The sequence below is a fragment of the Lontra canadensis genome, unplaced genomic scaffold (genome assembly GCF_010015895.1).
Source record: "Lontra canadensis isolate GAN:19392208 unplaced genomic scaffold, GSC_riverotter_1.0 scaffold28, whole genome shotgun sequence".
Lineage (NCBI taxonomy): Eukaryota > Metazoa > Chordata > Mammalia > Carnivora > Mustelidae > Lontra > Lontra canadensis.
The window spans coordinates 20,384,148-20,526,830 of record NW_022631022.1 but is presented as its reverse complement, the minus strand read 5'-3'; the positions used below and the strand labels follow the sequence as shown (position 1 = coordinate 20,526,830).

The 142,683-nt window shown below is 47.0% G+C and overlaps 3 protein-coding genes, 1 long non-coding RNA gene and 1 pseudogene across 6 annotated transcripts in view; 4 read left to right on the top strand and 1 right to left on the bottom strand.

The window, feature by feature from the left end:
- RCN2 (reticulocalbin 2) overlaps positions 1-3,055 on the top strand; it is a 14,957-nt gene extending 11,902 nt beyond the window's left edge. Inside the window, exons 5-7 of one of the 2 annotated variants that reach the window (XM_032865125.1) lie at positions 812-908; positions 1,711-1,850; positions 2,220-3,055. In XM_032865125.1, the coding sequence (XP_032721016.1) occupies positions 812-908; positions 1,711-1,850; positions 2,220-2,372 (390 nt within the window). In that variant the 3' untranslated portion in view covers positions 2,373-3,055. Of the gene's footprint in view, positions 1-811; positions 909-1,707; positions 1,851-2,219 lie in introns of both variants that reach the window. The other variant, XM_032865124.1, reaches the window with a different exon arrangement.
- A 19,616-nt stretch (positions 3,056-22,671) lies between these two features.
- On the top strand, positions 22,672-85,353 carry PSTPIP1 (proline-serine-threonine phosphatase interacting protein 1). The gene is given in 20 exon segments (XM_032865167.1): positions 22,672-22,893; positions 23,251-23,359; positions 24,836-24,893; positions 26,793-26,854; positions 37,727-38,187; positions 58,230-58,330; positions 58,695-58,769; positions 67,173-67,207; positions 67,450-67,556; positions 69,844-69,906; positions 70,562-70,660; positions 71,434-71,479; positions 79,020-79,099; positions 79,691-79,789; positions 80,838-80,934; positions 81,357-81,447; positions 83,689-83,744; positions 83,948-84,018; positions 84,020-84,073; positions 85,050-85,353. Coding segments are annotated over 20 exon segments (2,118 nt in total). The 3' UTR covers positions 85,182-85,353.
- A 9,540-nt stretch (positions 85,354-94,893) lies between these two features.
- On the bottom strand, positions 94,894-120,092 carry TSPAN3 (tetraspanin 3). Of its 2 annotated transcripts, none has more exons than XM_032865121.1 (7): positions 119,849-120,092; positions 107,015-107,206; positions 106,717-106,791; positions 102,346-102,447; positions 101,250-101,402; positions 100,903-100,986; positions 94,894-95,793 (listed from the first exon to the last, which is right to left on the bottom strand). In XM_032865121.1, exons 1-7 carry the CDS (start codon positions 119,909-119,911, stop codon positions 95,701-95,703), a joined length of 762 nt encoding a protein of 253 aa, XP_032721012.1. In that variant the 5' UTR covers positions 119,912-120,092; the 3' UTR covers positions 94,894-95,700. The 2 variants fall into 2 exon arrangements, with proteins under 2 accessions (XP_032721012.1, XP_032721013.1); XM_032865122.1 differs by lacking the exon at positions 119,849-120,092 and having other exon boundaries at positions 107,015-107,085; positions 107,127-107,184.
- Positions 120,093-129,540: 9,448 nt separating this feature from the next.
- On the top strand, positions 129,541-135,068 carry LOC116872073. Its single transcript, XR_004383587.1, has 3 exons — positions 129,541-129,576; positions 134,707-134,760; positions 134,971-135,068. It is a non-coding gene; the product is annotated as an uncharacterized LOC116872073 (long non-coding RNA).
- Positions 135,069-142,157: 7,089 nt separating this feature from the next.
- LOC116872071 overlaps positions 142,158-142,683 on the top strand; it is a 1,297-nt pseudogene continuing 771 nt past the window's right edge.

Genomic DNA, 142,683 nt, shown 5'->3' with positions numbered 1-142,683 from the left:
AGACAGACTTCCAAACTGCAGTGAGAGCCCGATGAAATGGGAAAAAATTAATTTTAAGGGTTAGGTGTATATTTCTCTTTTTCTTTTAGACTTTATGATTCTGGAATAAAGGAGAATGTAATATGGGTCTGCTGTGCAGGGTAGAGACTGGCAAAGTAAGAAAAGGTAGAAGATATAGGAAGGTAATAAGGAAAGAACTGAAATAGCTGGCCATTAAACAGGTCATCTTGGGTCCAGTGTAACTAGAAATCGTAAATCTTTGGGTTAGAGATGATTGGTTGATAAGCCATGATAGAACGAGGAACAGATTTGGGGCAGTTTGGGGTGGATGGGGTAGATTTGGTTGAAGAGGAAGCAAGGAGGTGTAGGTTTATGGGGGACTGGCACCTTTGATTTAGATCTGGAGGCAGAACAATAGTTCTGTGCAAAGGGATCTGAGATAAGGGTTCTTTTAGGGCTGTTAATGGAGTGGAGGGAAAGTGAAGTTAAGGAAGACCAGGGTAGTAAGAGGTGTCCTTCTGCCGAAGGGAGGGGAACATGCAAAAATTTAGAGTTTGAGATTAGTGCCCAGGTTGTTTAGGAGGGCAAAGTGGAGTTCGTGATAGCAGAAGCTTAAAGATGTTGAATTCAAAGCTACTTAGTATTTCCAGTTTTATTCCTGCCTCTAAATTCCACTGTTTAGAAAGGTTGTCTTGCAAGAATGGACAACAAAAATGAATATTCCTAAGGAAGTTCTATACTGGAATAGATGGTGGTGGGAAAATTTTGTGACTTAATTGTTTTATTTTGTTTTTTTATGAACATGCAATAGGAATTTGTCATTCAAGAGGCTTTGGAAGAACATGACAAAAATGGTGATGGGTTTGTTAGTTTGGAAGAATTTCTTGGTGACTACAGGCGGGATCCAAGTAAGTACTCTGGGTGTGTGGAAGGAGCGGGGGGAAAGCCTGGAATTAAAGAAGAAATGATTTGAGAGACAGTGTTGCTCACTGAGAGCTGTGTTTGACAGGAAAATGGAACAAGAAAGGGTATACATGATTTCTGCTTGTTCTGCCAAGTTAAATGTAATACAAGTGAAACAGAAGGACTCCCAGCTTACGTGAGAATGCTGTTTCACTCACTCTTAGTTCCATGTCAGAATTCAAAGATTTTTCTTCCTTTTTGAACAAGTATAATGTAATTCTCAATTCAAATGGGTGAGGAAGTAAAGGTTGATATTTTTAAACAAAATCCTATACCTTTGCATGTAGATCTTGAAAGAAACAAAATACTGCAAATACTGGTATAGAAGGTGTCTCACTGAGTGTTTAAAATTTGAGGATTTTGCATATGCAGCTTTTTCTGTTCACAGCTGTCTTTTCAGAATTGTTGCTTAAAAACATCACTTACTGTGATTTTCACTTTAAAATTAAACATGGTATTACTTTATAAGCCCACATAGGAAACAAGTAGCAGCAGTTAACAGACTTACTGGTTTGTGATAATACACATGGATTTAGAAACTCTGAGCTATTTAGACTTAAGTGTCACTTTTGAAAATTATATAGTGTGTACTTATGTCAGGCTTTTTAGATAAGTAAATCTGTTTTGTCAGGCTTCCTTTATAGTGAGGTTTGAGTTCATTTCCTTTATTCTAGGGATGTACTTCTCATTGGCTACATGTTACATTCTTGTGTATGTATAGTGTGTTTTATTTTTGCCATTAAGCAGCAAATGAAGATCCAGAGTGGATACTGGTTGAGAAAGATAGATTCCTGAATGATTATGACAAAGATACTGACGGCAGGCTTGATCCCCAAGAGCTGTTGTCTTGGGTAGTACCCAATAACCAGGGCATTGCTCAAGAGGAGGTGAGTGTTACAAAAGGGCTGTATATCCCCTTCTCTCTCCCCCAAGTTAGGTGCTGCTGGTAGGAAAGAAAGTGCAAAGACAGAAGCCGAAGAAGGAAGGAACAGAGTTGTTTATTTGTTAATTTGGCTTCACCTTGAGATATCCTAAATAGGATTTGAGTGGGGAGGAGGCAGAGCCTAGCAGAAATTAAGAAAGAGGATAATGAGAAAAGCTATAGACAGCCCTGGTTATAAAATGTAATATTTTGAGATACTCAGACAGTAATGAGTACTTGGCATACCTAAATGACTGTTGACAAATCAGATCACATTGAAACGTGAACATCTTGCTGAAAATACTTATTATACTTGATTTGTTTTGTTTTAAAGGCTCTTCACCTAATTGATGAAATGGATTTGAATAGTGACAGAAAGCTCTCGGAAGCGGAGATTCTGGAGAACCAGGACTTGTTTCTTACCAGTGAAGCTACAGATTATGGCAGACAGCTTCATGATGAATATTTCTATCATGATGAGCTTTAATCCCTGGGTAGATCTGAATAGAATACTATCTTCTTTTATAATTTGTTACCAGCTTTACTTTTGTGATAAAATATTGATATTCTATTTTACACTCAATCTTACCACAGTCAAAATTATCTTAAATGTAGATTGTAATTTTGGCCTTTTAGAAGAAAAATGAAACAAATCCTGGTATTTATTTCAAAATGTATTGAAGAAATAAAACAATATTGTGCCATATGACAACAAAGTCTTTCCTAAATATTCCATCTGTTTAGTACTGTATTGTGGGATATTTGAGTTCTGTATCCATACTTGAAAAAATGGAGGATTTTAGAGATGCCTGAACAATATTATTTAAATAGTATGTGACTGAGCTATCAGTTTTTCTTTTCTTTTAAGTAGATTTAACTTGGGAACTGACAAAAAGGACATTGTTTTTAGATTTAGCATTTTGTTTTAAAACCTTTAAAGGAACCTTAGAAGGACTTATACCTCACATTTTAATGTTGAGAAGTTCTGCTTACTTTTAAAATGGTTTCTATAAAGGGTTTTATTGTATGAAATAGAACTTTATATTTTTGCATATGTATAGATAGTAATTATATTTAATGTGTAATGATAGCATTATGGTGTGTGGAATTTGACATTGTCCAGAACTCTTCATTTTTGACTGATTAAAAATGAAATGTCCTATCTTTCTATATGTTTGTTTGTTTTTCTTTCATCTCCCAGATAAACCTAGAATTTAGAATAGGTTTTGTTGAATTATACATTATCTTACCTTATCCATTCCTATATTTGTGTAGTGAGTGCTCTCCAACCTTGAATTATTCTTGATGCATATTGTTATTTTGTTTTTTTTCCTTTTCGATAAGAGAATCATGTTACAATTGCTTGTATACCTGACATATTTCAGTTGCTGTGTAACAAATGTGGTCTTGCTGTTTGATGCTAGAAATAATCATAAGAATTACACAGGTCAGCGCACCTGGGTGGCTTAGTCAGTTGAGCGTCTGCCTTTGGCTCAGGTCATGATCGCAGGGTCTTTAACGTCAGGCTCACCACTCCACAGGAGTCTGCTTCTCCATCTCCTTCTCTCCCTCCCCACCCCTACTCCTCCTCTCTCTCCTCTCTCAAATAAATAAATAAGATCTTAAAAAAAAAAAAAAAAGAATTACAGAGGTTGAAATCAGTAGAGCTGGTTAGTTATCACCAGTAGAGCTCAGTATCTGGTATACTAAAAGTAAAATCATACTTGGTAAGTATTTGTCTATACCTAAATGGTCAGTTTTAACCTTATTGTGGAGATCAATTTATTTATCTTTGAAAGGAATAAGAAAAGTGAGAAGGTGAGGAATTTGTGTTTTCTAGCCCTTACCCGCAGATAGTTTTTCTTTCTTTTTTTTAAATTTTTAAAATACTTTAAAGATACTTTATTATTTGACAGAGAGAGAGAGAGAGATAGCTAGAGAGGGAATACAAGCAGGGGGAGTGGGAGAGGGAGAAGCAGGTTTTCTGCTGAGTAGGGAGCCTGAAGCGGGGCTTGATCCCAGGACCCTGTGATCGTGACCCGAGCCAGAGGCAGACGCTTAATGACTGAACCGCCCAGGTGCTCCAGTTTTTCTTTCTTTTTTAAAAAATTACTTTTATTTTGGGGGGAAGATGTCAGTTATGTATTCTGTTAATCTTTCCCCAGGCTAAAGTTGTAACCTTTATGGCACACATAGCATTCTGGAGGCTTAATGAGACCTTAATGAATATTTGGGAAAACCTGAAGCTCTTTTCTGATAGAACTGACAGCATCTGCCTACCTCTGTCCCATCCCCATCTTTGCTGATGTGAAGTATGAATGCAAGTTGTAAACTTTCATACCATACTGATAGCTCGCTCCCCTTGGTTTCTAAAGGACAAGGCAAGGTTTTCATTTTAACCTACAACACCTGTCTGGTCGCAACAGTTTAAAAATTAAACATAGACCATTATCACTCACTTGTTACTTGTCAGCCTTACTGAAATTGGGATATTTGGAATAACTAATTTGATTAGCATGATAATTATTTGTTTTCATTACTAGATTCTTCAAAATCTAGTTTTAGATCATGTTAGATCATTAGATACAGATTTTAATTTCATCTTAATGAGTTAAGAATTAGCATTCTAGGGGCACCTGGGTGGCTTAGTGAGTTAACCTCTGCCTTTGGCTCAGGTCATGATCCCAGGGTCCTGGAATCGAGCCCCGCATCAGGCTCTCTGCTCAGCGGGGAGCCTGCTTCTGCCTCTCTGCCTACTTGTGATCTCTGCTTGTCAAACAAATAAACTCTTAAAAAAAAAAAAAAGAATTAGCATTCTATATTCAGCCTTGATATTACCAGATAAAAGAATTTTGGTGACATTGTTAGTGTTCACTAATATCTGTTCTTTTATTCCCATCAAGAGAAAATTATACTTCCTAGCCCCCTTACAGTTAGACAGTAGCTACTTCTGGTCAGTTAAAAGTGAGTGACAGTATATGTGTCACTCCAAGACTGGGCCAGGGACAAACCCACTTCCTTTAAATGGCATTGTAGAGAAGGCCTCAGTTGACATGGGTCCACAAGATCCAAGAGGCCTTGATTTCTGAGTGACCACATGGAGACCAGCTGGACCCTCAGTGGACTTCACATGATCAGGAAATAAACTTTATGTTAAGCCACTGAGATTTTGTGTATGTGTTAAGCCCCTGAGATTTGGGGGAAGGGAGGGTGTATATGTTTAACCACAGCAGAGTCTAGCTTATCCTGAGTGAAGATTTAGTATTAAACAATTGGCTCTTATAAGCATACAGAAAAAAAGAATTGCTTAAAAAGAGTTTCTGTATCTTCTGCTAAGTCAAACTAGAAAAAATTATTTTTAAGGGTTTTTTTGGATTTTAATAAACTCTAAAAATAAAGCTTTTTATTTTGATAGAATTAGGAGAATTTGAATTTATCCTTACAGCATAAGAGTAAAAAGAGAATGTGGCTTTCTGAATTGTTGGCTGATCCTGGCTACAGGGTGTAATCACTTCAATTGTTTGACTGCAGGTACTATTTCACAATGGAAAAGTGGACAGGATTTGTACAAATCAATGCATATGTGGTTCTGATTGGAGAAATTTACAGGATAGAAAATGAGTGTCTAGTTTGTGACACAAATTTAAAGGAAACCAGGACACTCGGGGCAAAAGCCACGATGCCATATTTGCCTTACTTCTTTCCATTGCAGGTTTTTGTTTTTTGTTTTTTTTTTTAAGATAGGCTTTATTTTTCAGAGCATGTACAGGTCCATAGCAAAATTGAGCAAAAGGTATAGTGAATTTCCATATACTTTCTGCTCCCCACATTTGCAACCTTCCCGCTTCCCAGAAACCTACACCAGAGGTGGTATTTGTTACAATCAATGAACATACATTGACACAATATTATTACCCCAAGACCAAAGACCATAGTTTACATTAGGGTTTACTCTTGGTGTTGCACATTCTGTGGGTTTGGACAAATATATAATGACATGTATTCACAGTTATAGTATCATACAGAGTAGTTTTGTTGCCCTAAAAATCATCTGTGCTCTGCCTATTAACCTTCCCCATTCCAAACCCTAGCAACCACCAAATTTACTGTCTCTAGTTTTGCCTTTTCCAGAATGTCACATAGTTGGAATCATACAGTATGTAGCCTTTTCAGCTTCCTTTACTGGTTTAAATGTAAGAATAAATTTGTGCTGTTGTTTCCTTAAGGTTTTTGTGTAACAATATTCCTAAGTGAGAAATTTCTACTTAAGGTATGAAATCTTCTTTCTTCAGAAAATGATTTAGGAAAGCCAACTAGAGTCAAATTTTTGTTTTGAGAGAGAAAGAGAGTGGAGGTGAGGGAGAGAGAGACTCCCAAGTAGGCTCTACGCCCGGAGCAGAGCCCAACTTGGGGCTCCATCTCACAATCCTGAAATCATGACCTGAGCTGAAATCAAGAGTTGGATGTTCGACCGAGCCACCCAGGAGCTCCTGGAATCCAATTCTTGATAGAAGTATAATAATAATTTGCTTCATTTCAACATTGAGTTTTGTGGAATAAATATTTGGCTAGATTTCCTGGCTGCTATAAATTTTTTTATGACTGGTATTGGTTGAGAGTATCTCAGCTACCTAAGGGCCTCCAGAGAAGCTACCAAAATATAAAATATCTCAATTTTATTTGGAAAAAAAGACTCAATCCAAGCACAAAGAAAAACAATTACCTAAAGTTCACCATAAATTAACCAAAGACAGTTCATGAGGTATAGAAAAGAAACCATTTGAGTTTATAAAACTATTTAAAAATGGTTGAAGGGATTTTTAGAAATGACATAGCCTTTAATCTTGGTTTTACATATCTTAAAAAATAAAGCCCTACCTAGTTCTCTGTTCTACAAAGGTATTTTTCCTCTCTTCTGAGACCAGGTTCCAGTGAACAGAGGACATCACTGTTCTGCTCTGTTGTACCATTAGTAGTATTTGGTAATGCAGGTAAAGAGGCCATCCCATTACAAAGACACACTGAAATCATGAACAAAGGTCTTTTTTTGTGCCCTCTGAGGGACTGTCAGAATTGATGTTTTGTTCCACCTGGGACAGTGACATCATACAAGTGATTGATTTTCTAAGAGTATGCTAATGCAAAACTTGGTTACATTTAATTGTGGACTACCTTCATGGCGGTCGGGAAAGGGAAGCTGGGCTAAGCTGAGACGGAGCTGTGATGAAGCTATTATTACACAACAATGTAGTCTTCAGTCTTCCACATTATAGACCGCAACACCTCAGCAAAATACCCCTAACCCCCAAACAACCCAGCAAAGCAAACAACGATTAATACATGTTTACAGAAGGAAAGAGATGAGGACGGTTTGTATTAATGCTACTATCCTGCTAGATTTAAAGACCTGCTATAAAATTTATGTGTGACAAAAAGAAAAAGCATAACAGTTTATTTAGAAATCAATGTGTTATCTTACATTTTTTAAAAGTGGAATGTAGGCTTCTTGAGGGCTGTAGCTATATCTTTACCAACGTGTGGTCCAGTATGTGATCAGCACACAGTAGATACCTACTGAATGAATTCACTAACGGTACACAGTGGGAGAGCAGACATAGTATCAGTCAGTTTCAATGGCTGTGTGTATGGTTTTTTCTTTATGTCTCTTAGTCTGTTCTTGCCTTGGGGTCTCTATGTTCTTTATCTCTTTGGATATTAAAGTATATCTATGTTCAAGTATCTTTGAAATGATTCTGTTTTTTCTAGTTATATTCCTATTTGTTAGTCCACTGACTCTCCCTCATAACAGTTTGGAAATCTGGATTGAATTCACATTTAATGAGAGTTGTTTTCATGGGAATCTCATATGTCCAACATTGTGGAAGTGTCCTTTGTTAAACTCTGTGGTTTTATCTGTTCTAGGCTGGTTTCTGTGTTAAATGTCTCAGCCTAAAGTGTCTATACTTCACAATTGAGTGAATTTGTACCTCCGATATATCCACACAGGTATAGTTTTGGATCCCAATTTCTTTCTTTCTTTTTTTTTTTTTTAAAGATTTTATTTATTTACTTGACGGAGATCACCAGCAGGCAATGAGGCAGGCAGAGACAGAGAGAGGGGGAGGAGGCTCCCCGCTGAGCAGAGAGCCTGATGTGGGGCTGGATCCCAGGACCCTGGGATCATGACCTGAGCCGAAGGCAGAGGCTTTAACCCACTGAGCCACCCAGGCGCCCCAGGATCCCAATTTCTTATGTACTACACTTCCTCGCTCCATTTTAGATCAGTGAGTGGTGTTTTTCTAGTTCCATTTTAAAGAGGTCTTCCTTTCTTCATGGTCAGATTCCTCCTTTGTTTTTATTCCTTCTTTGTTTCTAGCACCTGGAAATTTCTCTTTCTTGCTTTTGTACTCTGGTCTATATTCTTAAATGTCTTAGATTATATTTTATCCAGGATTTCCATGTGTTTGGAGCAGGATTTCAGTCAGCCATGATTACCAGAAGCCTCAGTGTTAATTTACATTGAAAAAGAGCTGGAGATGTTATGGGGCTACAAGCTAGTAGCATCTAATAACGCAAAAATAATCAAAGTATATAATGCAGTCTTATATGCTTTTAAAATAAAGTTGCCATGTGCAGATTGTGAGAAAATTCCCATTTCTAGTTAGATCTCATTTGCATTTTGTTCTTGAGACTTAACCATGAGGTCAGAGCAAACTAGAGGCCAGTTCGGACAACTAAATGACTAAACTAGAATTCTTGAAATTTCCCAAAAGAAGAATAATGGGGACATGTCGAAAGGACACTGGTGTCAGCTTGTCGGGTTTCCCCCTGGCCAAATATAGATAGTTCACACATCAAAATGAATCATGGTCATAGATTATAACCTTTTGAATAAAGTAAGAATCTATGAATCTGTGGGCATATAATGTGTTAAAAAAATAAGTGAGAGGAAGAGGGAACCTGCCTCCATATAGCAGAATGCCCACTGATAATTGTAGAACAAATGAAGGAGTTAGGAAATCATCAATGGGGGCACCTGGGTGGCTCAGTCAATTAAGTGGTTGACTCTTGGTTTCAGGTTAGGTCATGATCTCACGGTCCTAAGATTGAGCACAGAGTCTGGCTCCCCAAGGAGTCTGCTTAAGACCATCTCTCCCTCTCCCTTTGCCCCTCCCCCTGCTCACATGCATATTCTCTCTCTCACTCACTCTAAAATACATAGGTCTTTAAAAAAAAAAATCAATGGATGCTATAACTAGTGGGTGAAAGTTTGATAAAGAACATTATATTTACAGTTTCAAATATGTCACCACAAATTACTTTTTCATTACAAAGAGAAAAGTGGTAGCTTTATAGCTGAGAAACCTGGTGGACACCCCCTTAACCAAGTAATTAAAATTAACATCACAAAAACTGGGACAAACTAGCACTGTTTGTCTTTTGATATAGTCATTGAGAAGGACACACCATCATTTCTATGGTATTCCTGGCAAAAAGAGTCTGAATCTAACTGCATTGGACAGACAAAAAGAGAGGGATGTTCTACAAAATATTTGCTCTATGGTCTTCAAACATGACATGTCAAGAAAGATAAAAAGGGTCAAGGAGCCCTTCTAGTTTCAAAGAGATTAAAGTATGACAGCGAGATATAACATGTATCCTGGACTGGATCCTGAAGAAGGAAAAATAAGTATAAAGGACAATAATGGAACAATACTGGCATTTGGAAATGTACCGTAATTAGTTAATACTACTGTATGATGAGTCTTACTTTTGAAAATTGAACCGCGGTTTTAATGAAAATGTCCTTGTTTTAAGGAAATACACACTAAAGCATTTAGAAGAGAAAGAAACATGATGTCTGCAACTTACTTTCAAATAGTTCAGAAGAAAAACTGTGTGTTAACGCATGGAGAGGGAGGTAGATCCCTCTACCTCTAGAGGTCCATCTAGATCCTCTAGATGGAGAGGAAGAGAAAGAGATAATGATGCAAATGGGGCGCAATGTAAACAGTTGATGAATCCGAGTCAAAGTTATACTCTTGAGACTCTTCTAAGGTGTGAAATTATATCAAAATGTAAGAATTGCTCCTCAGGGTACTTCCTGATGATAGAATTGACCTTAGACCATGGATCAAGGTCCATTCTGCAGATGGATATAATCAGGAGGTTAAAGGCAGGAAACCAGGTGGGTCATTTCAGAGTTTATTGGAAAACACCATTAACTGTATGGATTTGTCAGATTGACTTGGAGAAGATCATTTTGGTTGTAGGAATTAATGATCTGGAACAGGCATGTGTAACTAAAATGTGGAGCCACGTGAGTTGGTCTCCACCTTTCTAAGCCCCAGTCCCCAGTCCCATCCTCTTCTAGAAACTCAGTACTTCTGATGACCTCTGAAGCCCTCAACTCTTTCCTTTCCACTGACTTTCCTTATAATTCCCATACCCTCTGCATTACCCCGTTTTTTACTTCTGTTGCTGCCCTCTTGAGATTTTTGAGAGCAGAAAAATATTTCCTCTCTCATTTCTATTTGTATCATATTAAGTTTTTATTATAACTGCAAAGGTCAGCAAAAGAGAAAGGGACTCTAAATACTTTAGTGTATGTTGACCTTATTCAAAACCCCATGAGAGAAGAGAGCTCACTAATGACACTAACAGGATAATATCCCAGACAAACAGGCTCACAGAGGAGGACAAAATGAGTTTTGATGGCAGAAGCCTATCAGGGAAGCTGGGTCCTTTCCCTTCCTTGCTTACCTGGCTTGGCATACCATGGACATGCAATAAAACAGAAGCTCTAGGGCCCCCAGGTGGCTCAGTTGGTTAACCATCTGCTTTTGGCTCAGGTCATGATCCTAGGGTTCTGAGATCAAGCCCTGCATGGGACCCTCTGCTAGGCAGGAAGTCTGCTTCTCCCTCTCCCTCTGTCTGCTGCTCTGCCTGCTTGTGCTCACTCTCTCTCTAACAAATAAATAAAATCTGAAAAAAAAAGAAAGAAAGAAAAAGAAAGAAAGAAACAGAAGCTCAGGGACCATCAGCAGGGCAGCTGTCCCAGTAGTCCGGGATGTTCCTGGCCCCCACAGTGGGAGCCCCGCCTCACTGGCTTTATCTTCGTTTCGAAGGCCGCCATCTTGTTCAGGGTTTCTCTTCCTTAGCACAACTGGCGACTGGGGCTGATTCTTGGCTGGGAGGCTGTCCTGTGTGTAGTAGAGTGTTGAGCAGCATCCTCGGCCTCTATTGGTAAGATGCCAGTAGCATTCCCTCCCCACCAAGTTGTGACAGATAATGTCTCCAGATGTTGCCAAATGTCCCCCAGGGGGTAAAATCACCGCATTTGGAACCACTGGTCTAGTTGCTCCGGGTAGTGCTTTCAGAGCTTGGTTTTGAAAGCCTCTAATTTTGTTTTCTGTGCCTGCTCTGGCAGGAAGCAGCAGCACTGAGTCTGGGAAAGGCACTAGCTGGTGTCAGAGCAGACCGGGACCTCGGCCACTCCAGGGAGCCTGGCACCTCGCGTTGCAATCCTGGCTGCACTCTCTCCTTACCTGGGTCTGGGTCCTCATCAGAGGGCTAGGGAAGAGATAGCACACAAAGTGGATCTTTACATTTCCTTCCAGCTCTCTTTGTCTTTGCCTGCTTTGCCTAGCAACCAGTTGGAAATGGAGTGCTTTTTAATACTTGATACTTTAATACTTGATATATTTATTGAAGAGAATTTTATATTTCACTTAATTAAGAAAAAGTTCATTAAATTGCTTTATGGTTATGACTTTATTGATTCCCCACTCCATCTCAATAAGTTTCCTGCACCAACCTCCCAGGGGACAAACTAAAAGTAAGGCATGACATTGTTTTCATTCCTAAGTTACATAACCAATTTCAGTGTGGAATATGATTTAAACAGACAGGAAGAAACACTGCCTTTTTATGAGAGGAATTTAAAAGGGGAGAGGATGGATTTAACAATTTAAGTCTCAAAGACAAAAAAAATCCGTAGGAATTTTAAAATGTAGATGTTATCTTTTTAACATAGTTTTTTTTTTTTTTAATACAATGCTAATATTAAGGGAACTTCAATGAATTATTTCCAGTTTGGGGTGTGTGATTTCAAACAAATCTGCTAATTCATAGACACTCGGTTCCTTCTTTCCCCTCTCCTTTTTTTTTTTTTTCTCTGACAATCATTGAGTGAGCCCCCCTAATGAAACATGGCAGGGCAGCCACAGCACCCATAGATCACAATGTGAATGGAGAGCCCAGCAGTGGGGCAAACGGGCGGCCCCTCTGGGCCCTGGGGATGCAAAACCCAGCTAAGACTGATGCCTGCCCTTTAAGAGCCAACAGTGGAATCTGAGGAAACTGTAAAGGAGGCAGTAGGGGGGTGGGGAGGTGGTGAAAGACAAAGCACTTAGGCTTCTAAGTGAGGCTTGGGAAGACTTGGAGTCCTTGACTCCTCTCTCTCTTTCTCTCATTCCATTTCCAGCCTAGCCGCTTCTCACCCCTGGCTGCTCCTGCTGGGCATATCTCTTCTGTTCATGTTGTTGCTTTTCATTTCTTGCCTCCATCTTGACTCCCTTTCCCCACCCTCCACCTCCTTCTCCATAATCTCTTCTCTAGAGGGCACCAGAGAATAGATTTGCTCCCTGCCACTTTACCTTTCACTCCATGAAAACTGGAAGTCCTTATGAGAGCTACAGGGTCCTACAGAATCTGGCTTCGCCCCCCTCCTCTTGTCTCTCGGACCTCATCTCCTGCTCTTTCCCCTTCTCCACTCCACTCCCTCCACACAGGATACCATTCTAGTTCCTCAAACACAACAGGCACTCGGCATATTCCTGCCTCAGGATTTCTGCACTAGCTGCTCCTTCTTCCAAGCATGCTCTTCCCCCAGACAGCCAGAGGGTAACTCCTTAACTTCCCTCAGGTCTTGGTAAAAGATCTCCTGCTTAATTCAGCTATCTTAGCCACCTGCAGCATATGACTGCAGCCTGTCAAATACTGTCTCCCCTTTCCCTAGCCCTTCTTTTAATTCCATAGTACTCACCACCTTCAAACACACTGTATACTTTACTAATAACGTCTGTTCTCTTTTGTCCATTTCTTGCCACAAGAATGTAAGTTCCATGAAAGCAAAGTTCTTTGTTTTCTTCTCTCCTGTTTTCCAAGCACCTAGAAAAATGCCTGGAAAGTGATAGATGCACCAAAACCACTAACATGACTGACTGACTGACTGACTGACTGAATGAATGAATGAATGAAGCCTCCTCTGTCTCCCACTATACTTTCACACCTCTACTGAAGCACTTAATCATTAGATATCAGTCTCTTCCACAACTGTGAAGCCTGACCTTGGGCAAGCCACTTTGCATCTCTCTGCATCTGTTTCATACTGTTAACTGGGAATGATGAGTAACTATATATATTTACCTAATATTATGGGGATCAAATGAGTTCTTGAAGGGGGACAGTGCCTGGCCCCTTGGATAGTCCTCAGCAAGTGTTAGCTGTTGTTATTGTTATTAAAACTGTGGCCCAGGGCGAAAGTAATGGCACAGTGGGTGTCCAGTGAATGAATGAGCTCCAGGCTGCCCAACACACTTGTAAGGCCTATGGGGGCAGGAGCTGGGAACTAGGAGACTGAGCAAGGGGAAGCTGGAAAGCCAGGTTGGTGGTGGGCTCTGTGGTGCCCTCCTGAGGAGGATCCACGGCCCTAGGAGAGATCTGTGTTTGAGGAAGTATGTAGAAAATGGATTATTAACAAAATGAGAAGGAAAAGACAGGTGGGGTGGGGAGATGGGAGGTGGGGGTGAGGACGATGTTGACTCATCAAGAAAGGAATAATGAGCCGTTAGGGTAAGACACCTGCCCTCACAACAGACAGTGGAGACATTTTGGAGAGAATCAACTCCTTCAAAGCAAGCTCAGGAAGGCAATGTGCTTTTTATGCTCTATCAGGTAGCAAAAATAAGATTAACATGAATTATTTTCACTCTTACCTACCATTAATTTCTAAATAGACTTTACTTTTTATTAACAGCCTCTTTGGCCTATTATTCAGAAGCAGACTGTTTTTCTCATGGGGAATGTTTAGACTAGAAAAAAAAAAAAGGAAATTCTTTCCTTGCTAGGTAATAATAAAAAGATGAAGCAAGCACGGCCAAAATACAATGTGAAGGAAAGCTCTGGAACCTGCTGTCATAAAACAGTTCTTGTCAAACCTCAGTGGGTACCGTAGCAGTTCCTCTTGAAGGTTAAAACTGAAAATACACACATTCTGATTAAAGCTCATCTAAGTTCTGATAGCCGCTGACAATGGCTTGAAAACTCTGGCATTTCAAGATCTCAATAAAGTGACTTTCTAAGCAACAAAAGGGCAAAGCTTTGATAAGGAGGCAAGGGAAGATGAATCCCACAGCCGGGAGTTAAGATGCCAGAGACGAAACCCCCTTTTCCAAGGACCTTGGCTACCAATTGACAGCTCCTGTCCCTTAAACTTAATTGCCCTTTCTCTTGGACCAGGAAGTTTCACAGTCTGTTGTCAGTCTTTGATGCTCAGATGGTGGTAAAAATTTAAAAACCTGACAAGCTCCCTCACGCCTCCCCAAATTCTCACACCTCTTTGCCGGCTGACAGCCCAGCCTCCTGCTCTGGTTTCCTGCTCAGCTTCTCTTCCTGAGCAGCATCGTCTGGGATTGCAAAATCAGGTCGCTGCTATTGTTCAAGTATTTCTCTTCTCTTAGGAACCACATTTCTCGGGAACCGTATTTCTCAGGATTTTGAAATGTGCCCTGTTGAGGTCTCCCGGACACGTCTGCAGGAGCCTTTGACGTACAAATGCTGGTTGAGGGCACAACGGGGCTCAGCAGGCTGTCGCCACCGCCAAGATGAAATGGCTGTTTTCTTACCAATTCCTTTTTAATGGCCAAAATTGGGTCCAAAGGATCAGTTCCCTTTGGTCTCGGAGATGAAACGGTCGGCAAAGCAAGGCTTGTGTGTCAGACGCACTGCTTCCAGGCCTGTGAGGGTCCGTTTGGGGGCTGACGCTGCAGGCATTTGGGGGTGGGGGTCGCACTCAGGCTCAAGCTACCTGCAGAATGTGTAGAACCGGCCACAAGCTTCCCTCCTGGGCACTTAGGAACACGTCCGTTCTTTGGAGCCTTGGTTCCTTTGTGAATGCTTCTCATGGTCATTTCACCCAGTGGCTCTCAACGTGTAGTTGCACGACCACGAGCAGAGGCATCAGGCATCGTCCGGGACCAGTTAGAAATGCAAGTTCTCGGGCCGCACCCCTTGCCTCCTGATAATGGGAAACTTGGCGCTGGGCCCAGGAATGTGTTTAAACAAGCCCTCCAGATGATTCTAGTGCAGGCAGTCAGGTGGGAAACCACCAGCTTGAAAGACTGTTTCTGTTGGTGTGGGTCATCAGACCTCTTCACCTGTAGTTCAGAAAGCCTTTCCTGTGTAATTCTGCACCCCCCACCTGGCGATAAGGCTGCTGGTCCCCCGACAGCCACAAACTCCGTGAGGGGAAGGGACGAAGGACAGCGCTGGGAAACGCCTGGGGAGGCAACCTCAGACCTACTGGGACCTGCCTTCCATCTTCACACCTTTAAACAGGGAGAGAACTCACAACTAGGAGGAAAAAAAAAAAAGGAAAAAAAAAAAAACATTAAAGAGGGAAACAACTGCTGTTTTGAATCAGTAGCACAACAGATTGAAGTGATAGCCTTAAAGCATTTTCACTTCTGACAAGAGAATCCCTTTAGGGCAGGTAATGGTCTGTTAAATATCAAAGGAGCTGTCCAAGGACCTGAGGATGTTTAATAAGAAGTAGAGGTGAGGCGGGGAGGAGAGGGGGAGGAGGTGAGCTCTGCCTTTAGCTGGCTGCAGTCCAGTCAAAGAGATGAAGACAGGAATAGGACCAATGCAGAGAAGCCTGGAGGCTTTGGGGGCTCCTTATCATGAGAGCTGCCCAGCAGTGGAATGGCATCTTAGGGGCAATAAGGAACCTTCTGGCTCTGGGAGCATGTAAGTCTGGATGGTGATGTGACAGAGATGCCATAGGAAAGGGAATTCTTGTATCAGGCACGAAACAGCCTTAGGGTGAGTGTTTTGCAGACTTACTACTTTTTTTTTTTTTAACATCAGAACTCTGTCTTCAAGCTAGATAGTACACGGTGGTACCTAAATTTATACACCAGATTGAAGAGGCGCCTCTTTGGTGATCCCTGGGGCACCCCTTAGGTCTCTTCCAACTTGAGTTGCTCTGATTCTGTGGTGTTTTGACAACTTTTCAAACCAGAACTTCTCCTTCCAGGCTTCTCCTGAGCTGCCCACGAGCTTCCTTGGATGTGGTATCAACAAGATAACGTTGTTTGGGGGTGAGGGGGGGTAACAAATCCAGGAGTGTGCTGGCTGCAGCCACAGGGCTCCCCTGCTCTCCCCAGAGAAGCACCCCAGTGTGTGTGCATGCAAGCCGAGGCTGAGGATCCCAGTGGCCAGGAGGGGGCTCAGGCTGTCTTTGGAGCTCACCCAAGTGTGACCTGCCAGTCTTTAGCCGCCTTCGGTGCAGACATGACGAGGCAGGCAGACCCCAAAGCCTGACCCAACAGGTAGGCATGAATGGAATGGTTGCCATGCTGTGGGAAACCCATCTTGAAGGAAGCCCAGCAGGCTGTCTGGGCCTGCCTTGGTGGGAGTCCCAAGGGTAAACAGGGGGTACGTCTTCAACTCTGAAGGGGCCAAACATGAGATGGCCCAAGGACCTGCTGTGGAGGGCTGGCCTCGGGGGTCCTCCCTTCTCTGCCCAACACTTGCTGGCTCTGAGTCTGTTTTTTCAGACAGAACCAGAGCTGTCATAAAATTATAGGACTCCTTGAGTTTCTAAATTATGATATCTTTTTTTTTTCCCCATAGTGATGATAACTTGAATCACTCTTATAAACATCTGACAGGCAGGAAAATCTTTCCCTTCAGAAGGATAACAAAAAGAATAACACCGAGGAGATTTCATTATGGTGCAGCTACCTTTCTGGTTGGCAAGAGCATGGCTGTGACCTGGAGCTGATTTTGTTGATTTAAAAGGAAAGGCAATGTTCATCCAATGAACATTTACTGAGCATGTAGAGCTGCTGGGCTTCTGCTGGGCCTGGAAGCTATGAAGTCAGTCCCCTTTGTAGGAGCCAGGAGGTGAGGGGGTGGGCGTAGGAAAATCACGGTCCATGCACCCATGCATTGTCAGCGTTTGGTTTACACAGGCTTCTCCTTGGCTAGCCAGGTGAAGAAAAGGAGGAAAATCTTACAAAAATAATAAAATAATGAAGACAATTAAAACTTTGAACACTGGCTCGATATTTGATGACACTAAAATTATTGTTAATTGTTTTTAAGTGTGATGTAGTTATGTTTTTTTTTCAAGAGTCCTTATGTTTTAGAAATACATGAAAAAATCTACATATGAAATGCTAGAATGTCTGGGATTTGCTTTAAAAAAATGGAGGAAGAGGAGAATGTGAATGGGGGTAGAGATGAAATGAGTTTGGCTCTAAATTCATAATTGCTAAAAGTGGAAGTTGGGACCTGGGAGTTCATTCTTCTGTTCCACCTTCTATTCTACTTTTGGATATGTTTGAGATTTTCTACAATAAAATGTTTAAAAATAGAAATATAGGGAAGCCTGGGTGGCTCAGTGGGTTAAGTGTCTGCCTTTGGCTCAGGTCATGGTCCCAGGATCCTGGGATCTAGTTCTGCATAGGGCTCCCTGCTCAGAAGGGAGTCTGTTTCTCCCTCTGCCCCTCATGCCACTCTTGCTTACTGTCTCTCTCTCTGAAATAAATAAATAAAATCTTTACTAAAATAAAATACTTAGACTGCACTGAAACATGGACTCTTAAAAAGGGCTCCCTCGGGACGCCTGGGTGGCTCAGTTGGTTAAGCGGCTGCCTTCGGCTCAGGTCATGATCCCAGGGTCCTGGGATTGAGTCCCACATAGGGCTCCTTGCTTGGCGGGAAGCCTGCTTCTCCCTCTGCCTCTGCTGCCACTCTGCCTGCCTGTGCTCGCTCGCGCTCTCTCTCTCTCTCTGGCAAATAAATAAATGAAATCTTTAAAAAAAAAAGGGGGGGCTCCCTCTTCCTCCCTGCCCCCCCGCCCTTGCTTTGTCCTACACTGCAATGAAATGTGTGCACATGCACGTAGAAATCCGAGCTCACATGTCCAACCTCTATCCACACTGCCTGCCAAAGCTCCCCTTGGCCAACCTCTGGGTCTATGTCGCACATGCCAACAGTTTAGTTTACCCTCAGGAGGACACAGTTGTGAAGAAGAGGCCCTTGCAGGCTTGGAAGCAGTTTGGGAAGGCTATTCCAGAGGTTCAGGAGCCTGAAATTTGTTCCAGAAAGGGGGCACAGCTTTGCATGGGTGTATCTCTTTGATCCTGTTGACTCCTTATGACTCTCCTTATGGAGAGGAATGTGGTTCGAGGAGGGCTGTGATGGGGCCCAGAGTCCATGGGTCCCCGAGTCCATGGGTCCCCAGGGTAATACCAGTGATGGCTGGTGGGAGGACAGGAATTTTATCTCAGATGAAGCAAAATGGTGAGGCCGTTGGAGCTTTCAAAATCCACAATTAAATACATGACTTTCATCTAAAGAATGCTGGAAAAAGGATCATTTTCTTAGTCCTCAACCCTATTGCCACAGCAAGATGACAAGCCATAGCAAAATCAAGGCACACAGATGGAGAGGGTATCCTGGAAGCCATCTTAAATCAGAAGACTGATTTATTCTTTGAGGGTTTAAAATAATTATATAAATAATATAGTGTGAAAACAATTATATTATTATCTATTTTATAATACATAATATAATATATATTAATAACATAATATATTATATAAGTATATATCAAATAGTTATATTATTTATAATGTTACTCCAAATAGTCAAATAATTATATTATTTATATTACTCTAAATCGATTTTATTTTATTTTTTTAAGATTTTATTTATTTATTTGACAGAAATCACAAGTAGGCAGAGAGGCAGGCAGAGAGAGAGGAGAAAGCAGGCTCCCTGCTGAGCAGAGAGCCCGATGCGGGGGTCGATCCCAGGACCTTAGGATCATGACCCGAGCCGAAGGCAGAGGCTTTAACCCACTGAGCCACCCAGGCACCCCTCTAAATAGATTTTAAACCCTGGAAGGATGAATCCATCTTCTGATTATATTATGAAAATAATTATGTTATTTATAATGGGAGAAATAAGTATCAATTCAATTAGACACAATGTACCTTCTAAAAAGTCATAGCACTCACTAAAATTGAATTCATCTTGTGCTTCCAAGATGAAACTGGCATGCTTCCAAGACCAAACAGCAGGGAATAATGCCTCCAAGAGTTATTGGGATAGTTGGCCAGGTGGCAATCTCTTGGCTTAATTTGGAAACTGCTTCTCAGCTGCTTGAAGTCCCACCATCAGCGCTTCATTTGTTAGCATCAGCAGCAATACACATACATCGGGCTCTTAGAGCAACTTGCAACTTTTCCGAGGAGGGGAAACCTTTCAGACCCTCACACCTTAGTGAGAACAAGTTGATCAGCTTTTCTCACAGGCAGGGCTGGGGGAGTAGAGGCTCAGGCATCCTGGCCCCTGAATGGAGGGCTGGAGAATGAACAGAGGACTTCAGATAGGGTAGAGACATCCACCCAAGTTTGCCTTCTTCAAGGGCTCCTGTGCTGCAGGAGGTGGGGATACAGAATGTATCACAGACATAAAACGCCTGGCCTTTTTCCGAGCTCTCTAAGCCAGGCTTAGAATCTGTGAATCTGAGACTTGTATCTCTTTGGAATTTCTTTTCAGAGCTGGATGTAGAGGACCAAAGGCATAGCAGGCTTCAGGTTGGCCAGTACTCTGCCAGCAACCTGCCCATCCAGTTCCTGTCCTCGCAGCCATGGTGGCCTCATTCTCTTGGAAGTTTCTGTTCAACTCAAATAGACCAGAAACAGAATTCTGTGACCACAGGCCATCTTTCTGGTCTCTCTGGGTGCGTCTCTCTGTCTTGAAGGTCATGGGGTGAAACTTGAGCCTTGACCATCCTCGCTACAAGCTTCTAGAAATTTTCTGTAATGTAGGATGTCTGGGTGGGTGAAAAGCCACAGGCTTTTGATTCAAACTCTTGGATGACGTTGGGCCCCACAGCTGGAGAGGATGGTCTTGGCTTTGGCCTAGAGACAGGGGCTTTGCAAGTTTCTTTTGTTTTTTTGCCCTTAGGTGTCAGGAGGAGGGTTGAGTTACTCAGTGTTCTTGGCCCATTATCACTCTTCAGTGAGATTCCCTCGATTTTGAATTGGTGAATTCCCTTTTATGTCCTAGTTTCCTTCTTTCCCCTTCTCCACTATAGATAAACATTCTGTTGTGCTTAATACCTATGCTTTTATTTGCATGAAATCTTGTATGTGTTTGTGTGAGTATATATTTTTAATATATTTTTAACCTGGAAAATTATGTATTTTTCTTAAATATAAGTGGAAAATTATAAGCATTAATACATTATAAGAACTTTATCCAAATGTAGAATAAGTATGTTGTTCCAAACCCAGGGCCAGGCAATGTGAAGATGAAAAATAATTTGAGGAGCAAAAATACCTTGTGATTAACTCGTATACTTACATTTTCACTGATGTACCTTATTCCTATAAATTTATAAAATTTTCAAATTTTATATTAAAATAGTGCTAAATTACTGAATGGTACTGAATTACCGTAGTTACTGAAATAGCTTTCAACTATGCAAAAGATGCAAAAGTGGCAAATTAAAAAAAAAATTTCACACAGGTGAGATGTTGTATAATCATGCTGGTCTATGAAGTTAGTGTTTAAATTTTGGATGAGAAAACATTCCCCCAGTGTCTCCAAAATAAGCGAAGTCCTGAAATATTTTACACCGGTACAAAATGGTGTTCATTTTATGAACAGCAAAGGCAATAGTACAATGCTAAAATCAGCATGCACCCATGCCTGTATTATTAATGTACAGAAATGGTATCACGTTATAGAATCTCATCTGATTTCCCATTTATTTATTATTCTATTTTAGGACGCATTCATGCTGCTGAGTGTGCCTGCAGGGCATCGCCCACGTTTTACTAATCCACTACCCTGCAGCTGGACTCAACCTGCTCCCTCCTCCAACACGGGCCGTGGAAAGAACTTCTGGGTCATTGGACTGAGATGGAGGCTTCAGCCTGGAAACCTGCCTAGTGCAGCAGATGCCAAAATGCTTTCCCTGTGCCTGGAAGAGATGCTCTGGAGTCTGAAGAGCCACACTGCCTTTCCCTAGTGCTAGGCTTTAACACTCCCAACTATTGATTTGGGGTACGAAAGTCGGAGTCGAAGAACAGCCAGTCTCTGCTCTGAGAAAAGTCATCCTGGGATCCAGTTGAGGGGCCCCACATCTCTAAAGTATTTGCTCTGATGTTGCTTACAAAGTCCTAAATACTGAGCATAGCTCAGGGTAGGGAAAGAGCCACCTCTCACCCAGGACTAAGGAGACTCAGGCATGGCAGGCAGAAGACTTGAGCATATACCTGGGATATATGGTATATATGGATATACCATACCTGGGATCCGATGGGATCAGATGGTGCCTTTGCACCTGTCCCTGCACCTGGGGAAGGCCGGTGGGGAGCATCTTCACTAACCGTTGGACTGAAGCCACCTTAGGAAGCTCAAGCTTCTTGACCTAAATACAACTCAGAAATGCCCAGGCTGATTCTTGGCATGAGGCTCTTCAAGCCCAAAGGGGGACCTCAAGGTCTCCTTTTGGCTGATTTCCACTGTCTCACCCTTCTGGCCTTTAGGGGGTGCTGTTCCTCCACATCTGAGGGTCTGAGCCAGAACCAAGGGCAGCTCCCAAGGGAAAGCCTGGTGGGCCTCCTGGGGATGGTAAAGACCACTCAGATAATGGCTTGTGGAGAATGAAGGGAAATTGGCCCAGGCAGAACCCAAACCTGGACCAGTCCTTTGGGGTATAGCTCGGTTCTCTTCCACCTTGCTCCAATAGCACCACCTTTCACCATTGTTCCAGGAGCTCCTCCCATTTATCCAGACCCTTCCAAAAGTGACCGAGACGGGCTGAGCCCTCCTCCCACCACTGGCTAGTCCTGCAGTCCTGACCCCTCTCCTCCCTAGCAGGACAGCAGTGGCCTTCCTTGCTAGGCCCCCGGGGTGGCTTATCTCAGGAAGACACAAGCCCAACTTCTGTTTATAACAGACACCACCACACAGTAAACAGCGGGGGGGGGGGGGGGGGGGGGGGTGGCTAGGATCCTTGTCTTTGCCCTCTAGACCCTTGTCTTATGGGCATGAGTGCAGGTTAAGGACACCCACGCTGGCGCAAGACCAGTGAGATTGGGGGAAGTCAGAGTGAAGAGGTGAGTAGGAGACATGGGGTGCCAGTGCGCTCTGGGGCGGCCCGGGGTGTGTTGGGTGGCGGACCTTCTAAGTACGGCTGCTGCCTAGAGAAAGGGCACTCACTGGGAGGGTAGCATTTCTTCCTTGCCTCCACAACCGTTCTGTAAGCCTCTCTTATGTGTCAGGCACTGTGTTAGTTGCAGGATACAACTGTGAACAAGAGTCCTTCCTGCTGCCGTGGGGCTGACACTGGAGGGCAGAAGAGACAAGCAGCCAGAAAATACATAGTTACAAAATGCAAGAAGAACAATGAAGGAAACCGGGAGGCTACTGAGATCGAGAATAATGGAGGAGGGGGTAAGGAGCCACTTCCGATGGGGCAATCAGGAAAGGAGACATCGAGCTTTCCTGTGGCTGAAGCTGTGAACTATGCGATGTTTCGCCTGCCCAGCACCCCTTTCCTTCCTCTCACACAGCAGCTTTCTCAGTTCCCTCTGCTACTCTGGATCCACGTGGGCGCCTGGAGTGGACATGTGACACAGATCTGGCCAATCAGGAAACTCCACCCCATTCTGGCCGCGGTGATTGGTTCAGAGGTGGGCACCCGACCCCAAAAGCGGCAAAGGAGAGCTAGGCCGGGGAAACCCTGACTGGAACCTTGGAGGAGAAGGGTGCCCCTTTTCATCTGAGGATGCTAAAGGAGGATGTCAGCCTTGAACAGCCAGGTGCAGCCACGTGGAAAGAGCCTGACGGAGGGTAGAGCCCACCCCAAGGAGAGCAGAGCTGAGAAAAGCAGGGGGCAGGGAGAGACCTTTTGATCAAGCTCTAACACCATGTTTGATTCTCTGAATCTGCAGGAGGGGAAAGGAGGAGGTACATCAGAATTCCCCCAAACTCTCTCTGGGCTCATCCTCCTGCACCGGTCTCCCCTCTGTCCCTAACTCTACCTAAAGCTGGAGGCGGATGCCGCGCAACAGTGCAGGACCTATCTGGAACCCCTGTTGGCAGACCCTGCCCGCACCGGGAGTCTCCTAATGTCTTCGCTCATCTTCACCTCTCAGTGTCAGCCAAAATACTGAGATGACAGGAAAGACCCATTTAACATCCTGTCCCAGGAGTATCGCTGGTCCTTTTCTACAAATGACGCCCAGAGAAGTTAAGCAACTTGCCAAGGACAGGAAGTTAAGCAACTTGCCAAGGACAGGCATCTGGGCAGGGACAGAGCTGAATTCACAGCCAGGTTTATCTGATATCCAGTCACCTTCCCTGTTTCTACTGCCACAGCCTCGGGATAGTGTGGTCCAGTAGGGAGGGCTGACAATGGTCAGACAGACACATATATGGAGCCAAGAGGCTCCTAGCATCAGGGACACAAGCAGCTTGGCCTGGGGTTCCTGGCCCTAACTCTAGCTCTGTCATCTGGGGCAGGACAGTCCTCCATCCAGAGGAAGTGGCATTTACGGGGTCTGGAAGGCTCAGCTCAGGGTCTAGGGTTAGCTCCGGGGACTGAGTGCCCGCTGTGGGTCAGGCACCAAGCCAGGCACCTCACTGTGTTGCTATGTTTCATCCAGATGGGAAACTGAGTAGCAGCCAGAGCTGATGAGACCTGCTGCTGGATGGCTTCTTAGTCTTCTTGCTTGGGTCAGGCCTGCCCTTTGGGATGGGGTGGGGCTGAGGCTGACCAGCAGGGTGCCCCCACTGTCAGAACAGTATCAGAAGCCAAGCCCATGCACTTGTCACCCACGTCCCTCCTTTCCTATCCCTCTGTGCCAGCCTGACCCTGTCCCAACCTCCTCAGGCTTTTCTAGAAACCTCCCCTGCCTCTCTGCCTCTGGCCCTACTCCTCACACCTATCTACCAGAGCTGCCATTGTTTTCCTGATTATTCACTATTTTGCTGCCAAATTCATGGTCTGAGAACATGTATTATAATGGCGACCTTTATCTACAAAGGATCTCTGAAGCTTCCTGGCCTGGCATTTAAAGGAGTTAAAAAAAAAAATGTGATCCTACTGAACTTTCAGCTTTATTTCTCCTTCCTTTCAGAGGTTTCTCCTGTCCACGTGTCACACAGCGTGTGCTCATTCCTGCAGCCACAACACAGCCTGCCTGTCCATCCTGCTCTCCTCTCTCTATCTGGTTAATATAACAACTCACTCCTTCAGCTTACCTTTCATTTGGCAGGTATTACAGGCGTCTCACTGTATGCCCACCACTCTGACACCTCACCCCTTGTATTGTGATCTCTGCAACTCATCTATTAACCTCCCTCATGAGACCCCACCCTTCCTCCTCTGCTCTGCTCAGCTACAAACCCTTCTGTAGCAGAAGCTGTGTCTTGCCCATTTCACAGACCTACAGTGTCCTGCCTGTGGCAGGGGTTAATGAACAATAAATGTGTGTCACATAAATAGGACAAATGCAGGCTCTGATTGGCGAGTACTAAACACTGGCTTGAGAGTCTAGAGCTTAGTCCCAGCTCTGCCACTGACTAGCTGTGTGGCCTGTGAAGAGCTAGTGGCTTTCTCTGGGCCTTTAGCTCTCCACCTGCAAAACGCGACTACACATCCTTGTCCTGGCTACCTTACTGGATTAAGGTGAGTAGGAGATTTGGTGCAGATGGGGGCTGTGATTACAATGGTTTGCCTGCAATCAGGATGTATGGGGACTGGAGGCAGATGACTGTTCCTTGGAGCTCCTTGGCTATAAGAGCTGAGCTGAGCTGAGCAAAGTCAGCATAAGGCCCCTCCCATGCCCCTCAGAGGCCAGCCCAGGGAGAGTAAGGCAGGGGGAAATGGCCAGCAATGTGCCACTCACGTCTGGATCTGTGGTGTGAGTGAGGTGCTCCTATGCTCCTGGGCTTTCTGCCAGTGTCCAGGAAGGGGCAGGAGCTCTTCCCCAGACCAAGGCTGCTTGCAAGGGGTCAGTGGATATGACCTCACTTGGATGGTTGCCATCCTGTAGTCTCCAAGTCTCCAGGCAGCTCCCAGGGAATCAGGGTGGGGTTGGGGTTGGATCAGAGTATTTTCTCATCATGGGTTATCTGTGATGATGGGGAGGGACCGTTGAACCCTCTGAGTCAACACCTTGCTGTCCAGAGTGGAACCTTGCTGTCCAGAGGGGAAGCCAGTGCTCGTACAGAAGGGACCAGGCCAAGGTCACCTTTACAGTCCTGGTATGGGTTTTGCAGATAGAGAAGTTTGAATTTCTGCTCTGCAACTTACTAGCCCAGGTTGCAAGTTGTAACCTGAGTCTTAGTTTCTATAAATATTAACAGGGGCTTGCAATTCTAACGTTTTAGAGCTGTGAGCACTGGCAGGAATGATTGTATTAAGGTGCCCATTCCCGAGTGGCAGCTTAGGCATCTGGCTCCATTGCCCGCCCCTGCCCCAGGGTGATGGGGATGCTTCCTCTTCCCCAACCTGGACTGCTCAGGGGAAACACTGTCCCGTTTCTCAGGTTACAAAGCTGCCAAAGTCTTTCGGAGAGACTTGGGTTGGCTGTGGGCTCAGAGCAGGAGGTGGCAAATCTAAGATCCTGCCACTCAGAAGACTGATTCCAAAGAGCTGAGTGGCCTGAGAGTGGGGCCAACCTTCCATCCCCTTCTGTTCCTTCATTTGCTCACTCATTCCACAATGGGGGCGCATCCACTCGGAAACAGATTCTATCTTGGCTGCTGCTCAGTCAGACAGGACTGAGACCCAGGTGCCCGCTGTCTGAGAGGCTCGGGGCCCAGTAGGGAGACAGACAAAGCAGGAGTGCACCCTGCTGTTGGAGCTATGTCCCCACCAGGCAGGGGACACCGGAGAAGTGGGGTTGCTCAAGACTCGCACTTCCTTCTTTTTTTGTTTTAGTTGCAGAGTATGTTGTCATGGTTGAGATCAAGCTGTATGCATAATTTAAAACTGATTTTTATTTGGCATTATGTCATAAACACATTCCCCCTCTTATTATTAAACTCTCTAAATATTTTCAGTGGCTACAGTGTATTTCCAGTAGAGCAATGCCATAATTTAATTAGGCTTGGACATTTAGGTTGTTTTCAGGGTTTTATTTTCCCCCTATCATAAAGAATGCTGTTACGAACATCTTTGTGTATAAATTGTTTCCTTGGTTTCTTGTTATTTCCTCAGAGTAGATTTCTTGTCACGGAATTCCCGACAGTATGTCAACATGTTAAAAACCCCTCCACAGTCCCTTGATATTTACTGCCAAAGGACTTTCTGAAATGGTTTTCCTAGCGCGCCCTATGCTAGTTGTGCACTGTCAGTGTTTAGGTCTGTCTGGAGGTAAAAGGTTATAGTAGAAAGACAGGGTTGGGGTGGGTGTTGAATCAAACAGACCTGGGGGTCTCATGGCCTTGGCCACATTCATTCTCCCTCCTGAGGGCAGTAAGACAGAGTGATGATCCTTGAGCAGCTTTGTGAGGTGTAGACATGGTGAATATAAAGCATTTAACTCCATGCCAGGCACACACTAATTGTTTACTGCCCCAGTGTGACACTTCGTGATGGGGACTGGTGTGAATTCATGCTCTTCTGTAAGCTGGTGCTGCCGGGTGAGACCTTAGCTCTAAAGTGTCTCCACTACCCCTGGCATGCATGTCATTACACTGACCAAGCCAGGGCTCCCCAGAGCCCTGCAGAGAGCAGGGTGGAAGGCGAAGACCAAGGCCAGGGAAAGTGAACAAAGTGTTCTGAGGGCAGAACTGAGGTAAGAAGTGATCTCCTGGCTGACTCAGAAGGGGATCTGGGAAGGAGAAGGGAGAGAGCTGTAGGGGCCCACAGGAAAATAAAGACCAGGGAGCTGAGATCCAAAGGGAAGGGTTTTTTGTTTTTTGTTTTTTGTTTTAATTTTAAAGATTTTATTCATTTATTTGACTGAGAGAGACAGCCAGAGAGGGAACACAAGCAGGGGGAGTGGGAGAGGGAAAAGTAGGCTCCCCGTTGAGCAGGGAGCCTGATGCAGGGCTCAATCCCAGGACCCTGGGATCATAAGCTGAGCTGAAGGCAGAGGCTTAATGACTGAGTCATCCAAGTGCCCCAGGAAGGGCTGGTTTAATACCAGGACATAAAGTGAATCCAGGTACCAGGTGATCAGAAATGGATAGGAATGGGCACCAAGGGGCTCTGACAGGCTGCCCAGCACCCCTCTGACCAGTTTGCTATGGGACCTGACCCAAGAATTCGCCCCTGCCAGGTGCTGGTTCACTCTGCAGCCAAGACAGGCTCAGAGGGGACTGACACCGGAGACTGTCTGCCGATTACTCTCCCCACAGCTGGGCAGCAGTTCCTTCCATGAAGGGGAATATGGGTAGGGCATCTTCACGTTTGTCCCACCTTGGGCAATGAACAACCTGCTCAACTATACAAGGCAGTCTCATGGAAGAGAAATTTTAGAGGACACAAACCTGTGCCTTGTCCGGATGCTTAAAAAAATGTGGATAAGGAAAAGAAAAGAAAATAAAATCAAAATCAAATAAGAAATCATTGCATTTGTACCAAGGGAGTCCCCGTTAGGAGAGTCAGATCCTCTGAGCACACTGATTCCTGATTTTCCATCCTGGCAGTTTTGAAAAGTCCGACTTGTTACGTCTTGCCACTTCCCTCCCCACTCCCTGTGCTAGTTCCTAGGGCTGGTAATAAACTTTCTGCTGGGAGAGGGCATCAGATTATTCTTCAGTTAAACATTATCTCTCTCCTTTTCCCATTTCTGTGTGATCTGCCCTGAGTCCTCGATGTCAGGGAGAGAGGCATCCTAGAGGAGGCATGACCTGAGCCTTGAATCTTCAAGAGAAGGGAAATGGGACCTGCCGCCATCAAGGCCTTCAAGAGCCGTTTAGTGTCCTTAGCGCAAAGTCCCAGCCCTTAGCCTGGCATTTAATAGCTTTATGATCTGGTCCTGTCTCTTCCCAGGCTGGCACAGACTGGGGACTCAGTGAGCGTCACTGAATGGATGGAAATGTTTATTGTTATTAATAGCAATAATAATAATAGAAGAACTCATGCTTTTCTAGGCTCCATCAAAGAATAGGCACTCTTACAGTTTCAGTGTAAGCAATGACCTAAAACCTCTTGGCTTACCTGCTCATACAAACCCTGGACCCTTTCCTCAAAGTCTACTCCATCCATTTCTGGGACACAAGAGAAAAAGAGCAATTAGTTAAGAGCAAAAGCTTTGGGCTCACCATTGAAAGGAACCAAAGATCCTTGGAGAAAGGTTGATTGCAGAGCTGGGGGGAGGTAACCTACAAGATAAGCCTTTTCATCTTATGCAAGAAATTGAGGAAGTGCTCAAAAAGCAGTAGGGCTGTATCAGAAGGAAACAGAAAACACCCTGGAAGGGCTCGTGCTCACCAAATCTGGGACAGTTTGAGCATCAAAATAAACAATAGTAACAGATTATAACCCTGAGTCCGCATTAATATAAGCAAATGGATAAACACACAAATGAGGGAAAGGGGACTCTCTCCTTTTCAGTAGGATGCCAACTACAAACACATCTGGAACGATGGAGTTAGAAAATTATCTATGGAGGCCAAAACTAGTGGGTGAAGTTGCAATGAGGAACAGGATACAGATATTTACATAGTCTCAAAAATTTTTCCTATGAGATCCTTATGAATCACAAAGGGGAAAACAGTACTTTGTGGTGAAGAAAACTGGTGGACGCCATCTCAGTCAAGCACACCCCCACCATGGGATCAGCTTACATCACGTGCCTCCCAATACGATGCACTGAGAGGGACACAGAACCACTTCTGGGGTCTGTGCAAGATCGGAACCACTTCTGGGGTCTGTGCATGATCGGAATCTCATCATGAGGAAAGGATTAGACCCAAACCTGAATAGAGAGACATTCTACAAAGTGTCTGGCCTACAGATTTCTAAAGCGTCAATGTCATGAAAGTTAAGGCAAGACAGAAGAACCATCACAGACTGAAGGAGAGCAGGAGAGAAGAAAATAGACTGAAGGTACATTACAATTGCTGGAATCTGATTTGAATGAGGAGTGCAGCCTTGACAATAGCGTTGTATCAGTGTAAATCTTCATTGTAAAAATTGTACTGTGGCTATGTGAGAGAACGTTTTTATTTTTAGGAAACATACATTTAAGAAATTAGGGGTAAAGGGATACCATGTCAACATAATATAAGAAATTAATATGCATGTATAAAAATAGAGAAACAATAATAAAGCACTTGGGATAAAAGTTAAACAATCTGGTAAATCTGGGTAAAGGAGACAAGAGTTCTTGGTACACTTTTCTCTAAATTTAAAATCATATCCAAATAAAAATGTACATTTTTTAAAAAATGAGAAAACATGCTTTTTTTCCAATACTATTTTTTAATTTAAATTCAATTAATTAACATATAATGTATTATTTTTTTCATGAGTACAGGTCTATGATTCATTGGTCTTATATAAATACCAGGTGCTCATTACAATACACACCCTCCCTAATGTCCACCACCCAGTGGCCCCAACCCTCCAACTCCCTTCCCCCAAGCAGCCCTCAGTTTGTGTCCTAAGATTAAGAGTCGGTTATGGTTTGTCTCCCTCTCTAATTTCTTCTTGTTTCATTTTTTCCTCTTTTCCCCTGTGATCCTCTGCCTTGTTTCTTAAATTCCACATATTAGTGAGATCATATGATAATTGTCTTTCTCTGATTGACTTATTTTGCTCAGCATAATACCCTGTAGTTCCATCCACATAGCAGCAAATGGTATGATTTCATTTTCTGATGGCCGTGCAATAGTCCATCGCGTATATATTCCATCTTAATCCATTCCTCTCTCCATGGACATCTGGGCTCTTTGCCCAGTTTGGCTGGCCCTAGTTTGGCTGTTGTGAACATTGTTGCTATAAACATTGGGCTGCAGGTGCCCCTTGGATCAGTACATTTGTATCTTTGGGGTAAATACCCAGTAGGGCAGTTGCTCAGTCATAAGGTAGCTCTGTTTTCAACTTTTTGAGGAACCTTCATATTGGAAAACATGGTTTTTACAGATAACCCCGAGGAGGGTGCTGCTGAGGGCCAGGCTTGGAAGGGAACTAGGGAGCTGGACAACAGCATCCCGAGAACAGGGGGTCTCATGGTCTAAGGAGAGTCGGCCTTCAAGCTCTCCACGCTGCTCAGGCCACCGGTCCCTCCTCAGCCTGGCTCTGCTATGAGAAGCCCAGCGAGTGAGGCTTTGAGGCTTTCCCCGCAGAGCCTGAGAGCAGACTTGGGCGGCAACAGTGCCGGCTCTCAGGGCACGTCACCACCGTGGGGTGGAAGCCTGCTGTGTGTGCTGACTGGGCGCCTTTTCACGTTCTCAACCTCTGGGCTAGGCACATTTGAAGCCCCTTATTTAAGCTCAAATTTAGAGCAACCCTTTAAATACACAGGCTCATTATCCCCGTTTTTTCAGTTAAGGAAACCGAGTCTTGGCGAGGTGAGGCTGGGACAGGTTTCAAACTCCGCTATTCCTACTCCAAGTCTAGGGCTGGAGCCGCCCCTCTGGACCGGGCCGCAACTTTCCTACCTCCAGAGATTGCCGCGCGCCCTTCTCTTTGCCTACATTGGGGATCCCCTCCTCCTGTCTCAACGTCGCGAATTTCCCGCCCTCCGCCAAGTGAAGTCAAGGTCTCCTACCCTTGAGTCCCAAGTTCTCAGTGAAAAGTAAACATCGATTAGGCCATAATCAAGCGTGGCCTTACTGTGAACAAGTAATTTTCTGACGAAGTTAAAACCAACCCAACTGGGGAGAGGATGCGGAGAAACTTCTGAAGCTCTCAGGAGAGACAGCTGCGCAAAAGGAAACGCAAACAGGCTGGGCGGGGTGGGGGCGGGGCCGGGCTGTGGAGGGCGGGGCCACGGGCGGGGCGGGCGGGGCCATGGTCTGGGGTGGGTGGGACGTGGTTACATCCTGCCTTTCCCGCGGGAGTCACGTGAGTTCTCTCCAGCTAGGCCTCAGTTTCTCCATCCCCAAATGAAGCAGTAGGATGATAGCAGGAGTTCTGACCCAAGGGTGTATGTCTGCCTCACTTGTGAACCCTACACACTATGCAGATTCCCTGGCCGCCTCCCAGTCAGGAGGGGGCCAGGGAGTTGGAAGTTGGAAGCTCACCTTATACTTTTTTACAAAATATCTCAGGGCTTCTGGGAGACTTCTCTCCTGTCGTTTGAGAACCTCCAGATGGCCTTTGTGGGCCGTTCCACCATGGCAGGCCTCTGTCCTCTGACCAGTGAACTGGTGGTAGTGATTCTTGGCCCTTACTGAAGGAGCCCCTGCCCCATAGCTGCTGGTTCTCTGTTCAGTTACTCTGTCAGCTACCCGCTGGCCACTTTGCACCTCTTTGATGTCTCTCAACGATCCTGAGCAGCACTCCATCTTCTGAAGACTCACAGTACTTGGAAACTCAGAGTCACACTCTTGTGGCCGCAAATTAGTAAATCTGAAAGCTTGTTGTCAACTCGGAAGAGCTGTCTGAGTGGAAAGAAGCCTTACTGTTTGCAACTGTTTTCTCCGTGCAAACTGAAAAACAGTCTCTATTGGGGCTGAGACTCACACCCTCAGGAAGCATCAGGGGTCTGGGAGAAGAAGGCTATCTCCTAGTGTCAGACGAATGACCTGGGAGCCCCAACCACTGCCATCTGGGCCCCTGGTGTCTGTACTTCCTCCTCAGCTGGGGACTTCCCTTCTTTCCCCTCCCATCATTCTTTTGCCCCAGACCCTGGCCCAGCCTCTCACCTCCAGCCCCACACTCTAGGAAGGAAAGATTCCACTTAGGATGGGACTCTGACAATTAAACGAATTCTCTGAGCCTCAGTTTGTTTATCTGCTGGATTAAGTGAGACCCACGGTACATGAAGAGCTTAGCACAGGGCCGGGTACAGTGAGACCTCAACAGGCTATGGCAGTTTTTTTGGAATTCCCTTCCTGTCTGGTCTCACTAGTGAGTTCCTTCTCATTTACCAGGCCCTAGATCCCCTCCTGTGGAAGGACTTCCCAGCAGACCCTGCCTCTTTCTGCATACACTGCTGTCCTGCCACTCAGCACATCTGCCCACCTGGGCTGCCTCTCCCACCAGACTAGCAGGAGCCAAGCCTTGTTTCATGTCTCCAGAAGGAAGGCTTAGCAGAAGCTCATGGTGCACTGTAGTGGGATTTTTCCCATTCCAAGGCAGAGTAGGTGGGGTTGAGAGAGTGAGCCCCAATCCAGGGGACATGTGCCTCTGGAGGGACCCTGCAGGCATCCCCCAGGATCAACAGACCACAGTGGTCAGGTACAGGAACATTCCAGTGCAGCTACTGGGCACCTGACAGTCACAGCCAATGTCATGGGAGTGCACTCTGTTCCTGCAGGAGGGAAGGAGATGCATGGGTTGCCTGGCCTGCCTGGATAATGACGGATGTTATTATGACAGCATGTTAGCAATGAAAGGAACAAAACAAATGCCCCTTGCAGCACAAGCAATGCCATTTCCAAGTGAAATTCATGGTAAAGGCCTTCTGGCTTCCTGATGTTACCAAGCAGCTTTGAGAGACTCCTTCTTTAGAACCTGTTCCCCTTTCTAGGATACTCCAAGGTCTTGCTTCAGATTCTTCCTGTATAAGAAGAGGTTGAAAGGTAGGCTGGGGCCAGATCACACAGGGTCTGTAAACTGTGTAAGAACAACAACCATCAGGGGCACCTGGGTGGGTCCATCTGTCGAGTGGCCGACTCTTCATTTCAGCTCCAGTCATGATCTCAGGGTTCTGGGATCAAGCCCTGCATGGGGCTCTGTGCTCAGCAGGGCGTCTGCTTGAGGCTCTCCCTCTCTCTCTCTCTTCTCTCTCTGTCCCCCCTCTACTCAGGTCCCTCCACCAAAATAAATAAATAAATCTTTAAAAAAAAGAACAATGACCATTGTCCTAAGAATGATGGGAAGTCATAGCAAGATGACAATGGGAAGGTACAAGATTAAATTTGGGTCTGAAAATGTGACACTGTTGTGTGGGGAACAGACAGTAGTGAAGAGATTGGGCTTCAAGGATGAGCAGCTCCGCACAGGGTCCTGTTGCTCAGAAGAACCCTGCACTTGGGTCTTAATGCTCTCCAGTCGCCGTCTTGAAAGTCTTTCTTTTTTTAAAAGGTTTATTTATTTGAGAGAGAGAGAGAGCAAGCGTGAGTGGGTGGGAAGGGCAAAGGGAGAGGGAGAGACAGAGTCTCAGGCAGACTTGGCATTGAGTGTGGAGCCGGATGTGGGGCTCAATCTCAGGACCCTTGAAATCATGACCTGAGCGGACACCAAGAGTCGGATGCTCAACCGACTGCACCACCGGGGAGCCCCTTGAAATTCTTAATAATATAATCTTCGAATTTGTGTTTTGTAAGTGCAGTGTCATGAGACAGTGAAGGGCTTGGAGCCTTGGCTCCTATGTGGTCCCGGCTCCTACTACCTGCCCTGCGTTCGTTCTCAGCTTCCTAGCTTGCCTAGCAACCAACCACGGCCACTCTCTGCCCCCTGCAGGGACCTGGGCGCAGGTATGGGGAGGCTCAGGGTTGCCCGGTAGCACCTCAGGATGGGGCATGTCAGTGGCTTTCGCTGCCCTAGGCTGACAGCACCATAGTACATTCAGCAGGTGACTTGGTGGGGGTGGGAGGTTGGGTGAGTCTTTCTCCCATTCCTGATACAGGTGAAAAGTGCATCTTTGGGGCACCTGGGTGGTTCCGTCGGTTAAGCATTTCGGCTCAGGTCATGATCCCAGAGTCCTGGGGTTGAGCCCCACATCGGGCTCTCTGCTCAGTGGGGAGCCTGCTTCTCAGTCTCCCTCTGCCTGCTGCTCCACTTGCTTGTTCTCTCTCTCTGCCAAGTAAATAAATAAAATCAGAAAGAAAGAAAGAGAAGAAAGAGCAAGTGAGCACATCTTGGCTTGAATGTGCAAAACCCCAGGGGTTTCCTATTCACTGGGGAAGGGGAGACGACTGGCTAACTTCCTGTCCCTAGCCAGGGAACTCAATCCAGCAGTGGGCCAGAGAGGAAACCCAACAGCTGATGGGGTTTGGGCAGAAGCACATTCAATAGGAAGTAAAGCACCATAACAGAGTGAGAGAACGTGGGAAAAGGAATAACTTTACATTTTAGTGCCTTTAACGGTAATTTTTATCCTTTCCGTTTTAGTAAGAGGTCTTCGTTTTCTGTTTGCCTTAACCCCACAAATGAAATAGCTTGTCCTGGTAGAAAGCAGTGAGCTAAAGCACGCAAACTGTATGCAGGTCCCGCAGATACTGAGATGCCCTCGATGGTGGCTAGTAGTATTGATTTTGTTGTTTATTTGGCTTAGAAGGTTAAATGAAGTGGCTTTTGGAGCGGAGCCCTGCCCAGGGTCTGGAGGGGTTGATCGATGTGACAATTGATTTTGCATTGTATTTTCAATCCTTGGACCTACTATATCTTGAATCCTTCAGGCAGATGTGTTCAAATACCAGGCAAAACAGGTTAGGGGCTCTGCCTGTGTGAGGGGGACGCTCCCTTAAAAGAGGGGCCAGAGCCTAACCTGAGGCCTAGCCACCCACACCTCAAGGCAAACTGAGTTTCGAAGCAACTGGAACTGTCATTAAAAAGCTGTGATTTTCTGGACTGGATTCACCTCTTTGGGGGGCTGGCGACTAAGGGAGGCCTGAAAAGAGTTCTGTTTTCCGAGGGGCACTCAGATGTCTGTCCCACTTCTCTACCTCCTCCATGACTCACATCCATCTCCCCATCCTGGGTGCCCCACCTAGGCCTCATCTCACTTACTCTTTCTGTCTCAGGAATATAATAACACCCTCTTCTGACTTCACCCCTTAACATCTACCCTAAGGTACTTCTCATAGGGAGCAATCTTTCTAGAACCTATCCATGGGTCCCTCCAGGTAGAGACCAGGGCTACCTATACTCTGGGCCCCAATTCTAGCAAGGTCTGGCAGGAGTCAGTTCCCAGCCATGTTTGTGGACTTGGCTGAGACACAGCTGTGGTAGTCACGGTGGTTGGCCCCCAACATCCATGACACCCCAAGGGATCTCCTTCTCAGTGGTGAGGTATGAACATGTGGCTCACTTTGGTCACAGACCCTGGGGGAGGTCTCCTGGGAGGATGAGTGTGGAGGACTTCAAAGAAAATGAGATGTGAGGAGAGGTAGCCTTTTTCTTCTTGTATTTGTGGCTTTGTCTGGAGTCATAGAGCAGAGCTGCTGCCGTCCGAGGGGGAGATAGAAATAGAGGAGAACCACAGAGACGCTGCGCTGAAGCCCTGAGGTACCCCATCTGGGGACCACGCTGCCTCTGGCCCCGTGTGTGGAGACAACACACTTCCTCCACACCAGACACTTTGGTTTTGTTTCTTGTAGCCGAGGCATCAAGTGGATGCAAGTAACACAGTGAACGTGGACGACTGTGTGCCAGCGCTAGACTGTCCCCTAGTAGTACCACCAGCCCCAACAACCTCCCGAGGCTCAGTTTCTCCAGCTCTGGATTGGGGTGAAATGTTCGGGAGGCAGAAGTGGAGAAAGGAAGGCTGAAACCCATTATTAAGAGAGGGCTGTTGGTAAAAGACACCCATGGAGGTCAAGAGCATGGGCTTTGGCATCAGACAGACCAGGGTCTGAAGCCCAGCACTCTGTTCATGGGCTGTGAGGCCTTGGGTGAGTCCCATAAACTCTAATCCCTAGATTGCTCTCCTGGGAAGTGGAGGCAATGGTAGGGTGCCCTCCACAGGCTGGGGTGAGGGCTAAGAGGGGTGGGCCATGTGAAAAGCTTCCTGGTCCCCTTGGCCCTCTGCAAGGGCTCCAAAGCCAAGCTGTCCGTCCACCCTTGGGAGTTGCAGAAGGTGGGGTGGTGTGAGGGGAGGAGGAAGACCTCTGCACCCGAGAACTCGAGATCTTCTTTGGATGCCTGCTAGTACTTCTGCAATCGCTCTGACCTGTGACCAGCACGGTAATCTTTCTGGGGCGTCCTGCCTAGACCAGGGCAATTGGGAAAGGAAGGCCTCCTGTGTGGGATCCTTGACGTAGGCTCTGGGGGGACTTGGCCAGGTAAGGAAGGTCAAGGAATGCATGCCAGGAGGGAGGCTGCAGAGCAGGTGGGGAAAAGTGTGGCAGTGAGAAAGGTACCTTTGGGGAAAGGGAAAAGGTCTGTTTGGAGCAGAAATTTGTTGGGGGTGATGGGAGGAACCCCTGGAGAGGCAGGGGATGGAGCCTGGCTGTGAAGTTGTCTGCCTATGAGAGGGTAGAAGCCTTCTATAACAAGAGGGTTTCCAGTCTGCCCCCAGCACTAGAGGCATCACCTCATTTGATAGATGAAAAAACTGAGGCCCGGGAGGCTGAGTCAGTGCTGTTGGAGGTGGTGCTATCGGAGGCCGGTAGGATAAGGTGCAGCCTCAGCATTTGGCCTTCAGAGTTCAAGGTGATGTGTTCACCATCAGCTATAAAATCAGCTGCAAGCAACAGAATGCTCGGGTGCCTTCAGTGCTGAAGACGTTTATTGGCTCAAACCTAAGGGCTCTGGAGGTTGGGGTCTAGCAGGGGCAACCCCACTGCTCTGCAGTTCTCCCTAAAGTATTCTGTCTTGGGCGGCTATTTCAGAAGGATGGGTGTGCCCCATCTCTAACCCGGGGCACACATAACCGGCACCTGGGGGCCTAGCTCTCTTCCGCACCAGCTTTCATCTCTCTTACCATCCCTATTCAGTGGTAAAGCAGGCATCGGTAAGGGTGGTGATTTGTGGACAAGGCTGACTCATCCCTTCTTCCCTACCTAGCCTGGGCGCAGGCCCCCCTGAAGGCATATTCTGCTGAGTAGTCAGGCCCTGGCTCCTTGGGGCTGTGTTTGGGGCGGCAACCCAAGGCTCTTTCCAAGGTGTTACCAGACCTGTACCTGGCACCTGCAACCAAACCGGAAATCCCAGTAACATTCTCAGCATCATCTCCTTTATAAAGATGGGGGGTGGGGTGGCCAATAGGGAAACTAAAACTAAGAGACTTGGAGGCTACATTTAGGTCCCTCAACCCCTCAAGGGCTGGACCAGACAAAACAAAAACAGAGACCTCAACCTGGGTTTTCAGGCTCACTCCCACATTGCCTTTACAATCCTATCTCTCAGTTCAACCACAGTCTTTCAGCCTGAAGACGCCGGGGGAGGGACAGGGGTCTTCCTGCCCCAGAGAGTGTGTGATCTGGAGACTTAAGGCTCACTGCCTATGGGATACCTCAGGCTCTTCTCCCTTGTCTAGGCTTCAGGCTCCCAAAGCTTCTGGCCTCTGAGTGTGGCCCCGCTGGGGCTCTGGAAGGGGGCAAAAGGGGACGGGCACAGGGTGGCAGGTGACAGGCGGGGCTGAACCAGGGAGCCCTGCGGCTCCACTTCCTGTGGGCGAGGGCCCCCGTGCCTGCCCCGGGGGAGCTTGCACAAACCTTCCTGTGCAGGCCCCAGGCTGCCTTCCCTCCTGGCCAGTGCACCAGCCTGCCTCCCCCACTGGCTACTGCCTCCTACCAGGGGCTGGCATCCGTGCTCTCAGTCCTGCAGCCTGGACTGTGTCTCCATCACCAAAGGGCTGGCGGGGGGCCGGCCGGACACCAGGACCCGCCCTCCCATCGCTGGACGGCCACTGCTCCTTCCTCATTTTGCTGCCGATTCTAGCCTCAAACAAAACAGGTTGAGCCCTTTTCCTCCCTCCCGCAGCTCCTCTCTGGCTTGCGGCTGCCTTCTGAGGCGCTGCAGACGGCGCCGGCCAGGGAGGGGGGGGCCTGGGCCAGCCCTGTCGGGACTGGGACGGTGTGCCTGGCTCCTGGCCCTCCTTCAGCCCTGTCTGTGGCAGGAGAGCGAGCTTTGCCGCGGCAGTCCCCTGACGATGATGCCCCAGCTCCAGTTCAGAGATGCCTTTTGGGTGAGTGAAGGCTGGCTGGGACACTGAGCAAGTGGAATGGGCCCCTGGGAGGCCAGCTGGGCTGGGATTGCCCCGTGGCTGTTAACGGGGATGGGCTCCAAGTGGGAGGTTTTCTCATGAAAATAGCAGTTGATTTGGGGTCTTAATTATGATGGGGCATAACCTGGGCTTCTGTCCCTTCTGAGTTGGAAGGGGAAGGGGGTCCTTGGTCTGGGGAACTGATTGCTCTGGGAACCTCACCACAGTGGGTGAGGGATGTCATCTGTACTCCCAGGCCTGAACTTCTCGGAGAGACCTTGCCCCCAACGGCAGGATCTTAGTAAGAGGATCTAATATATGCGTGGGAACTTGAGAAGGCCATGTGAGGTGAAGGAGGGAGGGGGTCAAGTGTTTGGGGACCGGAGAGACTTGAATTTGGGTCTTGGCTCTGCTCCTTAGCGACTGGGCGAGCTGTTTGACCTCTCCGAGCCTCTCTTTCCCCAGCTACACAGTCCAGATCAATATTAATAAGCATCTCAACGGAAAATGGGAGAATTTAGAGGGGCGAGCTCATGTAATCAAGTTCCCAGCACCTTGCTGGCACGCCAAATGATCACTCTTTGCCCCTCACACAATCTCTCTTCCTCACAGACTCTCGGGGTTCTCTGAGGAGGCTGCAGGCCCTGGGCAATTCCTTGCTTACTTTCTTCAGTTCAGTGCAGGTGTCCTTCAAGTCCTTTTTCCCCGTGAAATGACAGCCCCCAACAGGCTTGGGAGGTGAAATGGCTTGGTGTGGGCCACACACAGCCTGCAAGTCCACTCTGGACCCCAGATCCCCCCAGCTTTTTTTGCAGCTGTGCCTCTACCTTTCCTTCTGCTTCTCAAGCTCTGGCTGTTCCTAGTGACTTGTGGGAAACAGCTGAGACCCCTCCGGTTAGAGCCAGGGAATGAGGCCGTACTGAGGGCCCCCCCTCCACCCCGCAGAGGACTCCCTGGCCCTTCACTCAGCCGGCTCAGACTCAGCCAACAGCCTGGCCCTCCCTGGGCCCTTTCCTGGGGCCTGCGGCCAGGAGGATGAGAGCTAACGAGCCAAGCCTTCCTTCCCTTCCGGGCTGTGCTCTGCTTGGGGCCTGTGGCCAGCGTGCGAATGGCCTGCTTCCCGCCTGCCCTGACCACACAGTGGGCTGAGGGCCATCTGGGGAGGTACCCCGTTCCTCTCTGGGCCTCCGTTTCCCCAACTCTATAAACAAGATGTGGGCTCAGGTCAGAGATGCCAATGGAGACAGACCTGGCTCAGCCCAAGCCAAGCACCAGGCTGGCAGCTGGGCCCACACAAAGGGGCGGTGGTGGCAGTAGGGGGTGGGGCAGTGAGTCATCACCTCTGCTCTGCCTAAGAGTGCAAATGGGGGAAAGAGGTAGGGCCTAGATATCCAGGGTGCTCTGTAGCCCAGAGCAGACCAGGAGACCCTGACCATTCGACCTCTAGGACATTTGTCCCAGCCCAGGGCTCCTGGCCCCACCTTCCCAAGGCAGAGCTCTGGCAAGAAGCAGTCCCCATGGCAGGATCTGGGCAGTGGGGGATGGTGTGTGTGGGGTGGGGGGCAGGGTGCGGCAGGGACAGCAGCAGCAGGAAGAAAGGAGCCCACCTGTCGCTGAGGGACAGGCAGCCATGCTCTGGGCTTGCCCCACCTCTGAGCCACCCCAGGCTTCCTGAGCTCCAAGTTCCTCCTCCTCTCCCCTGCTGCCTCCCTGGGCTCCAGTGAGGATCTAGCCCAGGGAAGGCCAGAGGCAGATGGGTAGAGAAGTGGCCCATGGGATCTTCTCACCCTGAGCCTGGGGAAATGCCCCAGAAGGTCGCTGTCAGCATCACTGCCCCCAGGTCTCTGAATTTAAACCCATCTCTCTGGGGCTTGGCCCAGCCCAGCCTACAAGGACTGCTAACACTGAGTACTAAAGATGAGTCAGGTGCTGTTCAAAGGACTGTTTGTCTATTCATTCATTTAAACTGGTGAGGTAGATGATCTCATCCCTATTATTCACAAGAGGTAGTTGAGGCACAGAGAACTTAAGTAGCTTGCCCAAGGTCACACAGCAGGGATTAAACCCTGACAGGCTAGGTCCGGTGTCTGGGCCCTCACCCAGGTTGCTTTAACACCCTCTCTCAACCCAGCGGATCACTGGATCTTTGGACCACATCAACAAAACAGAGGGGAAATTTCTGTCCTTCTGCCACCCAGAGAAGTAAGAAGATCAGATGAGGCTGATGGAAGTAACTGGAAGCTCAATTTACAGACAGATCTATAACACGAAAGACACAGTGATCTAACCGCTGTGGGGGTACTAGAGACAGAACCCAACCTGCCCCCACCCCAAGCCCAAGGCATTAAACCTCACAGCCTCACAGTTCGAAAATGAGTAGTCTTGCATAGTGGAAGGAAGCCCTTGAACTAGAAGGATCATGTCTAATACCACAGCACTGCAGTTAACATCCCGAACCCTCAACCCTCAACCATCCCGGACACAGGTGAGAGCTAGCCCTGTTCCTGGCACTCGTTTGTCGTAAGAGCAGGAAACAAAAGTGCTTTCCGAGGAGCTAAGAGCTTATATTAAAGCTCATATACTTTACTCACATGAGATGCCCCATCATTTTTTAATTAGGGCCTATGAACTCTAATCTTACCCATGATTTTAACAAGCTTAGTCATGTGCTCTTTATAGATACAGCAGTTAGGAGAGGTCTATGTGGAACTTGACATTGAGTTGGTGACAGATAAATATTGCTGGGCCTGAATGGTTAGAGACAGTTTCACAGGGAGTGGGTGGCCTGAGAGCAAGGGAGGAGACCAAAATATTCTAAAAAGCAGATAGAATGGCTCAGAGGTGGTGGGAACATCCAGCGTGGGAGCAGGCCAGTTCTGTCCCTCAGTACGCCTGTATTTGTCATTTTATCAATGTGGCCACCGGTATTTATTTATTTATAGCCTACTTTCTCCTGTGACAAAACACCAGGATGCAGGCCACTTGTGGAGTGAGGCGGGGGTGAACTAGACACAGGGCAAGGGGATAATTTGATTTCTGTTATACAGATGATAAGGGGCATCGCAGCTTTGCAGGAAATTGGTGGCTGAGCCTCAGAGCAGGGCCTGTCAGTGACACAAAGCTGAGGGTGAGAATAGCAGGTACTTGAGCTGAGACGGCTTTTGATCTTGTAAACCCTGCCTCAGCCATAAATCTGAGGGGCACAGAAGCCCAGAGAAGGCGGGGTCCTGTCCCCCACTTCCCAGTCTGTCCTTGCCAGTGGCTCTTCTCTAGGCAGGCAGCCAAACTCTGCTGCAGAAAACATCTGTCTGCATCTTCAACAGCCTTACCAAGCAAGGTAGTGTTCAGTTTTTGTACAATAAATCTAAGAACAATGAATGTCTCCATGGTCCCACCGCCTTCCTGAACCCATTTTCTCCTTCGTTTCACTTTAGTTCTATTCTACAAATGGCTGTCAAGTGGGATCCTCTGGGAGGTGGTCTAAGCTGGATTCCTAGCCTTATCCCCACATCCAGTCAGGTGAATGAGACTGTCTGGCCCTCAAGGAAGTCACTGTCCAGCACTGGAGACAAAGGTTCCCTAATGACTGGGCGAGGCACAGGGAGGGGCTGGGCTCTGAGCTGTGCCTTCTCACCCCACCCTCCTGCTCCCTCCCAGACCTGTGCAAAGGAGCCACCGGATATTGTTTTAAGAGGGAAAATCTAGTTCTGGATCAGGTTTTAATCGAGATCCACATCCTACCCCCTTTTGAGGTTGTTAAAGGCAAAGTAAGGGCTTGAGGAGGCTGGGCCACATACTACAGTGACATCTCCCCTCGCTTTGGGCAAGAACTACCAAGGGAGTGGAGGGAGTAAGCCCGAACTTTGCCCTCTGACTTATAGCCACATCGCTTCCCTTTGAGGTGAGGCTCCAGCCTCCTCTAGAAACCAGCCAAACTAGGAGAGGCTGAGCTCCCCAACACGCAGAGGACTGAGACAGACACCACTTTCCGGGGTGGGGGGATGACTCTCACTAGGGACACACAGGGGGCTACAGATGGGCCCATCTCTCCCACAGATGCCAGCTCAAGAGGCTCTTGCCTCTTCCTCTTCCCAGCTCTGAGACTCTGAGTTTCCCCATTTAGGAGAGAGGCCCCACTTTGGCCTGTCCACCCTGCCCCCCCGGAACTACCAATCCTCCCTGGGGCCTCACAGAGAATCAGGAGAGGCTCATGTTCTCTGGGCACCTATTCTGTTCTGAGCATTTGAAGCTATGTATTTACCTCCTAAAGCAACAAAATCAATCAGTATAAGATCCTAAAAGAAAAAGAAGAAAATAGAGAAAACCAGGTAAAAAAGCACCCTTAGTCTCACCACATGAAGACAACCAGTAGTATTTTGCTGCGCTTCCCTAAGAGTATCTCAGTGTAAGTGTATTGTGTACACAGTGTTGTATTCTCCCTGGCTTGGTTTTTCTTGCATTTTAAAATTGGTCTATAATTGTGGTAAAGTATACCTAACATGAATTTCACCATCTTAACGTTTAAGTGTACAGTTCAGTAGGGTTAAGTATACTCACGTTGTTGTGGACACCCCTCCCCTCTGCTTTTCAACATAATTCCATTTTGAACATGTGTGGGTGTGGGTGTGATTTCCTCGTTTCAAAACACCATTGTTAATGGCTACCCAGTCCAGCTTGTGGGTTTGGTAGACATAGGCATGATTCATTTATCCTATCCCCTATTGCTGGACTGCCAGGTTGCTGCTGCCAGTTATTCCTTATTCTGGATAGAGATGCAATGGGTAGATCCTTGTGTATCAAAAATTTTCACTTGTGGATTATTTCCTTGAGTGGATTCCTGGAAGAGGAGATATTCCTGGGTGAGAGAATGGGACCACGTTTCTAGACAGGCAGGAGCCTTTTGATCCAGGAAGAAGGGGCCAGAGTGGCCCAGTTGGGGCTGGGGGGGCGGAGCCTGGATGGACTCTGCTGGGAACCAAAGCTGCTCAGACTTTGGGGGAGCACTTGCCGCAGGGCTTTGGCCTCGAAGGTCAAGGAGGCCAGCGGTTGAAGAATGGGCCCTCCTGAGCAGCCGGATGTCATAGACCACGAGGAGATGGGAGAGGGGCGGCCTAGCTGTCCTGCCCTTGCTGCTACCCACTGCCTTCTCGGTGCCTCCCTGGCTGCGTCTGTCTGAAGGAATTGGGGACAGACTCTTTCCATCAGTGTCCTCCTATCTCCTGAATGGAGACATGGGCAGGCTTCCTTCAGGGTCACCTGTCCGGGACAGAGCGGGGACTCCCACCCAGGCCTGTGGGCCGCCATCTTACTCTGCCCCTGAGATAGGTGAGTTTATTCTTGTTTGAGTTCTAAATCGTGTAGGACAAATGGGGGTGGGGGTCCCCTGCATGTTAGTGTTGATTTCTGTGGCTTTGGAAATAGGGTTATTTTTTTTCTATCTACCCCTTAATTTTCCATAAGTGAACACAGATTATGTATGTTATTTCTTTTTAATTTTTTGAGAGAGAGAAAGCGCTGGCAAGTGCATGCGTAGGTGTGGGAGGGGGTGGGGGAGGGGCAGATAAAGAGAGTGGGAGAGAGAGAGAGATAGAAGAGACTCTCAGGCAGGCTGCCCACTCAGTGTGAAGCCTATATGGGGCTCACAAACAGGGTCTCAAGGTCCCAACCCTGAGATCATGATCTGAGCCGAAATCCAGAGTCAGACACTTAACCAAAGGAGCCACCCAGGGGGCCCCCCATTTATGTCATTGAAAAGGAAAATATTTAAAAACAAAACTAAGCAGTTCTTGTTTTCAAGCCTAAGATGGTGTTTTTAGGTGAAATTTGGGGCCTGATCGTCTTAGCTCTTCCACACGCTCTGTGCACACTGGTAGTACATGGTGGCTCAGGGGCTGGAGAGCTGGTTGACCTGTGCCCTTCCACAGGATGCAGGCTGCTGGGTGGTGCTGAGAGAAGATCGCAGGGGTCGGTGGTTCTGCCCACTCTGCCTTTGCGATGCCCACAGCTGGGGGTCTGGGAGGTTTACGGGATGGAGCAGTCTCAGGCAAGAGAGTCACCCACACCTTTGCTTTCATTCTAAGTGGGAAAGGAGATCTGCTTCTCAATGGCCTTCTTGTACTCCAATTCCCAGGGACTTGTGTACCCTTCCTGGCTGTTCCCCAGGAACCCCAGGAATGGAGACAGGGGGCCCTGCTTGGGCTTTGCAGGGTGGGCAGGGGTTTGGGGGGTGGCAGGAGGGCAGGTGGCACTCCCACGGAAGGAATGGCAAAGGTGGGCCAGTGGGAAGTGGGCACAATGGTTTTGGAGGCAGTGTTCTGCCCCAAAGCAGGGTGCAGGGAGCTCGGTAGGGAGGGAAGGCCCCAGCCGGATTGTGAAAGGTCCTGACCGGCCTGAGGTCGTGGCAGAAACACTTTCTTCTGCTCCGCTGCAGGCTTTCCAGTGGTGGGTGTTCCTCTCATGCAAAGGAGGCTGGAGGCTGCAGGCCGTGGGCGGGATGCCCTTCTTCCTCACCCAAAGTCTAGCTGATGCCACAAACCACACAATGAAGGGAAACGTGGTGTGGAAACTGAAACTGCCTGGGCTTCCAGCAAGAGAGAGCAGCCCCCTGTTCCCCGGGGCTGCCCACACCCAGGCCCCGCCCTTGACCAACTCCAGCGGGGTCTCCCTCCAGACTCACGAGTCAAACGCTTCTTTGAAGCCTCACCCAGGCCTCCACCTTCCCTTGCTGGGCTCTGGAAAAGGATTGCCCCTCTCTGAACTTCGGTGTCCTCACCTGCAAGACATCATAGTGATGGTCACCTCAGACAAAGGCTTTGAAGAGGGGGAGGCGAAGGGCAGCTCTAAGGGCCAGAGGAGTGAGCAGAACAGAAACAGGGTCTCAAGTTCCCAGAATTACGAAGGTGCGATGGTGTGCGCACCTCCAGGCTGAGCCGCATTTGTGCGTCCCCTGATTCCCAAAACGCCTCCCCAGCTCTGTTCACCATTGCATATTAAATCCTGCCCTCTGAGAGTCACTCCCATGGCTTCAAGTGACAGGACACATTTGATTCCAACAATAGCCTTGCAAACGTGGTATTCTTATTTCCGTTTTGCAGAGAAAACTCATAGAGGAGGTGTGGGCCTGGGGATGCCACCGAGGTGGATTTTGGGGTTACTGGGCTAGGCCTGGCTCAGAGTGCCCTTCGGGGTTAGTGGGAGGCGTGTGGTTTGCGAAGATCTGGAGCCCTGAACATTGGGTGAGAGGGTGGGCGAATGGCAGCCCTTCCCGGGGGTGTTTGCAGCATCCACTCTTGGGCAATAGGAAGCACCAGCTGGCACTCCAGAAATTACAGCCAGCACAGCGATGCAGTGGCAAGACGGGGCTCAGGGCTTCCCGGCCACAGAAAAGGGGAAAACGGAAGCTGAGCCCTCCGGGGGAGGGACGATGGGGTGAGGGCTACCCGATGTGTTCAAGGGACAAGGAGGCCTGTGTGGCTGGGACCAAGGGACTGTGATGGGGAGTACTTGGAGTTAAGATCGGAAATGTAACAGGGAGCCAAATCTCGTAGGACCGTAGTTCTCCAAGGTCCCAGTGCCCTGGTCACACCGGAGGCCAGTTAGATCTGAATCTCAGGGTGGGAGGCTGGGCATCAGTATTTTCTGGAGTTCTTGAGTGTTTCCCCCATGCGGCCAGGGTTGAGAAGCATTGGCGCCCACCATCGTGGTGAAGCCTTGTGCAGTGTCACCGCGGACACGGAGCACACATCTGGCGCGTACCACTGATGCGACCTCGTCTGACTCACTTGTGAATGAGTCGAGGCTAGAGCTTGGTTTTTGTTTTTTTAGCCTTATAATCTTCTACCATTACTTTTTAAAAATTGTGGTAAATAAATGTAATATAAAACTTACCACTTTAACCATTTTTAAACTTGCGATTCAGTGACATTCATTACATCCACACTGTTGCACAACCATCACTACTATTACTAGAATTTTTCATCATCCGAAGTAGAAACTGTACCTATGAAACAGTAACTCCTCACCTTCCTTCCCCCGTCTCCCACTTCTGTTCTGCTTGCCAGGAATCTGCCTATGGCAGGAACCTCGTGGAAGTGGCATCATAGAGTCTTCGTCCTTTTGTGTCTGGCTTCTTTCACTCAGCATGTCTTTAAGGTTCATCCATGTTGCGGGGTGCTTTGGTGGTTTAGTCTGTTAACCCGGTACCTGGCTGCCTTCAGCTCAGGTCATGATCCCAGAGCCCTGGAATCGAGTCCCACACTGGGGTCCCTGCTCAGTGGGAAGTCTGCTTCTCCCTTACCCTCTGCCCCTCCCCCCACTTGTTCTCTCTCTCTCAAATAAATAAATAACATCTTTAAAAAGAACAGGTTCATCCATGTTTCAACAGACATCAGAATTTCATTCTTTTTGTGGCTAGACAAGATTCCATTCTCGTTATAGATCCCATTTTGTTTACCCATTCATCTGTGGATGGGTTCTCGGGCTGTTTCCTCCTTTCGAATATTGTGAATAATGCTGCTGTGAACATGAGTGTACAATATCCATTTGAATCCCTACTTTTAGGTCTTTGGGGCATTAGCCTCAAGTGGAATTGCTGTCATACAGTAATCCTATGTTTAACCAGTTCAGTAATTCCAACCTGTGTTCCCCAGCTGTGTTCTATTTCCATTCCCATCAACAAGGCCTGAGAGTTCTGATTTCTCCACATCTTCACCAATACCTGTACATGTGTGTGTGTGTGTGTGTGTGTGTGTGTGTGTGTTTGTGTGCACATGCCCCTGTGTGGGTTTTTTTTTAAGAGTTTATTTATTTGTTTGACAGAGATCACAAGTAGACAGAGAAGCAGAAGACAGAGAGAGGCAGAAGCAGGCTCCCCGCTGAGCAGAAAGCCCGATGGGGGGCTCCATCCCAGGACCCTGAGATCATGACCTGAGCCGAAGGCGGGGGCTTAACCTTTTGAGCCACCCAGGCGCCCCAACCCCCGTGTGTTTTAATTACAGCAGACTCTGGGCATAAAGTGATGTTTCACTGTGGTTTTGATTCGTATTGCCCTAATGACTAATGATGTTGGGCATCTTTTCGTGTACTTATTAACCATCTATTTTCTTTAGAGAAACATCTATTCAGGTCCTTTGTCTACTTTTGAATTATTTGTGTTTGTTGTGTTTCTTTAAATATTCTGGATATGAATCCTTTATCATATATATGGTTTGAAAATGTTTTCTCTCAATCTGTGGGTTGTCTTGTTATTCTCTTGATAGTATCTTTTGATACATAACAGTTTTTCATTTTGACAAAATCTAATTTATCTATTCTTTCTTCTGCTAACTATGCTTTTGTTAACTATGCTTTTTGGTGTCAAATCCAAGAAATCATTACTAAAGTCAATGTCTTGAGGCTTTCCCCCTATGTTCTCTTTTCAGAATTTTAAGCTTAAAAGAGCTAAAGCTCTTACATTTAGATCATTAATCCACTTTGAGTTAATTTTTGTGTTTAGTGTAAGGAATGGGTCCACCTTTATACCTTTACATGTGGATATCCAGTTTCCCAGCACTGTTTGTCAAAAAGACTGTCCTTTCCCCATTGAATGATCTTGACATCTTTGTTGAAAGTCATATACGTGTTTATTTCTGGGCTCTCTATTCTCTTCCATTGGTTTCTCTTTATGACACTAACATACTATTTAAAGTACTGTAACTTTGTAGTAAGTTTTGAAATCAGGAAGTGTGTCTTCCAACTTTGTTCTTTTTCAACATCACTGGCTATTCGAGGTCTTGAATGGAAGTGTTTTTTTTTTTAATGTTTTATTTATTCATTTGATAGAGAGAGAGGTCACAAATAGGCAAAGAGACAGGCAGAGAGAGAGGGAAAACAGGCTCCCTGCTGAACAGAGAGCCCCCTGAGGGGCTCCATCCCAGGACCCTGAGATCATGACCTGAGCTGAAGGCAGAGGCTTAAGCCACTGAGCCACCCAGGCGCCCTTGTGGAAGTGTTTTTATTGTTCCCATTTTATATGTGAGGAAGCTGAGGTTTGAGCCTTCCTGCGGCTGCCCAGCCTGGACTGGCCACCAGTCTCTGACAAACCTTCCGTAACTCTCCCAGCCTGGGCACACTGGAGAAACCCCCTCCTTAGAGAGTCTGGTTTTCATGGTTCTGGCATCGGCCACTTGTTCCTTTGATTCCAGGGTCAATTTCCACCCTCTTCCATGTCGGAGTGATAGTCCTTACGGACACCAGCACCAGATGGCGGGATCCTCTCTGCAGTTGCCATACCTCTGGCTTCCTGGGCTTCCTTGAGGCCCCACCGGCTCTCACTCTTAAGGAACACCGGCTGGGTCGCCAGGTTCCTCGGTGGATCGTGGGAAGGTCCTGCAGGGAACTGATGTCTGCCCTTGCCTTGGTCTTGGCCTGCCTGGACCTGAGGGGCCTTTGAAAATTGAGACTTCTGGCCCCGGACTTCCTAGTGGCCTAGAGGGAAAGTTAAACCATGCATGGTCTCAGCTTGCCTAGGGGTCCTTCAGGTAGGCCAGCACTTCAGGGTCTGGGGGTGCATCTTGCTCTACTTAGAGATAAATTTTCCTGTAGCATGGCTCTATGCCAGAGGCACACATGGCTGTGTTGGGCACCGTAAAGCCATTTGCCAGTCTCCAACACAGAACCCTTCCTTGGAGGGCGCTGTCTTTGTCTCTCACGCTGCCTTTAGAATCCAATGCCCTGCTTTGAGTCTACTGCATTCACAGAGTGGCCCTGATGAGTCCCTCTTCTCTTTGAACCTCTGGCCTCTTGTCTGTATTAAACTGAGGTTTGTGGTTAGATGATAGAGACATGGCAACATGTCTATTAAAGGCCTCATAGGGGCAAGGAGCCTCATGTGCACACCCCGTTCAGGAGCAGAGGCCCAGCTTGTACACAGGTTTAGAGAGCTTTGCAGCCAGAGCCCAGGGTCATCGCTGAGACCTAGAACCTGCCAAGGCCGGCAGAGGCCAAAGGGCTTTCTGCAGAGGCTGCAGGGGTGTGTCCCTGCCTTCAGGAAAGGGTGTGGTCGTGGCCACGGAGCATCTCTGCCACTCCAGGCCTCCATCTCTGTCTCCTGAGCAAGTCTCACGCCCGAGGGAGGAGCATTCACAGCCACAAAGACACCCCTTGTCACTCCTGCAAGGGCCCATGGGCCAATTGTTCTTCCCATTTTACAAATTAAAAAAAAAATTGAGTCCGAGAAATTAGAAGCCACCAGTCCAAACAAGTGTTCCAGCCCAGATTCAAACCTAGCTCCCCTTTATTTCCTTTCTTTGACCTAATATGTCCTCAACACTGTGGGCACCATTTTCCAGGAACGCATTCAGTGTTAGGGGCCCGCTGTTGGGCTCTTCCATGTACTCCAGCCCAGAGGTGGGCCGTAGGTTCACATTCATTTTACGGAGGAGGGACTCTGTGCTCAGGAGGTTAAGTAAGTTGCCCAAGCTCACACTGACTGTGTGTATGAAACTGGCCAGGACTAGAACCCAATGCCTGAACTCTTGCCACGTCTCGCTGCCTGGACTTCCTCCTGGGGTGGGGTTCCATGGGGCCTCCCCTGGGAGTGGTAGGCAGTGTGGGAGGGGTGACACTTGGAGAACAGGTTGTGCAGGGGCAGTAGGTGGGCCTTTAGGGCCAGCCTCCGGTTTCTGGTTGCTCACCACAAACTGAAGCCTGTGTGGCAAGGAGCCCTGTGTGGCCGGCCACAGGCGGGGGCTGGACAGTGCCTGTCCTTGCTGAAGGGGTCCGTCCCCTCCGGGGCTCAGGGTCTGGTATGGCTCCTTTCCTCCATCAACCATCCTCTGCGTCCCACTGCTTCCCTGACCCACCCTTGCCCACTCAGATCTGCTTCCTACTCCACCTAGTGCTAGATCAAGGGAGCCCCGCTGCCAAATCAGTGTGGTGGGGGCCATAGAGGAACCATGTGACCTGACCACGTCATTCACCTTGCTGAGCCTCACATGCTCCTCCATAAGGTGGGGTGATCATTATGACACTGTCCTGACATTCCAGGGGTTTCTGAGGATTCAATGTGACAAAATATTTAGAGCACTGGCCTCTAAGTCCTGCATCCCACCCCGCTCCCTTCCTCTGAACTTGGAGCCTGAAAGGGAACCCCGGATCCCCTTCCCTCCTGGGAAGGCCCCACACCTGCTCCTGAGTCTCTCCTCCAGCTGGCTTCAGGCTCCCTCTTCAGACAGCTGCTCAAGTCTCACTAGGACCAGTCAGAGCTCTGTGAGTCTGACCTCCCATCTCCTGAACCCCAGGGGCTCATTCCCATCTGTGGAACTCTGCCTGGACTGGTGTTCACTCCCTGTCCCTCCCCTGTTCTACTTTTACTACATGTTTTGGTTTCATAAAACAGGAAGAAAAAGTTGGGGGGGTGGTGAGCTGGGCCTTTAAGACTTGAGAGAGGGAAGGGGAAGTGGGCAGGGCCTCACCGACTTGCGGTGGGGGGGGGGGGGGGGGGGGTTAAGGGGGGGGGTGGGGTCGGGGCAGGGGGCGGGGGGGGGGGGGGGGGGGGGGGGGGGGGGGGGGGAGTGCTATAGCAGGAGATCTTCACTTCCTGCTAATCCGAGGAGGTTTATTTAAAAGCACAAAACTTTCAAACCAGGCTGATGCTGGTTGAAAGTTAGGCCTGCCCACACAAATGCTGATTGGGCCTGGACAAGTTGCATAACCCCTCTCATCCTTGTTTTCCTCCAGTACCCATCGTCAGTATCACTGAGATAAGTGCCCCTACCCCTTACTGCCCCATGCACAGTAGGCCCACTTCTGGTGTTCGTGTTGCCCCCCCCACACCTGGTGAGGTGGGATTCCTGGGAGGATCTGAAAGTTCACAGGGCCTTAACAGGCCCCTGGAAGGCACCGGGTGACCCCTGGCCATGCGCAGAGGGGCCCCAGCCAGCAGGGCTGCTCTGTTGTTTGGGTGCTTGGGTCAGGGGCCCTGAAGGCCCCAGGGAGGCTGGGGCTCAGTGGACAGCTGGAATCCTCTGGAAACTCATTTTTAATCTCCAGCTCCTGTCAGCCCAGCTGAACCCAGTGTCACTCATCAAACTGCATTCAGTGTGCTTTTTTTCTTTAAAAATAAAAGTCCGTCTTGGGGCGCCTGGGTGGCTCAGTGGTTAAAGCCTCTGCCTTTGGCTCAGGTCATGATCCCAGGGTCCTGGGATCGAGCCTCACATCGGGCTCTCTGCTCAGCAGGGAGCCTGCCTCCTCCTCCTCCTCTCTCTCTCTGCCTGCCTCTCTGCCTACTTGTGATCTGTCTGTCAAATTAATAAAAATCTTAAAAAAAAAAAAAAAAGTCCTTCTTTGCCTTCATGGCTGTCCCTCTGGCACCTACCCTGGGCCATCTTAGAAAAGCTGTAAGTCACCCCACAGTTATCAGCTTATGCATGGACCCCTCTGATCCTTGGGTCAAGGACACTTTGACCCAGCTCACCCTCCCCGTGGAATCCTTAACCTGTGAGGGGGTGCTCTCCACCTGCTCACACAACTGGCCCTGTGCAACCATATCTGGGACCAGCTGGGCTCTTGGGAAGCCCTTCCTTGTGCTGATCTGGAGTTGGCCTCCCTCCCTCTACTCCTGAGAGTCCCGGCAGGGACACCAGCCACAGACACTCCCTATGCTCCTGATGGCCCCACAAAGGCCTACAGGCCTCAGTGATTTCTCAAGTGCCTGGATTTGGGACCCTCTCTTCACCCAACCTCCCCTGGATACTCTAGGGAAGCAACTAGCTTGCTTACTGAAGTCTCTGGTCATCCATCTCTCCACCCAACCATCCAAGCCATACCTGGGTTTTTGGTCCTTTGCCTTCCTCAATTTGCCAACTATGAATGGTGGAGATGAGCCCCACTGTGAGGTGTAGCTGTAGGGCAGTGGAAAGGGCCCTGCTGCTACTCATGGACTGACCCAGCCTGAGCCTCAGTTTCCTTGTCTGTACAATGGAGAGAATAATACTGCTTTAAAAAGTAGAGGGCATGAGTCTGTCTGGCTTATGTAAAGGTGTTGGGTGATGAGTCATTGCAATGCAAGCCAGTGATCTGGTCTCCCCCGTAGGACTTCTCCTGAGCCAGTAGTCGTAAAGCCACATCCTCTCGAGGGCCTCCCTCAGACATTTATTTGGCGCTCGTCCAATGTGTTTGCACTGCAGATGCTGGGCTCTGGGAACCAGCAGAGAAACGGACCCACTTCCCGCCTTCAGGGAGCTGCCTCCTGGAGAGCTCAGTGCTCACTACCTCCAGTTGTCTTCTCAGTCCACAGAAGACAAGCAAAGTAAACAGTTGCCAGTAAGCAAGCTCAGGAGGCACGCTGGCCGCAGAGGTCCGTTCTGTGACACTGGGACTGTGCTGCCCCAAATGCCTGCTCGGACGGCTGTCCCAGGCTTCTGGGGCATCTGGGATGAGAAGAGTGAGTCTAGTCTCCTCTCCCACAGATAAAAGGTGATTTTTTTTTTTTTTTTAAGGCTAAAAAAAGAATGGGGGAACCTAAGTGGCTCAGTCTTTAAGCGACGGCCTTCAGCTCAGGTCACGATCCCAGGATAAGGGATCGAGCCCCGCATCGTGCTCCCTGCTCGGCGGGAAGCCTGCTTCTTCCTCTCCCACTGCCCCTGCCTGTGTTCCCTCTCTTGATGTGTCTCTCTCTGTCAAATAAACACATAATATCTTTTCTAAAAAATTAAAAAATTTTAAAAATTAAAAAAGAATGAAGAGCCCATCAACCCAATAGCATGTCAGACATTAGAAAGGTTTTCAACAAGAAATGGTTAACATTTTACAAAATGGTTTTTGAGCCTGGTAGGGGACAAGCCAGCAACTTAATTTTTCTCTCTTCCACCTTCTAAAGTTGCTGTTGGTTCTCCCTTCCCCATGCCTGGGCGTGTGTTAGAGCTTTTCTAGTCCTTTTCTAGTCTCTGTATAACTCACTCCAATTCAACCTTATGTCAGAGTTTCACTCTCTTGTTCAGTTGAACACTCTCGGTCTCCAGACTCCAATGGGGACAATGGGGAAAGGACGGGGCCTGTTTCTTCACTTGCCGTGTTCTCCCCATAACCACTGCTTACGGTGTCTCCTCAGACAGGGTGGGCTGTGAGGTCCGTGACTCTAAAGGGGTTAAAAGTCTTATTTCCCTGGAGCTCTGGGAGCTGGTGGTGGTGTAGCAGGTGGCAGAGGCCCCCGGGTAGCTCTTTCTCTCCTGGTTGTTTGGTGAGCCTGTCCCCCCAAGGATGACCTACTCTGCTCCCTGCAGCTGTCCACTTCTGACCGCTGGCAGTGCACCCAGCAGTTGGCTCCACGCGGCCCCTTGTGGTGGCTCCTCCCTCCCTGTCAGGTAGTTCTCATGAACAGAAAGTCTCAAAGCTGCTCTTCCCAGCTCCCTTCCACAGCCTTCACTTGGGCGCCAGGAAGAACATCGGCCGGTTCCTGGATGCTCCAACCCTTTTCATGCCTCTGCCTGGTGGGGGTGGTGACAGGCAGGCAGGGACAGAGCAGGGCCTGGAGAATACCACTTGCCCATCAGCCACTGAGCTTGGGGAGTTGCAGAGAGGCGTGAGACTGGGAGGCGAAGAGCTAAGATCTTGGCCTGGGAGAGCTGGATTCAAACCCCGCCTATCCCCTAGGCACATTAGGTGACCTCCCTGCATTCCATCTTCCTCACCTGTAAAATGGAGGTAATAATCCTCAGCCTTGTACCCGACATGCTGTGATCTCTGTTCACCGTTCTGAGCTGTGCACATCATTTCATGACTTCTCAGAACACCTCAGGTGCTGGGAACTGTTGGGCCCCTTTTCCTGCCAGAGGGAGAATGACCCGAGCTGTGAACCCACAGCTAGTCTGCCGGGGTCTGGACTGTTTCTCAGACACGGCCTGGGCACCTCCCTGACTCAGCAGCCTCAGTCTGCCCTGAGGGGGTTGTTCCCTAGAACAGCAGGTTGTCAGGGCAGGGGGGAGAGGTTGACCTCTGTGCCCACTTCCTAAATGAGGAAACCAAGTGCCACCAAATCCCTCAGGCCCTCATCTTTGTGGTCTAGCCCCTGCGGCCACCAAAGGGTGATATGGGTAAGAAAAGGGGGAAGTCATGGTGGGTACAAAGACTGTCTTTCTATCCACCCAGTGGGGCCATGGCAGGACCGGCGCAATGGCTGACAGGTAGACCTGCCTAGAGAAGGAAGCCGCTGGGCTTCCCTGGGCAGCAAGGGGCCCCTGGGCCTTCCCCACACTGCCTGAAGGCTGAGGTAGGAATAGGCTTCCACCTGCTCAGGTCTCCCCTGAGCATTTCCTTCTAGAGCCTTGGGAGACTTCCTGCTGTTCTGATTTGACCTTGCTGGGGGGAAGGGAGCCCCAGCATGGCCAGTGTGATGGCCTGGGCTCCCACACCTGGCTTGAGCAAGCCTCCTAAAGGAGGGGACCGGGGCTTCCCAACACCTGGCACCCTCCCCGGGGTGAACTGCCCCAGGGTGCCACCAGGCCAGGCCCGGATTCTGGCTGCTCACTGCTTCCCGGTGTGCACATCTGTGGAGCCAGCACGGCCCCTCTCCAGGGAAGAGCTCCTCTGACCCGGCCTGGGCTCAGACCCTGTCTCTGGGAATCCATGGGAATGGAACGATAGCCCAAAATACAGCTTTGATTTAAGCTGGAAAGAATTTGAGTCATCATTTTCAAAAGTGATCTTTCAAAATGATTTTTTGACTTTTCAAAATGAAAAACAGTGCTGGTTATCTTGTGAATGACCGATGTAGGTATGTGGCCTGGGGGAGAGGCGGGCCTGGGTTCACAGCCCAGATTCTGACCTTTACCCCTTGAGAGATCTTGGGCTGTCACTTCCCCTCTGTGGGTCTCCTTGTCACTGTCCTTACCTCCGTGAGTGAGAGGCATTTTCAATAAGCAAATTGCTGTGATGGGGTGGCTCAGTCGGTTAAGCATCTGCCTTCAACTCAGGTCATGATCTCAGGGTCCTGGGATAGAGCTCTGCGGTGGGCTCCCCAGATAGCAGAGAGTTGGCTTTTCCCTCTCCCCATACCCCACCCCCGGGCTGTGCTCGTGCTCTCTCTCTGACAAATAAATAAATAAAATCTTAAAAAAAGAAAAAAGAAAACCACTGTGATATTCCTAGTGTGTGACTCTTAGACCCCATAATTCCACTAAGATCAAGGCCATGGGTGGGTTTCAGGCAACAGAGGCCGTGGGTAGATGGAGGAGGAGCGAGGCCCTGCCTGGTAGCTTCTGCACTGTGGACCTATGAGCCAGTGAAGGAGAGGGACTTGCAGCGAGCCCTTGGCACTTAGAGGGTGGAGCTGGGTGGGTGCTGGGAAGGAAGGCCAGGGGGCTCCGGCAGGGGTGATGTGTGGTGGGGCCTGGACTATGAACTTACACAACTGATTGATTATTTAATTGAATGATTGGTTCATTCATTTCCTCAACAGCAGCCTGAGCAGCCTCATTCCCTGGAGGAGGTGGTGGGGTAGGGGTGAGGAGGAGGGTGCAGGCTGGGGGAGGGGTACAGTGCTGGGAGGGAGCAGCCCCCATGGAACGAGGCACTTCCTCAGAACAGTCTCATCGCTTGTGACCATGGCTCACTTGGCCACAGCGGCTGCTGACGCCACTGTGGCTCTGAGCAAAGGCTGAACACCCTTTTGGAGCCTGCGGCACTTGGGGGACCTGAGCTCCTGGGGACCCAGCCTGCAGGGCCCCTTGCTGCCTTCTGCCTCCTACGGAATGGCCAATGTAGGTTTGGTTTTGCTTGTCTTTTCACTCTGGGCAGCTCCGTAAAGATGGAGGGCTCCCCTATAGAGCTGGGACCAGGGTCCTCGGAAGGGTAGAGCAGAGTGTCCTGCTGCAGGGTGGGGGACAGGGGGAGGAAGAGGGGGCGGGTGGCTACTTCTGGCTCTCCCAGGCTTTGTGGAGCAGCAACAGGTCCCCTGCAAGTCCACACGCTTTTCCTGCCTCTGCCTGGGCTTCCTGAAGTCGGTCCTTCCCTTCTCAGGGCCTCAGCCTCTCTGAGGACTGAGGGGCACTGGACAAGATATTTCCTAGTTTGGTGGTCTGTGGAACTGGGTCCTGAAAGCACTGGTGTCCAGCTCAGGGTGCCTCCCTGCTGGGGAGAGAACAGGAGGCTGAGGCTCCAGATTCCTTGCCTTCCCCAGCTGTCATGACCTTCTGCCAGCTGGCTTTGGAGGGAGGGCAGGGGCTGAGAGGCAGAAAGCCCTGGTCTGCTGGCTAGTTAGTGGGCAAATGGCCACTCAGAAAAGCCAGAGAAATGAAAGCCTGGCCCAACCACACCAGCCCAGATGTGGGGGCTGACGGCTGACCCAGGACAGTCTGGCAGGGGTCCTGGGGATGATTTCCTTCTGCTGGGGCCCTGAATAGCCAGCAGGGCCCACGAGCACTGCTTGATACCCAGGGGGCAGCTGAGCCTGGGCCTCGGGACTTTCCAGGAATGCTTATGGAGGAGGGCATAAACTTGGAGTCCTAGGTGTCCTATAGGCCTGGAAATTTCACTATTTTGAATTTGCTGAGGGAGAGCTGGCAACTTGTGCAGTCTCTGAACTTCCTACCGTGTCTGATTCTACTTACACCTCGAAGAACAACACCTTCTCTCCTAGAAACTGGCTCAAATGCCTCTTCCTGTGGGAAGTTCTCCTGGATTTAGACTTCTCTCCTGCCTCTCCCTACATACCCACACATAGCATTTGAGGAGAGGCACAGGGCAGGGAAAGATGCACCATCAGCTCTTGACTCTAAGGTGGGCTAGACTTGCCTCCCCCAGGTTGTGGCCCCACTGATTCACTGTGTCTGAGATGGGGTTATGATATGTATGCTCAGGAAAGCAGACTGTTTCTCTAGTCTCCGAGGCTCTGGGTGGGGTCGTCCATGCGGATGGAAAAGAAGACAGACTAGGAGCTGAATCTCAGGGCTTGTCTCAATTTACAGTTGCTTGGCCCAGCATCCTAGGGGGTTAGGGGTGGGGGTAGGGGTCCTTCCTCAAGCATGGACGCTGGAGCCAGGCGTGAGCCAGGCAGGAGCCATCCCACAGATGCAGGAAGACCCAGCTCTCAGCTTAATGTTTCACCACGTTCTCGATCTCCCTCCCCTGCCAGTCAGCCTTGTGTGCAGCCTGGCCCTAAGACCCACTCCTCAGACCCCGGGGGGATGTCCTAGGAGACCCTGGAAGTACGACCTCCCTTCCCCACCTTCCAGAAGCAGCAGCTCAAAATCCATTCCAGGGCTGAGAAAGGAGAATCTGATCGGTCAGGAGCACCAGGATGGTCTGCACAAGTGCCTGGTCGGAGGGCCAGCTGTGGCCAGAAGAATTCTTCAAGATCCCCCTTTCCCCACAGTCTTGCTTGAGGGCTGGCCCTAGGGTGCTAGCATGTGCCAGGGATTCTAGGCGTGTGTTAGGGTGTGCGCGCCTTCTGGCGGCGGAGGTCACTCTCGATGGCCACCTCACCCTGCGGGTACGAGAGGATTCCCTGAGTCCACACACAGAGTCTGGCGTAGCAAATGGCACACAGTTGACCATCAAGAAACATCTGGTGCTGATGCTGCAGAAGCCATGTGGTGTTGAGGTGGAGAGCGTGGATTCGAGCTGGACAGCCTGAGTTCAAGGCAGCGGCGTCCCTGTCGGCAGGCTCTCCCACCTGTGCCTCGGTTTGCTCCCTTGGACCAGGGAGATGATAGGGTTATGGGGAATGTGACAGCAGCAAGCCGTGCGGGGCACCCTGTAAGGCTGTCATCCCCGGGCCCTGGAGGGGGCCCTTCCACGGCCATCTCGTGTTGCACTTGCTGCAGTCCTGGGTTGGGAGCTCTAATCGCGGGTGGGCTCAACACCCCGCGCGTCCGCGGACAGGGCCCTGCTGGGTGCCTGCGCGAAGCCGAGCCCCAGGTCCTTGAGTGGGGGTGTGGGGGAGGCGGCTGGCAGGTCAGGGCCCGGCGGCAGCAGGGAGACTTTCCCTGGAGGCGGCAGTGGGGTCCTCGCCCTGCCCGCCCTCAGGCCCCCTCTGTTCCGCGTTCCAGTGCAGGGACTTCACGGCCCACACAGGCTACGAGGTGCTGCTGCAGAGGCTGCTGGATGGCAGGAAGATGTGCAAGGATGTGGAGGAGCTGCTGAGGCAGAGGTGAGCCAGGCACCAGGTAGGGGCCTGCAGGGGGCGGGGCGGGGGCTGTGGAAGCAGCAGCCTCACCCTCCCAGCCAGGCTTCTGTCAGGAAAACATCCCCTGCCCACAGTCCCTGGGAGTGTGACTCTCCTGCTTTTCCCAGCCTGGGCCTCCCCTCAGTGGGCCAAGAATCTGACGTCCCCTCAAATGTGCAGGTATTTGGCTAACATTTATTTCAAAGAAGGGCTGGAACTTAACGTTCTTAAGGAGGAGCCTGCAGGGCCCGCAGTGGCTGACTGGTTGGACCCTCAGTTTCCAGCACAGACGTTCAGGGGTCGCTGTGGCCAGAAGGGGGGACATGGAGCCGGCGCTTTGTTCTTGCAGGGCCCAAGCCGAGGAGCGCTATGGCAAGGAGCTGGTGCAGATCGCCCGGAAGGCAGGCGGCCAGACAGAGATCAAGTAAGAGGTCCCATGCCCTGGGCTCCCTGGCATGGGTTGGAGTGGGGCAGGCCAGGAAGGGTCTGGATGGCTCCAGGGCAGAGATGCCTGAAGAACAACTCCCTTGGGGGCGGGGGGTTCTGGGTAAGGTCAGGTTCTGTGTGGGGCAAACCTAGCTGTCTGAATGCCAAGAAGGCTGTGGGCAGGGGACAGGGGCTATCTGTCCTCTGGTGTTTGTGGCACAGCCCCCAGCATCTGGGTAGGCTCCACGAACGTCCTGAGAGCCAGGTGACAGGCCTTCCCCTGGTCGCCTGTGCCCCGTGCAGCCTTGGCTTAGGCCGAGCATCAAGGAAAGAGGTGTGAGCGGGGACAGCGGCAGGACATGTCCTTACCCATCAGCTGTGTGATCATCGGCTGGGTCAGGCTGCTCCCTGACACTTTCCCTGCTTCCATTTCCTTGACAGAGAGCAGAAGGATAACGTAACCTTCCTCAAAGGACTAATGAGGTCCAGAGGCTCAGCTCAGGCCTGGCTTAGAGGGGAGGCAATGGGGGTCGTTGATGCTATGAAGCAAGGGTCTTCTCCAGCCCCAAGGCCTGGGTCCCTGTGTGCAGACTGGGGGGTGGGGCAGCAGACAAGGAGAGCATGAGGATTTGAGGGCAGCTGAAGAACTTTCTTCCCAAGGCAGCCCTTGGGAGGTGTGAACTCTCCCCCTGGGTCAGGACCTTCTGTCCAGGAGCCCCCACCTGCAGAGCCTGCCACTGCTCCCCCAGAGGTCAAGCTTGTCAGCATCTGGCTCTGCACAAGGAAAGTGGTTCCAAAACCTGGCACCAAGTTCCCTCATTTGAGCGCCCTGAATATACAACACTCTCCGGGTCTTCTAAAGACACAGGGGACCCTGGCTGGTTCCTGCTTCCAAACAGGAGTCAGATAAGTCATGGGAAGAGCTAGAGGAAGTTTTAGAAGTGGTGTGGGCCAGGGAAGATTAACGCTTAATGCCCAAAGGTCTGTGCATGGGCCCAGAAAGACAGGAACACAGCCCCAGAAGAAAGAATGCATGAGCGCCTGTCCCCACTTGGCCTTTGCGAACTGTGTGACTGGGGGCAGGTTGAGTTGGGTTCTCCTCTGCCCACTTTGTGCAGAGAAACAGGGCAGGGCTGGGGCTGGACGCAGACTGGGTTCAAGGAGGGCTCACGAACGGGTAAGGAATGAATGGAAGTCTGATAAAACCTTCTTCGCCTTTCCTGGGGAAGAGGGATTGAGAGAGTATGACCCAGGAGGCGTCCCTGCCCACCTCCTAGCCAACCAAGCCAGATGGAAAAGGAGAACCTTCCCAGAAAGAGAGGAGACCCACTGCGGGTGAGGGGACAGGGTGCTCCGGGCAGGACTGTGATAGGCTGGAGGTAAGCCGTGTGAGGCACACTCACACTCAGAAGCCCGTGAGTCACTGGGCACTTAAATCGGGAAGGAGAAGCCACTGACAGAGAGAACAAAATGGAAGGGGATCCTGGTGGGTGGCAGGAAAGGGAGGGAGGGACACAGCATCTCACCCCACTGCAGGACTAGGAAGTGGGGGGCAACACTCTGGGCAGTCACGATCCCCTGCATGGCTATAAGAGGCCAAGTGGGGCAAGGTCTACTTCCCTCCTGTATGGTGTGACCATGGGGTGGTCACTGCCTCTCTGAGTCCTGTGCTGGGCTGTGAAAGCAGAGTTGCCCTTGGGAGGTGTCCTGGAATCACCGTGTCAAACAGAGAGAACCAGGTCAGGGCAATGCTCAATCAACAGTAGGCTTCTTGCCAGTCTTATAGGCACCTGTGTATGTCAGACAAACTGGGCTCGCTCTACTTGGTTTAGGGCTGAGTAGCGTGACCGGGCAACCTAGCCATTTCCTTTAAGGCCCAGCCCCTCCCTGGCCCAAAAAGCCAGAGGCCAGCATCACTGGAAGGGCAGCCTTCGTCCAAGTGAGAGCATCAGTGGTAGAGCCCCAGACCAGAGCAAGGAGTAGAGACAGGGCCTGCCTTCTGCTTACCAAGGAGGAGTTGGAGCCCAGGTTGGGAGTACCAGGTCCCATCACAGCTGACCCAGCATGGGGGCCCCACGGCCCAGCACGCAGGTTTCCACAATAGATGGAATGGTGGGTGAGAACCAGCATGGCCCCGAGTCTGCCATCAGGCTGCAATGGTCTGAGCAGGGTGCCCTGGGGAGGGCACCTCCTGGGAGAGACAGAGAGGGAGGGGAGACACCTTCCTGCGGGAGGACATTCAAAGCCAGTGGGCAAGAGGGGCAGGGGTTGAACCCTTCCCACCCGGTTCACCTGCGGCCTGCCTTAGGGTCATGCCCTATGTAGCTCCCAGGTGGGCTGACTGCACACACTAGGTGTTCAGTAAGTGTTGCTGTTGAGCCACGTGGCATGTACTAAGACTAGTGAGACCATGCAGTCCTTCCTGTCTTCAAGGGTGGGCCAAGCATCCAGCATCCATTCATTTAGTCAGCAAGCGTTTATGGAGCACCTAAATGATGTGCCTGCCATGCCCTGCTGAGTTAGGAGGATTCAAAAATCTAAAAATAACATAAAATAAATGGCCCCACTATCCCGAAGCTAGACTCTCTCCAGCACACTGTGGGGAAACCTCCCCGATCCTTTGCCTCAGAACCCCTGCCTCTAGGGCCTTCTGCCCCACCTCCACCAGGAAGTCCTCCCAAACACTCAGCCTTGTGTGACTGTTAGAGTCTTGGATTGAGTCAGGTCACCCTGTCCCAGCACCAACCCGGAGGGCTCCCTGTGGGATGAGTGAAAGATAGCCGTGACAACACAGGTCACTTCCTCATTGTCCAGGAGACTGGGAGGTGTGTTGGGGTTGGCCCCTGGGAATGGCCTGGCTCTTCAGCCCATTACAGCCCATCACCCGGTGGGGTGCACCAACCAGCCTTGCCACGGCCACCCCCCTTTCTAGGTCCCGTGGGATGCTTTCCCTTAGCTCCTTGGGGGTCAAGTAGAGGGCTGGGGGTGCACGGGCTGGACAGGAGCAAATGGGGAGACACAAGCTGAGGAGTTAAGTGACCTCAGGAGAAGCCCAGTGAGAGCAGAGAGGGCAGAGAGGGCCGGCCTCCCTGGCCTCTTCTGCTGCCCGAAGGGGCAGCATTTCTTCATGATCCTCTGACCTCAGGCCAGAAAGCTCGCTGGGGCCTGGAGGCGCAGCCCTGTATGCTGACAGGAGGTCACGCCCCGCTTCACACCATATCTGACAGTCGTAGCCTCCTCCTCCTCCTCTGCCTGCTGCCTTAGCTAACGCCCGCTGGGCTATGGAACAGAGAATGCCCCGAGAAGACCCGCACTGAGGGAGCCTCGCAAGCCCTTTCAGTGCACTTTGAAGACCTCATTACGCCGGTGACGGGCTTATCCGTATGGTTTAAGCTGCACAGCCGGCTCAGAAAATTCACCTTGACCCTCCCTTCCAGCCTCCCGGCCTTTGCTCTGGCGGCTGCTCTCATTTCTACCCTGCCCAGTCCTACCCATCCTGTTTTGCTCCCCTTGCCGCAGGTAGGGTCCTGAGGTGCCACAGGGCAGGGGTTCTGGAAATGAAAGGAAATCAAGGCTGGCAGGCCTGGGGCCAACTTCCTGTGAGCCCCTGGGTGGTTGCCACAAGTCAGGACACCTCCTCCAGGCATGTGGGCTTGAATCCCCGCCTCACCTGCCCTTGTCACAGCCTAAAATGCTGTGGTTTTCCTGTCAGAAGGGACTTTTTTGTTTTTTTTCATGATCTCTCTTTTGAACTCAGAGAATGAAGACATGCTGAGGGTGTTAGTGGGAGGGAGGCAGGCCTTCGTCCCATCAGGCGTCCTCTGACACCAGCGCAGCCAGGCCCAGCCTCTGGCACAGAGGCAAGAAGAGCCTGCTGCTGGTGTCTGGGAGGCCAGAGCCTCTGGCCAGCAGGAGGGCAAGGGCAGTGAGGCCCCAGCAGGGGCGTGAGATGGGGGGGGAGAACATGGAAGGAGGTGTTCACACTTGGAATTTCTCGACTGTGTTTGAGCCAAGCATTTCAGCCGTGCGCCCCGAGAGCCAAGTCAGAAAGGGCAATGGAATGAGTCACACATAAGGACGCTGGTGGCAGATAACAGAGGGTAGAGGCCTGCATGAGGCCCCGTCCTTGCCATGTGACAGAGACACAATAGAAGAGAAGCTTGAGCAGGTCCTGGCAGCAAGAGGGAGGACCTGGGAGGGAGAAAAGCTACGAGATGCCATCTTTTCTGGGTCGGATGGAGCATAGAAAGACTATAAATGCTCCACAAATCCTGCACAAGATCAGGGTTTAAGGCCATTCTCCAGGGGTGAGTCTTGGCTAATCCACAGTGGGCTGCCTCTGGTTCCAGGAAAAGTAAAGACCACCCTCCCCCCGACAGAACCAAGGCCTTCTTGAAAGTCTGGGGCCAAGAAAGAGAGGTGGTGTCCTGGGCCCTGTTGTGTGAGTGGAGCTCTGGTGGCCTGAAGGTCCCCGGCACTGGGTAAAGGAGGGCTGGGCAGGAAGGACTGCAGCCCAGAGGTGAGCAAGGGGCGGGGAGGGAGGGGGGAACATCTGGAGTGGTCACAGCCTGCAATCCTGCCTCCCACCCTGGTCCCAGGCAGAATGAGCACCATCACCCCTGCAGCCCCAGTGGGCAGCAAGCCAGGGGACAAATGGGAGCCTAAGGTGAGCATGGGCTTTGTCATCATCAGGACTGACCAGGGTGGGAACAGAGATTGCATGTCACATGGCAGTGCTGTGGACTCAGGCAGGGACTCCCAGCATCCAGGGGTGGGGTAGGGAGAAGGACCAGCTGTCCCAGGAGGCTGTGGTTCCTTACAGACACCCTGGGCCTGGGAGGGAGGGCCTGGGTCCACAGGCCAAGGAGGGTGAGGCAGGGTAGGTTTGGGATTGAGAAAAGCCTTGGTATTTATCAAGTGTTGAATTTGTTCCCCCCTAGGGATAAGGGGGAGGAGAACCACGTGGAACCAGGAGGAGAACCTTGCTCAGTGGGCTCACAGTTCAGTGGGGCGGGGGTGGGGGGGACGACACTCAAGGCATCAGCCCAAGGTGACAAGAGGAACAAATGCTCAGAGGGACAGAAGGGGAAGCCTTGCAAAGATGTTGCACAGAGGGAATTAGCATGTGCAAATGCCCTGAGGCAAGAAGGAACTTGACAGAGAGAAGGAACAGGTGGGTGGTCAGGTGACTAGGTAGCCCAGAAAATGGGGTTACCAGGTGGGAAGTGACACTAGGGGACAGGAGCTGAAGCGGCAAGGGCTGGGGTGGCGGTAATAAGAGGCAGACAGAGAGGAGATTGAGGAGGTGAAAAAGAAGGCAGAGGAGGGGGAGGGAGAGGGCTGAGAAAGGGACGACTCTGGGTTCCTGGTGCATACAGCCAGGTGCAGGCTGATGCCTGCACTGAGAGGGGAGTGGGCTGAGAAGCAAGCTTTGCGCGGGAGCTGAGTCCAGTTTTGGACACTTTGCATTTGAGGTGTTTCGTGAGCTGTGAGATCTATAAAGAGGTGAAGACCAGGCCGTGCATGTGCTGCCTGAGCTTTGGGGAGGGATGGGGTCCTGAAGGATTTGGGGCCTGGGGAAGTGGGAGCACGCACTGAGCCTGGAGGGGCTCTCACCATGAATGGAGAGACTGAGGCAGAACATGGGTGTGTGGGTAAGCGGAGGGATCGGAGGGAGAGCCCCTGGCAAGGTATAGATTCTGTCAGAAAAGTGTCCTGCCCCTCATCCCCAGGGTGGCTGGGGTCACCCTGGCAGTCCCCCTCTCCTTCCTTTGGTGAGAAGCCAGGGGCTGGCCCTGCCGTCTCACCCCCTGTGTGGCCACGGGTCAGTTTCCTCTCCTCGCTGATGCTTGTTTTTCTCATCTGTGAAATGGGGACCATCTCTGGCAGAGCTGTGAGGATTAAAGAATTTAGGCCAGCCATTCTCACATTCGAACAGAAAGCAGCTCTCGGGGGCCTGTTAAAACCCAGCTCCCTGGGCCCCACCCCGGAGTTTCGGCTTCAGGATCTGCCTTTCCGACAGGCCCCCAGGTGACGGTCAGGCTGCTCGCCCTGGGACCACACTTGGAGATCTACTTAGTTTAGGGCTGGGGTCCACCCCAGGCAAGACCCCCGCAGTTCTCTTCTAGGCCTGGATCCCTGTGGGTCCTATCAGGTTGCTGAAACCTCAGTTTCCCTAACTGTCCAGTGAGAAGAGGGAGGCCCCTGGAAAGCCTTCCTTGACGCCGCGGAAGGGCAGGAGCTCAGAGCGGTCCCGGGCGGGCGTCATGAGGACATACGGCCACCAGGGGGCGGGCGCGCTGCTCCGCGGAGAGGCAGGCAGGGAGCACGAGGGGCGGAGCGCGGAGCCTGAGGCCGGCGGCGGCGGCGGCGCCGCGGGAGGGGGTGGGGGAGGGGCGGGAGGGGGGGGGGGGGGAGGTGGGGGTTGGGGGGTGGGGGAAGTGGGGGTTGGGGGGTGGGGGAGGTGGGAGAGGTGCCTGCCCGCTGCTTCTGTGTGATCCAGCAAGCCTGGCCACTCTCTGGACTCAGTTTCTCTTTCTGCCTTGATTGACAGCGCCTCCTCAGGCAACCTGGTGCAGAGGGTGCCCCAGCTTATTTTGCCTCCTTGGTTAAGAGTCTGCCAACGCAGGCAGAGAATTTCACTCCAAATACCACCTTAGGGCCAGTCTGCAACCTCTGCGCTCCGTCTATGGGTGCACTCAGAGACTTGCCACCCATGGGCCCACACTGGGGCACGACAGGCCTAGGCATCCCTCACACAGCTGCTGGTGGACGCAAGTCGGTCTGTTACCAATGCCCGCATGGGTGGCGGGGTGGAGGTGGGAGGCTGAGGTGGGGGAAGGGAGCCCGATCTATGGAGCCCCAGAGAGAACCTCAAGGGAACCCCTAGCTGAAAGCAAGACCTGGGGGGGGGTCTGATTACTGTGGGCACCCAGTAAGCTCTTAGGCGGGGCAGTATATAGCTCAGGTCAGGTTCAGGGACCTGAGGGAACCCCCTCCCCAGGACTGGGATGTGCAGATGTGGACTCAGGGGAGGGTGGCACAACAGCAGCCATGTCCTGACAGAGGTACTTTAGACCTATTAATTAATTTATTCCTCATCACCGTCCTGTTTGTGCTATTATCCCCATTTTACAGAGGGGGAAACCAAGGCACAGAGAGTAAGTCCCTTGCCCAAGTTCGCACAGCGAGTGCACAGCAGAGCCTTGCCTGGACTCAGGCTACCCGGCTCCCGGGTCTGCTTCTGGTGCATGTGGGAGTGCGGAGCGGGAGCCCCTGCCCAGGGCCTGCTGCCTTCCCAGGCTGGGATTGCCAGTTACTCTCCTGCTCCATCAGGCGGGGAGCTCACCCCACCGAGTGGTCCCAGCCCTTGAACCCCAGTGACCTGGAGAGAGCCTTTCGCCCCTGTTGGTTGCGTTTCCGATCCAAGGAGATGTTTGTTTCATGGCACCCCGTTACCCCTCAGGAGACAGGACTGGGTCCTGGGTGGGCTCCGACACCTTAGCTCATTTGTGGTTCTGGGGGTCAGTCCCCACAGTAGGACCAGGCCACTGCATAGAATATAGGAGGCCCAGTTACATGCAAACTTCAGAAAAACAACAAATACTTTTTAGATGTAAGTATGATCCATATATTACATTATATTAAAACACTATTTGTTGTCTGAAATTCGCATGTACCTGGGTGCCCTATATTTTTCTCTGCTGTCCTGCAGCCCCACCCCTGGGTGTTCTCCCCCAGGGCCAGCCTCTTCCCTTCTTGTTCTCCGAGGGCCCACATCTCTACTCCAGAACAGCTGCACTGCTGCCTCCTGACTCCTCCTGAGATGCTCTCTCAGGCACCCCCGCTCAGTGCACCCTATTGTATACTCCTCCTGGCTCACATACTTCTCCTGGGTCTGCTCTTGGAAATGTCACCACTGTGTGCCCAGCCACCTCAGACAGGAACAGGAACAGTTTCTCACTGTCCTCCCCCCTACGTCCCATTCTTCTTGCCCCACATCTCTCTCCTCTGGTACCCCTGCCTGGCTTGCCTCGCCCTTCCAGCTTCTTCCAAACACCCTCCAGCCTACTTGCCTAAAGCCAGGTCTGTACCCTCTGCTGTCCCACTTCAGCTTGTCCTGATGGCCTGGGTGAGGGAGGGAGAGCCCTGAAAACACAAAGCCAGGAGCATTGCACCACAGCTGGGAGGTGTGATAGCTTTACCATTCCCGAAGAGGAACTCTACCTTCCAGAAATCCCAGCTTGGTTCTGAGTGGTGGTCACTGTCTGGGTCTGGATCAGTGTGTGTGAGTGACCTAGGGCCTTCCCACCAAATGAAAAGTCCCTGGGGTGGCGGGGGGGGGGGGGCTTCCGTCCTGTCATGCCCTCCTCCCACTGACCCTGGCCTTTCTGTTTTGCAGCTCCTTGAGGGCCTCCTTTGACTCCCTGAAGCAGCGTAAGTCCCAATGGTCCCCAACCCCAGGCTGCAGAGTGACAGGATCTTCTGGGAACAGCCATGTCCCCATAGGTGGAGGTAGATAGGTTCTAGTGGGGGGTGGGGGAGCGGTGGGGAGGGCAGTGCTCAGGCTGCGCACAGGGCCCTAAGGCTAGTGGAGGATCTGGGAGGTGTGGGGCGGGTCTGGGCAGAGGTAAGTGTGTGCGTGGTTGAAGCTCCTCACCCCTGTGCTCTGCCCCCAGAGATGGAGAATGTGGGCAGCTCCCACATCCAGCTGGCCCTGGCCCTGCGCGAGGAGCTGCGGAGCCTTGAGGAGTTCCGCGAGAGGCAGAAGGAGCAGAGGAAGAAGGTAAGGCGGGTGCTCGGGGGTGGGGCATCCTCACTGAGAAGGTTGTGGGGATTGGTCCCTCCAGACAGAGCCCAGGCAGGGTGGGAGACTGCACTCCAGGCTTGGGGATGAGAGTGACTTGATGGTGAGGGGATGGCTGTGCGCTGAGACGGGGCCCTGGAATCAGGGCCCAGCATGCAGGCCTGAGAGCCCCACTGGGGGTCTTCCCCTGAGCTGTCTCATGCCAGGGAGAGGGAAAGGCATGGGTCTTCTTGATTATCCTCCTACAAGAGAATGTGGATCCTCACAGTTTGGGGGTATCCAGAGGCGGCAGCCTGATTTGGGGAGTCGCCAGAAACTGGTCCTCAGCCCAAGGGTCAGGGCTGTTTGAGCAGGAGAAAGGCAGACTTGGCGGCTGGCCTTCGCAGCTGCTCTGCCACGCTGCCCAGGCTGAGGGGCAGACAGAGCCTGTGGGGGGGCTGCCAGGCCTTCCCTGGCATCCACAGGTACTTCTCACCTGTGGATGGGGCGTGGCTGTCCCTAGGCGGAGGGACTACATGGGAAGGAAGTAAGGTCCCCATCATGGGAGGTATGCAAGTAGAGTCTGGAGGTTCTTTGTCAGGGAACCTACAGGGGTAGGGTGGGGACGGGCTTGGTGACCTCAGTGTCCCAGGGCCCTTTCCCAGGCCTGAGACTCTCGGAGTGGCTGAGCACTTGGCTGCGGGGAAGGCAGCTGGGTCCACGTGCGCACTCTCTCAATGTGATGAGGGCGACGCCCCAGGCAGGATGGGAGAGGCCAGCACACAGAAACACTTCTTGCTTGGAGGTGAAGGATCACTGCAGACTCTCCAGAGAACCAGAAATGGAGAAGTCCACACAACTGAGCTGTGAGGGGAAAGGCTTTCCTGCTCATGGCTGGAGCCAGGCTGGCCCTGGGTGTCCTCGGCAAGCTCTTCTCCTTTTGTGCCTCAAGTTTCCCTCCTGCAGGCTTTGGGGACCCAGCCCTGGTCCAGCCCCCCTTGGTCTTCTCAGATAGGCTCCGGCTCTGATGAGTGGCTCTGACCACAGAAATCTAGTGTGGCTGCCCTCCCTGCCCACCCAGCCAGCCAAATCGGGGGCTCGGGCTTTCAGGATTCTAAATTTGGGTCCCTGAGCAGACAGCTGGTCTCCGAAGCCAGCCCCAGAGGCCAGCTCCACCTCGAGGTGCTGGAGCAGGTGGCCTCTCTGAAGTTTGGGGCTTGCCTGCAGGATGCAGAGCACCCTCTGAGACAGCGAGGCCACAGACTGCCTATTTTGAGTTCTCCTGTGGCCAGAGGGGGTGTTTCAGAGAGATACCTTCCCCAGAGTGGCCAGGGCCCCCCAAGTGAAGAACTGTGGAGTAGTCTGCAGGAACACAGCCCGGGCTCATGTTATGCACCCGTGCGCAAATGAACACATGTGTGTGAGGGGGAAGGGGGAGCGGGGGGGCCCGGCACACGTGTGTGCCTGCCTCTGAGCAGGTGGGTGTGTCTCATGTGTGTGTGCCTATATCTCTGTGACCTGCTGGCTTGCCGGAGGGCTCCCTGTCAGCCCTGGCCCCACTGAGACCCGAGGCAAAGCCAGCCCCGGTCCTCCTTACACCCCGATCTCTGTCACAGCTGCCTTTCAGTCTCTGCCTGAACAAGAAGCCTGCGAGGTGAGGTCAGGGTGCACTGGCCCTGTGTGCCCACAGGCGGCAAAAGTTTGGTGGCAGGGCTGTGTGTTCCCCTGTGTGAACAGGCCCATGGCTGTGCACAGGGACGTGCAAGAGTATGCTTGTGTGTACTTGTGTGTGGTGTGTGGACATCCTGTGAATGTGCACACGAAGGCCTGCATGTGCAAATGTGAGCAGTGGGGACACTGGGGACCTGTTAGTGTGTACTTCTGTGTGTGTGTCATGTGGAGCTTGGCATGCGTGTGCCAGAGTGTGTACACAGTGACAGGTGTGAGAATGTACAGAAGCCACAAGGGGGGTCTCTGTGAGTGTGTGTGTCTGTGTGCGTGTGTGCGTGCGTGTGTGCAGGGTGGGTATTCCAGGGACAGAGACCAAGTCTTGGCTGGAGTCTGAAGCAAAAAGTCATGATGGACACATCCTGTCCTGGGCTCTAGTTTTCTGTCCTGAGCAGAGATTGAGAAAGAGCAGGGCGTGGGAGAGAGGACGTCTTGTCACTGTCCCCTTCAGAGCCAGGAGGGGACGCTGTGCCTCATCCCGGGGCCACCCCATCCTCTTGGCCTAGGGGAGCACCGGGGGCCCACAGCACCCCTGCTCAGAGCCCCATGTCCCCTACAGTACGAGGCTGTCATGGACCGGGTCCAGAAGAGCAAGCTATCGCTCTACAAGAAGGCCATGGATGTGAGTGTGAGGGTGTTGGGCCTGGAGGCGTGGGGGACTCATGGTGCAGACCCCAGGAGCCCTGAGCTGGGCCCCTGGGACAGGGCTGGCCTCTGACCACCTGTCCGACAACAGACACCATGGCCTGTTGGGTGCTCGGGGATGCACGGGGAAACCAGGGCCCATGTGGCTAGGCCGAGGCCCTGCTCTTGGGGGGGCTCCTGACTGAGGAGCAGACAGTCAGTCCCAGACAGTGGCCCACAGGATGATCTATGCTGTCGTTTGGGGACTGAGGGTGGAGGGACAAGAGACTGCTGAGCTGTGTCCCCTGGGACTCCAGCTGAGAGGGAGAAAAGGGGTTCTGCAAGAGGGGACAACACAGGCAGAGGCCAGCATCATGAGGATGCATGGCATTTGGGGGGACTTGCTGGTGGTTTGATGGGACCATGTCTCTAAACAGGATGCGGCCCTGGGCAGGGCCGGAGTCCCCAGGTGGGGCAGGGCCTGGGAATAAAACTCTCTTCTCCATCTCCCTTCTGGACCCCTAGACCCCTGTCCCTGGTGAGGAGGCCCCCACTCCACCCACAGGCCCCCGACAGGGAGAGGGGAGGCTGGGTTCAGGGACCCTCACTGTGGGCACCCCCACAGTCACACTTCTCCACCCCCTCCCACCCAGTCCAAGAAGTCATATGAGCAGAAGTGCCGGGACGCTGATGATGCTGAGCAGGCCTTTGAACGCATTAGCACCAACGGCCCCCAGAAGCAGGTGGAGAAGGTGCGTGGAGCCACTGAGGCCGTATGGTGTCACCCAGGGCTGGAACAGGGCAGGGAGGGAGGGAGGTGCCATAGACCCCCCAAGAAAGGTCTGCAGCTGGGATATCTGCTCACTCCTCTCTGAACCTCCATCTCCTCATCTGCGAAAGGGGTTTCCTGGAGTCTCAGGGCATGGACAGGCACGGCCAGCTTAACTCTCACATAACCCATGGAGAGGTGCTCAGGAGGCCCATGTCCCAGAGAGGAAACAGGCCCTGAGACAGTGAATGACTTGTCCAAGGTCTCAGAGCCAGGAAGCAGTGGAGAAAGGATGCACACCCAGGTCATCAAGCACCCGAGATCTTGACTGCTCTGGCCTCTGGACCAGGGTGGGCTGCCAGAGATACCAGGGCCCGAGAGCACATTGTGCCCATTGCACAGACAGGAAAGCTGAGGCCCAGAAAGAGCAGGGGCCTGAGGGTGAGTTAGGGGCAGCAAGTCGAGGGCAGAGCCCAAGCCCCAGCCAGTGGGGTCAGCAGTGGCCAGGTGGAGCGGCGGGACCTGCCCATCCACATTTCTCCTTCAGGTCTTCACGTCCAGTTGTCGCACGTGTAGGCATGGGCTACATGCTTCTGTTTTTATTTTTTTGTATTGGACCTTTATTGATTGTGGTCCTCTGTGGGGTGAGGCTGGAGTTAATGGTGGGACGTGCCCACAGTTGGCTGCTGAGTGTCCTCTTGGGTGGCTCAGGAAGGCTGGGGCCAGCTCAGCTCTGCTTTCCCTCTCTCTCCTCAGAGCCAGAATAAGGCCAAGCAGTGCAAGGACTCAGCCATGGAGGCAGGTACGCGGCCCTGCTCGCTTCCTCTGACCTGGGAGGGTGGCCAGACAGGCCTGCCCCCTGCCCCCCGGCACTCTTTCCTTGCCCTGGGGACACACACGGACACATGACTCCACAGAGGCACATGCTCACCACTCTCACATAATCATGCGAATAAAATAAAGACATCCATGTTCTTGGGGCTTTGTGTGTTTCAACTACTCTGCTTAACAACCCTATGAGGTGGGGCACCTGGGTGGCTCAGTGGGTTAAAGCCTCTGCCTTCAGCTCAGGTCATGATCCCAGAGTCCTGGGATCAAGCCTCGCATTGGGCTCTCTGCTCAGTGGGGAGCCTGCTATCTCCTCTCTCTCTCTGCCTGCCTCTCTGCCTACTTATAATCTCTGTCTGTCAAATAAATAATTAAAATCTTTAAAAAAACAAAACAAAAAAAACAACCCTATGAGGTGGCTGTTATTGCTCTCTCCCTTTTAAGTTTTTAACTGAAGCATAGATGGCGTATGATGTTATATGTTATGTGTATGACATAGTGAATCGACAATCATAAGCATTAGGCAGAGCTCACCACGATCTATGTGGTTACCACCTGTCACCGTGCAGTGTTATTACAATGTTATTGACTCTGTTCCCTAGGCTATACTTTTCATCCCTGTGATTCATGTAATTTACTAATGGAAGTTTATAGCTCTTCATCCTCTTCCCCTATTTTGTGCGTCCTCCTAGCCCCTTGCCTTCTGGCAACCACCAGTTCTCTATTCTTATAATTCTGTTTCTGTTTTTTGTTGTTTTATGTTTTAGACTTCACACATAAAGTAAAATCATACGGCAGTTCTCTTTGTCTGTCTGATTTATTTCCCTTGACATCATGCCCTCTAGGTTCATCCATATTGTCACGAATGGCAAGATTTCGTTCCTTTTTATGGCTGAATAGTATTCTGTTGTGTATATATACCACTTTTTTATCCATTCATCAGTTGACAGACACTCAGGCTGCTTCCGCATCTTGGCTATTGTAAACAATGCTGGAATTAACATAGGGGTGCATGTATCTTTTCCAATTAGTGTTTTCATTTTCTTCAAGTAAATAGCCAGAAGTAGAATTACTGGATTGTATGATAGTTCTGTTTTTAATTTTCTGAGGAAGCCCCATACTATTTCCCATAGTAGCTGTACCAGCTTGCATTGCCCACCAATAGTCCAAGAGGGTTCCCTTTTCTCCACATCTTCACCAGCACTGGTTGTTTCTTGTCTTTTTGATCCTAGCCATTTTTACTGATATAAGGTGATATCTCACTGGCTTTGATTTGCATTTCCCTGACGATGAGTGATATTATGCATCCTTTCACGTGTCTATTTGTCATCTGTATGTCATTTTTGGAAAAGTCAGGTCTTCTACCCACTTTTTAATCAGATTGGGTCCCCCACCACCACCACCAAGATTTATTTATTTACTTTAGAGAGGGAAAGAGAATGCATGGTGGGGAGCATCAGGAGATGGAGAAACTCAAGCAGACTCTATGCTAAGCACAGAGCCCAACGTGGGGCTTGATCCCACGACCCTGAGGTCATCACCCAAGCTGAAAACAACAGTCAGACACTAAACCGACTGTGCCACCCAGGTGTCGCCGGGTTGGTTTTTGTTTTTGTTTTTTTTTTAATGTAGAGTTGTATGAGTTCTTTATATATTTTTAATATTGTCCTTTGCCCATTCAGTTGGTTGTCTTTTCATTTTGTGGATGGTTTCCTTTGCTGTGCAAAAATTTTTAGTTTGATGTAGTTCCAATTGTTTATTTTTGCTTTTGTTTTTCCCTCACTGAAGAAACAGATGCAGAAAAATATTGCTAAGGCTGACATCCAAGAGTTTACTGCCTAGGTTTTCTTTTAGGACTTTTATGGTTTTGGTCTCACATTTAGGTCCTTAATCCATTTTAGCTTATTTTTGTATATAGTATAAGGAAGTCGTCCGGTTTCATTCTTTTGCATGCAGCTCTCCAGTTTTCCCAGTGCCATTCATTGAAGAGCCTGTCTTTTCCCCATTGTATATTCTTGCCTCCTTGTCATAGATTGACCATACAAACAGGGGTTTATTTCTGGGCTCTCTATTCTGTTCCATTGACCTATGAATCTGTTTATGTGCCAGTACATGTTTTGATTAGTATAACTTTATAGTATAGTTTGAAATCTGTGATTGTGATACCTCCAGCTTTGCTCTTCTTTCTCAAGATTGTTTTGGCTGTTCAGGGTCTTTTGTGGTTCCATACAAATTTTAAGAATTTGTTCTAGTTCTGTGAAAAATGTTGTTGGTGTTTTGATAGAGATTGAACTGAATCTGTAAATTTCTTTGTGTAGTGTGGACATTGTAACAATATTAAATTTGCTAACCCATGAACATGGTATATCTTCCATTTATTTGTGTTGTCTTCAATTTCTTTCATCAAGGCTTCATTTTCAGAGTATAGGTCTCTCATTTCCTTGATTAAATTTATTCCTAGGTATTTTATTCTTTTTGGTGCAATTATAAATGGGATTGTTTTCTTAATTTCTCTTTCCACTAGTTCATTATTGGTGTACAGAATCACAACAGATTTCTGTGTATTGATTTTGTATCCTGCAACTTTACTGAGTTCATTTATTAGTTCTAATAGTTTTTTTGGTGGAAGCTTCAGGGCTTTCTATATATAGTCTCATGTTATCTGTGAACAGTGACAGTTTTACTTCTTTCTTACCGATTTGGATATTTCTTTTTCTTTTCTGATTGCTGAATAAATATTGTGAGAATGGACATCCTTGTTTTACTCCTGATCATAGAGGAAAAGCTTTCAACTTTTCACTGTTAGCTGTGGATCAGGTCATATGATGGCCTTCATTATGTTGAAGTATGTTCCCTCTAAACCCATTTGTTGAGAGTTTTTATCAGGAATGGATGTTGAGTTTTGTCAAATGGTTTTTCTGCATCTATTTTTTTTTTCTAGTAGTCTCTTATAATTCTTTGTTTTTGTGGTGTCAGTTGTTAGCTTTTCTTTCATTTCTGATTTTGAGTCCTCTTTCTTGATGAATCTGGCTAAAAGTTTATCAATCTTGTTTCTTTTCAAAGCAGCAGCTCTTAGTTTTATTGATCTAATCTTTTTTTTGGTCTCTATTTCATTTATTTCCACTCTAATCTTTATTATTTCCTTCCTTCTACTAACTTTGGGCTTTGTTCTTTTTTTAGTTCCTTTAGATGTAAGGTAAAATTGTTCATTTGAGGTTTTTCTTGTTTTGTGAGGTAGGCCTGTATTGGTATAAATTTCCCTCTTATAATTGCTTTGGCCACCTCTCAGAGATTCTCTAATGTTGCGTTTCCATTTTCATTCATCTCCAAGTATTTTTTTGTTTCCTTTTTGAATTCTTCATTGACCCACTGGCTGTTTAGTAGCATGTTGTTTAGCTTCCAGGCATTTGTGGGTTTTTTTCAGTTTTCCCCTTGTAATTGATTTCTAGTTTCATACTGTGACCAGAAAAGATGCTTGATAGTATTTTAATATTCTTAAATTTACTGAGCCTGGTTTTGTGGCCTAACATGTCACCCACCCAGGAGAATATTCCATGTACACTTGAAAAGAATATGTATTCTACTGTTTGGGGATGGAATCTTCTGTACGTATCTTAAGTTCATGTGCTCTAAAGTGTCATTCAAAGACATCATTTCCTTACTGACTTTCTGTCTGGATCATCTATCCATTGATGTAAGTGGAGTTAGTCTCCTAATATTGTTATTTCTGTCAGTTTCTCCCTTTGTGTTTGTCACTATTTGCTTTGTATATTTAGGTGTCTCTATGTTGGGTGCGTGGATATTTACAATTGTTATATCCTCTTGTTGGACTGATACCTTTATCTGTGTAATGCCCATCTTTGTCTCATTACAGTCTTTTTGAAAAATCTGTTTTGTCCGGTGTAAGTATTCCTACGCCAGTTTCGTTGTTGTTGATGCTTCCATTTGCATGGAATATCTTTTTCCATTCCTTTACTTTCAATCTGTATGTGTCTCTGGGTCTGAAGTGAGGCTCTTGTAGGCAGTATTTGGATGGGCCTTATTTTTTTTTTAAAAGATTTTATTTATTTGAGAAAGAGAGAGCAAGACCAGGGGAGAAACAGAGGGAGAGGGACAAGTAGACTCCAGGATGAGTATGGAGCCTGATACAGGACTTGATCCCATGAGACTGAGATCATGACCTGAGTTGAAATCAAGAATCAAATGTTCAACCAAGTGAGGCACCACACACCCCTAGATAGGTGTTATTTTTTATCCATTCAGTTACCCTATGCCTTTTAATTCAAGCATTTTGTACATTTATATCTAAAGTTACTACTGATAGGTATGTATTTATTGGCATTTTGTTAACTGTCTTCTGGTTGTTTTTATAGTTCTTCTCTTGTTCTCTTCCCTTGTGACTTGATAACTTTAGTGTTACACCTGGTTTCCTTTCTCTTTTTTTGTGTTATCTATTATAGGTTTTGGGTTTGTGGTTATTATGAGATTTATATATGACATTCTATGTATATAGCAGTTTATGTTGATGGTCACTTAAGTTCCAACACGTTCTAAAATCACTGCAATTTTTACTCCTCCCTCTACATCTTATGTATGTCATAGTTTATATCTTTTTATTTTCCATATTCCTTGATTACTTTTTGAAGATATACTACTACTTGTTTCTTTAAACCTTCATACTAGCTTGATAAGTGATTGATTTACTATTTTTACAATTTGTTTGCTTTTACTAGTGACATTTCTTCCCTTTCACTTTCTTGCTTCTATTTACAGCCTTTTCTTTTACATTTAAGGAAATCCATTTAACATTTCTTATAAGGTCAGTTTAATGATGATGAACTCCTTTAACTTTTCTTTGAATGATAATGTTGCTAAGTAGAATGTGTGTGTTTTTTTTTAAAGATTTTATTTATTTATTTGACAGAGATCACAAGTAGGCAGAGAGGCAGGCAGAGAGAGAGGAAGGGAAGCAGGCTCCCTGCTGAGCAGAGAGCCCGATGTGGGGCTTGATCCTGGGACTCTGGGATCATGACCTGAGCCGAAGGCAGAGGCTTTAACCCACTGAGCCACCCAGGTGCCCCTAAGTAGAATATTCTTGATTTTAGGGGTTTTAATTTATTTTTTAAGTAATCTCTACATCTGGGATGCCTGGGTGACTCAGTAATTAAGCATCTGCCTTTGGCTCGGGTCATGATCCCAGGGTCCTGGGACTGAGCCCCCCGCTGGGCTTTCTGCTCCGTGGAAAGCCTGCTTCTCCCTCTCCCGCTCCCCCTGCTTGAATTTCCTCTCTCGCTGTGTCTCTCTCTGTCAAATAAATAAATAAAATCTTTTTAAGAAAAAGTAATCTCTACATCCAATATGGAGCTCAAACTCACAACCCCAAGATCAAGTCACACACTCCCACCAACTGAGCCAGCTAGACATCCCTTAAGTTATTTTTTTTTCTTCTTTTCTGTCAGCATTTTATTCATATTACACCACTGTCTTCTGGCCTGCAAAGTTTCTGCTGAAAAATCAGCTAGTAGCTTTATGGTGTCTTTTACATATAACTAGTTGCTTCTCTCTTGCTGCTTTTAAGATTTCTTAGCTTTCATTTTTTACCTCATAATGATTATTTGTTTTGGTGTGGTCCTCTTTGGATTTGTCTTGTCTTGTTCGGGGCTTTCTGAGATTACTGGACCTTGGATGTCTGGACCCAGATGTCCGTTCCCTTCCCCAAGTTTGGGATGTTTTCAGCTATTATTTCTTCAAGTACGTTTTCTGCCCCCTTATCTCTTTACCTTTTGGGACCCCTAAAATGCAAATTTTAGTACACCTGATGTCCCTTAACCTATCCTCATTTTTAAAATTCTTTTTTCTTCTTGCTATTTATCTTGGATATTTTCTACTACCCTATCTTCCTGATCACTGATCACTGATCTGTTCTACATCCTCTAATCAGCTATGGATTTCCTCTAGTGTATTTTTTTTTAAAGATTTTATTTATTTATTTGACATAGAGAGAGATCACAAGTAGGCAGAGAGGCAGGCAAAGAGGGGTAAGCAGGCTCCCCGCTGAGCAGAAAGCCCAATGCGGGGCTCGATCCCAGGACCCTGAAATCATGACCCGAGCCGAAGGCACAGGCTTAACCCTCTGAACCACCCAGGTGCTAAAAATACACTAGAGTGTATTTTTCATTTCAGTTATTAACTTATTCAGCTCTGCTTGGTTCTTTTTTTATATTTTCTGTATCTTTGTTGAAGTTCTGAGTTCATCTACTCTTCTCTCAAGTCTGGTGAGCATTTTTATGACTGTTACTTTGAACTCTTTACCAGGTAGATTGTTTATGTTTTGTTTTCTTTTTTTGAGGTTTTGTTTTATTCTTTCATTTGGAACATATTCTTCTTCTCCCCATTTTTTCTGTGTTTGTTTCTAGGTATTAGGTAGGTCAGTTATGAATCCTGGACTTGAAAGTAGTGGTCTTATGTAGAAGTTGTCCTGTGGGGCCCAATAGCACAATCCTTCCTGTTCACTAGAACCAGGACTCCAGAGGTATCACCTGTGTGTGCTACATATACCCTCCTGTTGTGACGTGGCCTTGACTGCTGCAGGCTTGCTGGTGCGGAGGGCTGGGCACCGACCAGTGTGGCTAGCTGACAGGTTTGGCTGCAGCTGCTGCAGGTGTGCTAGTGGGTGAGGTTAGCCCCTAGTGGCTTGGCCACACTCTAGCATCTCCCTTTTTAACAAACGAGGAAATTGACACACAGAGAGGTAAAGTAATCTACCTAAGGTCACACAGCCAAGAAGTGGTGGTAACTGCATTTCGGCCCAGGCTCTCTGGCTCCAGAGCCCAGGACTTTCACAGCCCTGCCATCATGGGAGACAGACACACTCACCTCTCTCATACACACACAGTCTCCTCTAGATCTCTTTCTCTTCTATTTTTCACCTGATGCCAGAACCCCTCCCCCCAACACCCTTTGTCTCTGTTGGCACACCTCCTAGTCCAGAGAGCTCACCCCCACTCTCCCTGGAAATGCTCTCCCTTCTGCTCTGCCTCTCCCAGGACCCAGCTTCTCCCTTGGCTGGCAGATAGGCATCCCTCAGATTTCTGGGGAATGGAGGTCATGGCCAAACCTGCTGGGTTCCATCCCGCAGCTCCCATGCTCCTACCTCCTTCAGTGCTGCCTTCTCCAGGCCTCACTTTCCCATCTACAAAGGGTGAGGGGGTGGGACCCAGGGATGGCAAGAGGCCTGAACTCTGATCTTGAGGGATGGGCTTGACTGCAGCACTGGGCAGCTCAAAGCACAGTGGGAAGTTAAGAGTCACCTTCAAAAGACTGGTACCAGAATAAGTGGCCATAACAGGCATTCAGATGAGGCACCACAAGCCAGGGCAGGTCTGCGGGAGGAGGGGGCACTCCAAGGATCTGGAGGGCACTCTGTACATACAGGGGCACTGTAGGAGCAAAGGGGTAGGGGTCGGGGAGTGTGCCTGGGCCTTGGCCTCCTTGAGGACCACCTGTGCTTCCAGAGCGAGTGTACAAGCAGAACATTGAGCAGTTGGAGAAGGTGCGGGGCGAGTGGGAGCAGGAGCACCGGACCACCTGTGAGGTGAGTGACCTCGGGCATGGAGCCTGTTTCCCCAGCTGCAAAATGGGAAAGATGTTCATTCCTCCAGCTGCTTCATGGGGGCAAGCAAGGCAGTGGTGGGAGGAAGGCCTCATTCCCTCATTCACCCGTCTACTCTCTTCCCAGGCCCCGTGCTGGGTCCATGTCTCTGGGAACTCACCATCTTGCTTTGTGCCCTGGGCCCCTTTGTTATAGGCAGGCATCCCTCCCCCTTTTTTGCTGAAGGCAAAACTGAGGCTCAGACAAAACTCATAGCTTCTCTGGGTCCTGTTGGTAGACAAGGCCTGGGACAAAGGCTTCAGGGCTCTGGGTCTAGTGCTCCTCTTACAACACTCCCCAGGACTTTTTCCGGTGTGTGGTGGAGCCTGGAGGGAGGGTGAGGGCAGGAACCAGAAGCCTCAGGCTTCTGAGGTGGGGATGGGGATCCCCCAAGAAGGGTGTTTCCTTCGGACTTGGCTTTCAGCAGAGCAGGGTGTAAGCTAGTCAGCACCAGCTGGGTGGAGCAGGGCCCAGTCTGGCCTGGCCCTGAAGCCCTTCCTCACTTCTCACTACCATCCCGCCTCCACCTCCCAGGCCTTCCAGCTGCAAGAGTCTGACCGACTGACCATCCTTCGCAACGCCATGTGGGTGCACTGCAACCAGCTGTCCTTGCAGTGTGTCAAGGACGATGAGGTGGGGGGGGGGGGAGGGGCGGGGGGGGGCAGGGAGTAAGCTGGGGGTGGGGTGTGAGGGGAGGGCAGCCTGCAGACAGCAGCATGCCTGGGTCCATCTGAGTCCATCAACAAACACTCAGGGTCCCAAGGACAGGGGCTCGGTGCAGGGCCCAGGCCTCCCTACCTGGAAGGCTGCTTCAGGGGTTGCCCGGGCATCTGCCTCCTTGCTTACTCTGCTCCACGGTCCTTGGCTCTGCTCTCAGGGCTGCAGAGTGCCTGTCCCCCCTGTTGGGGTTGGGGAGGCCAGTGGACACTGCCTTTCAGAGCTTTGCAGAGAGGCTGGAAGACCCTGGGCAGCTTACTCCATACCTGGTGCTTGCAGGAGTCCCTCCTCTGCCCCCAGTCCCTGTGGGGTGTCCTGGTTCCCCTTACTGCACTCTACATGCCAGGAGTGTCAGGGGGGTTCCCCCAGGAAACAGGGGCTGCCACTTCCACACCGGGGGCTCTGACCTCTGTTAATTCAGCCTGAGAGCCATGAGCTCTCTTCTGAGGTAGTTGGGACTCCCTGATGCCCACTGCTGTTCCTTGCCTGACCCCTTCTGCCCATGGACTGCGGGGTTTGGAGTTTTCCCCCCTGAAAATGACTTTAGCTCACCTGGTGGCCTCCTTGTGGCAGAAGGAGGAGTGTGGGCTTTGGATCCTGTCAAATGAAATCCAGTCTGGTTGCACTGAATTCTTGCTCTGGAACCTTGGGCAAGACACTTGCCCTGTTTCCTTGTCTGTGAAGTGGGGAAAGCGGTGTCTACTTCCGAGGGCAGGAGAGAGGTACACCCCTCGCACAGGACCTTGTGCACAGCTAGTGTTTAGGAACCAGGAGAAGCTGGCAGGCAGGGCTCTGACCCTTCATGCCATGGTGCCCAAATGCAGGCACTGAGCTGTGCACACAAGGCCCAAGAGGAGGCTGGTGGGATGGCGGTCCCTGGCCAGAGTTCAGGCCCACTGAGGAGCAGGACTTGGACGAGGGTGGGCATCAAGGACCCTCAGCCTCTGCTCTTCCCCAACCCCAGCTCTACGAGGAGGTGCGGGTGACACTAGAAGGCTGCAGCGTGGAAGCCGACATCGATGGCTTCATCCAAGCCAAGAGCACAGGCACTGAGCCCCCAGGTGAGGCCCGGCCCACAGGCAGCACAGCCGCTGGGGCCAGCCCCATCTGTCCCAAGGATGCCTGGCCCCAGCTGAGCCTCCACTGCTGGGACAAGACAGGGCAGCTCACAGCTGGGTGAAGAAGCCTTGGCAGACCCAGAGGAGGGTTCGGGGACAATGCAGGCCCCTGGCTGGGTTCCTTGCCTGCTGCAACACTCAGAAGGGGGAGCAGGGATGGGGACCCCTCTTAGAACCTCTTTGGTTCCATGTCTCATAGAAGTGAGAGAGGCCCCCTCCCTGCCTGGAGGCAGCCTTGGGCCAGAATGGGAAAGTGGGGCCTCAGTCTGGGTCTCTGGATGGGGACAAGTTGAAGTATCAGGTGGCACAGGTCCTGCCTGCCCTGTTCTCGGCCACCATGGGCCTCACCAGCTTGCTGCCCACAGCTCCTGTGCCCTACCAGAACTACTATGATCGGGAGGTCACCCCGTCATCGGGCAGCCCTGGCATCCAGACATCCTGCGGCATGATAAAGAGGTGAGGAGCCTGATGGGGCTGGGGAGGCACCAGGAAGAGGGTCTAGCCTTCCCACCTGCAAGTGGCTCTTCCACATGTATTTATTGAGCTCCTGCTGTGAACCTGGTGCTGTTAGGTCTTGGGCACTCTGGGGACAAGACAGACTCAATGTGGCTCATGATACCTGCAGCCCAAAGGGGTCCCAGACATTAAGCAAATAATCACAGCCCACTACTCACCAGTGACTGTGCTTCGAGCTCCAGGGAGGCTCCAGGCTGGCTTCCATGTCCCTCGGGCCGGGCTGCTACCCTGGGTTGGTGCCCTGGACAGTCACGCTGCAGTGGTGACACTCTCCAGCTGGGGCAGGACCAGGGCACGGGAACAGGCCCGAGATTCTTGGGAGAGTTCCCCGGGCTTCTCAGGGCCTCTTCTCTGGCCTGGCTGCAGAGGGCCCTTGTACCATGCGTTACTGTGTCACCTGCACAAGTCACTTGCTTTCTCTAGATCCAGAGCCCATGAGTTGTTTGCATCGGACTCAGAACCTAAGGGCTCTCTTGGTTCAGGCCTGGCAGGCACAACGGTGACAGCCAACTGAGAGCACTACAGCCTTCTCAGGGAGCCCTCCAGCAGCCTCCAGGTTCCTGAGGGGGCCATGTGCCCTGTCGCTGGGGATCTGAGAGCACCTGTGTGTGCCTGCGCCCCACTCCCACTCTGAGGCCCCTGTGATGCCCTCTCTCTGTCCAGCCTCATGCAGAGAAGGCCCAGCCTGCAGGTGGTGGGGAAGGATGGGGATGGGCTGATGGGTCCCCCAGCCCTAGGAGGACAGCTTTCTCCTGAGGCCTCAGGAACCCTGGAGCCTCCCCTGGAGGACGCCTCTGGAGGCAGAGGTCAACCACCCGTGCTCAAGAGGAAGCCCAGCGTGCCCCTCCAGGAACTGTGAGGAGCCAATGACCCCAGGAGGAGGTCAGGCCCCCCCCACCATCTTACCTGGTGGAATCGTGGGGGACTCAGGCCTCCCTGCAGCCCTGGGGAGAACCTGGAGCTCAACACAGATGGTCATTTAAACGACTGGATGGAAGAGCTCATCTGGGGCGGTGTCGAGAAAGGGGTGCCTTCCTGAGGACGAGAGAGAGGGACGCCCGACCGGGTGGAGGGGGCCTGGCCCCTGGCAGGATGGGCAGGGGCCACTACAGGGGCCAGCTAGAAGCCAGGCTCAGCGGGGGAGGGGTGTGCAGCAGCTAGGAAGTGCCTAAAGGACTGGTGTCACAGGGTTAGATAATTCTAGAGAAACGGGCAGTCGGGGGGCCCATGACCTCCGCTCCTCCCAGTCATAGGCCTGCTGGCTTTTACCCTGACTCAGTGGCCCAAGGGACAGGACTATGCCACTGCTGTTGCAGCTGCCTGGCCTGAGGTCCACACGCGCCTGTCCCCGTGTCTCCATCCTGGGCATGTGTGTCCACTTCCAGGCCCGGGGCTCATTTGTGGGGGTGGGATCACTGAGTGTCCCCACCTGTGGGAAAGGCCCTTTGTGCCCCAGGTAGCACTCCAGGACAGTCTCCCATAGTCCCGAGCCACACTCAGGGCCCCTTGGGGTCTGGCCTGGTCCCTATTCTAGTCTTGTCTCCCACACCCCCAGACGCGCCCACTCCGCAAACTCCTCCACCCATGCAGAGCTCCCCCTGTACTGCTGCCCCTCACTGGCCAAGACTTGTGCCATCTTCCTGGTAAAGCTCTTTCAGGATTTGGCTTGACCTCATCTGGAAGCCTTTCCTGAAGCTGGGAATAGCGTCAGCCTCGACTTATGTAGCCCTTAGCACTGCCTGCTTCATGGGGTAGCCATATCTGCCTCCCCACCGGTGCACAGAGTGTCTGCTTCTTGCTTGTTCCATTCTTTTATTCAACAAAACTTCATGACTCCTGCTCAGCCCAGACCTGAGCCAGGAACAGGGGAAGAGGTGAATTACCCTGACACTGCCTCATGTGGACACTGGAGTCCCTATGTTGCACGGTCAGGGAGCGGCTGGGCTGGCCGGGTCACGGTGGAGCGCAGGGAGATAGGATTGGCTGGGTCCAGGCAGGAAAAGGTCCCAGCGGGGCACTAGTGGGCTGAACTCTGAGGGGACCACCCATGGGGGAGCCCTCTGGCCTGAGGGGCACTCCATATTGCTCTGTGCCTGGGGACCAGATGGCCCTAGCACTGAAGCTTTGCGGGCCCCCTGCCTCATCCCCCTCCTCCAGGGCCGCTTTCCTTCTTGTCCCCAGGTTCTCTGGGCTGCTGCATGGAAGTCCCAAGACTATATCACTGGCAGCTTCTGCAGGTGACCGGGGGTGACATGGGGGCTGCGGAACAACTAACCCCAGGGGAAAGGAGAAGACTCCTTATGGCATGGGTGGGCTGTCCAAATGCTTTTGTGGGGTGGCTCAGCCAAGCCTAGGGAAGCTCCATGCCAGGGGTGTCTCCGGGGTCACTGCCTCTGATGGGTGGGCTCCAGGCCTCTCATGCTGCTTCTCGCCTCTACAGAGACCCTGACCCCAGTGCCCGAACACAATGAGGTTGTCTACTCTGCCATCGCAGTGAAGGAGGCGCCGGGCCCCCCCAACCCTGCCAGCCCAGGGATACAGGGTGCTCTATGACTACACGGCCCAGGTGAGGCCCTCACCCTCCCTTCCTCAGGAGGGCCACATATGCCTGAGCGTGGTCACACAGAGGCACATGCCCTGGAAGTGTGCTGGGGGATGTGCCCTTAGAACAGCAGCTGCCACTTAGGAGTGGCCTCTGTGTACCTGTGCTGAGCAAACGATGAAGGGTACGAGGGCCTGCGTCTGCCTAGGTGTGCGTGCAGGGGCAGGCGCGCTGATGGAGGCTGGGGCTACCTGCAGGAAAAGGTCTGTGGGTCAGCCTCTGTGCCCTCGGGTTGGGGCCATGGGTGCCAAGAACAGGCCACAGCCAGAATGAGCCCCTCAGCTGGGCCCGGGTTGGTTTTCTGAGGTCTGTGGGGAGAGAGGATGGTCAGGGGCCACTGGGCAGCTGTGCCAAGATCCTCGGGAGTCCAGTCTGCTCCCTGCTTTGAGGTGAGGGTTACAGAGCCCCCTTAGTTCACCCGGATCAAAGGAAAGCATCCCCTTGGGGCTACGTGGGCTGCGCAGACTCCCAAAGTCTGGTCCTTGGCTGGCAGGGGGACAGGCCAAGAGAATGAGAGTGTGCTTGCATGACAGGGTCTGGCTCACCAGCAGCGGGGAGGCTGCATGCGGTGGGCCTGGAAATGTGTGCAGCACGGCAAACACACCTGACCCTGTGTCTGGAGCAGAGCTGGGGGACGGGGGCAGCAGGGGGCAAGTGGGGAGGAGAAGCCCCAGGGTGAGGGAGGCCTACAATGACAAACCAGGGAGGGCGGGAGGCTGAGTCCCACAGATACCCCACACCCTACCTGTCTCCAGAGGCCACCCCAGCCCAGAGAGCAGCTTCGTCCTGTGGCTCCAGGAGGCCACGTGCAGCTCTGAGGACTCTGCCCCCCAGGAGACAAGCTTGCATTTACTGCCTGGGGTGGGGTGCCAACCAGAGCCCACCCCCAGCCCCCCAAAGAGGCCCTTCCAGCCCAACGCACTTTTGTTCTCTTGCCCAGAATTCCGACGAGTTGGATATCTCCAAGGGAGACATCCTGGAAGTCATCTTGGAGGGGGAGGATGGCTGGTGGACAGTGGAACGGAATGGGCAGCGTGGCTTCGTCCCTGGTTCCTACCTGGAAAAGCTCTGAGGAAGGGGAAGCAGCCCCCACCTGGACCTGCCCTGCCTATGGGGCCAGTGGTACCCCTAATCATTGCCCTGGCCTTGCTGGGGTCCCAAGATGGAGCCTGTCCCCCAGGATGGATGCTGACAGCTCCCTGAGCTGTCTCTCCTACAGGGAATAAAGGAGTGCATTTTTATTCCTTGGTCTGCAGGGGTCCCTTTTGCTTTTCTGCCCCCATGTCCAAATACCCCGACCAAGATGAGGCAAAGGAGTGAAGGAAGAAGTCTGGGGGATGGGGGGGCAGAGCTTACTTTCAGTGTCCTCACGGAGGCCCAGTCCAGTCTGTCCTGAGGTCTGCTGGTGGGGAGAAGAGCCCGGCCCCAGTTTGGGAACTCCCAGACTGTGAGGGAGACACACTCACATGCGGGCAAATGGGAGAAGGCTGCAGGGGTTGGGAGGACAGGGTGGGGCGATGAGAAAGGGCTCAGGAGACCTGCAATGGGGCACTAGGCTTCTTTGGGGCAGAGGGACTAAAAACAGGTCTTGGAATGACAGCAACGGACAGGGCACAAAGAAGAGAAGAGCATCAGGGTGGGGTAAATATGGGCACACAGGGAGGAGATAGAAACGCCTAGAACATTCTGGGGATGAGCCAAGCTCAGTCTGGGAAGGAAACAGGCAATGGGTCCCCTGGAGGTGAAGGGGCCATGGTGCAGAGTCTAGGAAGACAGGCTTAGCACCTCGTGGGTACAAGTGATGCTGTCTCCCACCCCCAGCTGAGGAATTGGGAAGCCACTGCAGCCTGTGCCACTCCCTGTCAGACACGGCAAATCCCACCCAGGCAGGGGCTCCAGAGCCCATGCAGCCTGGCTCTGGGCCCTGCGGGGACGACTCCTCTTCTGTTCTACATGCTCTCAGGCCTTTCTCTTATTTGGACCCAGGCCCCCAGAAACACAACTTCCACTGCTGGCCAAGGCCTGCCAAAGTCCTGCTCTGGCCACAGAAGGCTCCACCCTTGCCGAAGGCACTAGGAGTGGGTATCAGGGAGAGAGCGGTGCGAACTGATGGCTCCTCAGTCCTGGGCCTCCTCCTCACTCGCCTGTGGGAGCCCAACACTGTCAGCACAAGGGGCCAGACTGCAGGGGCAGAAGGGGACATGCCATACTCCTCCACTGCGCATACCTTGAGAGATCCTGCTGAAGGCGGTTACTGTCCCCTGCAGACCACCCTTCTCTAGGACTGTTCCTTTGCTTGCTCATTTGTAAGCTTCTGTGGTCTGCCCCATGTGAGAGCAACAGGAGTAAAGCCTCAGTCCCTTGCTTTATTCAAGGAGCTCTTGACTCAGTCAAGAGACCAAGCAGCCCAGAAAGTTAATGACAGTACAGGAAATGTCCTGAGGTTGAGAGCAGTCATGAGACTTCTGAGAATAGGGGACCCAAGAAAAGCCAAGGAAACAGGGAGGCTATTCTGAGAGAGGAAAGGGGGTTCCTTTCTGCTCCTGCCTGCCTGCAGTAGCCCGCCATGGGCTGAGAGGGTTCATGTGTGACGGAGAAGGAAGTGAGGGTCAGCACTGGAATCTTCAGGATCCAGAACCAGAAGAGCCTCTGGGAGAATCTAATCTGACCTCCTGCACAATGCCTGCCTGCCCTGCCCCGGACGGGCACTGGACACCGGGTACCGCCGTCAGCGTCAATATTTCTGGTGACAGGCGGCTTGTGGCGCCCACAAAAGCCTGCATGCCCAGGCAAATGTTAAGTGCCACGGTAACAAAAATGAGGCCTCTGACCAAGGTCTGTACCAGGCAGAGGGCAAGGAGGGCCCCTTAAAGGGGGCTGCTCCCATGGCCCCTGCAGACTTCCAGCCATGCCTCATCTTCCTCAGCTGAGCAAACAAGTGTGTGTGACTAAGCAAACATGGCACCTGGTGAAGAGGGGACAGGCTTTGTTCTTCTGGGAGGGAAAGTGCCTTTGGAGTGTAGCCTCTCCGCTGTCTTGGGCGTGGGCACCTCACGAGTCTATTAAGCAGTGAAAGGGTTGTTTCTGCCCAAGTACTACTCATGCTGGGGCAGGCAGGGCTGGAACAGCCCAAGGCGGCCCGGGACAGGGTAGGCGCCTGGAAGCAGGACTCCGGCTGGCCCTTCGCTTGGTGTCACCCACCAGTGCTTCGACCACAGGATGTGTGGCAGATGGGGTAGGGAAAGGCGCTGGGCTTCTGAGAAAAGTCAGACTGAGGCTTAAATCCTTCTGAAAATGTCCTTTCCCTTGTAAGGCATATCCTACAAGAGAAGTGACCGAATGCCCTGATCCATCTGGCGTTTATAAATAGGGATGTTCAGAAAGAAAAATGTAATCTTATGCTTGGCCTTTTTTTTTTTTTTTAAAGATTTTATTTATTTATTTGACAGAGAAAGATCACAAGTAGGCAGAGAGGCAGGCAGAGAGAGGGGGGGGGAAGCAGGCTCCCTGCTGAGCAGAGAGCCCGATGCGGGACTCGATCCCAGGACCCTGGGATCATGACCCGAGCCGAAGGTAGAGGCTTAACCCACTGAGCCACCCAGGCGCCCTCTTACGCTTGGTCTTATACTCTACGAAGGACAGAGTAGTCCGTGTATAAAGGCCTATGAAAATTCTTGCCTGGGATGGCCACGTACGAGACCTGACTGACCCTGCATTTGATAATGCGGGGCAAAGGGTGCGAAGATAAAGGGGTGCCTTCAAAGAGCTCACTCACTCCAGAGAGGGATACACAGATGCCGTAATCCCTCGGACACAAGGCAGACAGCAAGCATGGTGAGATGGGAGCAGGAGGCCAGGCCCAGGCTACCCAACATAGAGGTGATGGTGGCTTGTCTGGGAAGTGACAAAGGGGCTGCAGAACAATTCTGGAAGGACAAGGGAAGCAGATCAACAGGACTTGGTAACTTACAGGCTGTAAGACCGGAGCAGGAAGAGGGGAAAGGAAGGAGGTGAGCAGCGACTTCTGAGCCGAACCAGACCTTGAGGACGGACAGGTCCTCCCCAGGCAGAGCAGGAGGCAGAGAAGGGGTTAGCAAGCAGGGACAAAGCCTGAGCAAGGGCCCAGAAGAGGCAGGGCAGCCGAGAAGACTGACCACCAGGGTCAGGTGATGTATGGGCAGCCAAGAGGGAAGAAAAAGAGAAAGTTAGGTATCAGTGCTTTATTTATTCTCTGAAAATACCTTGTCATCTTGATTGAGCATTCCATTCGACTGCATAGATTTTTTAAAAAACCTTTGGCCTAGGTATTTATCATCATCTCTCTGACAGGTGCTGCAGTGTCTACGGGTCCCAGAGGGCACTTGGGTAATGAGTGTTAGATAACAGAGCCTGCGCTCCAGTCATTCAGGGAGTGAGAGAATGGAACTGAAAGCAACTTGGGGGTCACAATTCATCCCAGGGAAAAAACCAACAAATGAATTTAAGTCCGATTCATTGCCTCTGCAGCATTCTCCACTCTGGGCACCAGGAGGGTCAGAGCTTCAGCGGCTGTGAACCAATCAATGGACCAACAGCCCTCCCAGCAGAAGAGATGGTGCCAGACAGAGGGGGCTGGCATGTGTGTAATTGGGGGTACAAATAACTGCAGCCCTCTTCCCAACAGAGGGCTGCTCAGACAGATGGAGCGGGGAGGGTAGAGAATGGCCCCTGAAGAACATCAGGGTGAAGCCGGGCCCAGGCTTCCCTGTGTGCTCTTAGGCAAGTTGCCATTTCTCTGGACCACATTTTCATCATCAGTAATACAGGTGCAATAAGCCCTTTGTGTAAGTTGCTAACCCCATAAAGCTCAAATTAGATAAAAGCACTACCTAAAAGCCATTTTTAACAAAAAGGCCCACCATTTCTGAATCTTGGCTATCATCAACAGCAACTCTGGGCTTGGCATAACATCATCCTCACACAGCATGCCCTCTGGAGAGCTGTGATTACACCAGGAAGTCCCTTCCAAAGGTGACAAGGAGTAAAGGAGAAGCAATCCATTATTTGGCCAAACACGATGCACAGAGGCCCAACACCTAATTCCCACCACCTTCCCATAGCTATTCCCAGGCCCTGCGACCTCGGCACAGGGGAGCCAGCTCCTCTGGCTGAACCAGGATGTCTGCCTCGTTCCCATCCTGGCCTGTGAGGCAGCAGCACAAGCCCCAAACAAAACTGTCACCAGCAGGTGGGGACACCAGCCTCCACACGCTCAAAGGGATGACTTCGCTTTCAAACTGTGCCCAGCAAACCCTGCTGGAGGCCAACGGGAAGAGCGAGGGAGCCCCGCTCCACCTCAAGCTCTACTCGTAGAGTTTACGTGGCAGACAAGCAGTGGAGTTACTAACAAGTCTTTTTATTTTATTTTTTAAAAAAAATTTTTTAAATATTTTATTTATTTATTTGACAGACAGAGATCACAAGTAGGCAGAGAGGCAGGCAGAGAGAGAGAGAGAGGGAAGCAGGCTCTCCGCTGAGCAGAGAGCCCAATGCGGGGCTCGATCTCAGGACCCTGAGATCATGACCTGAGCCGAAGGCAGAGGCTTTAACCCACTGAGCCACCCAGGTGCCCCTAACAAGTCTTTTTAAAATGCTCATGCTTTGGCCTCACCTTGGACAGACTGAAACCAATTCTCTGCCAGCTAAGTTTGAGTATAAATATTTTAAACATTCTCCTGGTGATTCTAATATGCAGCCAGGGATAAGAACCTTTCTGGCTAATGGGCTCTTCAGCTTAAAAAAAGAGAAAAACGAAAACCATATTCTTATGGCACCACAGTGTTTTGTTTCAGACATTCAGGGCCTACTATGTGCCAGGTACTGGGGATGCAAAGATAAACAGTTTCTCTTCTATCCTATTATTATAATTTCCATACCTACTTTCCTTTCAGCAAATAAACTCAGGAGAGAAGGACCTGTGTGTAAGTCCATTTCCCCACCACTAGCGATGCACTCAGCATGTCCAGAAAGGTGTTCGGTAGGTAAACCTTAGGGTGTTTCTACAAGGTCACAAATACCCTCGGGAGACCTCAGAGACACTGCAATAAAGAGTCATCCAGAAGATACAAACTGTTTTCAAGAACCACTGGATACTGGACACAAGATCAATGTATCCGAAGTGCAGGTGTTCCTACACACCAACAATAACCAGTCAGGAAACAGATCAGGAAGATTAGCTCACACACCACAGCAGTAACAGACACTGAATTTCACGGAAAAGTTTCCTAAGTAAACAGCCCTGTAAGGGAAAAAAACCCACTGCTAACAACGCATCAAACTAGGCAGATGACAGAAACTGGAAATCCAACAGACACAAATGACAGAGGCATCTTTGAAAACATCCTGGGCCTAGCTACTAGTCAAAAAATACATATTCTTATCTATCAGACTGGAAGAAAAATAAAGGCTGATAACACCCAAAGTGTCAACGAGGATAAAGGGAAATGCATTTTCATTTGCTAGTGGGAATATAAATTGGAATAACCTTTTTGGAGGGCGAGTGGATGTAGCTATGAAAAACCTTCACTGTGGCTTTTGGTCCAGAGTAAACCCACTACTAAGACTCCATCCTTGAGTCCATATAAAAATGCACAACATGGGCGATGTAAATGCTTTGGAACCAGAGAGAGGAGGTGGCTGCACAATACCGTGAGTGTGCTAAATGCCACTGAACTGGGCACTTTAAAGTGGTTAAGTGAACACTATGTGAATTTCACCTCAATAAAGAGTTTTTAAAAATTAAAAAAAAATTGAAATGACTCACAGTAGGTGTATGGAAGTGTCCACTGCAGCAAGGCTGGATTCCATCTGAATGTCCGCCCACTGTATGCTTTTTAAGCATGATACTAATATATCCATGGAGCTAACAAAAATGTCAGAAGTCTACATTCTGATATAGAGTACATACTATGTGGTGAAGAAGGAAAAAAGACCTTGTAGGACAGAATTCATATATTAGTCAAAAGCAAAACTAAACCCCACCACCAAATCTGGTTTTATATATGTAAATAGTCTGAAAGGATACACACCATTGCTATACTTGTCTACCTGTGGGTCCGTTTTTCTTTATAGATGTCTGTTATGGTTTACATTTTTTAAAACACTGTTACTTTTGGAAAACAAAAAAAAAAGGGGGGGGCAATTTTAAGAGTAAGACAACCTCTGATAGGCTGAGAGGCAAAGACACCCCAGTAAGTAATGAGCACAGGTTGTGCCAGGGACCAAGGCTCCTCAGAAACGGATTCCAGGACTGGGCACCAGGGGTACAAGAAGAGCCTGGAACATCTTATTAAGTAAAAAATTACGAAAATGTTCAACAAAAATGTCAGGACACAGAAAGCAACCTGAAGAGGCTCCCAGTGGCCAAATGTGGAACTATTTGAGAACCAAAAACAAAACACAAAAGGAAAATAAGATATTCTAGACCACTGGAAAAAATGGGAATCCATCAGTCCATAACAAATATAAACAGATATATAAAATAACTGGGGGGGAAGGGAGGGAGGACAGACTGGTAAATAAGGAAGGAGTGCCAGAATGGAACAGTGTTTTATAACCATCACAGGAAAGATGAAATCTAAAAAATCTAAAACAACAATCATCAGAAGAAAGCCTGAATTAGGTCAGACTGCAATCTTTGCTAAACCACGAAGGAAGTTTGATGAGGAGCAGGATAGTTAAACATTTGTCTTACAGTAGAACATCTCCAAAAATGGCCTGGGTTGTAACTCCACCCTTCATAGTAGAAACCACCTTAATCAAGTGTGTCAATCTTGCCCTGCGTCTCCCTTACTTGCCACGCTGGGACATTCCTCTTCCGCCAGCTAGCCAAGAGGAGCCTGTGAAGAGGATGGCCCGGATAAAGGAGACTGTGTTTCCGTCTGGCATGGGTGCCGGCAGCATTCTCCACAGTGCCAGCACTCTGCCCTCCTGGCTCAGTGTCAGGCACCTCCGGGCACTCTACTCTGCAGCACAGGGCAGGTGGCATGCTCTTTTCAGAGGCTGGAGCCTCAGACTTGCAGGGCCCTGCTCTAAGTTTCCTAGTTCCTTGTCCTCTCTCTCGACCCTCTAGGTTGCAGCTGTTTCCTACTAAGCTGCTTTAGGGCCTTTTTCTTTCCCTTTAACCTTTTTTCGTAGTTAACCAATCTTTACCAGTTAGCAATTGTTTCTATCATTTCCTGTTTACACTTTTCCCTCACTGGGCCCTGAATGCTACACCAGGTGATCAAAATGAACATCACCATCGTGGGCCAGATGACATTATGTGCTCCCATTGTTACACCCTGAGAGGACGCATGACATGGATAGTGCTCCAGCCACCTGGAATGCAAAACCTAATCTAACCAAGAGGGAACATCCGATAAACCCAAAATGAGCAGCAGCATTTAAAAGAAGGGACTATATTTTTCCAAAATGTCAATGTCATAAGATTAAAAGCTATGGCAATGTTCCAAATTAAAGGAGACCAAAGAGATAGGACAGCTAACTATAACACCTGGTCCTTGACTGGATCCAGAACTGGAGGGGAAATGGTATAAAGGATGTTGTGAGGTCAAATAAAACACAAATGGAAGGTTTAAGTACTGTATCGGTGTTCAATGTGCTCAATTAGAATATACTTATCCTTAGGACATACTCACTGAAGTACTAAAGGCCACGATACTGGTGCAAAGAGAGACAGCACACGCAAGAACACGAATGACAGGGTAAGCAGGGCAAAATGTGAACACGTGAATCTAAATGAAGGGTTTTGAGGCCACCTTGGATGCATCATTCTTATTCTTGTAATTTTTCTGTAACTTTGAGATTATTTCCAAATAAAATTTTAAAAAAATTTTAAAAAGCCAACAAGGGAGTGCTGGGGTGGCTCAGTGGGTTAAGCCTCTGCCTTCAGCCCAGGTTATGATCTCAGGGTCCTGGGATCGAGCCCCACATCAGGCTCTCTGCTCAGCGGGGTGCCTGCTTCCCCCTCTCCCTCTGCCTGCTGCTCTGCCTACTTGTGATCTCGCTCCCTTTGTCAAATAAATAAATAAAATCTTTAAAGAACCCAAACTCAACGGGATATGGTAGCAGTTCTCAGCTTCACTGCTCTCTGGAAGCTCCCAAGGATCTGGGATCCAGGCATCTGTAGTTCCCAAAGTTCTCTAGGTGATTCCAATGTGCAGACAATGGTGGGCAAAGTGGCACAGCCTGAGGGCTCATCCATTAAATTCAGACCAAAAAAAGTGGCTCTTTTGCCCTCTGAAGAAATAAGCACTGGAGAAAAGAACCTCAGGGTAATACAAACTCCTAGTCCACCATTAAAAGGAGGAAGCTGTTCTTTTGCCAGGCAAGCAGAGAATGAGTTAAAGGAGTGTGTGGGCATCCTGGGCAAGTTCAAAGAGTAGACTAGCAATGGCACATCTTCCCAAAGCAATTTCTTACTTTGGAGGCTCAGTTCTGCTGAGAGCAGAAACTGCTGAGGGCAACCAACCTCAGTCCAGATGATCGCTCACTCCAGCTCCAACCTGTGATGGGGAAGCCACAGAATAGTACACATAAAAAACCGGAAGGGGGAGGAAAAGAAACAGGGCTGGAGGGGAGAAGGCACTAGTGAAAGGTTGTGAGGACAAGCAAAACATCCCTGCCTGCTGTGCAACCTGTAGAGGTGGGATGGGTCAGGGGACATATCAAACCACCTGTAGTTCTCAAAAACCATGACTTGTTTTAGTTAATTTCCACTTTATGAACAGGAGTTAGTTTTTACTCCCCTCTCAACACCTCCATTTTCAGGCAGGACAGACTTGCATAATTTCCCCCAAACTGAAAGATCGAAAACAGAATGTGAACCCATACCCCTAGATGTGGTCCTTACTTACTCCCTAGCTCTGTTCCTAATTCTGTTTCCTCAACTGACTGAGCCAGAAACCTGGGCCTCATACTACACTCCTTCCATCCTCTCCCTTCTCACTGTCCCACATGCAACCAGTGATGGAATTCCACCACCCTCCTCCCCACTGCCACCAACAGTGCCCTACTCCAGGCACTCCAGGCACTCCCACTCTCTCCCAAACCACGACACCCACATCTCACTGAAGCCCAGTCACATTCTCTCCAATCATCCCCCCTGCTGCAGCCACAGGGACATCCACAACACATCCACTGGCACCATACTCGGCTGCCTCCACTTTCTGGTGACCTTGGACCTCCACAGAATGTCATGGGACACTCTAGAAGACTTGCGCTTTGCCACTTCTTTTCCCAGCCCTGTATTTTAAGCTCCAGGAACAATAAGCTACTTACAGCTCCCTGCACACTCCAACCCATCTCACACTCCTGTGTATCCTCTCCCACAAAGCCTATCCAAACTCTGAGTTCAGGCCTCCTCTCCAAGAAGTTGCCTCTGACCCCTTCTGGGTACCTCCTCTGCACTCTTTTGTTACTACAATCATTGCCCTGTATGGAAATTATCTGTTTCTGTCTATATATAACAGGACTCCACATTACCCTTAAAGGCAAGGAAGGCACCATCACTGTATGCTGGTGTATCACATCACTGTACGCACATGCTTAGGTGTTCCATATTTGTAGGATATACTGGCTGAAAAGCATCCGTGGTTTTCTGGATCCCAAGGCCTTTAGAATTTGGCAAGGGATACAATTAAAACACATGCAAATCATGATGAGCTGCAGACAGCACCAACATTTAAAACATTACACTGCTGCTTGGGAACTGAAGTATTCCCAAATAACTAAAAAAGTACATGTTGAGGGGTGATACAGAGTTTATTGAATTAGATTTTTCTATTTACAACTGAGATCACATCTACATACTATTTTGCTAGTCTACATGGGTACATTAAATCCTAACAAGTTTAGACTTACAATGAATGGGCTCAATCATACAAAAACACACACACACTCACACTAATTGTTTTAAAACAGTAGTGCATACATTATACTCCTCCTATAAAGCCAGCTTTGATTAAAAACTGCTAGTTTCAAAGATCAGTCTGATTTTGAAGATGAACCAAGAGACACACTGTATGATTCTAAAATCTATTTTAGCAATTTTATACATTTGCGATCTTATTGGACTACAGTATATGTTTTTTAAAAAGGACACTGACGAGGGGCACCATCTGGTGTTAACTTTAACCGCAGCTGGTTTCCTCCCCCTCCCCCCCAAAAACTTCTGGCCCGAGTTCTCCATCATGAAGACTGAAAGGGCCCAGTGATACTCTGGCAGCAGCCCCATTACTGCATGGAGGTAACAGAAGCAGGCCCAGGCCTTCCTTTGATTCTCCCACACTATGCAACCTGCAAATGGTTCTGAAATTAGAACATATACTGCTAGACTTAAAAACTTAGGGACATGGAGAGTCAGCTAGACTAGAGGAAAAGAAAATCGTAGGTGGGTAGGGAAGTAGGTGGGCACGTGAAGAGCCAAGCTGCTTTGTCCAACACCTGTGTGCTTTAACTAAATGAACTCAGGCCGCCAATGCAGTCGACCTGCTCAATTCACCTTCCAAATCAGAATAACAAGACTAAAAAGCTCAGGCTTGCGTGTTCTACTATGCATAGGTTCCGCCAGTGATGAGGAGCTCATAAGCAGGATCTCTACTCCTTCTGCACAACACGATGCACGCGCACAACATGCCCAGCAGCTGTGGGAAGAAAACAACAGGAGGAAAAAGAAGGCTGAAGACCCTCTCATAGCAAATGTGTATTTCTTGGTTGGCAATGGAGCTGTTTCAAGGTTCTGCAGTAACAACAGGAACAGAAACAATTTCTAAGGAAAACATTATCTTTTTAGGAACCAACTTTTAGTTCCCCTGTCTCACACCTAAGAACAATACATGGGGAGCAGAAACACAAGACTCTCCTCCTGCCATCCCACTCTTAATCAACAACGGTGCTCTAAAAAAGAACTTTCTGCAATGATGAAAACATTCTATATCTGAGCTGTCAAACATGGCAGCCACGAACCACATGGGGCTACTGAGCACCTGAAATGTCCCCAGTGCAACTGCAGAATTATGTTTTTTATTTTATTTAGATTAATCTGAACTTGGGACACATGTAACTGGCTAGTGGCTACCATACTGGACAGCAAAAGTCTAGGGAACGGAAAGACCAAGACTATGTGTATTAAGGAAACTTACTGGTGGTCTTTTTAGGCATCTGGATTTGGGGACACAGGCTTTATTAACAATCCACAAAATTCAGTACATGAATAGCCCAAAAGCCCTATGGTGGAAAACTAATCTTGATGCCAAAAAATTGGTTTGAAGGTTTTTGTCTCTTTCATAATTATTTACTATTTTTGAAATCCCGATTTGGCTCTGGGGTACTATACACACATTACTTTTTAAAGGTCACTCTTCCTTCATCATTTTATTTTAATAAGTCCTAATCCTTCTGTGGCAGCAAACTGGAATTGTAATAAAGTCATGCCACGTTATTTTGAATAAGCAAGAGGATTAAAATGGATTAAAGAGAAAACGATTCTAGAATTTTGACCTGGCTTCTTACAAAATATAAATCGTAACCAAAGAGCTAAGTAAGAGTAAGTTAATTTGCTGTTCTAACTTTTCATTGGCAGTGAAAGGTCTCAGTTACTGGATTTTAAAAGGCAAGGCTTTCTGTACAAATGGGGTTAATCAATTTCAACAAAATGTACTGGATCCATAAACACGTTCTCAAAGTCTGAAGTGGAAGATTACTAATGAGACACAATACACAGAGAATAAGGATGTCCTCAGTCTGAATTCTCCATGGTATAAAAGTCACACACTCCAATCTCCGCCCTCAATTAGCCCACCTTCTTTCTACCCATTCAGGATATATATTTGCTGCTTAAATCCATCAGTTTCATTATATCAATATTTGCTAAGTGCAATAACAGCACAAAGCACCTTGAAGACATTCTAAAAGTGGATATTATTAAAATTCAATAAATATCTTTAGCCACTTCTGGACATGTTTTGTATCTAATTTAAAGAAATACATTTCAATTCACTGTACATCTTCAAAATATTCTTAGAACAGCTATAAAATCAAACACAATTATGTTCCCAGGGAATGTTAAACTGAGCAATAAAAATGCTAAGCTCAGAAATTACTGATTTTCTGGAAAAAAAAAAAATCTCTCTTCCCATCCCACTTCCCTCAGATTCCTTTCAGTTGGTTAACTTCTACTGAAGGAGTCCGCATTCTCAAATGGGGTCTAAAATAAGCATCATTTCTTTTTCCTGACTTTTATTTCAATTAAGTCAACTTGTACTGATTTTAAAACAACTAAAAAAGCTTGAAAAAAACCTACTCATGCTTGGGAATGAGTCTGTTTACAAACATTAAGCTCTACACATTAACTTCTTACGGTCCAAACCTCATCACTAAGTACTACAGGCTCGCTTCCAAAGCTCTGCTATACAGAAATTTCACTAATTATTAAAATTTTCCAACAACAGACTTTGAAATATTTTAACTCCAGAGTTATTTCTTGCAATAAAAATTTCCCCTGCAATATTCAAGTCATGAGAGCTAATCTGCACTTAGTCTAAATATAACACCAAGCAACTACAAAAAATGATTGCTAAAGAGAGAGGCAAGTGGTGATTAAAAAAAACGACTGCCAAGGATTAAATGTTCTAGAATATACTGTGTAGGGGGCATTATGGGAAAATAGGTATTGTTATACAAGGTTTTGGAACTGCACACTGGAAACAAACTTTTCTAAGAAAAATGTGGAAATACCTGTCAAAAAGCCACGGACTCCTCAACTTCATAGCTGCAAAGTTTTGCTACAGACTTTGTACAAGCATACAGAGGTTATCCACTACTTGCATTTCTATATAGCAAGACTTATATAAATGCCCATTAATGTAAATTAAATTATAAAGTATGTCCCCAAAATGGAATACTATGCAGCCACAGTGAGACACAAGAAGAAACCAGAGGTTACATACCATATGGTTCCATTTATATATTGAAATGACAAAATTTTAGAAATGGAGAACAGATCAGTGGTTCCCAGGGTATGAGGGGAGGAGGCACAGGATGGAGGCAGGTGCAGTTAATTACAAAAGGGTAGTAGGTGGGGACGCCTGTGTGGCTCAGTTGGTTGGACGACTGCCTTCGGCTCAGGTCATGATCCCGGAGTCCCAGGATTGAGTCCCACATCGGGCTCCCAGCTCCACAAGGGTCTGCTTCTCTCTCTGACCTTCTCCTCGCTCATGCTCTCTCTCATTGTCTCTCTCTCAAATAAATAAGTAAAATCTTTAAAAAAAAAAAAAAAGGGCACTAGGTGGAATCACTGTGGTGGTAGAACTGTTGAGTATCTTGATCGTGGTGGTGGATACGGGAACCACGTCATAAAACTACACAGAACCGAATATACAAAAATAGAAATGAAAAATCTGTATAAAATTGGTGGATTATATCAGTGCCAATACCCTGGTTGTGATACAGTATAGTTTTGAAAGGTACCACTGAGGGAAACTGGACAAAGCACACAAGGACTGAGGGAGGCTTACATTTTTCTAAATTTATATCATCTGAAAAGAATTCTATCAAATGGGTAAACTTAACACTTTTAAAAAAGTTAACAATTAAGATTTAATTTCCTCTAAAATAAAAACAAAACAAAACCTAGTCCTTCAAGAATTAGCTTCCCAAGCCTTGGTTTAAATTTTCTAACTAAGAATTACTTCAAATATTTCTTTAAAAGTGTGTCAGAATCAAGCCAGGGTCCTGGGATCAAGCCCTACATCACGCTCCCTTGCTTGAAGCATAAGAGATCACTGATCTTTGAGTTATTTTTGCCTTTGATCAGGTTTTCCACACCGAGGGCACCAATCTAAATCAGATTCTGAGTATCAAAAGTTGAGAAAACTTACAGGTGCTCTTTTAAAAAAGAAAACATATTAGGGAAAACTCACTATTTCAACTCTATGTTTTTTTCCCTTAAAACCAAAGTTCTTAAATTTTCAAAACCACTAGGTTTTGAGTCTGTGAAAGTTCTGAATCCTTGACTGAGTTTTGCTGAACTGAACACATCAAATCTTTATCAGCCGTTACCTAAAATCAGGGTGATTTAAGTATAAAATGCGCATGAGAAGGCATACATAAGTTAAGAGACTAGTTAAAATATTTATTAGCCCTCACTGAAAAATACTTACTGAAGCAATATCTGCCTGGTTAATAAGCGTAACTAGATGAGGGACATAGCTGAAGTAACGATTTTCATCGGTCTTCTTTATACATGCTGCATATTTCATGATCACAAGCACCTTACAGTTTCAAAGATTTTTGTCACATGGTAGTATGTGCTGATTTAGTAACACAAATAAAATCATTAAGAATGCACAGACCAGGATTTCCCTTGGGAAAAAAGACCTCCCTTATGTTTCATTATTTTTAGCTAAATGAATGTGTTTGCTCAATCAAAATATGAAATAACATGCCTGCTGATCAACATATTACTATCCTGAGCCACAAAGTAAATGCTTAGAAGGGCAGAGACCATAGCAAATAAAGAGCTAGGCTTTTTAATGAATCATTTCAGAGCTGTTTGAATACCAGCAAAGTAAACAATCACCTTTTTGCCATTTTAAAAGGCATTTCCCATCAAATACACTAGCTTTTGTTCAAATATACAGAGAGCAGGAAACCCAAGCAACTTAAACTAGCAATTACATTGGTTTTATCTAACAATTAAAAGATACCTACACTTTCTTAAAACAGATTCTCTAGACTTAAAGCATATTTCAAGAACTACCAAAAGAACACTCTGAGAACTAGATCTGACACAAAGGATTCTCAATCATTTCAAACAATTGGCTGTTCCTCAGTTTAAGATTCCTCTGACATAATCCCTAAGATATACTGTATACACCTGAGAAACTAGCAATGTAGTTTTAATAAGCAGAAAAATAGCTATCTTTCTTCTTTGTTTTCAGGTAAAGGATAAGGATGTGGGGGGGTTGGTGGGAGGGGAGGAAGGAGTAGATAAAGTGAGAAGTAATTAAACAGTCACCAGCTACTTTGAGCATGCCATTATCAGGTAGGAAAAAGACTGTAGGAGTTGGTAAAACAAGCCCCTTCAGCTACCCATTTGCAGAGGTGCCAAGTGATGACGTGGACTCCTTGATGGCTGTCAGTGTGAAAAAACTAAGTCCACAAATACAAAAGAGGTTAGAGCCTCAGTTTTCACTTGGTCTTTTCTTCTGTAAAGCAAAGAAAGTGTTTCTACTAGTTTAAGAGACTATACTGTAGTCAGTTCTTGCTTTACATACATGGACATACAAAACCCTTGAGGACAGAAAAGCAAGCAGAAGAAATAGTACAAAAAGAAAGAAAGCTTTCTATTTTCAAAGTGACATTTTAAAAAATTTTTAAAATTTAAATTTTTAAAATTTTTAAAATTTTTAAAAATTCTGTTAAGTTCTATTAAAATACCTCCCAAGAATACACTGGGACTGGGAACAGTATGTATTTTGAACAGGCCACTCACTAATCAAGTCAAGAATATAAAGCAAAGTCCCCTCAGACACAGTCCCCACATCCAGATCTCTGGTTTCTTAGAACCATTTTGGGTCTAGGTTTAGAGACAGGAAATGGAAGATGTTGGAAATTGGTGGCCTATTTCTCAATCACGTCCAAGTTATCTATATACACCAAGTTTTAACAGCATTTAATGGTTAAAACCATTCTCGGCTGACATTAGGGAATCAGCACACTCTCATAACAACTCCCCAGCTGGCTGCACTTACCTGAATAGCTGCGAATGCCAGCGCGGCCCAGATAACATGCATCATGATTTCTTGTAGCTTCTTCACAACTAGAGCTTCGCATCCCTGAAACACACAATCATTCTCATTAGAAGTCTTTTTTAAAAGTGCAAGCTGCAAGGTTGAATATTATTACTTAGTGGTGGAAATGGAAATAACAGAAACCCAAAGAGGGAGAGACAATGCATTTAAAAAGAATTTACAATAACATAAAACAACATTACAGACAAGCAAAAGAGCACAGAAAGGGTGTTCTAGGTAAAGACAATTCACAGAGAAAAACAGGCTACCAAGCTAGATTCAAGTCTTAACCAAGAAACCAAATTTACCTCGGCATAGAGGTCGGTGGGGTGGGCCAGACTGCCATTACAGCTGCTGGCGCTCTCTCTGCAGCAGCTCAGCGGGACACTCTGGTTTTTGGTTTCTTTGAACCAGTCTGTGTTTTCCCAGTCTGAATAGTTGTGAATTCCACAACAGTGCAACTTGTGGGGAAGAGAACAGAAATATCGGTCCTCAAAAGACACACATATCTGTGTTGAACTTTATAATTTTGCACACTGCAGAGCTTCAATCTACTCTAGACCAAGGAGGTCCAATAAAATTTGCTGTAATGATTGAAATGTTCTGTGTCTGCATGTTCAACATGTTAGCCACTAGCCACTGGAGGCTACTGAGCACTTAAAATGTGGCTATGATGACTAAGGAACTGAATTTTAATTTAAATAGCCACATATGACTAGTAATTTTAGAACCTCCACATGAAAAGCATATTACCCACAAGAGGTAATTTATAGCTAAGAAAAATCTTCATATCTTACATGTTAAAAATCTGGTTCTGAATTAAATATTATTTCTAATGACAACGTGCTTCAAATATTTTCTCTGAAATGTCTGGGATTTGCTTTAAGATAATCTAGCAAAGCCAAGTGGAGTAAAGATGAAATAAGACTGACAAAAACTAACAATTTGGGGGTAGGTTTATAGGTACTATACTATTCTACCTTCATGTATTTCAAATTGTCCTTCCACACCACCCCCCCCCCCCCCCCCCCCCCCCCCCCCCCCCCCCCCCCCCCCCGCTATCTTTCCTGGTCTTGCTTTCTAAATGTATATGAAAAACCTTTTACCACCTCTGAAGTCCCTCGAGGCACCCACCTTTCCTATTGACCATACCCTTCTTCAATTATCACCTTCCTGGCTAATTATTTATTTATTTATTTTGGTTAAAAAGTCAAATTCTTCTTATCTAGTTTTGATTAGGTGATAGTGGAAAAAACTTTTCAAGGGTGAAAGTAAAAATATTAGACACATCATGAAGCTAACCATGGCTATGAAAATACATGTCTAATTTACATAGTAATAGAGTTTAAGGTTGACCTGACAATAACTGGCCTTCAAAAAGAAATTCACCTCAGGAGAGCTCACCTGTCTTTGTACATAATCAATAGCCCGGCTAGCAGCGTCCGGGTTGGTTCCATTGTAGGTCTTATACACTTTCTGAATGCTGCGATCAACCTCATTTTCCACCTGAATCAAAACAAAGAACTCAGTCCCTTAATAATACTGGTAAAATTAACATTTGTCAAGGCTCCAGCTAAAGTACCTAACTAACATGTATGGCAAGTTGCCAGATAGCTCTGTGAATTTCTCATTAAAAAAAAAATTTTCTCCCTTCCTGTCTCCACAGAAATTCAGATGAAAATTCAGACATATTACATCACAGATTAAAACCATCCAAAGAGAAGATTGTGTGCAAGATGGCAGATTAACAATCTATTCAAGAGGGAGAAAGCAGCTGAACCCTGAGACAGATACTGTAAATTATATTGTAAATTATGGAAGGCAGTTCCATTTCAAATAAACTTTTAGTGGGCTGGACTTGCCCATTTTCCTTTCCAAAGGGAGGTAAAATAAAAGATCTTTAAGCTCCCCCTCCCCTTTGGAACAAATACCAACAAGCTTTCCATTTTATTTATTCAATGTTTAGATTTGGCTAAGTATGCAAAAGTAATCAGCAAGTTAAAAAAAAAAATCAGTTCTTAAAAGTGGCCTTTTATGAAAAAAGTGCAGTTCAATGTGTGAATGAGGAGACAGGAAATAAACTTAACTTATTGCTGTCAATCACTAAAGTGGCAAGAAAGTGTCATTTAGTAAAATTTGCTTGTACCAGATTCTCCTTACCCTTCTAAGATGATTAGACCTACTTAGTAATTATACCAGTTACGTGATACAACTATAAAGTTGATAACCAGTAGGGGTATAATCCGATGCATTCCTTTTTGGGGGCACAGCTGCCCTGGTGCCTTATGTATCAATGGTCTGAATATTAAACTGGCATATTATGCCTTTGATTTAAAACTGTAAATTACATTAGGAATACTTCTACTATGTCTTTATCATAGCTTTAAAGTTATACTCCAATTAATTAATTTAAGGCAGATTGTTTAGCCTTAAATGGTACTGTAGGTAGAGAGCAAAAACAGGCAAAATAGAAACAAAGGTGAAAGAAAAGAGGAAGTGACTAAGAAAGAGGAAAGGGACAAGAAGAGAGTGGCTGGCAATGGCTCTCTTGGTGTTCAAGTTGGAGGGACCCCTTGCTCTTCCGGACGGGCATAGATGGTAGGATCTGAACTAACAATTATCTTTTTCTAAGTCCAGAACCAAGGCATTTTTTTTAAAGAGGCAAAGGAAAATGAAGTCCTCATTAGTTCTTCGAAAGTCCTTTAGTTCTTCTAAAACAGAAAGCAGAAAACTTATATGTAGTCCTCTCATACAGGGCATTTATGGGCTGAGGAAATCTGAACAAACTTCTCAGCTGACCAACTATTCATCTGCAGCTCATTCTGAGGTAAAGAAAGTTAAATACTCACAAATTAGAACAGCAGAACACTTTGTTATATTAAATAAGACCAGGCGCCTTGACAATTTTTTTTATTCAATCCATCACCCAATTCATCTATTATCATAACACCTTGCCACTGCTGGACAAAGATGACTGCCTCACCCTAAAGGAATTCGGAGTCCCCAGACTAGATCTTTTGAAGATACACTGTAGCAGAATCCAACAAGGGGAAAAGAGAGAAAACTATCTTGTTCAGAAATCATTTGCTTGTTGGTTTAATGCTTCTATTATCCTGCCTCAAATGAGGAAAGTGAATTATGATCAGATATTACAACAGCCTCTAATTTAAGCTCCAGAAGGATTTTACAAAGGGCTGTAACATCTCTCCCATGTGGAACAGTCACTAGGGTGTGCCTATAAAGTTTAGTTAACGGTTAGCTGGAAATTCTTCATGAACAAATCAACCACATGAAATAGCCTGAGGTTAAAAGTGGGCCTGGATGAATCCAATTTTAAAATGAATCCTTCCTTCAGCAGACAGCTGAAATGTAATGTAGCTGATAGCTGAAAATTCTCTAGCATATCTTGGGTTGAGAATATATGGGACAGTAGAAAAACCCTTTGGCTCATCTCTATTCTTTGAGTTCCAGAGATTTATGTCATATATTAATTTATACATACAAAACCCCTGTGTTGTTCAAAGGTCAACTGGGTGAGCTGGGTATATATATGGGTACCCATATACATATATTTGTCAAATATAGTTTGAAATCCAAGCAGCCCATCTATGATTTTGACAAAGTTCTAAAACCATTCCTAACAAATATTTGTGGAATAAAGGACCTAATCATGACCTAAATTGACTTTCACATACTCTCTCAATCCAAAGAATATCTTGTGCTTTTCATTATTACCTCACATGTAAAAATCAGTGGCAAAGGCAGTTATACTGTATTTAACAAATGGAGAAGCCTCCCATGGTAAGGAGTACTTGGTTGGTAAACTGAGAAAGTCCATAAAAATCACAGGCTTTTAAAAAAGTAAACATTTTCATTTAGCTTAAAGCACAGAAATCTATACTTCACACTGATCTTATGATGCAAGCCTGTCTTGTCTTTGCATAAGATTCACTGATTAGAACACTTTATCATTTGTTCTGCACAAATCACATCCTTAATATACTGACAGTACTTCCAGTTCTTTAAACTGTTGAAACATTGCAACAAAATCAAAGTGTAGAATCTATTAAATATTAATAAATTTCCCCTAAAGCTATACAGTGATCATACCCATATGTGATTTGATCAAAAATGTTTTAGTGACCACTTGTTTTTACCAAGTCTCTTCAAATTGTCTAATTTTCTTTCTTTTTTTTTTTTTTTTAAGATTTATTTAACAGAGAGAGAGATCACAAGCAGGCAGAGAGAGAGGGGGAAGCAGACTCCCCGCTGAGCAGAGAGCCCGACATGGGGCTCGATCCCAGGACCCTGAGACCACGACCCAAGCTGAAGGCAGAGGCTTAACCCACTGAGCCACCCAGGCACCCCCAATTTTTTTTTGTGTACTCGTTTTTTTAATAAACTTAGTATCTAACTAACTACATAATTACACTAACAACTACTCGGGAGTACACTTGCATCAGGCCTGATAGCTCACAGCCAGCCCTGGTTCCTTCCCCATGTTCTCTCACAGAACCTTCCTCTAACAGAATCCATGTACACTGAATTCCATTTTTGCATGTGCTTCTCACAAGACCCCAAATTACACAGCACACAATACATTACAGAAAAAAATTACTGTGGTAGAAAAATACATAAAAACTGAAATAAGTAAGCTTTCAGGAGACTTCCTGAGATCAGAAGCCACATTTAAACATAATCTTAGATGCCTACATAGGTATCTTCAATGGAAAGAAGTGTTCAGAAAGAGCCTGAAATGTTGCAGTATTCTTTTTTTTTTAAAGAGTTCCTTTTCCTTACTTATTTGAGAAAGAGCACACAAGCAGGGGGAGGGGCAGAGGGAGAGAGAAGCAGGCTCCCTGCTGAACAGAGAGCCTGATGTGGGACTCAATCCCAGGATCCTAGGATAATGACCTGAGCCAAAGGTAGACACTTAATGACTGGGCCACCCAAGCGCCCCTGCTGCAGTATTCTTAAACATAAAACAAAAGCTCAGTTCTCTGGTATGTATTCTTTATTAAGCCAGGAAACTGGACTTGTGTTTACTAAATGCATTTTGTTTTCTTAAACACACACACACACACACACAAAATGAAGGCAAAACTGACATCTAACATTATATTAGTTTCAGCATGGTTTAAACTTTTTATGTGGCAAAATGATCGCCATAATAAGTCTAATTAATTCTTTCACCATATATAAGATTTCTTCATTGTGATAAGAGAACTTTTAAGATCTATTCCCTTAGGGGCGCCTGGTTGGCTCAGTGGGTTAAAGCCTCTCCCTTTGGCTCAGGTCATGATCCCACGGTGCTGGGATGGAGCCCCACATAGGGCTCTCAGCTCACTGGGGAGACTGCTTCCCTTCCTCTCTCTCTGCCTGCCTCTCTGCCTACTTGTGATCTCTGTCAAATAAATAAATCAAATCTTAAAAAAAAAAAAAAAAAGATCTACTCCCTTAGCAACTTTCAGACATGCATTACAGTATTACTGACTTTAGTTGCCATGCTGTACATTATATTCCCATGACTGACTTAAGTTTATAACTGGAAGTTTGTACCTTTTGTCCCTCCACCCATTTTACCCAACCTCCCACAAATGGCAACCGCCAATCTGTTCTCTGTGCAATTTCTAATGAACTTTAGATATTAAAAGCAGTGACTAAACTGAAGTAAGGCAAAAGAACATGTTTATTCTGATAAAATGAATTTGTTCTATTTCACTTGAAACACTTAAGCTGCCTTTTAAAACATACAAGTTACAGTAGACAACATACCTTTGCTCTGTAAACGTATCCCAAAACCACTACAACAACTTCTGTGACAAAAACCAAGAGTAGGATGATGACAAACTGTAAGGAAGAAAACAGTGTCAAAGTTAAATACAAACTGCTCTAAATAGTCTTGATATAAAAACAGTTACCTGAGTAACTGCTAGAAGACAAGTGCTAATTCTGTTTCAACCGTAAGAGCCAAAGAGTCTACGGAGTTTCATGCTCGATTCAAGCCAGTAATACAAACAAAATGTTCCCACATACCATGATGACACACACAGTCAGTAAAGTGCTAACTTACCGTGGCAAGTCCACAGCGGCTTTCTCGGATTGTGGCGCAGCAGCCAATTAGGCCAATAATGAAAAGCAGGGCTCCTACAGCTATGATCACTACTGCAGGGATGAGAGTATACACATCTTCAAAGAAGTGGTCATAGTCATCATAAGTGATAAAGACATAGGCTCCCACATAGCATAAAATTCCAGCTGCCCCCTGTAGAAAACAAGATCAGAGCACTGGTAAAAATCTTTAAGCTCTGTTAGTAAAGTGTTCCTACAATTTCTTAGTAGGTTATCATTTAATGAGATTTGCCATCACTTTAAAAAAAATTTTTTATTAACATATAATGTATTATTTGCTCCAGGGGTACAGGTCTATGAATCGCTGGGCTTACACATTTCACAGCACTCACCATAGCACATACCCTCCCCAATGTCCATAACCCAGCCACCCTGTCCCTACCTCCCCAACCCCCAGCAACCCTCAGTTTGTCTCCTGAGATTAAGAGTTTCTTATGGTTTGTTTCCCTCCCTATCCCATATTGTTTCGTTTTTTCCTTCCCTAACCCCCACCATCACTTTTAAATCTACTCATACACTTTTTTTTTTTTTACAGTGAAGCTGAAAAATCTATTATTCATTAGTAAGAACACTTCCTTACTAAAGTTGAAAAGTTTCCCAAACGCTGCCTTCTTTTCAATAACTGATGGTTTGGTTAAGATCAAGAAACCATGAATCCAATAAATATTGTCAAAAACAAACTCTCCCGTCCCCAAACACACAACAAAGGCTTATATGCAACTCAATTACAGGTCTACCACAGATCAGTGGGGTGGTGGGGTCTGACTTTGCTCATTGTAGTTGCCCTCAATGAATGAAAAAAATTATGTACGAGTTATGTACAAGTGGCAGAGCCAGGATTTGAATCCAGGCAATCTAACTCTAAAATCTGCACTTCTAACCTTTATCCACCTACTTGGAAAAAGAAAATACAATAATAGTTAGTAATCTGAATCTCCATTTTCAAAAAAAACTTACTGTCCTAAGACTGCAATAGTAAAGCCAGAAGGCTCAGTTAACTAAAGAACTTTGCAAACCCTTCAATTTATTCTTTAGAATGGTACTTCTCAAACTCTAAAGTTAACAGGAATCAGGTGAGGACCTTATTAAACTGCAGACTCTGATTCAGTAGGTCTGGGGTTGGGGCCTGAGACTCAGCATTTCCAAATTCCCAGATGACGCTGATGCTGCTGGTTCTTGCACTACACTTTGGAAAACAAAGTTTTCTACAGGGAAAGTGAGTGCAGAAAGTCACAGAATAGAGATCTATCTTATTTCGGCTCTGCTCCATACACCATTCTCCAACTGCAGTTTTATATGCATTCTCCTCTCCTCTATCATTGTCATTTTGTTATCATTTTGTACCTGCTCAATGCTGACAGCTTAATGCCATGTGTTTATATGTGAATGATCAAATGCAGTGTGAGGCTAAGTGTTAAAACACCTAGTGTAATGAATTATCATTTGTAGAACACTTTGAGACTTTCACAGGAAAAGAATGGTTTCACTGTCCTTTAAAATTTAACACATACATCATTAATCTCCAAACTAGAAAACAACCTCCACAATGATATTAGAAATATCATTAACTCTTTCAACCTAAACACGCAGTTTTTTTCTCCAGTCTATGGGACACATTTAGTTTGGGCAAACCAGATCAAGACAAAACAGATCAAGCTCGGTTAAAATCAGAATGAGGCAAAATAAGGCCCCTGATGAACAAAGCTGCTGCTCCCCGCTCCTCACCTCAGATTCCATTAGCCTACATACACCCTAAGAGAAAACTGTTACACCCAAACGTACACATATTCTCTCGTTTCTTTACCTCTCTGCTGTACTCTTTAGAATGCCCTATCCACACCTGCCTGAGGACTCCTTGTTGTCTATTAAGATGCAGGTTCTTGGCCTTTTCAGGCTGGATTAGGTGCCCTTTATGCACTCCCACATCACCTGGCTCTAACAGAGTATTTATTACAACTGTTGCAACTTAAATATGTCTCATTGCACACATGCAGACACACACACAACTGCAGTAACCATACATGTCTCAGCACACCTTTAGGGCACAAATTTTGCCCATCTGTCTTTTAGCCTTATATCACCACCCAGCACCTTAGAACGGTGTCTGGCGCAATCAAAATTTATTGAGTATAATTCATCTCATCCTTTCCCTTGAAATCGCACACCTCCCTTTTCTATCATAAGCTTTGGTTTTTGGTTTTTTCTCTTCGGTCTAATTTTATAGTTTTTAGTTCACTATTCAAACATGATCTGGCAACTTAATCTGGTTTACTAAATTCCTGATGGTCATCACATCCAGAATAGATTTTTAGTTTATAAATGCTGAACTTACAGCAACCATGCCTGTTCAAAAGTTCTCAGAGGTCACTGACATACTTACTTAGGGGGTATATTATTATGGGATGAAGGCAGGCCTAGGAAAGGGAAAAGAAGAAAAATAGCTTAATAGTTTGGGTGCATTAATTACAGAAGTACATGGGCTACTTAACATTCTTACCAAAGAAAAACATTCTTTCTTTTATTTTTTAGATTTATTTATTAATCGAGAAGGACAGAGCGCATGCACATGCACTTATGAGCAGTGGGAAGCACAGAGTGAGAGAATCTCAAGCAGACTCCCTGCCGAGCAGGGACTCAGGGCTCAATCTCACCCCCAAGATCATGAGCTGAGATGAAATCAAGAGTAGGATGCTCAAATGGCTGAGCCACCCAGGCACCCCAATACTATTATTTTTTTTTACTATATATGTGTGGGATAAATACACACATGTATGTACACACACATATTTTGCTAAAGTAAATATCTTCAGTCCTCAACTGAATTAGAATCCTAAATATGAATCAATCAAATTTTGTCCAGTTTGTCTTCATTAATCATCTTTCATTCCTTTGGATTCTTAGCTTTTCTTACACTAAAAGGTAATTTTTATTTTTTAGAAAGCTTAATTAAAATAAATTTGATCTTCTAATAAATGAAATTTTAGCCTACAGAAATCTGAATGAAAACAAGATAAAACTGGAAGAGATATGTATTCAATTAATCTGAAGCACAGATACTAAAGTACTTGCATTTTAAATACAAAATGATGAGCCTTTCGCCTAAAGAGACTCACAATTGGTGTTCCCTGGGAATAGGCCAAGAGAAATACTTCCAGTGCGGCCACCCTTCACCCAGACTGAAGCACTCAACTGAAAGTGAGACTTTGAGGAAGCAGAAAAACCAACCAACAGCAGATATGACCAAACATGTAACAAATGCAATGGAAGGCTAGCAGGAGATGCCATCTGCAAGGCTGCCTATTTTTTTCCGAATTGACTTGAGAGCAGTATCTTTTCCAAGGCCGCAAACCAGTCAATAGCCAATTCACACAGCAGAGTTGAGAACATAATAGAACTCTGTTTTGAACACATAGTGGGAAACAACTTAGTAGTTGCACACACAAATTAGAAACTACACTGATTGCTGGTGAGTATATAAATCAAAGGACTCGTAACAGCCTTGTTTCCTAAATTGAAGACAACTTCAAAATTTTCTTTTGATATCTGTATACAGTGTTTATATTTTAAGTTGCATAATAAGCAACTTATGAAATGACATCAGTTTCTTTGAAAATATGGAGTGGGTATCCGAACACTAGCTGAAGGCCTAAAAACAATACGCAACTTCCTCAATGACTCTAACCACCGGTATGAAAAACATAGGTAGAGCAGTATGGCATACAGAGAGGAAGTTATAAGTAATTCCTAACTAGTATGCAGTCGTCACACAGATGTTTAATATAAGAATTACGGCTAAAAAAAAAAAAAAAGAATTATGGCTATAAGAAAGGCTAAAAGGTACGCTGGGTTAAAATCCTGCTTTTGAAGGGTCATGATGGGATTGGGATCTATCAAAGGATCTGGGCTTTGCCAACAAAGCAGCTGCAGAGGGGGAGGAGGTGCCACAGAAGAGGAGATGAAATGCAGAACTTGGAAGAAACTGCACTGCACTGCTTTAGTCACTGCTGAAAAAAATCTGAGCCTCGAAGGAGGATTTGTGCCAGGACAGTATACTAAAAATATTCATCCTTTTTCCAAAGACATGAAGGGAAATTTAAAGGAAAGGCTGAGGGCTGAAACTATCAAAAGAATAATTTTTTAAAAACTATTCTTCCTTATCTTTTAAAAAACTCATGCCCTAAATTAAGCCACAGAATTTTAAAATTATAGGAGAGAGTGTGCTTTTCCATACCAAGCTGTTCTCTAAAAACTAAAGCTATCTTGCTATCAAATTTTGGAAGCAGAATTCCAGAAGTATGATATTCATTTTATCCTTTTACCCTTCTACTACATACACACAAATGTAAGGTCTCTTTAAAGTAAAACATTTCATTCTTAAGATTGCTTTTTCTATAGTTTAGAAACTATAAGCTATATAAAACTATAGTAGGGGTTTTTTGCTTTGTTCTGTTTCTATTTTTCAAAACTTCTGTGAAAGAAATAGCTGAAAAAATGCTGAAATCCACAAAACTACTAAATTCTTTCAGAAGAAGGAATATGAAACAAAAGGGGGCACATCATGCACAGTACAACTTGGCGAGGGAATGTGACACTATCAGCCTTGTTAAAAGCTAGGGAATAAAACAGCTCTGTTGTGAAAAGTGTACCTATATGGAAGTTTAGAAATGTGACGGTGAAAGAATCCCATAGAACATTTTGGTGAAGATAAAGCAAAGAACAGAAGTGATTTTCTTACACTGGTATAGTCATTGATTCATGTCCAGAACTGGCAAGAATCTCAAGACAGTGTACAGATGAAGGACCATGTGACGTCATTCAGCTAAAATCACAATGTTTGACAAGTTCTTATCCACCTGTGTGAACTGCTCCTTCAGACTAATTTTTGCCTCAAAGAATCAATTGGTAAAATAAAAGTGATTGGGATATTGGGAGAAAAAACAATCAAGAAAAGGCAAGGTGAAAAACACTGTGTACTCTAGACTTTTTAAGAAAGCAGATTTCAAAAAGAAAGCAGAGGGTAAAAATACAAGTAGAAATCCATCTTATGTACATCTTTTAACATTTAATTCAGTTTCCTGTACACTGAAAGAAAGAGAGAAAGAGGAAAGAAAGAACGAACGAACGAGCAGGCCAAGCTATATTCAAAGATGCGTGAGGGTACAGAGAAATGAACCCTCAGGCCAGAGTAGAGATTAACACAGAATAATCTTTTTGGAAAGCAATCTGGCAACACATACTAGCCTCCGTATTTATGATTTCACATCTATTAATTCCACTTCTAGGAATCTATCCTTACGAAAATAAGTCAGATGGAAACAAAGAATTTGTATGGAAGGTATGTTCCTCAAAATGTTATAATATTGTAACAAAATTATAGCAAAACAAAAGAAAAAACCCTGGCATCCAGAGGTATACTTGGCATTAAAGCTTTTAAATATTTTGTTAAAGCATAATTAATAATAATAACTAATAATGTAATGTGCTAAGGGGAAACCATACATCACATACAGACATTAAAAAACAGTAAATTTTGTCTCTGCATGTGGAATTATGGTGATATTAGTTTGTTTTCTTAAAATACTTTTTAGTATCATCTTTAAAAAGCAAATATATTATTTGCATAATCAGAAAAGTAAAATATTTATATACTTTTTAAAGATTTTACTTATTTATCTGTCAGAGACAGAGCACAAGCAGGGGAAGCAGCAGGCAGAGGGAGGAGCAGACTCCCTGCTGAACAAGGAGCCTAATGTGGGACTTGATCCCAGGACCCTGAGATCATGGCCTGACCTGAAGACAGACGCTTAACCGACTGAGCCACCCAGGCATCCCAAAATATTTAAAAATTATATCTGAAATTCAGATTTTGTTGTTCTCTCACAAATGAATTCCTCTATCTGCCCTTAACCACCAACATAAAATAGGCATCTCTTCCACCCCAAATACTTTAGGGACCTCTGCCAATCTCCTCTGCTTATCACTTTTTTCTGGTCTACCTGCCTTTGACTCATCTTCAGATGTTTTCTGATTACCTAACACAATTCTGATTCTTTCAGTACACGTTATCCTTCCATCCCACCCCCATCACCACATAAACATCACCTTTCAAGGAGACAAAGTAAAAAAAAAAAAAGAAAGAAAAAATTCCTTAGGGTTGCAAGGTTTTGACAATAAGCGACTTCTGCCATCAATATCTGTATCACTGCATTACTGTCATCATTCTTAAAGAAATATCTTAATCCTTTCGCACCACTAAGGTGATATGCCAGAGGTCATGTTCCTCAATTCTGCCCTATTTTAATTTTCTGTATTCCGTTTTTTTATGCCATTGTTTATCTAGTTTAACAAAGTTGTTCACCTAATCCAATTTATAGCTACCAGCTGAAAGACACAAAAGGGTGGTAATGAAATTGGAGATGAAACAGTTACCAGAGCCAGATTATTTTAACAGCATGGAAACTGGCTATTTTCAGACTGTAGGGCTCCAAGGGTCATCTGAGAAGCATGGAATTTAAACATGCATTTTCTTCCTGAGATCTTCTGTCCCCACAATCTACTCTGACTATAAAAAGAATCAGTTATTACTATAGGAGCCTGAGATGCATAAACTTTATAGTTTGTCCGTATTAGGTGTTATGTATTTAATCAGTAGAAACAACAATGTAAGATACAATATCTTGGCATTTACTATATACCACCTTTAGTAAATTAAAAACAAATTTATAAACACAAGTAATTTTTCTCATCACCTGATTCTACCAAATTATTAAGGTAGGGGAAGGAGAAGACATAAAGGAAGACTTGAGACTGCCCATAAGATTTATTTGACAGGGAGAGAAGGAGGAAGGTACACCTAGAAATTAAATTCAATAAAGTATTAGAAGAGTTTGCCTATCTGCTCCCTCACCCCATGGGCTGTTAGAAAATATGGACCATCTTTTTGGTTTTTGTACTTCTTAGAAACAAGTAAAGCACAGATATTCAACAAGCATTTATGAGTGAATGATTCTTAGGGTATACCTGTCTGGTGCAAGTGTAAATTTTATGGAATATGTTTTCTGCAAAAATCCTAGAATGAACTGGATCTTACGGAACAAAATCCATGAAAATATTTCAATGCGTGATAAATATTCTAAAAAGCTAAGAAACAACCTATTCCTTAAATTCCAACTAAAAAGAACACGCCTGCATTTGGTCATCTGACTGATTCCAAGTTCCCAATGCTGAGTTCTTTCAGTCAATAATTACTCAGAGCCACAAGGCACTTGATCAGTGGACAGATGACTCTAAACGAATTAAGACCGGAAACATTCAATTTCTTAACTGCCAAACACAAGGTGAGAAATAGGTCTCCTGTTATGTACCATGACTAGCTTACTGTCAAAGTTAGCTTTTCTTTTGGTGAATTAAAAAAACAATAATGGGGGGAAAAATCTGTTAGCTGAAGGTGACACAGTCTTTGTCAGAGCAGTCATTCATGATGATAGAAATATGGGAAACAGAGAAGTGAATTCCAGGATGCCTGATCAAAGTTCCAGTTTAAAAGTATCAGCCCCCAACCCAAATGCCTAAGAAGTGCTGGAAAACACAAAATATGTATGTATAAGGAGATTTCTGTCAAGAAGTTTTCCTTGAAATATTTCATTATAATTTTTTTTGAAACAAAAACACGAATGTATAGTTAAATCTTCTTTTGGTAATTTACCAAAAGAAAATATACCAAGTATATTTTTACCATTAGGCGTACAGGCTGTTCCCTGCTTTAAATGCCTTCATCACCCCCAAATCACCCCAAATCAGCTCCTCCTTATACTCCAGATTACATTTCACCTCTTCAGGGAAGCCTTCTTTGCCAACATTAAGCAGCCATTCACTCACTCACTCTGTGATATCACCATGTTTTAACTGTCTGCATAATCACATCAGTATCTGATATTTTTCTTGCTTATTTTTGCTTGCTCCTCTAAAAAGAAAGTTCTGTAAGAATAAGATCTTCACTGTCTTTTCCATTATTTTATCAATAAAATAAGCACAAACTAAATGCCCAAGTATCTGTGCTATATTTAACAAAGGAACTTTCCTTAATTATATATATTCAGATGGAAGTATGATGTGAAGCTTTTTTTAAAAAGATAAATCTTAAAGGTTACATATGGCTTTCAAATATGATTTGTATGTATAGGGGACTACATATAAGTGAATGATGATTAGTGAAGGTGCCACATTCTGAAGTTACTTATAAAGGCACTTAAAAAGTGTCTGACCTTCGTGTCATACTTCCTACTCCACAGATGTTTTAGCATTATTATTGCCTCTCACACAAATGAAAAACAAAAAGTCCAAACAGATATGACACATTATATATTCTACAAGCATGGACAAAGTTTTGTCTTGTAGTCCCTATAATGGCCAAGACACATATCAGCAAAATAAATACAAGCCAACTGGCTTTTTCTTACAGGGTAGAAAAAGTAAAGGCAATTTGTGTAATATGGAACTTGACTGAATACTCAACCAATTTCCCAGAATAAAACCTGAAAATTAAAAAGTACTGATTTAAACTTATTTTAGATGAGCCCTCCTCTGGGTCAGATCAAATGACCCACTGAATTAAGAATCCTTTCTGACCTTGGTACAAAGGTGCAGTTTACAGAAGAGGCATTAGTTCTTTAAATATTTCATTATAAATTGAAGACTATTCCATTAGTCTTCAGCATTTAGTCATGTACCTCAAACACTCCAGTCTTTCATAAATTATCATGGCCTAGCACTAATACGCTTACATGTAAAAAATAGAAATTCAAGTTGTACACCTGACTTCACTTGTCCCAAATTATCTTTCAAGTTACAGGCCCTAACATTCTGGAATTTGGTAAGGAACTCTCTAGTTCCATGAGGACAGCCTTCAGGATTTTAGTAACAATTGTTCCCCCTTTTAGTTTGTGCCTTTCCACAGTTAATCTTCTTAGACTGCACAGTCCAAAAGGATACAGACCAAGTCAACATTAACAATTTAAAACTGTCAGATCATTTAGCGCCAAGCCTAGGTATTTCAGGTACATATCTAGTTCCACAGCTCATTGAACAAACTGTCAACTAAAACAGGATTATCAAGATATTAAAAGGTATAGTTTATTTTTTTTAAAGATTTTATTTATTTATTTGACAGAGAGATCATAAGTAGGCAGAGAGGCAGGCGAGAGGCTGGGGGAAGGGGGGAAGCAGGCACCTACTGAGCAGAGAGCCCGATGCAGGCCTTGATCCCAGGACCCAGGACCTGATCATGACCTAAGGCAGAGGCTTAACCCACCCAGGCACCCTTAAAAGGTATAGTTTAAAGATCTTGCAAAAGCAATTAATCCACAGTCAGCCATTATCCACAAAAGCCATTACCATCTGATAGTGAATAGGCGGTGCTACAGAACTATAAAGTCTTTAAAAAGTTGCCCAAGGGAACCTAGGTAAACTTTTTATATACTCTATGCAGGCAATGTTTATTCTTCCGTGTGTGTGTGTGTGTGTGTGTGTGTGTGTGTGTGTGTGTTAAGGCATTAAACGGAGGGAGGGGCAGCTATTTAAGAATACACTTAGGGGTGGCAGGGAGCCTACTTCTCCCTCTCTCTCTGCCTGCCTCTCTGCCTACTTGTGATCTCTGCCGGTCAAATAAATAAATTTTTAAAAACCTTAAAAAAAAAAAAAAAAGAATACACTTATTAGGGGCATCTGCATGGCTCAGTCATTAAGCATCTGCCTTTGGCCCAGGTCACGATCCCAGGATCCTGGGATCGAGCTCCACATCAGGCTCCCTGTTCATTGGGAAGCCTGCTTCTTCCTCTCCCACTCCCCCTGCTTATGTTCCCTCTCTCGCTGCGTCTCCCTGCCAAAATGAATAAATAAAGTCTTAAAAAAAAAAAAAAAAGAATACACTTATTAGAACTGAAGAATGCATTACAAATTCTCAGAACCAGTTAACATCTGTTGTATGTACTTCCTCGTAATGACCTAATTTTTTAAACTGACAAGTCACTGTACTTTACATGATGGTACAGGCTCTAACCAAGGTTAAAATTAGTATGGTTTAGAGAAGTGACTCTAACCTGGCTAATGAGTTCCTTCCCCCTTCCAAATCTTTTAAAAGATTTGCTCTAATATCACGGGCTCCAGAGTATAAGACAACCTGGGTTTGAACACAGACTCTGCCACACCTTGGGTGTGCAACTTCACCTCAGTAATCCTTAATGCCCTCATCTGTAAAATATGCATAAGAATATTTACTGCCAGATGGGGTTACTGTGAGAACAGCACTGTAAATTGCTCAGCACAATGCCTGGGTGTAATAAGTACTCAAATGTTAGTTATTACCAGCATCATCAGATTCCAACGATCTGTCCTTAAACCAATCCTTTAGTGGGAGACACATCTAATACTGTTTCCTCATTAGTTACCTTCCACTAATCCTGCTCTAAGCCACAATCTCCCCCTTGCATGTCTGCTTAACTTATCACAGCTCACAAAAGCTTTACTATCCTACTAACCTAGAAAAATGATATTTTTACTACACAGTATGACTTTAGCCTTGGCAATAACCCACTATGACAAGCACAACTGAAATTCAATCTAACCTTTCTTTACAGAAGTACCAGTAGTACATATACTTACACCATTTCTAAAGATTCATGAGCAATCACTTAGAATTAACTGATATTTCAGAGTAAATGAAAATTTAATTATCTTTTAGTTGTTTTTAAAGATTTATTTATTTGAGAGAGAAAATGCCCAGAACTGGGAGGGAGAGAGGGAGAGAATCCCAAGCAGGCGCCCCACAAGTGAGAGCTGGGCTGAGCTCAGGGCTCAATCTTGGGACCCTGAGATCATGACCTGAGCCAAATCAAGAGTCGGATGCTTAGCCAAATGAGCCACCCAATCGCCCCCCAAAATTTAAAGAAAATGGTTCCTGTATTTTTTTTTAAAGATTTTATTTATTTATTTGACAGAGAGAGATCACAAGTAGGCAGAGAGGCAGGCAGAGAGAGGAGGAAGCAGACTCCCTGCTGAGCAGAGAGCCCGATGTGGGGCTCGATCCCAGGACGCTGAGATCATGACCTGAACCGAAGGCAGTGGCTTAATCCACTGAGCCACCCAGGCGCTCCGGTTCCTGTATTTTAAATATTGTGTCACATTAACAATAATTCCAGTCCATGAGACTGAATAATCTAGAATTCACTTGATAGTTTGTTTTTCAGAATCAAATAGCTACACCCATAAAAATCCCAAGAAACTGTAAAGGGTACAAAACCAAGTCTTTGCCTAAGTACCTTATTATCTAATAGAGTATCTCTCACTTGAAGATCCCTGAAAAATTCTTCTACCTTTTAAAAAGGTTTGTAACTCAAACTACAGTATGAGAAACACTGCTCTAATTGGAAGAGGTCATAGAAACCCCAATGTCACCTGGGTAATTTTGATACTAGCAGGTACTAGCAGGACCCTTTCCATCACACCATAAATAACCTAAAAGACTCCCTGGCAATATTTGTGTGTAGTGCCTTATTATATATAATTATCCTTTTATGCTATAGCAGTCAGAACATGAAAAGTTTCATCCTCTGTTGAGGTGGGGGCGTGTAAGAAGGCAAGGATTCTTTCCAAATGAGGTGTGTGTGTGAGAAATTGTTGAATGGGGACATACAAAAGTATGGGAAGTGGGAATGTTCAAGAAGTGTCTGGGGTCTGGACAGTAAGTGTTTAAGAGCATGACCAGTCATGAAGAAGGAAAGGTGACTGAAGACTTCTGCTGCAATACCAAGAGGAGATTGAACCTTATTGTACTGCTGAAGACTTTTTCGGGGGGGGGGGGGGGGGGGGCGTTGTTTTTTTAAATAAAACGATGTGAGGGAAGAAATGCTTAATTTATCAGGGTGCAAGGTCCAAATGGACTAGAGGGTGGAGAGTGATAGGAACAACACCAGTTACTACAAAAGTTCCTGGTGAGATAAGAACCTGAACTGCCATGAAGTGGTTATAAACACCCCTTTCTTTGGGGGCGTGTCCAAAAAACCCCCATAAGCCACCTTTTGCTGAAAGTGAACTCACTGCTTTCAAAATCTTTTGACATCCGAATCCTATGTAACCAGGGCTTATGATCTCCGGTTACGCACGACCAGTGACCAAAACAAATATACCGATTTTCTTGGGCAAAGAATGATCTGGCTTATCAAGTAGAGACCTTTCAGTTTTCTGGGCGGGTAACCAGCTAAGCAGTTCTCTACACACAAAGAGCAGTAAGTCAAAATCCCTTCAACCCTGAGTCGCTAGCGTCCCCGCGGAGCCACACGTTTGCTCACACGCCTCGGTGCTGCCACTGGAGCTACGGGGGCTCCGGGCCCTGACAAAGAAGCAGAGCCTGACCCGTTGGGGAGTATCCTATTTCGAGCCTGAGGTCCTGAAAGAATCTGCAGTGAGAGCCCGCCATGGAGCAGGCTGGTCCAGGGGGAGGGCCGCAGCCTCACAGCCCGGAGCCCCTGGCGTGGAGCCAGCGGGCCAGAGACCGGAGCCCCCGGCGCGGAGGCCGCCGGAAGCCCCTGAGGGCTTCCCTTCTCCGCCCTCCGTCCCAGCCCAAGAGGAAGCCTCCGCCGCCGGGCCCCGTCGCCCGCAAGCTCGTCACCGCTGTCACCGCTGCCCCCGCAGCGCCGGGCCCGTCGAGCGCCTCAGTAGAGGCCTCCCCTGGGCCGCGCCGCCGGCCCCTCGCCCTTCCCCGCCCGTCGGCCCCGCTCACCCAGAAGATGAGGTTGAGAAACACCAGCACGGTCTTAGAGGAGGTGATGCCGCACTGGCCCATGGCGCCGGCGGCCCGCGAGGGCCCTGCTCGGCGAGCGGGATACGCTCACCGAGCGCGGCGGCAATGGCGGCGCCTCTCCACTGGTAAGTGCCCGGCCTGCGCGGCGTTCACCGCAGCCCCCGGTGCCGTCGCGCAGCCCCGGCCCCAGCAAGCACCTCGCTTCTTCGCGCAGCCGCCGCAGATCCCCAGGCTCCCCGCGCCCCTCCCTGGCAACCGAGTCCCGCCCCTGCCAGCTTCAGCCAATCACTCCCGCGGTAGCTGCAGCGAGGCCACGCCTCCTAGAGGAGTCGAAGATTCAGCGCCAGTTGTTGGCCTCCGGCACAAGTCTCGTAGACGAGTTCCAGAGAAACAAACCCACTCCCCTCCTATTGAGCTACGTTTGCTATGCCAGCCTTCTGGATGATTGAGGACTCGCAGAAGGCTCTTTCTGCCTAGCCCGTTCTCCCCTAAAGAGGTCGGAGCGTGAATCTCTCCCACTTCACGTCGTTTTCCTGACAAGGTAGCACCAAAGCAGCACTGTTTGGGAGAAGTGCAGTGAACACCAGCAAATTTTTATGGAGAACTTCTTGGGCCAAGCGCTAGCTATGTCAGCCCTCAGAAGCGTCATCAGAAAGGAGAAAGGGCTGCTAATGGCGTTGGCAAGGCGGAGACACGTTTGCGTGGTGGGGTGGCAAGGTAACAAGTCAGTCTCAGGGTAGGACATTTTTGGATCAAGACTCGATGGTTTACAGAAATGTAAATTAATTTCTTTCTTTCTTTCTTTCTTTCTTTCTTTCTTTCTTTTTAACATTGCAACATTTCACTCTCCTCCCACAATCTTGGATTGATCATAATAATTAGCATTTATTGAGAGCTTACTGCCTATCACACTCTATCTGGCTACTAGTTCATTTAACCCCCATCGCAACCCTAGGTGGAGGGACTATGGTTATCAGCCTCATTTCACTGTTGCGAGAATTGAGGCTTAGAAAGATTAACAAATTTGCCCAGACCAACACAGAGTGGGTGGTTTGAGGCTTAGGAAGATTAACAAACTTGCCCAGACCAACACAGAGTGGGTGGTCTAATGCAGAAACTGCAGTCTTTCCTGCCGTTACAACCCTGTGCTTCCTCCTCAGTCAGGCCCTTAAGATGCCTGTTTACTTGTCCTTACTCACCCTGTTGTTCCTCAACCTCCTGAGCTCATCACCTTCACCAGGCACACTCAGCAATACCTTTTCATCTCAGCATCCCATTCACTTGTACTAGGTTGCAGCTGCCACTTATTCACTCCAAACTTTTTACAGGTGCACCTCTATGCCTCACTGTTCTAGGCAGTGGGTTTTCCACAGCAAGAAAGACAATGGAGCTTACATTCTGGTAGGGAAAGCAGACCTAAACAAATAGGCAAGTAGCTTTATAGACTGATGTTGGGCAGTAATGGAAAATAATGCAGAGGACGGGGATAGAGAGTGATGACCCTCATCACTTCATTGAGGAGAGTACACTGGAGGAGATCTAACTGAAGGTAAGGAAGCAGGCCATGTGAATATCTGGAGGAAGAACAGCCCATAGGTGGGGATAGCAAGTGTAAAGGCCCTGAGGCAGGAATGTGATGAGTAGGAAAAGGAACACTGAGGAGCCTGGTGTGCTGGAGGTCAGTGGAGGGACAAGAATAAAGTCACCAAGGGCCTAGTAAGCTATGTGTGATGAGAAGATACTGCAAGACTCAGCAGGCCAGTAACCCATCTGACTTAAAGTACCATTCTTGCCACCATGCATGTCTTAGCATTTAAGAAAGCAATCAGTTGGGTGCCTGAGTGGCTCAGTCAGTTGGGCAACTGTCTTCAGCTCAGGTCATGAGCCTGGAATCCTAGGATCGAGTCCTGCATTGGGCTCCCTGCTTGGCGGGGAGTCTGCTTCTCCCTCTGACCTTCCCCCTCTCGTTTTCTCTCTCTAAAATAAATAAATAAAATAAAAAAAAAATGAAAGCAATCAATCATGGCTCTCAGGCACGATTCCCTTTGAGTATCTATTGCCTTGCTGGTCCCTTCCCTCTAAAAATTCCTCTCTCTGCTTTATTGTTAATGCTTTTCCTCCTTCTCCAAAACATCTCCTTTGCATTTCTTCATCCTCATCCCATCCCTTCCTGTTTTCCTGAAGAGGCCTTCATCCCTTTTTCATTCCCCGGTGCTTACACCTCCATCCTGTCCTTCCTTATGTGTGCCTTCCCCCCGGGTAGCTCTCTACCCCATCCCACATGCCACACAGCTTTCCCAAGGGTAGGCCTTACGAAACTGGTCATTTTAACAGCATCCCAGGTGCTTTTTTTTTTTTTCTTAAAAATTTCTTTTTTAAGATTTTAAAATCTGGGTGGCTCAGTGGGTTAAAGCCTCTGCCTTCAGCTCAGGTCATGATCCCAGGGTCCTGGGATTGAGCCCCGCATCGGGCTTTCTGCTCAGCAGGGAGCCTGCTTCCTCCTCTCTGCCTGCTTCTCTGCCTACTTGTGATCTCTGTCTGTCAAATAAATAAATAAAATCTTTAAAAAAATTTTTTTATTTAAAAATTTTTTATTATTTTATTTATTTGTCATAGAGCACAAGCAGGCAGAGTGGCAGGCAGAGGCAGAAAGAGAAGCAGGCTCCCCACTGGACAAGGAGGACGATTCAGGACTCGATCCTAGGACCCCGGGATCATGACCTGAGCCCAAGGCAGCAGCCTAACCGACTGAGCCACCCAGGCGTCCTGTCCCAGGTGCTTCTAATGTGCTGCCTGAGTTCGAAACCATTGGTCTCAGTTTATAAATATGCTCAAGGTTCTCAACCTAAAAAAAGAGAAAAAGCAACCTTTCACTTAATGCTGTGCTTTTCAGAAGATAGGGCTGGGGCTTAAGGTTCTGCATGTCTAAAGGGCTCCCAGGTGGTGTCAGTGCGCTGGACCACCCTTTGTAAGGAAAGGCTGGATTTCTGGTCTTAACTCTCTTGCCTCCGACTCACCATTTGCTCATTGCCATGTGGCTTCACCCCACAGCACGGCCAACATTTGTTCTCCCGATGTTACCCATGAGCCATGTGTTACCTCTGATCTGAGGCAGCATATATAACGGTGAAGAGCGCAGACTTGGGAACCAGATCACCTGGGTTCAAAATACAGCCCTCCCACACTGACTGGCTGGTGGCCTCTCTGTGTCCCAGTATCTTCATCGCAGGGAGGGAGTGTTGATGGTAACACCTGCCGCACGTGTGGTCTTCAGAATTCAGTGATTTAGTACACTGAGAGATGTTAGAAGCTGAGAGTGGTCCACCAGCCCTTCATAAGCATTGGTGTTTTTCACTTTACAAGACCTCCCAGCACCATTTGACTCCACTGACTCCTCCTTGCCTAAAACTCTCTTCTCCCTTACCTTCCAGAACACACCCCTCCCTTTGTTCTCTGCCTACGTTTGCCTACCTTGCCTTCCTGGGATGATGATGTTCCCTGGTGTTCTGGCTCAGGCTCTTTGATTTTCTCAACCCAGCTGAGCTCAGTGGGTAACCCATCTTAGCCAGTGCCTTGGATTCAGTTACTGTCTAAGTGTGGAATTCTCCTGAATCTAGAGCTTCATCCCAGGTCTTTCGGTTTCCTATCCACATATCTGCCTGCTGCAGGGCTCCATATAGATTCATTAATTCATTCAGCAAGTTTGTTTTCCTTACTTATTCTGTGCCTGATCCTATGCCAGGTGCTGGGGCTATAGCAGTGAAATTGTCAGACCTGGGCCAAGACCTCCGGGAACTCACAATCTGGAATGGAGATTCAATACTAATTCTGTGATTATTGATTAAAGTGTAATTGGGATAAGCAATACAAAGGAATGTTACAGGCTGTTCTGCGGGTGTATAATGGGAACCTTGACATTGTCTGGGGGTGACTCATATGTTCTCCAGACTCAACATGTCCTAAACCAAACTCATCACTTCTCCCAAACATACCCTTCTTCTGCCTGTGTTGTTTTGCTCAATGAACAGCACACCCATCTTCTTATCCAGTGTGTCATGACCCACAGTATCCCTCGCTGACCCCTTCTACCCACTGGGAGACTCCTCCTTTCTAGAAAATTACCCTTCTCAGGTAACTCCTGGCCCTTTATAAATTCCTACTGCCTCGTGCTCAAGCAGTCTTATTTTACTGGTAAAGTTGTACCTAGAAAAAAAGCAAACGAGGAGTGAGGGTCATCCTCAGAAACACAGACCCACTGTGTGCCCTGTGGCTCCTGACTGTGACACTCCTGTCTGGGGGACAAGGAGAAGATGGAACACTTGTGCTTTTTCTCACTGATTCTTGGCTTATAATTTCCCCCAATAAACCCTGTTCTTTAATCCATACTATGGGAACTAAAATGCACTCTGATCCACATTGTGTAATACAAGTGTCTATGTTTTAGCAAGAAAGAAAAAAAGTATTATTTCCATTATAAAAGCAATGCCTACTTATGGTAATTAGTGTCTTTATTAGACCAGCTCTGCTCTCTGATTTGGGACATTGCAAATAATAATTGTAATAATAATATTTGAGTGTAGTTGACATTCATCCTATTTCAAGCTATCTCACATTTGAACACCCTATCTCTTTGGAAGAATCTCTACCATATGAACCTTGTAGGAAGCCTGGCAAGAGCCAGACAGTCCTTCCTGTGCTCAGGCAGCTAGAACATGGGCACATGATTATTGTTAGTGAATCAGATGATTCTGCCCAGAAGTCTGGACCATGAGAGAGTGACACGAAGACATAGGCACAGTTAGAAAGAATATTTGTTACAGCAGTGCAGGCATCGGGAGTCCAGCAGCAGTGACGGCTAAGGGTGTCTGGTGGCAGTCCCAGCAACAATGTCCTAACCAAACCATTGACCTTGGTTTGACCTTGGTTGGGTTCTCTCCTACTAAGCCTTCCTTAGCTTCCAAAAGATGCTGAGAAGCACCTAATGTTCTTACAATAAATCCTTTACTGCTTAAGGTAACTGGAGTCAACTTCTGTTGTTTATAATCTAAAATCATTTTTTTAAAGTATGTATGTATGTATGTATGTATTTTATTGAGAGAGAGCATGTGAACAGGGGGGAAGGGCAAAGGGAGAGGCAGAGAATCTCAAGAAGCTCCATGCTGAGTGTGGAGCCCAATGTGGGACCCTGACCCCACAACTCTGAGATCATGACCTGAGTCAAAGCCAAGAGACAGATGCTTAACAGACCCACCCAGGTGCCCCTATAATCTAGAATCTTGACTGATACAATGATTGCTACAGAAAAATTTAAAAGTTCTAAAAAGTAAAGGAAAGGAAAAAACTCATTGCTCTACAAACAGAAAAAAATTACTATTGACTTCTTCCAGTCTTTTACTATATACATATATTTGACATAATTACAAGTACATGATTATATAAAACTTCATATACTCTAAGCTGATTTTACAGTTGTATGATTTAGGGCTCCTGGATGGTTCAGGAGGTTAAGCTTCTGACTCTTGATTTTGGCTCAGATCATGATATCGGGGTTGTAAGGTCAAGCCCTGGTTTGGCCCTTTGCTGGGCGAGGAGCTTGCTTAAGAGCCTCTGTGTCCCTCTGCCTCTCCTCCCGGTCTCTTAAAAAAAAAAAAAAAAAAAAAAGAATCATATGATTTAAAAGGTAACATATATTTGTTGTAGAAAATTTGAGGATACCAAGAAATAAAAAAATAAAAACCAATGCAAAAAGCTACAACCCAAGATAACTGTTGTGCATAATTTGGTGTATTTCCTAAAAAATCTTTTTCTGCATTTTTACCTAGCTGAGAATACACTGATTATTCCACACATTTATGCATAGTTAACTGAGCAATTTTAACAGTTCTAGATAAAAGGTAATGGAAGAGGAGCTCAGGGATGGCTACGGATAGTCTCTGCCATGCGTGTGGTGTATTACTCAATACCAATTAAAAAGCCTTAATGGATTCAGGGCTTTAAAGATGCAGAAAATCATTATGCAAGTTTCTTGGCAGTGAACATGCATATTATGCTGCCCGTCACAACTCTGCTTCTAGTTATAAAAATACAGAAGACATTTTGTTCGGCAATTTTCCTGACACTGTTCCAAGCTCTTAAAAAGTTTGTCCATTACTGGCAAGTCCTGAAACACCATAGGAATCACTATTGTTCTTAGTGTCATCAAACATGGCAAAGACACCCCACGAATTGTGGAACCAATTATAGAGTTTGAGAAACACTGTTCCAGGGACGGGGGAAGGAGTGGAGCAGAAGAGAAACAGCTGACAAGCTGACTCTGTGGGGTGGCATTGGGCGTGAGTCCTGGACCCCAGCTGCTGAGGTTTGACTCTTGGACCTTACCACTTAGTTGTTTTGTGACACTGGGGAAGTTCCTTTAAACTCTCTTGGCCTGTTTTCTCACCTGTAAAATGACATTTGCTGATAAGTAAGTGAGTAACTATGAAGTAACTATAAAGTGCTCAGCTCTCTTGCTGGGCTGCAGTATCCATGCATGACACAGAATTCATCTATATCACAGAATCTGAGTAGCCTTGTAAGTCCTTTATACCACAATTTCCCGTTTCTTAATTTATTCCTTTTTTATTAAAATTTTTACTGAATTAAGACATATTCAGAAAGGTGCACAAACCATAAATGCACAATCTGGTTGTACCAAAGTAAACATACTTGCGAAGCTACCATCCAGGTCAAGAACTAGATTACCAACGTCTGAAATCTCTCCTAGGCCCTGTTGGTCATTATCTCCTACTATCCAGACTTCTGACACCATAGATGAGTTTTGTCTGTTTTTGAACTTTTTAAAAATTATTTTATTTATTTATTTATTTATTTATTTGAGCATGAGCAGGGAGAGGAGCAAAGGGAGAGAATCTCAAGCTGACTCTGTGTTGAGAACAGTCCCATGACCTGGAGACCGCAACTGAGGCAAAACCAAGAGTTGTATGCTCAACTGACTGAACCCCCAGGTGCCCATGTTTCTGAACTTTTGGTCAGTAAAATCACACAGTGCATATCCTTCCACATTATGTTTATGGAATTCATCAGAGTTGTTGCATGTAGCAGAAGTTTACTTATTTTCATTGCTGAATATATTCAACTGTGTGATTATATCATGATGAATTTGTGCATTGTATTGTTCAGGAACATTTGGGTTGTTTCCAGTTTAGGCTATTTAGAATAGTGTCAGTATGAATATTCATAGTCCTTCAATTTATGAACATGGTATATCCCTTCCTCCGTTAATTTAGATTTTCTTTAACTTGCCCCAATAATATAGTATGTGGTCTTGTACACCTTTCACTAGATGTGTTCCGAGATATTCGTTGCTTTTTGTTTTTGTTTTTGTTTTTTTCTTCTTCTTAGAGAGGGTGATAGATCACAAGTAGGCAGAGAGGCAGGCAGAGAGAGAGGGAGAAGCAGGCTCCCTGCTGAGCAGAGAGCCCGATGTGGGACTCGATCCCAGGACCCTGAGATCACGACCAGAGTTGAAGGCAGAGGCTTAACCCACTGAGCCACCCAGGCACCCTTTGTTGCTTTTTTGATGTTACTGCAAATGGCACTGTTTTTGAACCTCACTAATTGTAGGTGCTTAGTAGAAGTACTACGGAGTTTTGTTTATACAGTGGATCCAGCTACATTGCTAAATTTAATTAATGAATTAATTATCTTCCTATTTGATTCATTTTTGTTATTATGTCTTTCTTCTACTTTACTTGGGCTTAGTTTTATTTTTACTTTTCTAACTTCTTCCTCCACAAGTGGGGGACATCTTCTGTTCCTGTTGTCTAGTCCCTCTGCCCTTCTGGATCAGTGGAGTTTATGAAAAACTGCATCAGCATGCATCATTAACAGCTCTCCCTTCCTTCTCTCCTTCTCAAGGCTTTGTGTTGAGATTCTTCACCTTTCAGAATGATAAGTGCTAGCCCTAGTAGGCTCCCCTATTTTCTCTCCTTTGGGGATTGCAACCTCATTTAGTGCAAAAAGGTAGATGCGAGGACAGGAATTTGATGGGATGCCTGGTTGGCTCAGTTAGAGGAGCATGTGACTCTTGATCTTGGGGTTGTGAGTTTGAGCCTCACATTGGGCGTAGTGATTACTTAAAATTAAATCTTTAAAAAAAAAAAAAAAAAGACGGTACCTGGATGGTGTAGTCAGTTAAGCAACTGACTCTTGGTTTCAACTCAGGACCTGATCTCAGGGTCGTGAAATTGAGCCCCACATTGGGCTCCATGCTTGGCATGGAGGCTGCTTAGGAGTCTCTCTCTCCTTCTACCCCTATCACCCAGCTCTCTCTCTCTCTCTCAAATAAAAAAAATAAAAATAAATCTTTAAAAAATATGGGACAGGAATATGACAATACTGCACTGGCGACCTCAAAAAAGCAGCCCATTTACAGCAAAAAGGCAGTTGTGCTATTTTCTAATTGTTAAATATTTGGTGTCTCTAAATGGCAAACAGAATTAAGTGTATTTCTATCTTTATTTACGTGAGTGCATTGCTCTGTTTCCTACTCCAAGGATGGACAAGCAATTATTTTGTCTTTCAGATTCTTGTAATTGATTGTCTGCCAGTTTTGATTTTCAGAATTGTTATGCATTTTTGTGTTTTGTGGGTGCCTACATGCGAGAAGTGCAGAAGGCTGCAACAGGAACTGCTCTCCAGGCACCATTTAGAATAAGACATCTCCTGGAATGAGCTTTCTAAAATGCAGCTCTGACCATCCCTTCCCTCACTTAAAGGATTTCAATCATTCTCTTTATCTACTGAATAGGGACCAAACTCCCAGTTTGGCTAAATGACCTTTTGTAACAAAGCACCTGAAGGAGGTTCTGGCCATACCCAACTATTTACTGTTCTCCAAAACTGCCCTGCCCGTCCCCGCCTCCTGGCCTTTGGACATGTCATGCACATATGCTGGGATGCACTCTCTCACCTGCCTTGACCTTGAAGGACAACTCATCCTTTAAGATTCAGCTCAGTCATTGCCTCCAAGAAGGATTCCTGATCTACCCCTCCAGCTGAGTGACGTCCTCTTCCTGAGCTCTGGCAGCCCCCAACCCCCAGGCATTCTACCATCAAGTCACTTGCCACATTGGTTTTCTAGGCACTGTGCTAACCTACGAGCTCTTAAGAGAAAGGACCATTTCTTAAGCATCTCTTTATCCCATGCCCCGTGTAGGGAAGACAGTCATGGGTTGTTGATTGAACAGTGTAGTTCCTTTTGGTCTGGGAAGGCCTATCAGATGTGATACTCGTGGTACTAAGGCTTCTACGCAAATGAAGATGCTGGTGCATGAAAGGCAAGGACAGCCTCATTCACTCCCATACCATCTACTGTCCCCGCAGGCTGTGTCCTTGCGCATGTGCAGGCAAACAGACAAGCATTGCTTCCCACCCCCACCCTGTGCAGGCCAATTGCCCTTTTTTGTCCTCTGGGCCCAACTCTCTCCCACATCCTCCCCCTGTCACACTCGGGGTAGAAAAGAGACAAAGCAACAAACCAGTGTGAAATCTGCTCCTTTTTGCTATCAGAGCTGAGAGAGGGCTGCTCCAGCCAGTGGAAGGAACCTAGCCTTGGGGTGACTGGAATCAAATCCTGATGCTGCACCTCCACTGTCACCTTGTGTGAGCAACTCAACCTCTCCGGCCTCAGTTTCCTCATCTGTAAGGTAAGGTTAACAAAGCCTAACTTGCAAGTGGTTGTCAAAATGAAACAAGGCCACATAAGTGCCTGGCACAGAACAGGTGCCCTCATAATGCTTCACAATCACTAAAGGGGAAAAAGTTTCAGCACAAACACAACCTGTAGCCCCCGATTATCCTAGCGCATGTCTTGTCCTCCACAACACACTGGGGCACCTGTGAGGGCAGTGAGAATTTTAAAGATTTTGTTTGTTTATTTGACAGAGAGGCAGAGAGTGAACACAAACAGGGGGAGCAGGAGAGGGAGAAGCAGGCTCCCCACTGAGCAGGAAGCCCAATGTGGGGCTTGATCCCTGGACGCTGGGACCACAACCCAAGCTGATGGCAGACGCCCAATCGACTGTGTGTCCCTGGCTGCCCAGCCCAGAGCCCACAGACTGGAGGCTGCAGGGAGCATTTGCTGATGGAAGGAGTTACTGCAGTACGGACTCCCATGCCTGGTCGCCGGCTACAGCACATGTGCACGCAGATAAAATAATCCCTCTCTTCTGGTGGGGACATGCATTTGATTCTGACTCAGTGGAATGACCCCACCAGAATCAGAAACAAAAATTCCTCTGTGGAAAAGACATCCTGACCTTAGTTAATGTTTCCATAACCTAAACAATACATTGGAGTGGGGGAAGGGGAAGGAAAGAGAAGAAAGAGAGGCAAACCCCTTGGAGGTCCTTACAAGATGTGACCAGCAGTAAATTGTGGGGTGTTGGAGCAGGCTGGAAAGTCAGGAAAAGGCATTTCTTTCAGCAGGAATAAAATTACAAAAGCAATTTATAGAAGAATAGAATAAAGAATTGTGGGAGAAAGAAAGAGTAAGGTGTAAGATTCCAAGAGACAGATCCAGGGGAGCCCCAGTGCCCAAGGTAGGGTGCTGGGCAGAGGACAGAAATAACAGGTGTGGGAGGGCACCATCGGGGCCTGGGCCCCCTGGGGAAGCCTGTGGAAAGGAGGCAGAGGGTAAAGATCTCCAGAGCTCAGGCAGGGGAGTCCAACACAGCACCCTCTCCTGCCCACCCCTAATATCCCAAACCCCCCTCCCCAGGGGCAGAGGGCAAGGGAAGCTGCTTGTTCTGGGCCCACACAGCCCTTGCTGCCATGGGGGAAGGAGGCCCCTCAGGGAGTGGAGACAAACTGGAAGGGGGTAAGAGCCAGGGAGGCCTGGGCAGCTTTCCCCTTTCTGCAGCCACCTACTCGGGTGGAGCAGTTGTGGTGCGAGAGAAGATGAGGCAGAATGATGAAGTCATTGAGGAACCTGTTTCTGAACTTCACAGGGAGGGGCAGAGGTCAGCAAGCCAAGCCATGGCCTTTTATCCCCGACACGGCCAAACCCTCTAGGTCTAGCCTCGGCCTCCTGCAGACACTGACTAAAGCCTCAGTCTCTCTGTTCTCCCACCAGCGAAGAGACCAGACATATCTCCTGATCCTGCCTCTCCTTTGCTTTTAACAAAGTGACAGGCCTCCGGGCCCCATCTCACCCCTTGGTGGGGTCGGTTGAATCCAGACATAAACCATGGACTTCGGTTGTAAAAACAATGCATCATTTTATGGCCTGGAATGATTTCCAGGACAGTTCAGTGAAAAAAGCAAGATGCAGAGCAATATATATAGTGTGTTACTTTTTAAAAATGTCTTTTTAAAATTTTTTTAATTTTTATTTTTTAAAATTATTTATTTATTTATTTGACAGAGAGAGATCACAAGTAGGCAGAGAGGCAGGCAGATAGAGAGAGAGAGAGGAGGAAGCAGGCTGCCCACTGAGCAGGGAGCCCGATGTGGGACTCGATCCCAGGATCCTGAGATCATGACCTGAGCCGAAGGCAGAACCCACTGAACCACCCAGGTGCCCCCAAAATGTCTTTTTTTTTAAAGTTTTTATTTAAATTCCAGTTAATTACCAGAGTGTAATATAAGTTTCAGATGTATTATATAGTGATCCAACACTTCTGTATATCACCCGTCATCATCATACATCACAAGTGCCCTCCTTCCTCCCCTCCCCATCACCTAGGTCACCGACCCCCCCACCTGCCTCCCCTCTGGTGACCGTCCATTTGTTTTCTCTAGTTAAGAGTCTGTTTCTTGGGGCGCCTGGGTGGCTCAGTGGGTTAAAGCCTCTGCCTTCGGCTCAGGTCATGATCTCAGAGTCCTGGGATCGAGCCCCACATCAGGCTCTCTGCTCAGCAGGGAGCCTGCTTCCTCCTCTCTCTCTGCCAGCTTGTAATCTCTGTCTGTCAAATAAATAAATAAAATCTTTTAAAAAAAAAGTCTGTTTCTTGGTGTCTCTTTCTCTCTTTCTTTTTTTCCCTTTGCTCATTTGTTTTGTTTCTTAAATTCCACATATGAGTTAACACCATATGACTGTATCAGCCATTAAACTTGTTAAAAAAAATAAAAATAATTCTATAAGGTCTAAGTTGCATGGTATCAAAACCCACTCATGTGATTCAATGTGGGGAATGTGCTAATGCTTTGCACAGAAAAATAACCTGGGCCCAGGTACTGCTGGGAATCATGGGATTGGTACACTCACAGAGCAGAGGCTCTGTCTGGGGTCCCCTAGCCTCTTTTCTGTGCTTCTTCCTTTCTACTGCCGGGCTCCTTTTCCACCGCTCAGACCCACCTGCTCTGGCGCATAAGTCTAACCTTGCTCACTCTGGGTTGGCCTCCCTCACTGGTGTCATCCAATCGGCTGTGGCCATGGGCACAGGGCTACTTGGCTTCTAAGGCTGCTTAAGACTCTCCTCCCTCTTCAGTGGGACCTGTGGCTGGAGACCAGTTACAAGAAGAGGAAGACAGTGATAGACTGACTTAGTACAAGCTGTTGCAGGAGGGTCACTCAGACGTCAGGGCAAAATCTAGGGCAATTGGGCCCCCTAGACAAGGGGAGGCAGATGAAGCCTCCTGCAGAAGAGAGGCAGAGAAAAAAATTTGACCATTGGGTTAAGAGTCCTTCCCCCTCTCTGGGCTTCTCCTGTGTGGCAGGAGGGGATGGGACTAGATGATGCTCTCGGGTCCCTTTGATCTCTAAAGGGGAAGAGAACAGAGTGCAGTGAAAAGAGCATTGAACCAGGAGTGGGGAGTCCTGGTTTGGAGTGCCTCTTTGGAGTGACTTGCTGCTGGACCTTAATCAGCCCATATGACCTCCAGTGAGTCTGTCTCCTCTACCAGATAACATTCCTTGCAGGTTGCTGTGAGAGTTAAATAAAAGTCACGGGCCTACAAATGCCTTGTCGACTGTCCTGTGGGTGCAGGTATGACAGATGATTATAAAACCTACTGCTTCTGTAAAATGGGAGCATAATCCCTTCCTTGTCACTCTGTCACAATGAGCATGGGAGTAAATGAGACCGTGCAGGCCTTGTGTTAGGCACTGACCTGGACGGAACACAAGAGCTGGGCTGAACTGCTTGTTTACTGTGTGACCCTGGCCAAGAGACCTTCTGTTTCTAGGCTTCCACTTTTCCTCTGTGGCCTGGGGAGGATAATACCTACTTCACAGGTTGTAGTGGGAATAGATGAGAGGGCGAGCATGAAGGGTGTTGTGTGGACTGTGTTGAGATTTTCAGTAAGAGGAATGATTAACGGGACTATTCCCTGTTTCCCTAGCTCCTGCCCTGACAGCCAAAGCCAAGGTGGGTATACTGTGATGTTAGATAAACTCACATAGGCCTTCTGCAAAGCCCTGGGAGGGATCAGAGCAATGCATTCACACGGTCATAATGGTTCTGTAAAACTGACAGAAGTAAAATGTTTCCGTTAAGACCATTGTGTCTTTCACTGTAACTTCCTGTCATAGTTCCACCATGTCGAAAGGTGTTGGATGGCTTTGGACATCTCTGGGGTCTGGCTAAGGGGAAGTTGAATTGAAGATACATGTATTTGGCTTAGTGGGCATATAGTTACATAATTTATACTCACTCTAATTTATACCTAAATTATTGTTAGCCATTCTGGCAATAATACTCCTACCCACCAATACCCACCATGCCAGCTCACCAATTACCATGACACGAAGGTTCAGGCCAGAGGTCATATTGAAATATGAATGTGTCAGCCCCCAGTACTGGCAAGTTTTGGAGGAGAAATGAGGTTTGAAGTGAAAAGAGCCAGAGTGGGCCGGTGAAAAATTCTTCCACCATCAGAACATAGGACTCATTTCTCATGGATGCCCAGTCAAACTGGAAATTCTTTCCCCTCAAAAATATACTCCTGGGGCGCCTGGGTGACTCAGTGGGTTAAGCCTCTGCCTTCGGCTCAGGTCATGATCTCAGGGTCCTGGGATTGAGCCCCACATCGGGCTCTCTGCTCGGTGGGGAGCCTGCTTCTTCCTCTCTCTTTGCCTGCCTCTCTGCCTACTTGTGATCTCTCTCTGTCAAATAAATAAATAAAAAATCTTTAAAAAAATATACTCCCGTTGAAGAATATACTCTGTAATGCTACATATACAATTATAAGTGCATCGCACATTCTATTTCTCTTTCATGGGATTCATCCAGAATCAAATGTATCAGGATTCCATTGTTTGCAGGGCTTGAGTCCTGGGCAAGTTCCACAAGCACCCGGTACTTCTGTGTCAAGTTGCATGTTTTATGTGTCTCATTATATGGAATCACATCTCAGTGTGACCGATGTGTCTTGTCCTGATGAGGTCTGGTAGTTCCAGACGAAATGGCACATGAAATTTTCACCAACAGAGCAAGATAGCCTGGAGGAACAAGGGTTCCCGTGACAAGGCTTCTGTACATATTCATCAATAACTACAGTGTACATAGCGCAAGAGTCATTTTATTACACAATGATGCTGCTAAAAGCAATGTAGCAGCAATTTAAGAATGCGTCGGAATTGCTCTGGTTAACGAGCCGTCAATTCCAAATATTTAAGATTGGCCCTCACTCTGCAATCTTACAGCTCACTTGTAAAAGATATTGGATAGAGGTTGCCGCCAATTGGGGATAATCCTGAACATTTCCAACTTTATCAACAGATCATGAAGCTGAACTCTACTAAACTATTAATAACAAAATAACAGATTGGCTAATCACACCAGGAATTATCTTTCTATTCCCTTTTAGGAAATGCCAAATTATTCTCTTTAGAGGAAACGTCATGTACTGTACTTTACAGCATCGTTATATGAAGAAGCCGCCAAAAGGTATGTCGCCAAAAACGAAGGGGAAAAAAAAGTATTACAAAGATGTGTGCAGCATTTAAAACTATTAGGCTATTTGGGGAGATTATGTGATATTTGGACTATGTTGACTTTTCTTATTTGTTGGTCATGTTGATTTCTTTTCTCATTCCAAGTAATTATTCATGTTTGTACCTTATTTTATATTTATAATTTTTATTATTTTCCTTACAGAAGTCCTCCAATGTATACAAGCCAAAGACCGGCAAAATATAGGTCTGCTGTCCCCTGAGGAGCTGCACTGACTCACACCCCAGAGACTGCACCACAGCTCCTGTTCCTCCCGCTCCCTTGGCCCCACCAGTGCACACTGGAGTGGTCACTGCTCTCAAGCTGACACCTCCACTCCTGGGCCCGGTGGGCGGTAGCCACAGGCACCTGCCAGGACAGTGGGCAGGGGCATGACACCTCCCAGCTACCCCCTTGCCCCCAAACTCCTGCATTCAGCTTGCTGACAGGTCTTGACGCGCTGACACCTTCTCTGGCTCCTCCCCACCATCAAGACAGAATGGTCTGGCATTTAGGGCTCTTCAGGGTCTGGTTTTATTTTACATTGAAAATTATTTTGAACATTATATTTTCTTGCAGAATAAAGTGGATAAACAGGAAAGCAATTTATATCTGGTTACCATAGTTAATTGTTTGCTGTTTCCTAGTGTTTTCTCTCTTGATTTTCCAGGAACTTCTAGGAAGACAAGTGTGTCATCCACAAATAACTATGTCAATTCCTTGCCAACATTTATACTTCTGTACCCATCAGAAATTCTCTTTGCAAACAACAGAAACCAGCTCTACTTAAACTAACACTGGAAGGCTACTGGCAGAATCAAACTCTTGGCGGCCAAAATAACCAGTAAGTTCTTACTACAGTTCTGCCTGACTTCCATCCTTAGAGCACCATCCCCCCCAACCAAAGTTGTAACCTAACAAACTGAAAATATATTCATTCTTTTTTTTTTAAGATTTTATTTATTTTTTGACAGACAGAGATCACAAGTAGGCAGAGAGGCAGGCAGAGAGAGAGGAAGGGAAGCAGGCTCGCTGCGGAGCAGAGAGCCCGACGTGGAGCTCGATCCTAGAACCCTGGGATCATGACCTGAGCTAAAGGCAGAGGCTTTAACCCACTGAGCCACCCAGGCGCCCCAATATCTTCATCCTTGTATTAGTTACTCTATACAAGTCCAAGTCCAAGATTTCTGGGACAAGGTCCATTCCTTCTCTGATTCTGTCCCAATCCTATCTCAATATTCTGCACACAATATATGTAATTGAAGGGAAATCTAAGAGAAATTCATTTAAATATGTGAATATACATGTGGCTGAGCAAGGAAGAAACTATGAGGAGGGAATATAGGGCTCTATGCCTTGGCAGAGGTGTATGACCTCCCTTCTCTACCATTTATTCCACGTTGACTTTGCCTTCAGCCAACACCTAAGTTGGTAGGGATTCTTTACATTGTGAGGTGGCCTGGACCATTATTCTTGAGGGGTCTGAGCCCTGATGGTCCTGCCTAAATATGTTTGTTGTCGTCTTCCTTCCATATTGACCCCTACTCATACCAGTGCCAGTGGATAGAGCAGCAGGGTCCTAGAGAGTTAACCTCATTTCTTTGTGCCCCACAGAATGACCTCCCTATTACTCTTGGTTGTTGAAATCAGCACCATCTAATGCAACTTTCTGCAGTGATGAAACATTCTACATCTGCTCTGCCTATTTCTGTAGACAATAGCCATATGTTACCACCTGATATGGTAGCTAATAGCTATATGCAGATATTGACCACCTGACATGTGGCTAGTGGGATTGAAGAATTGAATTTATAATTTTGCTTAATTTAAATTAATTTATAATAGCCACAGGTGGCTATAGAATTGGACAGCACAAATCCCAATCATTCCAACCAACACTGACCTCCCTTTGGGCCTGTTTATCTAGTGGCACAGACAGCCCATAATGACAGCTTGGCACTATTAACTTCCTATTCAGTGCACCCATTATATGTTCCCAGACTGAAGCTTTCCTCCCTTGGATATCAAAAACTCTAAATTAGCAGATGTAGAGCAGACACAGGAATGAGAAGCATATTTTTTGAAAGTGGGTTATTTGGTTCGATAGTGACAAATAACAAAATTGACCACTATCCATTGGTTGCTGGTTGAATTTACATACCATGTCTTGGAGGACAGTGTCCCAAACTCATAAGATGTTGTCAATCAGTGCTGTAACTGGTCCTTCAGTGGCCCATTTTATTCTTCTATCCGTTAAACTCATATATATATCCTGATATATGATAAAGCCCTGTGAATCCCATGACCATTGGTCCATTGCATCACTTTTTTTTTTTTTAAACTGAGTTTCTTGGGCAGAAACAGTATGGAATATGGGTTGTTCCAGTGATATTTATTAAGTCCGCTCAAGGTGGTCCTGGTAGAAGCCGGGAGAGAAAACTTTTATCGAGCTCCAATATAAATATTTATCCTAATGAGAATGAATCACTGACCCTCCATGATGGAAGGAATCCAGTGTAACCACTTGCTATCAAATGCTGATAGATCATCTCTACTGCAATATACCAGATTTGCAGAGTTGGTCTCCACTGCTGGAATTTAGAGCCTTGTCTGTGGCACTGGCTGCTTCAGCTTTGGAGAGGCTGTCAAGTCCTTACTTGGATAGGTGTTCTCTGTTCCTGCCTCCAAAAGCACTTCATTTCTGAGTGGGCTCAGGGGTAACTGAGGAAAAAAGCTGATCTACACTTGTCCACTGGGTGGACATCTTGTCCACCTGATCATTGAGAACTTCCTTCACAGTGGGGAAAATTTTGGAGAGGAGTATATTTTGGAGAGGAGTCTCTGCCTGTGGGACAGTTCTGAGAGATCCATTCACATTCTCCTCCCCAGACGACCTTGTCCCCAGTCTCTAATCTTGTTCTGTCTGAGCTTCCAATTGTCCAGCTAGACCACTAGCCATTGTCCATGAACCAATGGAAATCTGTAGCTCAGGCCATCTTGCCTTTGGGGAAAGTGGTCAAGAAGATGTATTGTTCTACATTGTGTCCTTAAGAGGATTTCTCTTCCCACCATCTTTTGGGGCCACCCCCCAATGGCACAGTAGCACCATAGCAGTCCACTTTCAGGGGATCAGCTGAGTGTAAGGAGTATCCCATAAAGCCATAGATGTGGACTGTGGCGGGGCATGAAGGGAGGGCAGGGACACAGATTGGGATGTCCCCAGAGCCATGTTTGGGTGACAGACCATTCACGGACCCAAGCGAACACACACACAGTAGCTCCCACTGCAACAGCTCTGCCTCAGGGCAGTTTGTGCTCCAGCCTTCCTGCTCTCCCTGCCTCTGTTCTTGTCATTGTAATTCCGGTGTTCATGTTTTGATTTTGATATTCCAGCCTTGCAAAAGCCTCTTTCCATCTTTATGTTCTACATAGTTTAAATAAGATTATCTTTGCCTCAATAGTCTGTCAAGTTTTACTTCGAACTTTTATAGGTATTTATGTGTTTTGGTGAGTAGATCCTGAACAATCTTTTCAAATTCTCTGTAGTTATTGGACCATGCTAATTTTCCACCACGTGAGTTGATGTCGGTAATTCATGTACTTCTAGTAATTTATTCATCTTGTCCACAGTAGCCATCTGTTTTTATCTAAGTTTTTACACTTCTTGACATTGTATTATACACATTTTTAAAAACTTATTTGCTTATAAGCTTTACAATCTTCTCTGTATCTGCAGCCATATCATTCCCTTTGTCCTTTCTAAAGGATACGTATTTGTGATTTCTCTCTTTTTTCTTAGACATGGCAGAGTCTGATCAAATCTTAATTTTTAAGGTTTAATTTTAATTTTTTAATTTTAATTCCCATATAGTTAACATACAGTGTTATATTAGCTTCTGGTGTATAACGCAGTGATTCACCAGTTCTGTACATAGTGCTCATCGAGATGAGTGTGCTCTTAATCCCCATCACCTATGTCACCCATCCCCATCCACCTCCCCTCTGGTAACCATCTGTTTGTTCTCTAGAGTTCAGAGTCTGTTTTCTGGTTTGTTTTTTCCCCCTTTGTTCATTTGTTTTGTTTCTTAAATTCCACATATGAGGGAAACCATATGGTATTGTCTTTCTCTGACTGACTTATTTTGCTTAGCATTATACTCTCAATCCATCCATGTTGTTGCAAATGGCAAGATACCATTATTTTTTATGGCTGAATAATAGTCCGTTATATATACATGTTATATATATTATATTGTTTTATATATATTTATATATGTGTATATGTGTATTCTTTATCCATTCATCTATTGATAGACCACTTGGGCAGCTTCCATAATTTGGCTATTGTAAATAATGATTTAATAAACATGGGGGTGCATATACACTCCCAAATTAGGGTTTTCGTATTCTTTGGGTAAATACCTAGTAGAGCGATTATTGGGTAGCTCTATTTTTTATTTTTTGAGGAACCTCCATACTGTATTCCACAGAGGTGCACCAGTTTGCATTCCACCAACAGTGCAAGAGGGAAGATTCCTTTTTCTCCACCTCCTTGGCAACACTTGTTGTTTCTTGTGTTTCTCATTTTAGCTATTCAGATCTTTTTTTTTTTAAGATTTTATTTATTTAATTGACAGACAGAGATCACAAGTAGGCAGAGACGCAGGCAGAGAGAGAGAGAGAGGAGGAAGCAGGCTCCCTGCTGAGCAGGGAGCCCGATGTGGGGCTCGATCCCAGGACCCTGGGATCATGACCTGAGCCGAAGGCAGAGGCTTTAACCCACTGAGCCACCCAGGTGCCCTAGACTTTCAGATCTTAATTTTATTGATTGTTTTATTTTTTTTTCCAAGTCATCCATTTTTATATTTACCTTACTCTTCTCCCTTACTTTTCTGAGGGCATATTATTATACCTTTCCAGGTTCTTGAATTGAACATTCAGGATTTTTTTTTCAATAATTCTTACAGTTATCCACTTGAACATAACCTCCACCAAGAGGAACATTTTCTCTTTTGATCACTGCTCTGTCCCCACCACTTGAAGCAGTGCTGGCCTACAATAGGCGCTCAGAAAATTTTTGTGGAATGGATGAGTCAGTCACTGACTTTACCCAAAGGAGTTTAAGGTTCTGACCACTGCTATGAGGAACCCTTCAGTCAGATTATCTTAGTTTTTATATGAAATTTTCTTGTGGTTAATAATTTCAGACAGGTTGTAATGCTAATCTGATTTTTCATTTTAACCTGAGGTATTTAGAGGAATGTTTGGGAATTTCCATGTGGTTAGGCTTGAGGTGAAGGCATTATCTTTTTGTTGTTTATTTTCTAGATTGATTACATCGTGATCAGGGAACATGGACCACATAATTTCTACTTTTTGGTTACTGAGTTCTTTGTGGCATGGTGTGTGATCAGTTGTTGTTATCATTCCATGAGAATTTGAAAAGAAAGCAGGTAGTTTGCTTTTGGGCTACACGTGAAGCTTGTTCAGTTTGATATTCAAACCTCTTTCCTCCACTGAATTTGGTTCTGGGTTATGATAAATTCTCCCACTACAATTATGGTTTGGTTAAAGTCCCTTTTTATTTCACATCTTCTTGGTAGACTGTGTTTTTTTACTGGAAAAAATGCATCTTGCCTTGAATTCTACCTTGTCTGATATGAGTACACCATACCTTGCTTTCTTTTGGCTGGCATCTGCCTGAGATACCTTTGTTGGACCGTTGATGTTAATCTTTGTCATTATGTTTTAAGTGAGTATCCTGTAACTGGTGTATCATCAGATTTATGTGTGTGAGTGTATACAACGATATGTGTGTATGTGCCCAGTATTAAGGCCTTTATCTTTAATAAAGAAATTTAACTAATTCACAGTCATAACATAACAATGAAATGTTTGGCCTTCCTGCCACTTTATTTCATGTTTTCTGTTCATTATCCTTTCTCAATATTTTCTTTTTTCCTTTTTCTGAATTTCATAGGGTTGACAAAGTATTTTATTGTTTTTCTTTGTTCCTCTTGTGGTACTCAGGTTCCATATCCCATATCCATATTATTAGTGCCTATCTTTAAATTATTAGCTAATGTATTTGAGCATATAATTTCCTATTTATATTAAGAATTAAATAGAAAATAATTCATCTATTGAATAAGACAAGTCTTATTCTTATATATAATTCTTATATTCTTATTCTTATTCTTATTCTTCATAAGAAGAGCCAGAGGTCCAATTTAAATTTAGACACCAGTTTTTTAGAGAGCTGTCTAGAACACTAACTGTTGGCACCTGGTGGCCTGGTGAAAAATTGAGCTTTGGCTGCTGAGGTAAGGGTAGCCCTCCGAGTACATACAGCTTACTACCAGGCCAGCCCGAGTTTCCATAGTGGTTGTTGGATAATTTCGCTTTGTCTCTTCATGCCCTTGTTTCTTCTATTTTCTGGAATTATTGAATGACCATTGAGAACGTCTTATTTCTTCAGCTTTATGGAGTTCCCCTCTGAAATTTTTTTTTAGGGATTGGCTCTTGAACAACTTTCTCTATTTCTTTCATTAAGATTTATTTGTTTAGGCTTTCTTTCTCTTCTGGGGTCAGTTTTGATAATCTATTCCTAGAAAATCACCATTTCAACTAGATTTTTCAAATTTATTTACATAGAATTATACAGAGAAACCTCTTGTCAGTTTTAAAATCCTTCAGTTTCAAAGGTTATTCCTACTTGTCTTTCCTATTTTGGATATGTGTGCTCTCTCATGCATGATCCTCTCTCTCATTCTCTAACTCACCAATGGATATCAATGCTCAGGGACACCTCCGGGACCACTTGTTGAAGACGCCAGAGCTTCTTTGGCCCTGGGTCTCTGGAAGACTAAGCAGCAAGATCTCCAGCTTGCTCCTTTCCCTCCAATCAGACTTCACATGAGCAAAAAATAAACTCTTGTGCTAAGCTGCTGATATATTTGGAATTTATCTGGTATAGCCCCTTACCTGATATATATGTTTTATTCTATTGTTTTTATAATTTCATTTTTACAACTAAAATCCATCTGGAATTATTTTAGAAAAAGAAATAACAAGGAAAACCATCTTTTTTTTTTTCTAGAAACATGGTCAGTTGTACCAAAACCCTTTAGTAAATGATAGTTTTTCCCTCTGATTTAAAATACCACCTTTGCTTTTTCGCAACGGGTTTGCCGCCAGAACACAGGTGTCGTGAAAACCACCGCCCAACCTAAGCCAGAACGGGGAAGGAAAAGACTCACATCAACACTGTTGTCATCGGACGCGTAGATTCGGGCAAGTCTACCACTACTGGTCCCATCTGATCTACAAATGTGGTGGGATCGACGAAAGAACCATCGAAAAATTCGAGAGGGAGGCTGCTGAGATGGGAAAAGGCTCCTTCAAATATGTCTGGGTCTTGGATAAACTGAAAGCTGAACGTGAACGTGGTATCACCATTGATATCTCCCCGTGGAAATTCGAGACCAGCAAGTATTATGTGACCATCACTGATGCTCCAGGACACAGAGACTTTATCAAAAACACGATTACAGGCACATCTCAGGCTGACCGTGCTGTCCTGATTGTTGCTGCTGGTGTTGGTGAATTTGAAGCCGGTATCTCCAAGAACGGGCAGACCCGTGAGCATGCCCTTACACGCTCACACACCGGGTGTAAACAACTAATTGTTGGTGTTAACAAAATGGATTCCACTGAGCTACCCTACAGCCAGAAGAGATACGAGGAAATCATTAAGGAAGTCAGCTCCTACATTAAGAAAATTGGCTACAACCCTGACACAGTAGCATTTGTGCTCATTCCTGGTTGGAATGGTGACAACATGCTGGAGCCAAGTGCTAACATGCCTTGGTTCAAGGG

Coding starts and splice junctions, on each gene's coding strand:
- TSPAN3 (XM_032865121.1), bottom strand. CDS start 119,911: ATGGGCCAGTGCGGCATCACCTCCTCTAAGACCGTGCTGGTGTTTCTC. Junction 107,207..119,848: donor TTCTCAACCTCATCTTCTGG/GTGAGCGGGGCC, acceptor TGTTTTCTACAG/GGGGCAGCTGGAATTTTATG. Junction 102,448..106,716: donor GATACGTTTACAGAGCAAAG/GTATGTTGTCTA, acceptor GTTTTGATTCAG/GTGGAAAATGAGGTTGATCG.